At 49.9% G+C, this 124,534-nt stretch overlaps 6 protein-coding genes across 12 annotated transcripts; 4 read left to right on the top strand and 2 right to left on the bottom strand.

The window, feature by feature from the left end:
• The first annotated feature begins 2,431 nt into the window (after positions 1-2,431).
• On the top strand, positions 2,432-22,898 carry XKRX (XK related X-linked). Of its 2 annotated transcripts, none has more exons than XM_074964416.1 (4): positions 2,432-2,737; positions 12,000-12,697; positions 15,935-16,194; positions 21,178-22,898. In XM_074964416.1, the coding sequence occupies exons 2-4, from the start codon at positions 12,363-12,365 to the stop codon at positions 21,921-21,923; spliced, it is 1,341 nt and encodes a 446-aa protein (XP_074820517.1). In that variant the 5' UTR covers positions 2,432-2,737; positions 12,000-12,362; the 3' UTR covers positions 21,924-22,898. The 2 variants fall into 2 exon arrangements, with proteins under 2 accessions (XP_074820517.1, XP_074820518.1); XM_074964417.1 differs by lacking the exon at positions 2,432-2,737 and adding an exon at positions 11,375-11,475.
• A 14,123-nt stretch (positions 22,899-37,021) lies between these two features.
• On the top strand, positions 37,022-44,779 carry NOX1 (NADPH oxidase 1). Its single transcript, XM_074963106.1, has 12 exons — positions 37,022-37,067; positions 37,542-37,652; positions 38,741-38,825; positions 39,542-39,690; positions 39,815-39,996; positions 40,376-40,514; positions 41,535-41,627; positions 41,873-42,108; positions 42,235-42,397; positions 42,643-42,789; positions 43,043-43,167; positions 44,183-44,779. Exons 2-12 carry the CDS (start codon positions 37,593-37,595, stop codon positions 44,307-44,309), a joined length of 1,506 nt encoding a protein of 501 aa, XP_074819207.1. The 5' UTR covers positions 37,022-37,067; positions 37,542-37,592; the 3' UTR covers positions 44,310-44,779.
• Positions 44,780-46,399: 1,620 nt separating this feature from the next.
• Positions 46,400-64,399, bottom strand: CSTF2 (cleavage stimulation factor subunit 2). Of its 3 annotated transcripts, XM_074964424.1 has the most exons (16): positions 64,140-64,398; positions 60,769-60,847; positions 60,319-60,488; positions 58,485-58,621; positions 57,622-57,741; positions 57,322-57,483; positions 56,899-57,022; positions 56,517-56,579; positions 55,030-55,089; positions 54,167-54,308; positions 53,628-53,782; positions 53,155-53,262; positions 52,940-53,094; positions 48,731-48,886; positions 48,164-48,289; positions 46,400-46,632 (listed from the first exon to the last, which is right to left on the bottom strand). In XM_074964424.1, exons 1-15 carry the CDS (start codon positions 64,195-64,197, stop codon positions 48,167-48,169), a joined length of 1,812 nt encoding a protein of 603 aa, XP_074820525.1. In that variant the 5' UTR covers positions 64,198-64,398; the 3' UTR covers positions 46,400-46,632; positions 48,164-48,166. The 3 variants fall into 3 exon arrangements, with proteins under 3 accessions (XP_074820525.1, XP_074820524.1, XP_074820526.1); XM_074964423.1 differs by having other exon boundaries at positions 52,940-53,262; positions 64,140-64,399; XM_074964425.1 differs by lacking the exon at positions 55,030-55,089 and having other exon boundaries at positions 52,940-53,262.
• Positions 64,270-73,308, top strand: TYW2 (tRNA wybutosine-synthesizing protein 2). Its single transcript, XM_074964426.1, has 8 exons — positions 64,270-64,442; positions 65,624-65,708; positions 66,470-66,638; positions 67,809-68,007; positions 68,089-68,239; positions 68,368-68,477; positions 68,962-69,119; positions 70,792-73,308. The coding sequence occupies exons 1-8, from the start codon at positions 64,400-64,402 to the stop codon at positions 71,272-71,274; spliced, it is 1,398 nt and encodes a 465-aa protein (XP_074820527.1). The 5' UTR covers positions 64,270-64,399; the 3' UTR covers positions 71,275-73,308.
• An 8,802-nt stretch (positions 73,309-82,110) lies between these two features.
• On the top strand, positions 82,111-105,301 carry SYTL4 (synaptotagmin like 4). Of its 4 annotated transcripts, none has more exons than XM_074964419.1 (17): positions 82,115-82,446; positions 87,763-87,919; positions 88,205-88,420; positions 89,182-89,291; positions 89,567-89,681; positions 91,534-91,647; positions 92,470-92,599; positions 92,715-92,805; positions 93,103-93,206; positions 93,935-94,021; positions 94,734-94,912; positions 95,201-95,303; positions 96,853-97,014; positions 98,169-98,274; positions 99,438-99,537; positions 103,529-103,737; positions 104,087-105,299. In XM_074964419.1, the coding sequence occupies exons 2-17, from the start codon at positions 87,810-87,812 to the stop codon at positions 104,227-104,229; spliced, it is 2,079 nt and encodes a 692-aa protein (XP_074820520.1). In that variant the 5' UTR covers positions 82,115-82,446; positions 87,763-87,809; the 3' UTR covers positions 104,230-105,299. The 4 variants fall into 4 exon arrangements, with proteins under 4 accessions (XP_074820523.1, XP_074820520.1, XP_074820521.1 ...); XM_074964420.1 differs by having other exon boundaries at positions 87,771-87,919; XM_074964422.1 differs by lacking the exon at positions 91,534-91,647 and having other exon boundaries at positions 82,111-82,446; positions 104,087-105,301.
• SRPX2 (sushi repeat containing protein X-linked 2) lies at positions 104,852-121,359 on the bottom strand. The gene is made up of 11 exons (XM_074964427.1): positions 121,214-121,359; positions 119,162-119,350; positions 115,856-115,939; positions 115,425-115,616; positions 112,132-112,308; positions 111,423-111,549; positions 111,157-111,278; positions 110,499-110,678; positions 108,303-108,436; positions 108,105-108,226; positions 104,852-107,252 (listed from the first exon to the last, which is right to left on the bottom strand). Exons 2-11 carry the CDS (start codon positions 119,229-119,231, stop codon positions 107,072-107,074), a joined length of 1,389 nt encoding a protein of 462 aa, XP_074820528.1. The 5' UTR covers positions 119,232-119,350; positions 121,214-121,359; the 3' UTR covers positions 104,852-107,071.
• Positions 121,360-124,534: the final 3,175 nt, after the last annotated feature.

Below are 124,534 nucleotides of genomic sequence, written 5' to 3' on the forward strand. Positions count from 1 at the left end.
CCAGCAACCAAACAGAGCAGAGCAATTATGGCAAAGGAGATGTTTAAAAAACACCCAAAACACTCATTGAACTAAGTAACACTCTCCCTTCCTGTATTGTCTACGGAGCAGTCAAGATTTCAGCCAGGGAAGCACCAGATAACCCTGCTTGCAAACTCCCAGGCTAAGTGTTAAGCGCTTCTGGGTCAGGCAGCCTTTTTCAGTGTTAACAATTTTACCTAACCTGGACTTACAAATATTGGTACAGACTGTCGTATGCCAAGAGATAGTGCTCTTTACAGTGTAACAGCAGAGGCGTGCAAAGGAAAGAAGGCAGACCACATTATCTAAAAATCCAACAAAACTTTTATCGTGAATGGAGACCTCCCGCAGCAGCAGCCGCCTCCCATAGAGCTGGTGATAGGTGGTGTGACCCACTAAAAGAACATTTTATTTTAATTCCCTTAGCCTCTCTCTCTCAAACCACAGCCACCTGTAACCCAGCTAGTGGGGAAGGTGAAGCCAATCACAATAGAAACTAACCACAGACACAAGCCATTTGCCTGAGTTGTCAGAGGAGCTCCCATTGACCACAGAGACTGTCCAGTTTGGCCAATGTACATGGCAGAGGGGCATTGCTGGCACATGATGGCATATATCACATATATCACCTGCACATCTACCAATGTGATATATGCCATCATGTGCCAGCAATGCCCCCCTGCCATGTACATTGGCCAAACTGGCCAGTCTCTACGCAAAAGAATAAATATCTATGATTCTAAAAATGGACACAAATCAGACATCAAGAATTGTAACATTCAAAAACCAGTAGGAAAACACTTCAATCTTCCTGGACACTCAAAAACAGACTTAAAAGTGGCAATTCTTCAACAAAAAAACTTCAAAAACACACTTCAACGAGAAACTGCAGAACTGGAATTAATTTGCAAACTGGACACCATCAAGTTAGGCCTGAATAAAGACTGGGAGTGGATGGGTCACTACAAAAAGTAATTTTCCCTCTGCTGATACTCACACCTTCTTGTCAACTGTTGAGAATTGGCCACTTCCACCTTAATTGAACTGGCCTTGTTAGCACTGACCCCCCACTTGGTAAAGCAACTTCCATCTTTTCATGTGCTGTGATATATATACTGCTTACTGTATTTTTCATTCCATGCATCTGATGAAGTGGGTTTTAGCCCACGAAAGCTTATGCCCAAATAAATTTGTTAGTCTCTAAGGTGCCACAAGGACGTCTCAAAAATAATGAGACAGCCTTCTAAAAATCTCATGATTTTTAAAGCCAAATAAAGCACACTGTTTTGTACCCATCTCTTGATTTTTTTTTTTACCTTCAGGGAAGCTGCTGCTGCCTATCCCCAGTTTGCGTGGGATCATCTCGGGATCAAAATGCAACCTTAAATACATTCACGTGCTCATAGAAACACATACACAGGTCTCCCTGACTGCTGCTTGGAGGGAACACCACTTACACACTCATATGCCATGGGCACGGGGACCTGCCATATTATCCCTCTCTAGCTCCTTTTCAAGGAGACAAGACAGGCAGCTGCCCCACCCATTCTCCCTGCAGGCCCCCACATGTCCCCCACATTCATGTTCTCCCCCAGTCTCCTGCCCATCACAGTCTCCTCCTGCTGCCCTCTGTCTGCTACTTGCATCCCCCCTACCCACTTGTCCCCTCATAATTTACTGTCCTGTTTCTCAGCACTCTTGCCCCACCTGCTGTACCCACAGCCCCATTCCCAGCACTTCTATGTCCTCCTGTCCCCTGCCAGACCCATACACGGTGACAAAAGGGCCACCATTTTCCCTCAGAACGGCCTGTGACTTCTGTCGAGTAATGGAGGATGGTGGCCATATTTAATAAGGACAAGCCTTCCCAAGATTGAAGGCAGATACCAGCAATTCACGGGAACCCTTAACCCCTCCACCTGCATTTTTCCGAGACTCACAATAAAAATCAGAGAGTTGGCAAAACTGCATCAATGACCCTAAAATTCCAGGGCCAAATCCTAACCCATTGAAGTCAATGGGCATTTTGCTACTGGCCTGAATTCGGCTCATTGCTTCAGTCTATGTCAGGGTACACAGTCAAACGTCCTGGCCTTGGGATAAACACCTCAGCCCAGCTTTGGTTTCAACAGGGCGTAGCTATTCGTGACCAGATTCTGCTCTCAGCTACCCCAGCGTAAGCCAGGAGTAACTGGAGGGAAGCCAGTGAAGTTATTCCCGATTTACTTTGAAGTGGGCGAGAGCTGAATCTCTCCCTCAGCCTCCAGAGAGAGGCCTCTGGGCTTCAACTCTCTTCTATTGTAGGAGCACTTCCAGGTTTCCCTGGTTACCGTTGCCAGGTGAGACTGGGAGGTAGAATTTAGTCCCCAGGTTGATAACAGAAGACATTCTCCATTAGGGCTGCTAACAAGCTACACAGTGACCAAGAATCTAGTGTGGCTGCCCGTGGGCGTCTCCCCCTTGTCATCGCCAACTGTGTGATAGATTCAGAGGCAGGCGAAGGAGCATGCTGGCATCGGAAACTTCAGGAGCTGTTTAAACTCCCAGCCCACAAGTCCCTTAAGACTCAGCACATATTTTAAAAATCTTGGTGTACATCGCTGCATTCCCTGAGGTTCTGTGAACAAGGACGGCTGTGACATCCTTAGAACTGAAAAGGAGCCGTGAGGATGGGGAGGCACTGGCAATTCACTCTTACAGGGATTGCCTAAGAACTGTGAGTATGAGCGAGGATGGGCTAGATTTGCTGTTATCTGGGATCCATGAAAACTGGCTAGGACTAGCCCAACTTGGTGGGAATTTGCTAGAACAAGATGGGATTGACTAGAGTTGGGAAGGAGGGTTAATGAGGATTAGCAGTTAAAATCAGTGAGGCTTGGGATTACTTGGCACCAATTTGTGATGAGTACAGTCAGCACTGCTTAAGGATTTCTTAAGATTCAGGTAGGTCAGTGAAGACAACATAAAGGAAAGGGTGACTGTGTCCCAATTTGCTTAGTGGAAAATGGAGATCTGTTCTCAAGGGATCCATCTGATGCTTTCATAGGATCTGTAGAGAGTAGTGGGATCTACTCACTATGAGCTCTGCTTGCTGTGCGGTGGGCATCATTGCCTCCTATGGTTCCAATACTGGCAAGGTAGATGGTAGCTGTAACATTCAGAGGGAGAGAGTGTTATTTTCTTGAAGTACCTCTTGTAATAAATAAATGCCAACAAATCAAAGCAAAATTGTGTGGCAAACATGTGGTTAAATACCACACTGTCCCTTTAAATTCCAGCACAGCTCTGGCTGCTAATGATAAGTCGGATAATGGGGGCTTTAGACTCTGAGAACTAATTACACACAAAGCTCCACATGGTCTGACTGGAATCACAAGATAACTGCTGCCTTTTCTGAGGAAAATTAGATGCTGATGAATCAAGGGCCTTCAACAGCCTGATGCTAGTTGACATGGAAAAGCCTGATTGAGGGCTGCTGTAATAGGAATGTTGTCACTAACCCCCGTTAGCTAGCAGTACATGCACTTTGTGCGTGGCACTAACTAAAGTTCAGCTTGCTGTTGGATATCAGCACCCTGTCGTGGTGTGTTCCCCAGCTTGGCACTGGTACGCTGTCAAACAGGGCTAACAGAGCTCTCTTTTCCAGTCAATAGCTTTTTTGAGACATTTTGGGAGGGCAGAGTTAAATTTTCCTTTTGAGCTCACACACTACAGTTCTCTTAACCCCATGGAATGAAGGAAACCAGGGACCTGAAATCAAGTGTAGAGAGATAAGCAGCTTCCCAGAGTATATTCATATTCAGCATCTGAAAAACACTGCACAAACACCTGTTCATTCCTTATGCAACAAAGACATTTAAGCACATAGTGATGAGATGGGTAAGAAAACAGACAGGCCTGAAAGAGGAAAGGCAAACAGTCCCCAGAATGGGGAAACAGACAGCAGGAAGAGCCTGATTGTTTCTCTTTTATTCCATTGGGATTTCCTGGGGGGCAGGTTAGGGTGATGCACCCATCTGGACTAGGGCTTCACACCCTGAGGATGCAGGAATGATTGTTATGTGATTGACATACATAGATACTTGTTTGGGCTAGTTTCAGTTGCAATAGGAGAATTAATTCCAACCTTTGCTCCAGGGAGAGGAGAGAATGTCCATAAAGAGCAGCCTTCTGTAAAGCTTGCAATCCCTCCCATTGCGTAACTGGACTAGTTTGCATAGCAGTTTGCTGCTAGGGGACAGGGGCTTTCAGTTTTCCCATGCCATTCCCATTCCAGGAGTTTTGTAGTGTATTTCACAAGAAAGCTGACCTTGGATGCAGCACTTGCTTTTCTGGGAGACCTTTGCTTTTTACCCAGTTTTTGTGCTGGGTTTCACTGGGGCACTTGGCCTCAATTAAGACAGCAAGCCCATGACAGAGACAGGCCTAGATGCTTTCCTCTAGCTTGTCTGTTACCGTTTCTTTCCCATTTCCCACACAGGGAGAAGTTAGCATGTAATTTCTGGTTTCAGAGTAACAGCCGTGTTAGTCTGTATTCGCAAAAAGAAAAGGAGTACTTGTGGCACCTTAGAGACTAAGACACCATTCCACAGTGCCTCTCCATTTGGGCATGGGGCATATCCCTCTCTTAACCTTTGATCACAGAGATTCTGAACAGCAGTGCTGGACCTGAAGGGTTCCTGGGCACGAGAGGGTTAACTTCCACTCTGGCCTGGGCTCCATTCGTAGAGGCCTCCTCATGCTGCTTGCAGCAGTAACAATGGTAAGCACGATGATGTGGCCCTGCCCCTGCCTGGTTCAGCCAGGTCACTTACAGACATGCTCTGGCTGGCTCAGTGCATTAACAGGGCCACATAAGGTTAAACCTCCAGGGACCAGGTGAATCTCTTAATTAAAGAGACAAACTCTTACTACCTGATTTATTGTTACAGTGTCACCTGCTGTGTGTACGGGAATTGCCACAACTCAGACAGAATTTGAAAGAATTACACTAAATAAAGCCACCAAAATAATAGACATTTCTTGATTTCTTTTAAAAGGCAATTCAGCAAACACGCAGCAGTAACATTTCTAATGCTTGAGATTTACCACCACAGAAGCAAGGAAATCCCCATCAACACTACCAACTCTCAGATGACCACATACTATCACCTAAGTGTGTACCAAGTTATCTGCTCAGTATCTAATATTTTGTGCCACACTCAGCACAAAAGGCTGCTTTTTATAAGTCCAGGCCCAAGGCTGCTGCAGTTAGATCCATCAAATCTCTGATCCCAGGACTCCATGCAGGTGCAGGGTTCTGCCCAACACAGATCCAATGACAGGATTGAGGCCTAATGTTGTACAAGACAAAAAAGAGCAATACAAAAGTCTCCAGGAAGTCAGAGAGAAAAATCATATCAAAACATTTTTCTAAAGCCACCCCCCCCCGAAGTGTTTGCACTGCAAATATTACAGCATTATTTAGCACAGGGAAACCTTACGCTGAAAACAAACGGAAGCAAAAGTAAAACTGACACATCTATGCTGAAATGCAAAAGCAACAAAAATCCAGTCTGGGTTTTAAAAAGTAATTGTTCAGTTTTAGTTATCTACACTATGTTGCTTTGCAAAATGGGTAAGGAGTTTCTGACTTGCAAATGATTTTGAACCTACATTATCCCTTTAGCCACCAGTTTAGCGGGTCTATTCTCTGGAATTGTTCTGAACCCAGAGTTTAAATGTTGGTTTCCTTTGTTTGTTGAATGTTTAATTTGTTAATATTTGGTGATTCCCATTTAATCCAGCTCCCTTCTTCTGAGCTGCATTTTGCTTCTTTTAAGGGAGTGGAAAGAGGGTTTTAAAACATCCCTCCATCAGGCCACAGCTACATATTTAGTCATTCCTCAATGCAAATTATGTTTGCAGAGAGATTCCTGATCCAAAACAGGGGATTGGGAACCATAACTGCCTGTCTCTCCACTGAGACCCAGCTGCTTCTACCCCCATGCATGACTATATTTGGGAAGCAATTTGTTTCTTGGCATGACCCAGTGATTTCCTCCAGTAGTAATGCCTTCTTCAGGGTCCTAATGCAACAGTGTTTCCAGGCAGACACCAAAGAAAAGGAGAGAGGCTTGTTTTCAAGCAGCATGTGCTCAGCTCTCTGGTCTTTTAGCTCTTTAAGAGCAGTTTCTGTTCTCCATTTACAGAAGCTAAACTGCTAGGCAGGGAATATTTTGAACAGGAGAAGCTCATGAAGCATGGAGCTTCTTCTTCCTCCCCCATCCCCATAAAATCATTTCACCAAACTTTATACAGAGAGAAAGTAAAGTTCATACAGTGAATTCTGTATTTGGATTTTATATTTAGGATGAGCAGTATTGCCATCCCAAAATGTTCTGAGATCATGAGTCAGGGCCCAAAGAGCATGAGGAAAAAGCAGAACACATATATGTTGGGTAACCACAAGGGCTAGAAACTCCCCCCTCTCCCTCCCAAAAAATAAAAGCCAAGATTCTCCCATGATCACAGGACTCAGAGAGCTGGGGCTTTAAGAAAAGTGCCAAATATTGTGAGATTTGTGAAAATCAAAAAGAGTTGGCAACACTGGTTGAGAAGAAGGATGGCCTTGTAGTTCAGGCCCAAGACTGGGACTCACCAGGTCTAGGATCAGTTTCCTGCTCTGCAGCAGACTCCAGTGTTTGATCTCGGACAAGCCACTTCATCTGTCTGTAAAATGGAACTAATGCTGTCTGTCTTGTCTATTGAGACGGTAACCTCTTCAAGGCAAGGCCTGTCTTTCACTATGGGCCCGTAGTGCCTAGCATAATAGGGCTCTAAGTGCTACTGTGATACAAACAAGTTATAATTAGTGTCTTTGGAAAAGACTATGGGAAGCTTTCCTAGAGACCATCCACAAATAATTCTCTCCTAGCTGCTTTAGAGCAATTCTAAATTATTCCTGGTTTTTAGTCCTAACTTTCTTTATCATCATTTTGTAATTTCTATTAGGAAACTTTGGTCACCTCTTCTCCAGGGAAATAAGAGACTCCCTCATCTGCTCCATTACCTCAGGCCATCTGGCACTAAGCTCATCTTCTTAGAGGCAGCGACCACTTTTGAGGCATGGCAACTAACATGGCACACAGCTTTCCAGATGGGAACTAACTCTTGCTTCACACAGAATGATTTATTTCTATTCCCTCCCTCTACTTGCACAGTCACTCCTTGCTTACCTCTGTCCTATTTTGTACTGCTGCTCTGCAATAAACTGAGAGTTCAAGGCCTTCTCCATAGTAACCTCAGGCCCAGTTCAGCAGATACATGCATGCCCATCCCATTGATTTTAATGGGAGTGCTAAGTGGATTTGAGAGCAGAATTCATCTTGAGATTTTATCCTGGGTTACAATGCTGTTTTATGATCTGTCTGTTAAAGCACAAGATAGAGTCAGATGCAGATTCTGATCCTGGCTCTGCCAGTGACTTGCTGTGTGAACTAGGGCAATTCCCTTAATTGCTCTCTGTGCCTCACCTATAAAATGGGGATGATAATACCAACCTCACATTGGGAGTTATGCAGCTTAACTGTTAATTCCTGTGAAATACTTTGAGATCCTCGTACAGAAGGCAGCATTAGAGTGCTTATGTGCTTAAGTAATTATATTTAATTCATTTATCAGTAAATATGGAAAGATACAATTAAGAATCTATGACTATGTTGAATTAGGAGAGCTCAAGCATTGCTCAGTTGAAGGCAGGCTGCACTGGCAGCTTGCCAGAATCCAGAGGGTTGCATTTAATTTACATAAATAGAGCAGACTACAAGTTGCTTTTATGGTTAATGAAAAGGTGTGGTCATGATTGGCCCCAGCATGCAATGTTTCTTTAGTGCTCAGATAAAGGTGGTGCATTGCATGCTGGGACCAGTCATGTCCACAGGCTGCACCTGTGTGTTGAAGAGGATGCCAGCTGTGCTTTACACATTTACTGCTTTGTGCTGGGGGATGAATGAGTTATGTCACAATGTGGCATGAATGCTATTGTACTGTGATGCTGCACCAGCCCCTGAAAATATTTCAGCTCTGTTTGGAGAATAGACCTATCACTACTAACTGTCCCACAAAAATGAAGGCAGGTGGTAGCTATCCTGTTTCCTACAGAGCCCTGTGGAAAGCAGAGTCACCCAGTAAGGTCTAGAGGCAGATACGCAGATGCTACAGCAGTTTCCCATATTATTACTCTTATAGACCATTGCAGCTGCAAGCTAGGACACTAACGGTCCCATCCAGCCTTCCCTTTCCTCTTCTCTCAGATAGAACATAGTTCCTTCTGGGGCTTCTGACATCCTCATGCTTATAGCACCTCATATTAGCAGCCTGGTACAGTACTGTCTAGGGGCAGAGGAGAAAACATTTGACCACTTTCTGAAAGCATAATTACTTAGAATCATAGACTTTAAAGTCAGAGGGGACCATTACGATCGTCTAGTCTGGTCAGAAATGCAGGCCACAGAATCTCAACCACCCACTCCTGTAACAAACCCCTAACCTATGTCTGAGCTAGTGAAGTCTTCAAATCATGGTTTAAAGATTTCAAGGTGCAGAAAATCCTCCGGCAAGTAACCTGTACCCCACATTGCAGAGGAAGGGTGAAAACCCCCCAGGGCCTCTGCCAATCTGCCCTGGAGGAAAATTCCTTCCCGACCCCAGATATGGTGATCAGCTAAATCCTGAGCATGTGGGCAAGACTCACCAGCCAGACACCCAGGAAAGAATTCTCTGTAGTAACTCAGATCCCACCTCATCTAACATCCCATCAGAGGCCACTGGGCATATTTACCACTAATAGTCAATATTTACTGCTAATTGTTTACTACGCAGCCCTACTGAACACCAATTGAGAAAGGAGCACAATAATGAAGTACTCTGGTTTCTGTGTGTTTCAGAGGGAAAGCCTCTGATGGGAGAGAAAGGCCCCAAACATCTAACCAAATTCTATTCCCAGCTCTGCTACTGATATGCTAAGTGACTCTTGGCAGCCTTCCTATGTCTCAGTTTCCCTTCTGTAGACCAGGGATAAGACCCACACCTCACAAGGGTTGCAAGCGTTCATGTTTGCAAAGCACAGGGAGGCTGTTGGATGAAGGCTGCTACAGAGGAGGTGAGGTAGTATTAGCAGTGGACACAGCACGGTTTGGATCAGTGCCTTTCAAGCCAGCCTAGTTGCAAAGGGACTGTCTAGCAAGCAGCTTTTAAAGCTATCTATAGCTTCTGGGTCTCCCTAAAATAGGAAAAATTGGCCAATCACAAGCATTCCATGGCTGCGTCACATCTAATAGGTGCTGTCAGTATATGATCATAGACAGCTATTGAATTCTGGCAATGAGAGTCCATACAGGCTCTGAGGACCTGTTGACAGTTATTGACTAGCCCATGGCAGTATCAGTGCTCATGCATTCAGAAAGAGGTTAGATATTTGGGAACATAAGGAATGATCCCTGCCTGAGGTCAGGGACAGGGTTGCTGGTAGAAACGAGGAGCCCGGTGGCACCTTAAAGACTAACATATTTATTTGGGCATAAGCTTTCATGGGTAAAAACCCACTTCTTCAGATGCTTCAGGAGTGCTGGTTATTGATGTTATTGGGGAATTGTTCAGGGATGCCGACTGGTCGCCAAGTCCTTCCCACATCCACAGTTGTGAAGTGTCCATAGCTCCAAGCCCTGACTGCAAGAATATGCGGCCTGTGACCTGCAGGATGGACGGAAAGGTCTATTCTGTTTCCTTGGTTCAAATCTTCATCCCCCTATGTTAGACGAGGAGTCATCCCACTTGTCTCCAGCTCACAGGCATATGAAGACCCTGGAGATACAAGGGAAAATACCCTGATCAATAGGCTAGGGGAGGGGGTTCAGGTAGGGCTCATGGGAATAGCTAGGAAAGGGTGCAGGACAAAAGAGTTTTAAAATCTCATCAATTTCCCATGTTTCCCATTAGATTATAGAATAAAAGAAAATACCTGCTTTGTTTACTACAGGGATTCACATGCCATTGCAGAGGTCAGGTGCTCCAGCCCACCTCAACTTACCCAAATGCTGGCTGCAGCCATGACTTCTCAGTAACATCTATTCCCACACAGCCTCCCCTTACATAGAGAAAAGCTGTGCCCAGACACACTTAACACTTAACCCTTCCCCTCACCAAGAATCTAACTCTGGAAATAGGTCTGATCTCATTGTGCATTGGAAGGATCCCCATTTTTCTGCCTCACAATTTATGCTTCTTAGGCAGCAAGCAACCTCCCCACCCCCAGGCTGGTCCTAGGTGGGTGGGAACAAAGATCTGAGAGTGATCTGCTGAGCTCCCCTCACATGTTAGCTTCTGTGGGCAGATCACTGTTATCTTCCTTCCTCCTTTGCAAAGCAAAGGAAGGGGTGCAGAGAATGGCAGAGAGTAGGAGGAATCTAACTTCAAGGGCCTAGGTAGGGTCTTCCGGGGAGCATTGGGGCAGTTAGCTAAGGAAAGCAGCATGCACTTGGAGAGAGTCACTCAGTCAGCAGCGATAATCACAGCCAGATTTTGAAAGGAGCTTTTTGCACCCAACATGCTAAACTTTATTGAAAATCTAGTCCATAATGTGTAGGACAATAGTGCCAAACACCTGGCCCAGGGACCATATCCAGGTTACTTGATGCATTTATATGGCCTGCACAGTTTATGGTGGTTCTGCAGAATCTCAGTTTTCATTTTAAAAAGTTTCGAGCCCTCACAATTGCAAAGAAAACCTTCCAAACACAAAGGGAGCGTAACCAATGCAGCGTGAACTTCCTGGGTCTGCAGACAGCCTGACACAATGACCGAAAGGTGGGAACTCCCCCATCCTTCAGCCATTTCACTAGGGGTTGACACTAAAGCCTTCAGAGGCTTACATTTTGCAGATCGGCATTAACTATTTCATTGCTGATCATTTTAGTAGGGGGATTTGAAGCCCATGGAGGTGCAATGCGGAGCTGGTGCAGCAAAGCGAATGCAGAGGGGAGAAAGCAGAGGGAAAAGGCAGGAGGGAGGGAGAGAAACAGAAAACGGGGAGGAAGGAAGAGCAGGACGAGCACTGGTCCCAGGGCGAGTGTAGGTCCTCTCTGCCTGGTGGGGGAGGGGGATATGCAACAAGGCACTGAAAGAATAGCGCTGAGGCTGATGATGGGGGATACTTTGTGCCTCTGCCCCCCCCGTTAACGCCACTGGGAGACCCTCTGGGGAGGGGACTCGTTGCGGGGCTCCACAGTCCGAACGGCAGCCGGCTCCAGGCGCTGAGCCACGCGCCGCACCCGGACGGGCGCTAGGACCCGGGGGGCCGGCGCCCGGAAGCGCTCACACCTGCTCGGCCACATCAGCTGGGGCGAGGGAGGGGGAATGGGAACTGGCCCGGCGGACGCTGCCCTGGCCGTGGAGCGCGCCCAGCCCGCGAGAGGGGTAGGGCGGGCAGCCTCGCCCCCGCCCCCGCCCCCGCCCCCGCCCCGCGCCCACGCGGAGCCCTCGGCGGGCGGCTCCTGCCGTGCGCGCCCGCGCTCAGCCCGTCTCTCCCGCTCCGCAGAGCCCCGCGCAGCCCGTCTCCGGTGAGGACGCCGCCGCCCGCCGGGGCGCCCGGAGCCCCTGACTGCGGGCAGGTCGGGCGGCGCGCTATGGACCCGGAGAGCCCGCCCGGCGCTGTTGCGAGCGGGGTGCAGCCTGCCAGCCGGGCCCGCTGTGTGCCGAGCCCCCCAGCGCCGGGACAGGGGCACCTGCACGGCGCCGTCTAGCACGGGCACCTCTCCCTGCCCTGGATCCGCAACTTCCCCGCCTGGACCGGCCTTCCCCAACTTTTCGGCGCCGGCGGGAGCCCGTGTGCCGGTCCCTGCGCCGCAGCTCCCCTCCTCGGGCTGCGGCTCCTGCGCGCGTTTGGAAGAGACACCAGTTCAGTTGCCTGAATTTGATACTTTTTTTTTTTTTTTTAACAGACTCAAGACCGCTCTCTCCAGGCCATCCTCATTGGCCTCGGCTCACCATTCGCTCGGAGCCACTGCTGTCGTCCTTATCTAGGGTACAGTGGCCGTGTGACCGGTAGAAGCCGCCTAGCTCTGGGTTGAAAGGGAGGAAGTTGTACAGCCGATGCTCTTTTGTAGACTGATTCAACACACACCACACCTTGCCCCTCGTACCAGGCTGCATCCCAGAGAGCGCGCGCCTACTGAGAAAGGATGGTTCTTAAAGGCTCCTGGGCTGAACAGGGTTAACTCGTCACTGCATTAAACACTTCTGGGGCTCGAGGAAGGGGAGAATAGCTCCGAGCTGATAAGACTGGAGGGGCTGGGGTTCCAAGGATGGACAGCATGTGCGAGGGTCCCATCGGGGAATGTTCAGACCAGCCCCCAATTGAAGAAGAAACCGGGGAACCCCCTGTATCCCCCAAGACAAAGCCACCATTCAGTATCATCTTCTCCACACTTCTCTTCTGTGGCGAGTGCGTGGCTGCTGGATTCCTGTGTTCCTCCTACAGTCACTCTGATGATCACTTCTGGCTTGCGATGACCATTCTCTTCATGCTATATCCATCCATCATGGTCCAGCTGACCCTCATTTTTGTCCACAGGGATTTGACCAGTGACAAGCCACTGGTGTTACTGATGCACATTCTACAGTTGGGGCCTGTCATCAGGTGAGCAGCATGAATACCTCCCCACCCCCAGTGTAATACATACCCCTCCCCCCAGCCCCAATGAACTAGGGATGAGATGATCTGTTCCCTGAGTCAGCCAGCTGCACACTGAGTCGGTCCCAGGGACACTGTGTTGACCAGGGAAGCTTCTTGTACAGAGTTCTCGTAGGGGATGATGCAGGAGCACTGGCTGTGGTAGAGCTCTCCACCATTACAGTTCAGCCCTGCTAAGGGTGACTGTTTGTGCTTTGCCAGTGGAAAGCAGTATGAGGGCTAATATTACTGTTACTAGAGAGGCTCTCTTGGGAGTGGTGTAGTAGCAGCTCTGGCTTTGGGTAAGTTCTTAGCTGTCCCAGTCCCTGTGGGGAGAGGTGTAGGAGCTGTTGGGTAGTTCCTAGATACTTCCCTGTGGTACATGCTAGCTATAGGTGCTAGGAGCTCAGAGATACTGCATTTGGTTCTCTTTTGCATTATACAGGAGATTGCAACCTGTTTCCTCCTGCCTACAGCAAGGCAAGAGTAGTTATGAAAGGTCAGATAAACAAACCAGTTTTAGGCTTGGATTCAGCTGCCTTACAAAAAAATAGATTCTGTAACTTAGCAAAACCTCATGAGGCTGAGACAGTTCATTATCTCAAAATAGTTCCTGTTTTTCTCTCTCCCATCTTTACCTAAGGACAGGCTCAGAAGAATAAAGCCCTGGAGATTTCCTCTTCTCCTCCTAACCCCAATGGAAATAAACCACAGGAGCTTCCTACCCAGCCATCTCCCCCAAAGACAGTGGCCACTGGAACCTATCCAAGCAGCTTCCTGCCCCGCCCCATCCAGACTAAATGCTTACTGCCTCTCCGTAAGGGGAGGTCTGCAGTGAACTGTTCTCAGCACCCAGGCTGTCTAACAAAGGCTCCTTTTTCATGATTGCTTTTTGCACTTCTTGTCCCCTCTGAGTTAGTTGGCCAAGAGAGACAGGGAATTGGCTTATGAAGTCTGTGTAATTGCAGCTGTAGGGCACGGAGGGGTGTGTGTGTGAATTCTCTTGCTGGGGCTGTTTCAGAGCTGAGATGTGAATAAGGTGTGGCTGGGCATCCTGTGTCTGACTGAGGGAAGGCAGCTGTCACCTTGGGTTTGATGATGTGGGAAGGAAGAGATGGGGAGACATGGGACAAGGAATGGAAGAGCATTGGTGCAAATGGGTGAGTTTTGGAACAGAAAAATCCTAGGAGTGGGGAGACACCCAGGCTGCTGTAGCCGCAGGCCCAAGGGAGAGAGGAGGAGCTGGGTGCAGTAAACAGGAAGGGAAGAAGCCTAGGTCTCATTCCTAGAGAATGACAGTGATGCCTCCTTCCAGGCAGGAATGCACCCCTCCCCAAGTAAGCTCTGTCTGCTCCAGCAAGACAGCCTATTTTCACAAACCTAGGTTGTGGGAAAGCCACGCTAGCTGCATCAGAGCTCGCTAAAACAAATAATAAGGCTTTTAAAACCAGTTTCTGTTTTCAGCTGGGCTGAGGAACAGGCTAGGTGTGTCCCTTCCAGCCTGCCCCCCTGTGAGGGTGTCAGTGGCCCTGGGATGCACGTGGTGTTCAGGTGTCTCCATGGAGAATTCTTGGGAAGAAGATGAGCAGGACAATATGGTGTATCTAGCTGACATCTAAACAACTAACTCCGAGCCCTCCACTTCATGTGGAACCACAAACCCCCAGAGATTCAGAGCTGCTATATCCTCTGACAGGAAGCAAAGAATGAAGGAGTATCAGGGTGTCCATCAGCATGTGGTGCTTCAGCTCTAATGGGATAATGCTGTCCTTGACTGAATATCCAGGTTTTGGGGGACTTATATCAGGCCATTTGATCAGGATGAGAGAGTTATTTTAGGGCTAAATTTCCACTGCCAGTTCTAACAGTAGCATAAATTGTATCAGTGAGTAGAAGCCATCTGCAGGGCCTCTCTGATCCCACATCTTGCACCAAATGGCTAACTCATCTTGCTGTGCAGACTCTATTTGTGTGAAAGCACACAGCTGGATCTCTTTACAATGGGATGATGCTGCAAATGGCCCCCATCCATTTCAGCAGCAAGAGGCCAAATGTAGAGTGTCTGTAATGCCTTCTGTTATGATGTCTGCAGGCACGTGGCTGTACTGAGAGAAGCCTTGGAATGTTCTAGAGAGACTTGTCTGCAAACCCTTTCAGGTGCAGCCCCGGAGTCCAAACCACTGAATCTCACCTGGTTTCACTGAGTCATACACTGGCTCTGGGCTCACTGGAAACTGGTCCTTTAGGATGAATGTGGTTTCAGTTCAGAGTTTACAACACAACATGTAACCAGGCGAGACTCGGGTCCCATAAGAGAAGTGGTGCAGAGCTTTAACTCCAATTGGTCTGAAAAATGGTGACTTCTCTTGTACCATTGATTGTCCTAATAAAGTTTTCCACTATCGGTCCCAGAGCGCATGGGTTTCCAAGCTGAAACTAAACACATTTAGGTGTTACCTCTCTTCAGCAAACCATTTCTCTTTCTCTCATACTTACCCTGCCCCAATGATTTTGATGGATTTGGAGGGTTCAATGGACTTGGAGGGGCTGGAGTTCAAAATACTGAACTGACCCGTCCAAGTGCTGAGAGTAACCTAATGGGGATTTCCAAAGAAAACCAAGTGCTGGAATATTTCAGAGATGGATGGCGTAAGAAGGATCTCCAGTGTTGGTAAAACCAACCATAAACTACCACATACAGCATAAGTAGAAGGAGTCCCCACTCCCCCAACCCTTCACTTACTCTAAGGGGACCAGTGAGGACCTGGCTAAGGCAAAGACTTCAGGGTATCTGCTCTCTGGGCTGAAGTAAATCAAACAAAATGCATGGACAATGCTGCCCTTTGGGGAAAAGGCCATGCTGCCAGAGCTATCATGCCAACAGGTTAGGAAGGGAATCTCTCTCTCTCTCTCTCACACACATTCACTCTCCTGCTCTTTTCAAGCATTTCAGCAGAGCAAAGTGTGTTTTGGGGTGCATGTTTTCCACAATGCAAATATAGTGCCCTGCCCCTGGTTTGGGAACAGGGGCGCTGTTTGCCTTGTCAAGCTCTCCTTCACTAGTCGCCTCCTTGCTAAACTGCTTGAGTGGAATCAACAACCTCCTGCTGGGGAGGATGCCGACAAGGAGAGACTTGCAGAGGAATGTGACGGGGTCCCTGGTGAGGGGGTTGGCTGAACTGATGGGCTGCTTTGTCTGTGCAGGTGCGTGGAGGCCCTGGTGGTTTACTGTTGCTCGGGTCGGCAGGAGGAGCCATACGTTACCATCACACGCAAGAAGAAGCTCAGGAAGGGCTCTGAGGTGGAGCTGGAGCAGGAGGTCGGCCACTCGATCCGCAAGCTGGTCACACACCGCAATGCCTTCAAGCGCATAGCAGTGATCCAGGCCTTCCTGGGCTCCACTCCGCAGCTCACTCTGCAGCTGTACATCAGCATCATTGAGATGTATGTCCCCACTGCCAGAGGTAAAGGAGGAATGGGGCAGCATGAATAGTGACCCATGAGGCTCAAGGTGCAGGCCCAGAAATTTGAGTGCTTATCCAAGTCTGTCAGGCCTGCAAATGCACAGTTGAAGTCTCCTAAGAACAGGCTAGTCCTCTAGTTCAACCACCTCTGGAATGGAAGGTGACAGATGTTTAATAGCACATAGCAATGCTTCACCGTGCTTTGGGAGAGCAGGTGAAGAGCAATGCAGTATCCAAATGACACTAGAGGGGAATGTTTAGGTAGCAAACTCAGACTTGTGGGTAAAATCTTTGTGGAGCCTGTTTCGTACCAGAGAAAAGCTCCATGGCAAGTAGGTCAGCACACCACTGAATAGGATGTGTTAGGCACTGGCTCGTACAGCTAAGATCTGAGTCTTCTAAACTTGATGTATCGCCCAAAAAGGGTGGAAAAGAAATATCTCTAGTTCAGTCCCTGGCTTATTTTTCCATGCAGGACTCTCTCTCTCATAGAGTAAACCCCTGTAGGTGAGGGAAGGATGGCCTAGTGGATAGGGCACTGGAGTGGGGCTCAGGACACCTGGGTTCAATTCCTGTCTCAGCCACTGACTGCCTGTGTGACCTTACAGAGTCACAATCTACCCTGTGCCTCAGTTCCCCAACAGTCAATGGGGGATAATGCTTCCCTACCCCATAGGGGTGTTGGGAGGCTAAAATCCATGAACCAATGTGAGGTGCTCTGGTACCGTGGTGCTGAAGGCCATAAACGTAGATCCCCCATCTCCACTAGGGGCATAGTGAGGTAGGGCTCTAACATCTCCCTTCATGTGATACTATTGCCTCTGTCTCCTTTGGAAGCTGCTTCCATTCCAGAGCTCATCTTACTGTTACGTATATTTTAAAAGAATTTTTCGTAGTCACGTTTAAATCATCCCATATGGTCTGGTCTTGCTGGTGCAGCCACGTCTTAGATAAGTTCATATGACGTCCATGGAAAAAGTCACTAAAGCTCTTAGGATCCAGGCAAGGAAACAGACTCCAAACCAAAATAAACCTTAATTTAAGCTAATAGTATAAATGATGATGAGGAAATTGGGTTTTATCCAATCAGTTGCTATTCCTAATGTACAATGAGTGCTGTGTTTAGTGACTCTCTGCTTATAAAATCCTGAGAGCTACTGTCTCAGTCTCATTTAATAGAATTAGAGGGTGAGCGCCTCATTCGTGATTTAAGCCATTCATGCTACATAAAAGGGCAGGAGCAGTGTAAAGAGGCCCTAAATGCCCTGCTTCCAGCATGGAAGGATTCCCCTGGAAGGGGCACTGTGGAAGATAAGGTTACCTCCTAGGACCCTCTTGCAAGTTGGGGTGTAGTGGTTGTGCTGGGGCAGGAGGGGTGTGCCGAGGTGAGGCCACAGCTTGCATCACTGAGGAGATTTGGGGGACGCTATGGTGACTAAGAGAGGCTGTCTACTCCAAGGACAGGGAGGGCACAAAAGTGGCTTAAAACCACCATAGTCCCCCTTCCCCTGGGCTGCAAGTTCATGCTGCTCCTCTGAGAGGCACAGCACAGAATCTCAGGCAGAGTGAGTCCCACAGGTCCATATCCTTGGCTGGTGTAATTCATGGTAGCCCCATTGATTTAGCAGCGTTGTTGATTTCACTATCCAGGGATGGGGGCCATACATTTCAACTGGATTGCTCCCATGAGTAAAGTTAAGCATGGACCTGGCCCAGGACTGGTAAAGTAAATGGGATTTGGGTAGGGAAGATGATCTCATGGGTAAGGTGCAGGCCAGGAAGGGAGGAGACTTAGGTCCTCGTGTGGCTCTGACACACATTTTCTTTGTGACCTTGAGTAAGCTCTAACCTGTGACTCAGTTTTCCCCATCTGTAAAATGAAGATAACAGCATGTACCTACCTCCTGCAGGTGTGGCGAGGCTAGATTAACTAATGTTTGTGAAGCACTGTGAGATCTGCAGATAGAAGAAGCTCTAGAAGCACAAAGTAGTAGTATTGTATCTAATTTAGTACAATTTAAGCCTCCTATTGTTAAAATCAAAGGGAGGTTTTCCATTGACTGGGAGCAGGATTGGGCATAGAATCAGTAAATGTGTAAACCAAGCTTTCCAATTCCTCATGTATGTAATGTAACCTCCTGATGCAGTGGCTCTCAACCTTTCCAGGTTACTGTACCCCTTTCAGGAATCTGATTTGTCTTGCATATCCCAAGTTTCACCTCACTTAAAAACTACTTGCTTACAAAATCAGACATACGAATACAAAAGTGTCACAGCACACTATTGCTGAAAAATTACTCACTTTCTCATTTTTACCATAGCATTATAAAATAAATAAATTGGAATATCAATATTGTACTTACATTTCCGTGTATATATATATATATATAGAGAGAGAGCATTATAAACAAGTCATTGTCTGTATGAAATTTTAGTTTGTACTGAGTTTGCTAGTGCTTTTTATGTAGCCTATTATAAAACTAGGCAACTATCTGGATGAGTTGATGTACTCCCTGGAAGACCTTTGCATTACCCCCCAGGGGTACATATACCTCTGATTGAGAACCACTGTCCTTATATAACTAGGATATAAAAACTGGTGTTTATCACTAGTTTACATAAAAGTTTACTAGTTCAGAAAGTGGAGATTTCCATTCCTATGTGTGTCACATATGCCTTAAGCTGCTAAACACTTGGCCCTGGTCTACACTGGGGGGGGGGGGGGTAAGGGGGCACGGTCGACCTAAAATACGCAACTTCAGCTACGCAAATAGCATACCTTAGGTCGACTGAAGTTGGCGTATCTTAGGTCGACTTACCTGGCCGTGACTCCGCTTCCCCTCTTGTGAGCTAGAGTTCCAGAGTCAACAGGGAGCGTGTTTGGGGATCGATTTATTGCGTCTAGATGATAGAGCGATCACTACCTGCCGATCTGGTGGGTAGTGAAGACCTACACACCCAAAGGGGCGTGAATTATTAGGAGAATGGCACATACCCAAAGGGGCGTGAATTAATAGGAGAATGACACCCAGTTTCCACTGACCTTCATGTTCAAGTGCAATTTAAGGTTTCGTGCAATGAGCAGTATTCCAGGTCACAAATAATGCACTAGTCTCTAGGAAAGAAGAGATTATTCACAAAGCACAGAAAGAAACTCTCCTTTTCATTCCGTGAGGCCCTTCCAGGGTCTACCTGCACACTCTGTACCCTCTGTAACTGTAAAACACTCTGGGTTGCACACTGTGGTCCATGCATTACTGGGGACTTGCTGGTGGTTCATGGAGAGTTGACTAGCCTGCCTTCCTTGCAGGACAGCTAAAAGCACCTTTTCCCCCTAGTATTACTTTTGTACATAAGCCAGTGCCATGGTTGCCCAGGGATGCTGTGTGATCATGAATGTGAGGGAAAGGGTCCCCTAGAAAGTCTCCATTAAGGTGTGATCCACACTACAAAAATGTTTGAGAAGCTCTGAAATAAAACCTCTGGCCATTTCAGCAACAGATGCAGGAAAGTAACCCTAGCTCAGGGATTTGCAGAGGGAGCTTGTCTGTACATCTTGAATCTACATGCCACAGTAGTAAATACATCATTTACTCTCTACACGTGAGATCAGAAGCAATTTCCCTTTATGGCTGCAGCACAGTTTCCCAGTCCAGGCTGAACTAGAGTGACCAGCTACGTTTCCTGTATATAAAGGCTGACTTTGTAACACAGAGGACAAAAGCTCACTCCTCCCACATGTACTACAGTACACTGCTATCATAGTATCTGATCCTTTGCCTGGCTACTGCTGAAACATGAGACAAAGTATGTCCTGCATTGACTTGCTGGCTCATAGGACATTAGTCACTAAATATGGGTGGACAGAGACTTGCTTAAACATAACTCTCCTAGCAGAATCTGTGTCAGAGATTGCCCCGTGGCAAGTCTGCAGCCACTTTCTTGCCTAGTTTATAGCTGTGTTAGGTGCAGATGCAAACTGTCACAGCCATAATTGTGTCTCATGACTGATTCCAATGCAGTTACAAGCCTCAGTTTCAATAGGGCCTGGGTGGGTTACAGTTGTAGAGACAGAAGCAGGGAATGGGGCCAAGCAGGATTCATGGCTGTCCTGCTTCCTGCCCTCGTTGCTACTGCACTAACTACCTAGGTGCTTATACCACACCAGTCCCCATTGTATTTGAGCACCTGGGCCACCAGATCTTTCCCAGTTACAGCTGCACAACCCCAGCCAAGAGCAGAATTTTGCCCTAACTCAGAGGTCATAAGCCAAATTCAGGCCTAGCTGACACAGGGGCAGCCATGATTCTGGGCCTGCTGGCATCTGGGCTCAATTGAATCTCCTTTCTGGAGTGACATGGGGTTTGTTAGCTGTCTGAATTAGTGAGGTGGGGTGAGGGGTAGATGGTACATTAACCTATTGCTGGGCACCCGCTCACCCAGCAGGAAAGAAGGAATGCAAATGTTCCCACTTACTCTGGGCAGAAGAGGGTCCTGGGTGGCTACACTTATAGATACAGGAACAAGAAAGCGGCTTGCTGGGGCTGATTTAGGGCACGCAGGACATACTGTCTTCACCAGGCTGTTCTTGGCTCGGACAGTCCTTTCCCATTTGGGATCTAGCTAACCAGACTGTTTCTGTCCCTCACCTGCAGCTGCTGAAGGCTCCTGATGCCATCTGCCACAAGCTATTCCTTGCCCATTCCCAGCTCCTTTTCATACCACTGTGAGCCATTCTGCCCCAGAGCCAGTTCCAAACTCCTGCTCCCACCCTCCATGAGTCATCCCTCCCAAATGCCTGCTTGAATTGGGCATGAGTTGTCCCTTCACAGTACCCTGTCCACGCCGAGACCTTTATGCCTGACCCAGAGTCTGCTTGGAGAGTGGGGCAGAGGGGAACGCATGGACTAGAGCAGCATGTGTGCATTGCCCTGTGTAACCTCTAACCACCCATGGTCACCACCTTTCTTCCCTCCTGTGCAGCAGTACTGATGGGCATCTGCCTGATATCAGTCACCTATGGGGCGCTGATCTGCAACATCCTGGCCATCCAGATAAAATACGATGACTACAAGGTCCAGCTGCGGCCGCTGGCATTCATCTGTATCGTCCTGTGGCGCAGCCTGGAGATCTCCACTCGTGTGGCCGTCTTGGTGCTCTTCTGCAGCGTCTTCAAGCACTGGATCATCCCCATTATACTCGCCAACCTGCTGATCCTCTTCTTCTTGCCATGGGTGCAATTTTGGCGTAGCGGTGCCCAGCTGCCTGACAATGTTGAGAAGAACTTTAGCCGGGTGGGCACCGTGGTGGTGCTGTGCTCCTTCACCCTCCTGTACGCTGGCATCAACATATTCTGCTGGTCAGCCGTGCAACTGAACCTGACTGACCGGGACCTGATAGACAAGGCACAGAACTGGGGCCGGTTGACCACATACTATGCTGTGCGACTGGCGGAGAATGCTGTCCTGCTTGTCCTCTGGTACCTCTTCAAGACAGATGTGTTTGACTACATCTGCGCCCCACTGCTGGTGCTGCAGCTGCTGGTGGGCTACTGCCTGGCGATCTTCTTCATGCTCCTCTTCTTCCAGTACCTGCACCCATGCCGCCAGCTCTTCCAGCACAATGTCTCTGACTTCCTGCAGTGCGTCTGCTGCCAGCGGTGTGCACCAGTCAGGCCCACACAACTCGATGCACCCTGCGAGTCTGGCGTGAGGCACAGTATCGTCTGACACACGCAGCAGAGAGAGGGGGCAGGTCCAAAACATCCAAAACGACGCAGTTGCTGATGTCAATGACCGATCGAAAGCACTTGCCTGGCTCTTGCCAGGTGTCTAGCTGTGACACATGCCTGTTTACAGATCGAATTGGGGGGGCAGCCAGGCAGCAAAGCTGTGATTTATGAAGAGGAGAGCAGCCAGGCTGGGCCCAAGGCGCCTCATCACCAGTCGCTAGTACAAAGCAGGTCTAAGCTGAACAGGTACCAAGACCAGAATTCTCCTGTGCCGCCCACACTGCAGATCTCGGCACTCTGATGTCATGGGGGAGTCTGGTGCCTGTGGACCCACTGTAGGCTGTGGATGGGAGAGGAGAATCCCACCTCTCCATGCTCTGCTCCTGCTGAACATTGAAGTGTCCAGCAGGAGCGGCAAGTTCAGTCTTCATTATGACACCCACACTGCATGAGTAAAGTGTGCACTCGTCCCCACCCCCACCTCCTACTTTGTCAGGAGATCCCTTGTTTGGGGTCAGAGGGGAGTCCAGTCCCTGAGTCTCTGCTCTTCCAGAGCTCCATTCCCCACCAATACACTGCATCAATTGCACACCACAACCTGGACCGCAGGGGCCACCCTTCTCTGCCATGAAAGGAGATTTCTGTCTGCAAGTAAGTCCAGGCATCCCTGGACACCCCTGCTGCCCTGTGCCTTTGCTTGGCACTGCACTTCTCAGCTGTACCTCAGCAGATGGGACATTGTTCATGATTGTGCCCTGTCCTCCCCATTCCCGGGGTTCTCTCTCTGGTTATTACTGTACATTTGTTGAACTCACAATGGATGAATCTTGAAGTTGACATGGTGGGAAATGTTCTGTGTTTTAAAGGAATTGATGCCATTTTGGGTCTGGCTTTTGTCTCTTCTGGTTTTTCGTGGGCAGCATCATGCAGTTGGGTTTGAAGAGGCTGAGAGCTCCAGCGACTCATGCTCACTGGGTGGAGATCGGGGAATTTTCCTCCTCCCTGCTCTTGGGCCCTAACTGTTCAATAGTGCCCCAGTTAGGTGTGCGTTTATTCCTTTCTCTGTGGCTTGTGGTAGTGTATGCTAGTTGAGTCCAAACTGAACACTGGATCCTGCCCCTTCATCCTCTGGGAAAGCCTGGAAGGCCCCTGAATTCTGGGGAACTCTAGTCTGGCTTCAAACTTCCCTCAGTCTCACCCACATCCAATTGCAACACCAGTTTCCCTCCTCTAGCTGTTTGTGAAACAAATCTCTGGAGGGAAGAGCTCCCTCTCCAGGGAGACGTGGGGAATGCAGTCTTATGTTTGCAGTGGAGATAACTGCAAATGCTAACATTACTGTCCCTGGCGCAGCAGGGCAGTCTAGATGAAGTACCACATCTCATACCTCAGAGCACAGCATCCAGTATCTGGGTGCACGGAGGGTCTTGTCTAAATATACATGGCAGTATAGCCCTGAGCCTAGACAGCAGCTGTCCTGGAGGCCAGAGCAAGCCTGAGAGAACACCTCTATGTCACTAGAGCAGCAGTTCCCAAACTTCATTGCACTGTGACCCCCTTCCGACAACAAAAATTACTATACGACCCCAGGAGGGGGGACCAAAGGCTGAGCATCCCCGAGCCCCACTCCCCCAGGCGGAGCCAAAGCCCAAGCCCCACTGTCCTAGGTTGGGGGATCAAAGCTGAAACCAAGGTCTTCAGCCCTGGATGGGGGGTGAGGGGGGGGCCTGTAATTAAAGCCCCACCACCCAGGGCTGAAGCCCTCAGGCTTCAGCTTCTGCACCTGGACGGTAGGGCTCAGACTTCGGCTTTGGCCCTGGGTGGTGAGGCTTGGGCTTCAGCCCCGGGTCCCAGCAGGTCTAACACCAGCCCTGGCAGCCCCATTAAAATGGGGTTGTGATCCACTTTGGGGTCCTGACCCAATTTGAGAACCACTGCACTAGAGCTCTGAAAAGGAAGGATAGGAGTACACCCCACTCCTGCCTAGCATTATGAATATCGGCCCTCAAGTTGGCCCTCACAGCTGGTGGGCAGGAAATGTCGAAAGCAGGGCTAGGCAAACAAAACCAGCCTTGCAACCCAAACCTGCTAAGCCTCTCCACAGAGGCACAGCCAGGAGAGAACAAGGGATAGCAGGCTCCAACTCTTATCTGTGAACATTTTCTGCACCAGCTGTGGCAGGGGTAGAAGCTTTCCTGGTGGGGCTCATGTGCAGGCAGGACATTACTCCCACCAGATGGAAATACAGGTAGTACCTGGAGATCTAAGCCAGAGAAGGAGGTTTCTCCCTGAAAGTGCCCTAACTCAGGGAACCCTGAAGGGAAGTGTTGCTACAGAAGCGGGTGGAGGAATTGCTAACCTGCATAACCAGTTTTTGAGCATGGGGAGACCAAGCAAACAAAGGCTGGCACCCTATACAGGCAGCCAAGTGCTGCACAGACTATCTGCCGTAGTCATTTGTATTTCACAGAAGTTGAGTCTCAGCTTTGGGGGCAACATAGTTTGGTCCAGCAAAATCAGTTGAGCATGGAGAAGACTGATTAGCAAGCATGGTGGGAGTTCTCCCAGAGGCTAGAGCAGTTAATTAAATACAGGGGATTTTCCACAGCCAACCCTGAGCTGCTGTGCTTGGAACCTCAGACCCGGGAAATGCAGATGGGTGTGACAGTGGGGAAGGAAGGCCCTTGGGGAAACAGAACCCTGCAGGCTAGTCCCTTCCCTGCTGAATCAGTCCTCATGGCATCACAGACATTCACCAAGCACAGACCTTAGGCCACCCTTTCATTCCCAGATGACAGCGGGTGGGTTGGAGAGTTTGGGTTCTTGTAGAAGGCAGGTTACTCATCCATCCGTTTCTGATACGCCCATCACCATGGTCCCTACCTACTCTAAGGTGCGGTATAAATCCTAAACATCTGGGCACCAAATACAAAATGACAAGTTTGTCCCCAGAGACAGAGGGCAGCGCATGTGCATAAGCCTCCTGCGCTGCAGCATCCTAAGGGTTAACTTCCACTACTCAGGTGCATTCTAAGGTCCTCTCCCACATGGGAGGTGCATGCTACCCCACTTACTGCCAAAGGCCCAGTCCACAGTGGAGGTTTGCCCCAGGTATTGGTGTCTAGCCACTAGCATGGCTGAACTAGTGAATAGCCCTAGTGCTGACTGGCTATGAAAATGCATCAGTGCAGCCTTCCCTGTGCTTACAGGGGTGCTGCCTGTCTACACTGGGGGGTTGTGCCAGTGCAGCTATATCATCAGGTGGTCCCTGATGGTTTAATCCCCAGTGTAGAGGAGACCTGTGCTTCCTAGAGCCACTAAACACAAGTGTTGGGGATCAGATTTCAGAGTAGCAGCCGTGTTAGTCTGTATTCACAAAAAGAACAGGAGTACTTGTGGCACCTTAGAGACTAACAAATTTATCTGAGCATAAGCTTTCGTGAGCTACAGCTCACTTCATTGGATGCATTCAGTGGAAAATACAGTGGGGAGATTTATATACATAGAGAACATGAAACAATGGGTGTTACCATACACACTGTAACCAGAGTGATCACTTCTGGTGAGCTATTACCAGCAGGAGAGTGTGGGGGGGGGGAAACTTTTTGTAGTGATAATCAAGGTGGGCCGTTTCCAGCAGTTGACAAGAACGTCTGAGGAACAGTGGGGCGGGGGGGGAAATAAACATGGGGAAATAGAAAAGGAGTACTTGTGGCACCTTAGAGACTAACAAATTTATTTGAGCATAAGCTTTCATGAGCTATAGCTCACTTCATCGGATGCATTTAGTGGAAAATAGGAGAAATAGTTTACTTTGTGTAATGACCCATCCACTCCCAGTCTCTATTCAAGCCTAAATTAATTGTATCCAGTTTGCAAATTAATGCCAATTCAGCAGTCTCTCATTGGAGTCTGTTTTTGAAGTTTTTTTCTTGAAGAATTGCAACTTTTAGGTCTGTAATCGAGTGACCAAAGAGATTGAAGTGTTCTCCGACTGGTTTTTGAATGTTATAATTCTTGACATCTGATTTGTGTCCATTTATTCTTTTATGTAGAGACTGTCCAGTTTGACCAATGTGCATGGCAGAGGGGCATTGCTGGCACATGATGGCATAGATCACATTGGTAGATGTGCAGGTGAACGAGCCTCTGATAGTGTGGCTGATGTGAGTAGGCCCTATGATGGTGTCCCCTGAATAGATATTTGGACACAGTTGGCAATGGGCTTTGTTGCAAGGATAGGTTCCTGGGTTAGTGGTTCTGTTGTGTGGTTGCTGGTGAGTCCACCTCAGCCCCATGATTATCAGCTGCCTTCCACACAGGCAGGCCAGACCAGCACAGGGGATAGTTCCATGGGGGATGTAAGGCAGGGGTGGGAATAGGAGGGCACTGCCCTTGAGAGGGGGGAGAGAAAAGAAACAGGGCCCATCATACTCTCCTCTCTGTCACATTCTCCCCTTACAGAATAGGAGCAAGGGCATGCTACAGTAAAGGGAGCGTTGGGGAAAAACAATATTCGCCCCTTTACAGTGTTTTCTAGCTGCCAGCTCCAGCCCCAGCTATGCACTTGCTGGCACCTGTGTCACAGGTAAGGCAGTGCTCTGAGCTGATTTGGGATTGCTGAGTGAGTGTGTGTGTGCGCGCACGCATGCTGGAGTGAAAGGGACACTGGCCAAGTACCATGCAGCATTGCAGGGAGCTCCCTTTTTACAGGGAAGCTTTTGTTGTCCCACTCAACATCCAGTAACATCCACCTGGATCTTGTTATTAGTTTTTTTATGTTAGCACCAAGGGGCCCCAACATGGATCAGGGCTCCATTTGTGCTAGGAACTGTACATATACAAATAAATTGGTTAGTCTCTAAGGTGCCACAAGTACTCCTTTTCTTTTTGCGAATACAGACTAACACGGCTGTTACTCTGAAACCTGTACATATACAGTAGAACCTCAGAGTTACGAACACCAGAGTTACGAACTGGCCAGTCAACCACACCTCATTTGGAACCGGAAGTACGCAGTCAGACAGCAGCAGAGACCAAAAAAAGAAAAGAAAAGAAAAGAAAAGCAAATACAGGACAGAACTGTGTTAAATTTAAACTACTAAAAATAAAGGGAAAGTTTAAAAAAATTGACAAGGTAAGGAAACTTTCTGTGCTAGTTTCATTTAAATTAAGATGGTTAAAACAGCATTTTTCTTCTGGATAGTAAAGTTTCAAAACTGTATTAAGTCAATGTTCAATTGTGAACTTTTGAAAGAACAACCATAACATTTTGTTCGGAGTTATGAACAACCTCCATTCCTGAGGTATTCATAACTCTGAGGTTCTACTGTACATAGTAAAAGACAGTCCCTGTATCAAAGAATTTACAATCTAAATAGACAGTGGGGACCCAGAGAGGAAAAATTACTTGTACAAAGTCACCCAGCTAATCAGTGACAGAGGCAGGCATAGAACCCAGGTGTCCTGATTCCAAATTTGGTACCCTACACATACTAATTCCCTTTCTTGATCTTCCAGTGTCCTGATCACTGTCAGCCTGATTTCTGAGAAATGCTGAGCACCCTTAGCTCCAGCAGAAGTCAATGAGAACTGCAGGTGCTCAGCAGGTGTGCAAATCAGACCTAGATGACACTGCTTCCTGATTCTTATCCTAGGTAGTAGGATTGCAGGTAGACTCCAAGCCCCGCTCCCTCAGTAGCAAAGCTGAAACCGTTTAAATTAAACTGTTACAACTTACCTAGTTGAACTGTACAGTCATACCCTGCCTTTTGCATTTTTCTCATAAAACACCTGTGGCAGGGATTGTGCGGGGAGGCAGATGCGGAACAGGATTTGCCTAGCAAACCAGACTACTGAATCTGCTGCCTGCCTCCAGCGCTATCCGTTGCTTTGGAGGACGGTGAAAAGCCCCATGCAGCACCTGGCCAATTCTGGGAAATCCTTTCTGCACGGAGCAGGGAGCGCATTCTCCCACTTCCCTCAGAAATGGACTCGTGAGAACACGCTCCACTCCCAAAGATCAGTTAGCCTTGGAGAGTACTCCCCCTTTTCCTGCCACACAGAGATGAATTCACTCAGCAGGGGAACATTTTTTTGTGATGTAAACACTTGTCAGTTAAGAACTAATCAAAGGCCAAACACATTCTGGATGGATCACCAAACAGCCACCGGATTGTAACACACTTCTGTCACTCCTGAGCTGTCCCAGAGAGAAAGGCAGCATATCCCATTTAACAGTCACTTGAGCCATCTAGTCTCCCTGATACTTCTTCTCCTGTCTTTCTAACAGCTGACTGGGACAACACCATCTATCCCTGCAGAGTTCTGAAACCACTCTGGAGATGGATCTCAAGCACTTCATCTTTGGAGAAGTTCAAGCTGGCTGCAAACTCCCCTGTTCAGGACCATCTCTATGACTGGCCAAACCAGAACTCTGACTCCATACACCTCTGAGCTGGATCCAAATCTGGATTTGAGTTTCCTAGTTCACACCCATTTCTGATACATGCACACAGACACCGGCCCTACACATCCCATCTCCAGTATTGCCAGCCCCAGGAATTCAAATATCATGAGTCAGGCCCTCGCACATCATGAGATTTTTTTCAAAATAATAATATGGGGGAGGGCTGGGTGGCAGGTTCGTAGAAATTTTGGTGGTGCCCAGAACTTGCCCCCCCAAACTCCGCCCCCCCACCTGCCTAAGGCTCTGGGAGGGAGTTTGGGTGGGGGGAGGAGGTCTGGGGTGCACGTCCTGGGCTGGGGATTAGGGTGCAGGAGGGGTGCAGGCTCTAGGAGAGAGTTTGGGTGGGGGAGGGGGTCTGGGGTGCAGGCTCTGGGAGGGGTTTGGGTGCAGGCTCTGGGCTGGGGTGGGAGTGTGGGAGGGGGTGAGGGGTGCAGGCTCTGGGAGGGAGTTTGGGGATAGAAGGGGTGAGGGCTGTGGGGCTGGGGATGAGGGGTTTGGGAGGGGCTCAGGGCTGGGACAGAGGATTAGGGTGAGGGGGGATGAGGGGCCTGGGGCGTTGGAGAGGCTCAGGGCTAGGGCGGAAGGGCAGGGTAAGGGCAGCCTGCCCTGCCATTAGGGAATAGGGGGCACTAGGACCCTGCGGCAGCAGTTGATGCGGGGAGCCGGCAGAGCAGAGTCAGCGTGAGCTGCAGGCTCCGGGGCCAGGGGAGGTGAGCGGGAGCAGTAAGTGGGGGTCGGGGAAGGCGCGGGCGGGGCGGCAGGCGGAGCCGGGGGAAGAGACCCGGCCCCAAACATTGGTGGAGCCGGCCCCCCGGCCCTGAATATTGCTGGAGTCCGGCACCACGAGTGCATATAACTGCCCCACCCTCAGTCTTTTTATTTGGTTTTTGGTTTCTGAGCCATCACGCAGGTCACATGTTCCAGCTGCTCTCTGCAACCATGTGGGCTAGAATCTCTCAAGACCACTTGACTCCAGGAGCTGGGGCTTGCAGAAAAACACCAAGTATTGTGAAACTCGCCCTGGTTTGGGTGTGCCCTAGCCTGGGTGCATTGAATAAATGAATAAAGGCTCATGAATATTATTCCGGATAGACAAGGCTGGTGTTTTGCCGTAGGTGTTTCTCAGTAGAGCAGTCAGGCCCTTTCTAAGAGAATCTGTTAGAGTTTAAAAAAAATAACGCTTAGCATTTCCTTAATGGAAGTCCAGCAGGGAAAACCCCTGCAGTTCCAGTGTCATGGGCCAGATCTCCTGCCAAGCATATAAAACAGGTGAAACAAGTTAAAAGAGAGACACACCGAATCACAAACAGATCCTGAGGGATACAGAGACAGAAAACGCGAATCTATCTGGACACACAGGCAGCCAGAGAAGAGTGACAACAGCACAGAACCTTGTAGAACACCAATGGGAAACTGGGTCGTGAACCACTGGTTTCCAGCTGTGGTGATCGTAAGTGACTCTTTATTCATATCCAGTTAGAGATTCTTTTTAGATCATGAGGGACTCATTTAAAAAAAAGATATCTAGCACTAGTTGGTCATGGAGAAATGGCAAATACTGTTCATTTTGTACAACTACCAGTAGCTTTACTGAATAAACCTGAATGAAATAGACTTATGAACTTAAAAAGATTTAGGCCCCAACTCAGCACATTCTTACCTGTAAGCACAGGGATTTTAGCACACATTAAGAACATGCTAAAATGCTGCCTTGAATCGGGTCCTTACAAAACTCCACAACTGGGGCTTGCTTGGAAGGAGGATAAATAGGCTGGCTACTTAGACAAGGTATTAAAACAGGAAAGAGAAAGGAAAAAATAATCTATAGCATGATTCAGTTGGCTTGGAATGAGTCACACCAGGAATACATTTGGCCTGAGGTCTTTTGAAAATCTGTATTTTTTTTTTTTTAAATAATCACTCAAATCTTTGTTTTATGTTCAAACTAACTGATTAAAATCTAAAGTATTTATTACTAAGCAAATAATTTATTCCTTGAATTTCCCCTCTTTTTCCATTAAAGAAAACTTAATGATCAGATTGTGAAATTGCCAGATATTTTTATCCAAATTGATTAGTGACTTTCTTCATGAAATGTTACCCCCAATGTGAATAGCTCCCAAACAGAGCTTAGCAAAAGTTGGAATTTCCGTTGCATAGGAAATTCCAATATTTTGACACTTGCTATCATCCCTCATTGGGACAAAGAGTCAAAATACTGAATTTTTTCACAGAATGAAAATGCTGGCAAATTTCGATTTGAAACATTTCATTTTGATATTTTCAGTAGAAACAATGGAAGTGTTTCATTGTGGTGTGTTGAAACAAATCAAAATTTTTTGTGTTGAGCCAGTTTGATATTAAACTTCATTGGCCTGTGGTGCTGCAGTGCCTCAATGAGAATTCGTAAAAAGAAAAAAGAAAAGGAGTACTTGTGGCACCTTAGAGACTAACCAGTTTATTTGAGCATGAGCTTTCGTGAGCTACAGCTCACTTCATCGGATGCATACTGTGGAAATTGCAGAAGACAGTACTCCTTTTCTTTTTAGTTTTACTTTGTGTAACAAAATGTTTCAACTCTGTTCAACAAACCTAAATGTTTCAATCTGGGTCAAACTGTCTCAAAACTCAATATTTCATTTTGATTTTCCTGACAGAAAACTGAAACATTTCAACAAAAATTAAACATGTCCCATGGAAATTTTTGATTTTGTGGAAAGTACTTTTTCCATTGAAAAATCATTTTGCAAGAAAACCCCCAATCAGCTCTACTCACAATCAGGGTGTTGCAAATGTTTGATATTCGAAATGTAAAATTCAGTCTCTGTTCGTCAGTCACTTAAGTCACCTTAAGTGTTGTTTCTGTCTCCTGACTGGACAACTGATGCAACTAGCCAACACATCACACATTTAGAATGCTGAATTTTGTAATTGAATACACAATCTGAAATGTTGCTTTTGGGAAATATTCAGGCTTCAAATTTGTTTTTTGGGAATATTCGCACTGGTAAAACCTGGCTGCTCAAATGTTCATGGAAAGCAAAAGCAACAAAAGATGGGGCCAAACACAGTTACATCAAAATCTGGTTTTCAAGTTGAATGAATATTCACAGATTTCCCCCCCCCCCACCATTCTGTCAGTTCAACTTTTATTATATTTAAGGATTTCTTCAGAGAAAACTACAAAACCCTGCTGCCATGTCAAACATTTTCTCTATTTCCCTTTCCTCATTCTTTATAGCTAAAGGAATGACAACAGCATAATTTTGTTAAGAATTTATCTGCTCCCCTGCTTAGTCCCAACCTAAGGTCATGATCTCTTATATATTACATCATAGTTGCTTGCTGTGGAATCCAGTTCATCGCCTTTGTGAGAAAGAAACAGTGGAAGTGATAGAAAGACAGCATTGTACCTAAGGCACTGATCTATAGAGCCCTGCAAATCCACGGATATCTGCTTTATATCCACAGATACCCGCATCTGGATCATTTTTGCGGATCGGATGCCGATACAAATTTTGTATCGCTCAGGGCTCTACTGATTTACTAGGGTCACACACCCCGTGGACCCCTTCTTCCTTCACAGGGCCCATATTATACCAGTGCAAAGCTTGTTATAGTATCAAGGCCTAAATAGTTAATCCATTTTAGACAGTGAGATCTTCAGGACAAGGACTATCTGCTTGTGTTATACAGATTGGCAACACTTAAATAATAAAGGCTCCGATTCAGGCAGGTGTTGAAACACGTGCCTAACTTTAAGCATGCGAGTAGTCCCCTTGATGTTAATTAGACGACTCATATGTTTAAACATAAAAGCGTAAGAAGGACCATACTTGGTCAGAGCAATGGGCCATCTAGTCCAGTATTCTGAGAGTGGCCAGATGCTTCAGAGTGAGTGAATGGAACAGAGCAACGTACTGAGTGATCCATCACCTGTCATCCAGTACCAGCTTCTAGCAATTGGAGGTTTAGGGACACCCAGAGCATGGGGTTGTGTCCCTGATCTTACTGGCTAATAGCCATTGATGGACCTATTCTCCATTAACTTGTCTAATTCTTTTCTGAACCCAGTTTTACTTTTGGCTTTCACAACATCCCCAGGCAATGAGTTCTATAGGTTGTGTGATGAAGAACTTCCTTATCATGAAAAGAAAAGGAGGACTTGTGGCACCTCAGAGACTAACCAATTTATTTGAGCATAAGCTTTTGTGAGCTACAGCTCACTTCATTGAATGATGCATTCAGAATTGTATTTTCCACTGAACGCATCCGATGAAGTGAGCTGTAGCTCACGAAAGCTTGTGCTCAAATAAACTGGTTAGTCTCTAAGGTGCCACAAGTACTCCTTTTCTTTTTGCGAATACAGACTAACACGGCTGCTACTCTGAAACCTTCCTTATCATGGGTGGTGGGTATCCTAGGAAAGGGGAGGCTTTGCCTCCCCAGACAGCCTACCGTGGCCCCACCCCCAGGCCAGTGTGCCTCCTGCAGGGACTCGGGGACGCTGGTGCTGGGCCATGCTGCCTGCTCGGCGCTCCGAGGTTGGCCGCCCGAGCACTGGAACTGGGGGCCGCCCGGAGCCCCGGGGCTGGGGGTGCAGCGACCGTGCTGCCTGAGCATTGGGGCTGGAGGTGTGGCGACCGCGCTGCCCGGCCACCCGACCCTGGGGCTGGGGGTGCGGCGACCATGCCACCCAGCCGCCTGAGCAACTGGACTGGGGGCTGCAGTGACCATGCTGCCCAGATACCCAGGGCTGGGGACACGGTGTCCGTGCTGCCCGGCCTCCTGAAGCACCAGGGCTGGAGGCAGTATGGACGCACCGCCCAGGGGCTGTGGGACCTGAGGCTGCAGCGCACCGAGGCTGGGGCTGTGGTGGGGGTGTTTTGGGCTCCTGCAGGGGAGGGGGAGGTTAAAGGGGGAGAAGGGGGGGCAGAAGGGGAGGGTGCGGGGTTAGCCACCCCTGGCGGCCATGTGCCCTTATTTGTGTTTTAAACCTGCTGCCTATTAATTTCACGAGGTGACGCCTGGTTCCTGTGTTATGTGAAGCAATAAACAACTTCCTTATTCACTTTTTCCACATCGTTCATGATTTCATAGACCTCGATCATATTCCCCTCTGTTGTCTCTTTTCCAAGCTGAACAGTACCAGCCTTTTTAATTTATCCTCATATGAAAACTGTTCCATACCCTTAATCATTAAAAGGGAACCTTTTCCAATTCTAACATATCTTTTTTGAGAAAGGGTGACCAGAACTACACACAATATTCAAGGTATGGGAGGACCATGGATTTATATAGTAGCACTATGATATGTTCTGTCTTATTATCCATCCCTTTGCTAATGATTCCGAACATTGTGTTAGCTTTTTTGACAGCTGATGCACATTGAGCAGATGTTTTCAGAGAACTATCCATGATGACTCCAAGTTCTCTTTCTTGAGAAGTAACAGCTAATTTCAACCCCATCATTTTGTGTGTATAATTGGGATTATGTTTTCAAATGTGCATTACTTTGTATTTATCAGCACTGAATTTCTCCTGCCATTTTTTTGCCCAGTCACCCAGTTTTGTGAGATCCCCCTTTCTAACTCTTTTTAGTCTGCTTTTGACTTAGCTATCTTGAGTTATTTTGTGTCATCTGCAACCTTTGCCACCTCATTGTTCATCCCCTTTTCCAGATCATTTATGGATATGTTGAACAGCATTAGTTCTCATACAGATCTTTGGGGGAATCCCGCTATTTATCTCTTTCTGCTGTGAAAACTGACCATTTATTCCTACCCTTTGTTTCCTATCTTTCAACCAGGACTCCTTTCTTTGCTTAAGAGCCTTTGGTGAGGGACCTTGTCAAAAGTTTTCTGAAAGTCCAAGTAAACTATATTCACTGGATTTCCCCTGTCCAAATATTTGTTGACCCTCTCAAAGAATTCTAATAAATTGGTGAGGCATGATTTCCCTTTGCAAAAGGGAGTTGACTCTTCCCCAATACACCATGTTCATCTATACGTCTGATAATTCTGTTCTTTACTATAGTTTCAACCAATTTGGCCAGTACTCAAATTAAGCTTACCAGCCTGTAATTGCCAGGATCACCCGAGGAGCCTTTTTAAAAAAAAATCAGCACCACGTTAGCTATCCACCAGTCAGCTGGTACAGTGGCTGATTTAAGCCATTGGTTACATGCCACAGTTAAGTTAGGCACGAGTTTAAGTACCTCTTTGAGCTCTGTCTGAAGTGCCCAAGTTACCTCCTAATAAAGTCCATGGGACTTTTGCTCGATAAGGACTGCTGAATTTGGTTCAAATAACATAATTAAATAAAAACACTGTAATGATAAAAAAATCATTCTAAAACAATAAATGCATGTTCTTTCTGTATTTTCCATTAGGATTCTGGCTGGCTAGTGTCATGGTAGCATCTATTCAATAGTAAATACTTTGCGTGCTTTGCTAAGAATGTCCTAGATTATTTAAATGCCTCCTTCTGCTTCCCTTTGAGTTACAGCTTCGCACACACTGACTTAGTGGGAACACTTTAAATTCCATGGACAGTTTTGTTTGCAGTGGTGTTGCAGCCATGTTGGTCCCAGGATTACTGTGTGACTACACCTACTAAATTACTAAGTAAGCTAACCTATGGTGTAAGATGAAAGAAATCATCTACAGTGTCTAGTGAAACGGGGTCAGATCCTGCTCTCAGTTACAGGGGTGTAAAGTCAGTCACTGAACAGAAGTTAGTAGTTACTCTGCATTTACACCTTGTCACTGAAAGTAGAATTTGGCCCAAATGCTCAAAGGGAGTTAGGCATCTAAATATCTTGGAAGATCTGCAATGCCTGCTGCTTTGGCATCAGTGGACTCTGCATGGGCTGGGCACAGGGGTTTGCCTGCATGGAGCCAGCGGCAGGATCAGAATCTAACTCAGTGGCCAACAGCTACCATAGAAACACAGAGATCTGATGTGGGATTCGTCTTTGAGGAATTTTGGCTCTCTTGACGTTTGATAAGTGCTGCTACTGCTGGAGAAAGATGCTGGCCTGACTGCCCTGGAGATGGAAGCCCTGTACTTATCCACAGACCACGGACAGTTTAGATACTGGCAGGGCTGGCTTCCTCCCAACAGCTGCTACCCTGGCCTGGAGAGGTGAGGGATGAGAGGGGAATTCTGTCTGCATAGCCCATTCAGCCCGTGCTTAGTGTGTGTGTGCGTGCTGAGGGAGGGCAAAGGCTGCGTTTGCAAGGAGTCACAGACCCAACATATTAAATAAATATATAAACACTGACCTGGGTTGCTGAGGGGTGCATTTTAAACATGGTCTTACCAAAGCTGCTGCTCCCACAATATGGTAGTCCTGCCACTTTTTTCAGATCACTTTATGCATTGCCCTTGGCCTCTCTGCTGAGACAGAGTGCCAGCTATGCCAGGGGATTGTAATATGGGCACTTCTCCATTGGGAGCTAGACTGAGAACCAGCAACTCCTCTAACCTAGGCCAGGACACAGCCCTCAGATACCCATTGTCCTGTCACTGACCATGTTGCTGACTTGATCCGACGGGCTGAATGGAAACTGTCCATGAACAGCATCACACTCCTGGGGGGGGAAGAGGAGATGCTAACCCCTCTCACTGAGTGACTGAGCAGCACTACTGTAGTCCTAGCTCGGGCTCTGAACAGCCCCCCAAAGCCAGATGACAGGTGAGACCCGTGGGAGCAGTGATACAAACAGAACCAGCTGATGGACTTTCTGTTAGTCTGGTCCTTCCCTCATCACCTACAGGCCAAATAACCTCAGATAATGGGGAGTAGCAGGGACATTCTCCTTTCATTTCCACCACAGTTCCCCTGGACTCTTGCTGAGAACTCGTCTGCCGTGCTAAGGTTTGCCAATACAAGGAGCATTTGGGAATGGAAGTTCCTTCAGTGTGGCAAGCTCTGCGTCCTCCTGGGCATCCAGCTCCCCATGACTTCAATAGGAGCCGTCTGTGGGTGCTCTCACTTCAGAAAATGAGGCCTTAACCCTCTAGGGCTGCAGGGCCAACTCCTCCCAGGAACACCAGCACAGTACTGAGCTCTCACAACTTCTACTGGTCTCAAGGGGTGTCCTGGCACCTCAGAACATCAGGCACAAAGTGTCTCAAAATGGGCACCAAAATCAGTGGGCCTCTCTGAAAGTGCTGTTGCAAGTAATCACTCTGCTTTCTAATTAGATGCAGTGATTACAGCCCGTGGGCCACATCCTGAGCTGGTATAAATTGGACTCACTCCCCTGAAGTCAGTAGAGCTACAGCAACTGAGGATCTGGCCCTCCTGAATTTTATGGTACACTAGCATTTCCCTTTAAGGTTCACTGTTTCCACAGTATGCATCCAATGAAGTGAGCTGTAGCTCACGAAAGCTCATGCTCAAATAAATTGGTTAGTCTCTAAGGTGCCACAAGTACTCCTTTTCTTTTTGTGAAATAAAGGAGACACAATTCTTTTGTTGTTGCCTCCTCCCCTCAGACACACTAACACCCTGCTTGATTGTGGGGTCTTTCAATTGCCATTTAACTGTCTTTTCTCCCCCCTCTCTAGGCAGCCTGGTTGGGCCTGAATGTTTTCCTGTTTGTATATTATTTCCTGCTGTTTGACAGGGATAAGAAGTTCTACTACACCAGAGTACTACTTGGGGTAAGGACAGTCTCCCCCTCTCTCTCTCCCCTGCCCCCCTTTTTGCCAAATACTGACCTTATCAGCTGGGAGTGTTTCCCATCTCAGAAACAGGAAGCCTTTCCCATCACAGCCCCCTTCAGGCTGGAGATGGATCAGCTGTGTAAACTCCCCCTGCCCCCCATTTCCTGCTGGTTCTGCTCCACACCAGGGAGGCTGTTTGTGGCTGTGACCCCTTTGGGCTTTCATCACAGTAGTAGCCTAGTGCTGGCTGGGGCAGAACACTAGCCAGTAGTGATTGACATACAGTAGCACCCACTGCTGTTCAGTGAGGGGAGGCTGGAAAAATCCCCCGCTCCCTGGGGTGTGTGAAGGGCCTCAGGCTCCTGCATTAAAGCCAAATGCAGTGTGGTGTATACAGTGATAGCTGGTTACTGGTGGGCACCCACAAAGTGAGACTGACCCAGTCTTTGCACATCCCCATCTCCTCCCCAGTCTGCGCTGGCATGGGCCCGGGCCTCTGCAAAATGCCTGAACTTTAACAGCATGCTGATCCTGTTACCAGTGTGTCGCAACCTGCTCTCCTTCCTGAGGGGCACTTGCTCGGTGAGTCCATGTGTTTCCATGCACCTGCCCCACCATCACTCCTCATCCCACCACACAAACGCTCACCCAGGACTGGGACTGATTCTGGCTTCACCGGGCACTCCTGGCCAGTCACACCCAGCAGGGTCACGCACTAGTGACAGAATGAGCCAGACATCAAAACATCAGGAGATTAGTCCCAAAATCATTTACAAATACTACTGTGTTTGTGATGTGGCCTTTGCATGCCCCCTGGCTCAGGCTATGTGTGTGTGTGTGTGAAATCAGTGCTTCCAACACTTCCACATGAACAGTGTGAGAAGGTTTTACTGTTGCTGCTTGATGGGGTAGGGTTGGGTGAGGTCTCCCGCCAATCTCCCCAATGCTCATAGTTCCCATTAATTACTTCTGTGTCCCCCCACAGCCCCTCCCTCAGCCAAGCAATTAATTATCCACCCACCCACCCCCTGCAGCTGCTCCTCCTGCAGCTTCTGGGGTTCTGCAGCCTCCTCTCCAGGACCTGCGGGGCAGCAGCACGGTCCCCTCCTCCCCTTTGCTAGGCCAGAGGGGCAGCTTCAGGGGCTCTTCACCCCTTCTGCATCTTGCAGGGATGGAGGAAGAGGGGCAGGGAACAGACTGACCCAGGGCTTGGCGGAGAGAAGGGACACCTCCCCCCTTGCCTACTCTGAGAATGGTGTCATCTCCTCCCTCACCCAAAAGGTGTTCTGGATCCTGAGGACGTGGAGAGGGCTCCATGTGCCTCCTACAGCAGCTCTGATCGGCTGCTTTTCCTCAGGAGGCAGCGTAGGGGGAAAGCCGCTAATCACAGGGGTGGGGTTGCTCGCACCAATGCCCAAGTGGCTCCAGCTGAGGTCAAGGTCCCCTCATTGGCTACAGCTAGATGCAATGCACAACATGGCCCCTGGCCCTGTGTGTCCATGCACCTGCTTGCCCGCCCCTAGAGCCTCCCCCTGCCCAACATGGGGAGGGGCTTGCTCTGCCCCCAGTCCTCCCCACCCCCACACAGAGAGGGACTGGCCCTGCCCCTCTTGCCCCCACAGTCTGGAAGCAGCTCTCCATTTGCTGACCATTTCCTCTCCTCCCTGCAGTGCTGCAGGCGCACAATGAGGAAGCAGCTGGATCACAACCTCACCTTCCACAAGCTTGTGGCCTACACAATTGCCCTGTTCACAGGTAACTCAGGCACCCACCTCACTGCACATGAACCGTCACCCAGTACAGGAAAATGCTGCACTAACCAGCAGTCGCTGGTTCAGGTTCCCCCTGGCCTGCGGATTAGGGTTGCTAAACCTCCAGGATTGTCCTGGAGTGTCCAGGAATTAAACATTATGTCATCTGATGAATCCTCCAGGAATACATCCTACCAAAATTGGCACCCTACTGGGGGCAGAGTGAGCAGATGCCCAGGCCTTCCTCAGTGGGATGTTGATCAGGGTCTGAGCACGGTCTCCATGTGGCAAGCATGTATTCTATATCCAAGAGGGCAATGGGCGGGGTGCTGCCCCTTTCAGTGCAGGCTGTGCTGCCTTGGCTTGCAGCAGATCTCCGAGGGTACGTCTACACAGCAATTAAATACCTGCGCCTGGCCCAGGTCAGCTGATTTGGGCTCCCAGGGCTAGGGCTGCAGGGTTGTAAAATTGCTGTGTAGGCATTTGGGCTCAGGCTGGATCCCAGGCTATGAGACCCCACAATGCGGGAGGGTCCCAGAGCCTGGGCTCTAGCCCAAGCCCGAATGTCTACCCTGCAATTTTAGCCCTGCAGCCCAAGTCAGCTAAGCTAGGCCAGCCATGGCTGTGCTGCAGGTCTTTTATTCCAGTGTAGACATGCCCTGGGTGATGGACTCCCAGGGTGTAGGTTCCAATATCTCTCACTGTGTCTGTGATGTTCAGCTGTTCATATCATCGCCCACCTGTGTAACTTTGAGTGGTACAATGACAGCCAGCAAGCTGCGGATGGGAGCCTCTCCTCCATTCTCTCCGACCTGCACCAAGATGAGGAGAGTAACAAGTGGCTAAACCCCATCCACTCCAACAGCACGGTGAGTGCCCAGGGCCTGCCTTGTGAGGATGTGAGCCCCAGGGTGGCTGCCACAGGGCGCCATGGCTTCATTCTGTGCTGACTTTATGTGACCATCCCCATCTCCTCACTGTGTTCTCTTGCAGACTCCAGCGTACGTGACATTCACTACCATCCCGGGCCTGACAGGCGTGATCATCACTGTAGCGCTGATCCTCATGGTCACCTCCTCCATGGAGTTCATCCGCAGGAGCTATTTCGAGGTCTTCTGGTACACGCACCATCTCTTCATCATCTACTTCGCTGGCCTTGTCATCCATGGCATCGCGTAAGGCACCACACAGCAGCCACACGTCACTCCCAAATGGCATCTCACTGGCAAGCCCTGTCCACCTCCCCATCTGTCCTGCACTCCCCACTTCCTACCCTGGCATGAGACTCTCACACCACATCCCTAGCGCCGCGGAGCATCTGTCACCCTCCCCGCTTCCCAGCCAAGTACCTGTCTCGCCCTCCCTTTACCCAACCCCCTCCTCTGACTGTTCCACCCTCCCCCGTTTGCCAGCAGAACCTCCTGCTATCACATGCTCCCCATCTCTAAGCCTGCGTCTCCCCTTCCTCCTTTGCTGAGCAGTTATGAAGGTGAAGCAGAGAGGTAGGCAGGCTTGGATCAGGAGAGCTGTGGTGACATTTCTCTCCTCTCCCAGTGGTCTTGTTCGTGGGCAGACAGCAGAGAGCTTGAATAAGCACAACCCCGAGCACTGTGCGCAGGACCCTACACACTGGGGAAGAAAAAACAAACACTCCCACTGTGAAGAGCCCGAGTTTGGGAGCATCCCAGCTGAGGTGAGTCCTTCCAGTGCAGACATTAGCTGGCAGGAGACCACACTGAGCTGGCTGACAGACCTCACCCTTGTCTCATCAGGAGGGTGCAGCACAGCCACTGACACAATCTCATTTTCCATGGTGTGATGGGAGAGGAGTTCTCTGACTCTCCGAATTCCTTCCCCTTCCTGTCACTCAGGCCTCCCAATAGAACAAGCTCCCTCCCACCTCCCTAAAGCCTCTCCATGCCAAGTATATCTCACAGGGGGCCCTTCACAGCCTGCCTCAGCCCTGTTCAACTTTCCAGGTGCTTCTTGCCAAGAGAGCCCCGTCCCCCGCAATGTACACTCCTGGCCAACCCACCTCTTCCCTGCTGGTTCCCAGCCTGACAGGGTGGGTGAGAAATGGCAGCAGGCAACAGTACAGGGCAAGGCTCCTGTCAGGCAAGAGCAGCTCCAACCTGCTGCTCTGGGGGTAGCCTTCAGTGTCATCCAGCTGGGAAGTAGCCAGTTGTCGAAAGAGTTAAGAAGAGGGGATGACATGAACAATATACACAGCCCTCTGCAGAGGGGCTTGGAAACCCAGCTTTTCTCCTGCTCTCTGAATTGACATTAGACTGAGATACCCTCCCCTCACTCACTGTAACCCACACTGCACTAGTGAGCATCACCCAGGGGAGCTCTGTGCCAAACTGGCATGGATTGCAGGGACAAATCCTGAGCAATGGCTCTCACCCTCTGCTCAGACCCCCCGGTGATGGGAGCAATGTGACCACCTGAATTAGAGTGGGTGGGACAGTACTCTATAGGTATAAGGTACTAATGCCAATCCTGGTGCGCCCATGTCACCCTGCACCAGCATGGAGCCATGTCTCCTGTGTCATAAAGACATTTCCCAAAACATTAGGCGAGAACGTTTGAGCTGGGAATTACCCTGTAGGGACATCAGTGTCCTATACTGCCAGACCTCCCCTCAGTGCCCATCAGCTCCTCCAGAGATGGAAAGGCTCTCACAATGTATTACTCACTTCTGTCTCCACAGTCCTGGCAGTGGGTGCTGGGCCCAATCCTTCTCTATGTCTTTGAGCGGGTATTACGCTTTTGGCGTTCTCAGCAGAGGGTCATTGTTACAAAGGTAAGGGGTGTCTCGGCACAGCCAGTGCAGCCTCTCCCAGCAGGAGTCACTGTAGGCAATGGGATAGAAGCACTGCCCGTGGGAGCTCCTAGCCACTCCAATCCCATTCTTTCCCAGCAGGAGTCACTGTAGGCTCCCTGTGTGGGGTGCTCTGAGCTACTCCAGGCTCAGCCCAAGTAGTGGTGATGCTGTAGTGGCAGCTGGGTGGGACATACTCATGCTTTGTGGATGTGCCTTTCCCACAGGCTGTCGTGCACCCATCAAAAGTATTGGAACTACAGATGCACAAGAAGGGCTTCAGCATGGAAGTGGGCCAGTATATTTTCATCAATTGTCCCTCTGTCTCATGCCTGGAGTGGCATCCTTTCACCCTGACCTCTGCACCAGAAGAAGACTTTTTCTCCGTCCACATCCGGGCAGCAGGGGACTGGACAGAGAATCTAATTGATACCTTTCAGCAGCAGAAACCAAAGACACCCAGGTAGGCCAGGGCGGCATTAGAGTCAGGAAGCCAAAGGAACTCAACCCCTGGGAAGAGTTTTGTGATACAAAGTGATGCAGGGAGGTGGCTTCGACCTCTTACCTGGGTCCTGCCTTATTTTACCAGGATAGAGGTGGATGGCCCCTTTGGCACAGCCAGTGAAGACGTGTTCCAGTATGAGGTTGCCATGCTGGTGGGAGCAGGGATCGGGGTCACGCCCTTTGCCTCTGTACTGAAATCAATCTGGTACAAGTTCCAGCATGCAGACCAGCGTCTCAAAACCAAAAAGGTAACCAGTGAAATGGGGGAAAGGCTGGCCCTACAGCTGCCTGTCTGACCTTCATTCCCAGGAACCTCTTGTGTGTCCTTAAAGTGCAACTTCCCACCATCCCCAGCACTGTCCTAGAGTGCGAAGCTACAGCCTTCCTGCTGAATCTGTCCTTATTGTAATGGGGACTCCTCTGCTTCACTGCAGTGCACAGCTCTCCCATTGTCAGTAACATCTCTCTTTCTCTTTGTGCTGTTGGATCCCAGATCTACTTCTACTGGCTTTGCCGGGATACAGGTGCGTTTGCCTGGTTCAATGACCTGCTCGCCTCCCTGGAGCGAGAGATGGAAGAATCTGGCAAAGCAGGTTTCCTGAACTACAGACTCTTCCTCACAGGCTGGGACAACAGCATTGTGAGTCACGCACACTATACGGTCCTGATGGCAGGAGATGTGTCATAGTCTAGGAGGGGAGAACACCATGTTAAAAGCTAGACAAGATGAACACAGGCACCAGAGTGGGGATTCTACCATTTAACCCCTCAGGGAGCTTGGCAACAGTTGAGGCCAAGGCCTCATGAATGAGGGCTCCTGCAGCCCGTCTGTTGGGTTCCAGGCAGTGGCAGGACGTCGGCCTGTTCTCACTCCTCATCTCCTGTAACTCTAGGCTGGCCAAGCAGCTTTCAACTTTGATAAAGACACGGATGTGGTGACAGGTCTCAAACAGAAAACCTCCTTTGGGAGACCCATGTGGAGCAATGAGTTCTCTGTAGTGGCAACTGCCCACCCCAGGTGAGTGTCTAGTGTCCTGGAGACCAGGTTGCCAGAGCTGAAATGCCTCTTCAAACTGCCTGCCCTCTTCCTCCTCCGACTGCATGCCCAGCAAGTCTAGTGCTGCTTCTGTAAGCGCAGGTGCCAAGTAAGGACACTGAGAATGAGCTGTATATGATACAGCACCAGAACGATTGGATTCATAGGTTAGGGACTATTGTAATCATCTGATCCCGTGTATAACACAAGCCAGAGAACTTGCCAAAATAATTCCTAGAGCAGATATTTTAGAAAAACAGCCAATCTTGATTTAAAAATTGCCAGTGATGGAGAATTCACCATAACTCTTGGTCAATTGTTCCAGTGGTTAATTACTGAAGAGCTCTCAGATTACTGGATTCTAATGGCCTGGGTTTTTCAGAGGTGCAGAGCACCTACAGCTCCTACTAACTTCAGGTGGAGTCATGGCTGCTCAGCATCTCTGAAAACTGGGCCCAAGGCCAGAAATTCAAGGACCTTCTATGGCAGTGGTTTTCAAACCTTTTCACATTTGTGGACTTCTAACAAATTTCAAATGGAGGTGCAGACCCCTTTGGAATGACGTTAGACCACAGGGTGAAAACCACTGTGCTATAGGATGATGGCAACGCGTCTCCTTCAGGGAAGCACTGGGAAGAACTGAAGGTTTCCTGCACTGATCATAAATACCCTGCACAGCAAAATCCTTCTCCATGGCTCTTCCACACACAGCTGTTCAGAAGGAACGCTGTAAAGAGGACTGGAGTCTCCTGAGGTAGGGGTGATGGGCGTAAGGGATGTTAGGAGTTAAGTGGTCTCTGGAGCTATGGGCTAATACATGCAATGTAATTCATCTGATACACTGCCCCATCAGCAGGGACCAATGAATGACTGGGATGGGGGTGTGTTCTGAAGATGGAGGCAAGTGAAGGCCCACAGATGGTGAAGGGCCCTGGACAGAGCCTGGGGAGGGCAGATTATTTCTCCCCAGCACTAACATCTCCTTTGTTCTGTGCAGGTCTGTGGTGGGAGTGTTCCTCTGTGGGCCTCAAGCTTTGGCAAAAAGCCTGCAGAAGTGCTGCCATCAGTACTCCAGCCTGGACCCTAGGAAGGTCAAATTCTACTTCAACAAGGAGAACTTCTAAGCAGCAGGAACATGGTGACTACATGGTGTGACACCACAACCTCCCAGAGAGCAATTATCTGATCCTCTACAGCTCCTTTTAAAACTGAATCAACCTGGCCCTGCTGAGGATGCGCTGACTGACACTACTGGGAACTACAGACATTCAAACCACATGTCTCCTACCTACTAAACACGAGGAAGTAGTGAGCTTCCAAAACAACACTGCATTCCTCTGAAGGAAGTGTTCTTTTGAGTTTTCCACCTTGTATCTCCTTTGAAGGGGAGGGGACTGGGTCTCCGTCACTAGAAGTCAACAGTGATCTCACAGGCAGATGGGAGTTGAAATGGACTTTCTGGTGCAATTAGCATGAACTTAAAGTTTGATTGTGGCACCTGCACAAGGGACTGACAAAGGCTGAGATTGATGATTAAACTTGATTTTGGACATAGATAGAGGAATTCCAGGATGATGGGCTTGGGGGAAATCTGCTGGGAAGAAGGACAGAGGTCGTTTGTAGCTGATCCATCACCAAGGGGAAATGTTCTCCAATAAATGTTTCTGTAAATGAATATTAAAATAAACAAAACTTGCTTCTCTTCTAAACAGCTTGTGATAAAACCCAACCCAGGTGAACCATTCTGTTGAATTTAAGATGCAACTGCACAGCATTTACCTAGTGCCTGACTGTGTCTGTTGAACCTGTGCTCTGTCTGCACTAACTGTAAAAAACAAAGGGTAGTAAAGTCAAATTGCCACCTTCTCTCCCATCACAGCAGTTCTGTTGGGTGACACTGTGAGCAGAACCCTTTAATATTCTGTCATCCAGTAGCCACAGCAGAAAGGTTTAACAACCCTATTCAGAGTGACTCACAGAGAGAAAACCTGTTTGAATATATCCAGAAAAGAAGAAAAACATATTACCAGGAATGGAAGATATCTTAAATGATACAGAAGCCACAGCTGATCTGCCAGCTGAGAGCAAGGGAGCTTAGCAATCCACTATTACATTTTTCATGTCAGGATTGGTAGTGACTGAAAGATGAGCTACCCATTTCAGCCCTATAAGAGATCTTTCACAGAAGGATGTACACAAGTGTAAGGGCTGTTGTGGGAACAGCTGCACTACAGCTTCCTATGCTGCACGCAGTTGTGGACAGAGCACTCCAGTGCTGTAATTCAGTTGTCTTACACCAGCACACAAGTCACTGAAAGAAAGGCTCAAGACAAACTTCAATCACACAAGTGCAGCTGATACATTTTTATCACAGGTGCTTTGGCAAGGGTGCCTCATAAATCTTGCCAAAGTGCCTGTGGCTCAAGTGTTCCCACCTGCCTGCTATCACAAAAGATCTTACCGCTTAAATGGGGGGTTGCTATGAACTGTTTGAAATGCTTTTTCTCTCACTGATGGAGCGAGCTCACGCAGTTGTTAATGAAAGAAAAATGACACAGATGTGGGCATTCTCAATGGGGCCAGTTGGTGCCTGGCAAGGTCTCCAGATCAACTGGGACATTCTTGGTAACAGGACATCTTCACCTCCTGCCCCTTTCACTCCTCAAAGGCCACATGTATGAAACTCAGTAGAGCAAACATAATACAGACCAGCTCTTTGTCCCACCACAGGGGTCAGGCTGGCCTAACTAACCCTGGTCACACTCCCCAAATTACCATTTCAGTGCACCAGCCTTCTCCAGACATGCCAGTTTACTGAGTATCTCCTGCCAGAAACTGCAAGTAATAACAGCAGCATCTCATCTGTTCAGCAAATAGCAACAAGCTGCCTAGAGGGGCCATCTCTTTCTCCCTTCATCCCCTTTAGGAAGAGACATGTTGAGCACAGATCAGCCTGTTAGAAACCTCCTGTGTGGTTAAGGGAACAAGGCTGGGAAACATGGAGCTCAGTGTCTGCAGGAACCAAGTGACTAATGATCAATCCTGGAGCCGGAACATGCTGCAGCAGATGAAGGAATTCCCTGACTACACTGGAGAGAGGCCATCATGCCTGGCCAGGTGAAGGGCTCACACAAGCGACCCAGAGGCCTTTGCCATCTCTAGGGCTTCTGAGTCAGGCACAGAGAGAGGTGCCCGTTGGAGGCGGTTTCAGGTAGAGCCGTGGCCTGTACTCAAATCCTCCTCCAAGTTTATTTCAAATACTGTAAAACACACACAAAACACAGAATGAAAAGTACGGGGGTTATGCTGAGTGGGAAGAAGGGGGCACCCTTCCCCTGATGGCTGCACCAGGTCAGATGGTGATGAGGTGAAGCTGCTGCCTTAGGTGCCTCCTCCATCCCACAGGTCTGGATCTTCAGGGTTGCTGCCAGGGTCACCAAGTGTCTTCTAAACCATGCAAAAATAAAGAGGGATGCTTGAGGGGAGTGCACAAGAGGGCACCAGGCCATTCTGGATTCCCAGGAGAAATAATGGAGTGTGTCCGTAAAGGCCTTGGCCCAGCCCATGGGAATTTCCCACACCACAAAGGGCAGCTCCTCAAGGACCAACCCTCCTGCATTTCCACAGCCTTGTGAAAGGAGATGCCCCTCCTTTAAAGAAATTTAGCGCAGTGGCTGCAGACGCAGGGTTTTGCTGCGCACCACTGGCCACTGTTGCTGCTCTCTCCGGGACAGCTGAATACAGGCCAACAATGCACACACGTATCCCACTGCCTGGTCTAGCCCTCAGCCTCCCATATGATATGCAACACAGAAGCGTGCCTCCCACCCAACAGCTGCAGGAGCACTCTGAGCCTCCCCTCCCGCCACAAGCAGGGAGTGAAGCCCATATACTTCCCTGGGCAGGATTAACTGGGGCCCGTCCCCTAGAGCTGTAACGGCTAAGCTGAGCCTGGCCTGTCTGGGGAGGCCCAAAGAACCTCGTGGAGAGTGAAAGAGCACAGGGCTACCTGAGAGTCAGCATATCCAGTATGTTGGCAGTAGCTTCCAGCTTCACCTGCTACCAGCTTTCATTGGGTGATACTAGGGGGGTGTAACTAGCACCCTGCTTTACAGAGGGGAAACTAAGGCACAGAGCGTGATGTGACTGGCCCCAGGTCATACAGTGAGTCAGAGGCAAAGCGAGGCCATGCCCCATCTCTCGCTTACAGGAGTATGCGTGTTTATTGTGGAAGCTGTAAGGTCAGGGCTGGATTAGCTACAGTGCCACAAGGCTGGCCACACGGAAACAGACCAGCCCTAGCCCGGTACCTGCCTGACACAGAAATCACTGGAGATGCATCAGAGAGAGGAGTGACCCTCCCTACAACACACCTAACTAGGCAACCCTATAATGCAGTGGCTCTTAACCTTTCCAGACTACTGTACCCCTGGCAGGAGTCTGATTTGTCGTGCATACCCGAAGTTTCACCTCACTTTAAAACTACTTGCTTACAAAATTAGACATTAAAATACAAGTGTCACAGCACACTAGTACTGGAAAATTGCATACTTTCTCATTTTTACCATATAATTATAGATCAATTGGAGTATAAATTTTGTACTTACATTTCCGTGTATAGAACAGTGTAAACAAGTCACTGAATGAAATTTTAGTTTGTACTGACTTTGCTAGTGCTTTTTATGTAACCTGTTGTAAAACTAGGCAAATACCTAGATGAGTTGATGTACTCCCGGAAGACCTCTGGGTACCCCTGGTTGAGAACCACTGCTACAACACATGGGAGAACATGTGGCACCTAACCAGGGCAGGCCATCGGGCATCAAATTAAATGGCATGGTTAGGGGGTCTTCTCCATTTCACACTGCTCTCCATACTTCCCCCCACCCCCTTAGTTCATACAAGCTGTCCCATTGCCTTTCTGGCTTCAGCCTCGCCCCTCCCTGGCTGTAATAATGCGGCCTCCACCCCATCTCACCTGTTATGGAGCCCCAGTGGATTTCTGGATCTGCTCCTTTAGGATAAGGATGCTTTGCCTTTGCTCTGGAGGCAGCATGGCGATCTGGTCTGCAGTTAGCTGGAGAACCTGCATGATCAGGGCAGCCTGTGGAGAGAGGGGAGGATCTGCAACACCATGTGCAAGAGCAATTTCCCAGGAGGAAGGGCGCAGCAAAGGGTTACAGAAAAGCCAGTAAAGAGGAAGTTGTCCAGAGACCAGGCTGCTGGAGGGAGGGAAGGAGGAGACAGGACGAAGGCAAAGAGCAGGAGCAGTATAAACTCTCATCAACTGAAAGGACCTGGCTCACTGGCCACACCCATAGGAAAAGTTTCAAACCACCGCCTTGCTGCTGCTTATGAACATTCTCCTGGAAAGCTGCAGGAGCATTAACTCCCCAGGCTGATTTGGCCCCAGCACAGAAACTACAAGACGCTGGAGACTCTTGCTATGCCAGAGAGAAGGAGCGCTGAGTTCATTCCCACAGCAATAGGGTATCCAGCCTCCATCCCCTCCCTCCAAACCCTGAGTTGCCCTTTGTTCACTCACCTTCTCATGATCTTGGGGAGTGACCTGGTTCTGCCCAGGGCTAAAGCCACCTGGCTGGCCAGCTCCTTGTACCACCGCCCCTGGCATGCCTCCTGCTTGTATGCCTGCCCCTGGCAGGCCACCTCCTTGTATGCCTGCCCCTGGCATGTTGGGAACCTGTGGACAAAAAGAGATGGGATGAGCTGGGCCCCTCTGCTCTTGTAGAACTGTGAATAGTCTGAACAGTCATGGAAAGCACAATGCACCCACTAGAATGTAAAGCACGTAACAAGTCCCTGGCACCATGAAAGACTGATACCTATGCCCAGATGGGGGCTGAGAGTGGGGTGCCATGAGGAACAAGGAAATAGGCCCCCCAAATTCAAGAGACCTTAGTCCATGTAACCCCGGCAATAACAGCAGAAGGCCGGAGGAAGACCAGCCTTGTGGCTAACACCCTGGATTGAACTAAGGGTGGTTCGGTTCAGTTCCGAGCTCTGTCACCACACCCTTGTGATCTTAGGCAAGTCATTTAGGGCCAGACTTGAACATAAGAATGGCCATACTGGGTCAGACCAAAGGTCCATCTAGCCCAGTAGCCTGTCTTCCGACAATGGCCAATGCCAGGTGCCCCAGACGGAATGAACAGAACAGGTAATCATCAAGTGATCCATCCCCTGTTGCTCATTCCTAGCTTCTGACAAACAGAGGCTTGGGACACTATCCCTGCCCATCCTGGCTAATAGCCATTGATGGACCTATCCTCCATTAACTTATCTAGTTCTTTTTTGAACTGTTATAAGTCCTGGCCTTCACAACATCCTCTGGCAAGGAGTTCCACTAGTTGACTGTTCCTTGTGTGAAAAAATATTTCCTTTAGTTTGTTTTAAACCTGCTGCCTATTAATTTCATTTGGTGACCCCTAGTTCTTGTGTTATGTGGAGTAAATAACACTTTGCTAGACCTCTATCATATCTACCCTTAGTCATTTCTTTTCCTAGCTGAAAAGTCCCAGTCTTATTAATCTCTCCTCATATGGCAGCCATTCCATGCCCCTAATAATTTTTGTTGCCCTTTTCTGAACATTTTCCAATTCCAATATATCTTTTCTGAGATGGGGTGACCACATCTGCACGCAGTATTCAAGATGTGGGCGTATCATGCATTTATATAGAGGCAATATGATATTTTCTATCTTATTATCTATCCCTTTCTTAATGATGCCCAACATTCTGTTTGCTTTTTTGACTGCTGCTGCACATTGAGTGAATGTTTTCAGAGATCTATCCACAATGACTCCAAGATCTCTTTCTTGAGTGGTAAGAGCTAATTTAGACCCCAGCATTTATCAACACTGAATTTCATTTGCCATTTTGTTGCCCAGTCATCCAGTTTTGAGAGATCCTTTTGTAGCTCTTCACAGTCTGCCTGGTCCTTAACTATCTTTAGTAATTTTGTATCATCTGCAAATTTTGCCACCTCACTGTTTACCCCTTTTTCCAGATCATTTATGAATAAGTTGAATAGGACTGGTCTCAGTACAGACCTCTGGGGGACACCACTATTTACCCCTCTCCATTCTGAAAACTGACCATTTATTCCCACCCTTTGTTTCTGATCTTTTAACCAGTTACCAATCCGTAAGAGGACCTTCCCTCTTATCCCATGACAGCTTACTTTGCTTAAAAGCCTTTGGTGAGGGACCTTGTCAAGGCTTTCTGAAAAACTAAGTACACTATATCCACTGGATCCCCTTGTCCACATGCGTGTTGGTCCCCTCAAAGAATTCTAGTAGATTGGTGAGGCATGATTTCCCTTTACAAAAACCATGTTGACTCTTCCCCAATAAATTATGTTCATCTATGTGTCTGACAATTTTGTTCTTTACTATAGTTTCAACCAGTTTGCCCGGTACTGAAGTCAGGCTTACCGGCCTGTAATTGCTGGGGTCACCTCTGGAGCCCTTTTTTAAAAATTGGCATCACATTAGCTATCCTACAGTCAATTGGTACAGAAGCTGATTTAAATGATAGGTTAACAAATTATAGTTAGTAGTTCTGCAATTTCACATTTGAGTTCCTTCAGAACTCTTGGGTGACTACCATCTGGTTCTGGTGATGTATTACTGTTTAGTTTATCAGTTTGTTCCAAAACCTCCCCAAAAGACACCTCAATCTGGGACAGTTCCTCAGATTTGTCACCTAAAAAGAATGGCTCAGGTTTGGGAATCTCCCTCACATCCTCAGCTGTGAAGACCTAAGCAAAAAATTAATTTTGTTTCTCCACAATGGCCTTATCATCCTTGAGTGCTCCGTTAGCATCTCAATCGTCCAGTGGCCCCACTGGTTGTTTAGCAGGCTTCCTGCTTCTAATGTACTTAAACAATGTTTTGCTATTACTTTTTGAGTCTTTGGCTAGCTGTTCTTCAAATTCTTTTTTGGCCTTCCTAATAATATTTTTACACTTCATTTGCCAGAGTTTGTGCTCCTTTCTATTTTCCTCACCAGGATTTAACTTCCACTTTTTAAAGGATGCCTTTTTGCCTCTCATTGCCTCTTTTACTTTGTTGTTTAGCCAGGGTGGCGGTTTTTTTGGTCCTCTATGTTACTTTGAGGTACACATTTAAATTGAGCCTCTATTATGGTGTCTTTAAAAAGTTTCCAAGCAGCTTGCAGAGATTTCACTTTTGGCACTGTACCTTTTAATTTCTGTTTAACTAACTTCCTCATTTTTGAATATTCCCGCTTTCTGAAATTAAATGCTACAGTCAGTGTTGGGCTGCTGTGGTGTTTTCCCCACCACAGGGATTCTTTATTTTTATTTTTAAATTTAATTATATTATGGTCACTATTACCAAATGGTCCAGCTATATTCACCTCTTGGACCAAATCCTATGCTCCACTTAGAACTAAATCGAGAATTGCCTCTCTTCTTGTGGGTTCCAGGACTAGCTGCTCCTAGAAGCAGTGACTTAAACTGTCAAGAAACCTTATCTCTGCATCCCGTCCTGAGGTGACATGTACCCAGTCAATATGGGGATAGCTGAAATCCCCCATTGTTATTACTGAGTTTTTTATTTTTATAGCCTCTCTAATCTCCCTGAGAATTTCACAGTCATACCATCATCCTGGTCAGGTGGTTGGTAGTATATCCCTACTGCTATATTCTCATTATTAGAGCATGGAATTACTATCCACTGAGATTCTATGGTAAAGTTTGGTTCATTTAAGATTTTTACTTCATTTGATTCTACGCTTTCTTTCACCTATAGTGCCACTCCCCCACCAGCATGACCTATTCTGTCCTTCCGATATATTTTGTACCCTGGTATTACTATGTCCCATTGATTATCGTCATTCCAAGTTTCTGTGATGCCTATTGTATCAATATCCTCATTTAATATGAGGCACTCTAGTTCCTCCATATTATTATTATGACTTCTAGCATCTGAAAAAAGCACTTTAAAAACTTGTCTCTTTTTAACTTGTACACTTAGGCACCTAACTCCCACTGAAATCAATAGGACCTAAACACCTCTAAAATCTGGCCCTTAGTCTCCCTGTGCCTCAATTCTCTTTGTGGAATGGGACTGCATTCCCCTACCTCACAGCAGGGATTTGAGGAGAAATCTGTCAACAACTGGGAGGCGCTTGCTATTGCCTGAGGAGTGCAGGCGAGCTGGTCTGCTCCCCAGAGGCACTGCTCCCTGCAGAAATGTCTTGGCTCTCTCAAGCTAGCAGAGCTGGAAACATGGCAGGGGCAGAGCAAGAAGAGAAAAATGGAAAACATGCCTCCTTACCCAGTGCACCGTGGTTAGGCCTGGCAGAGGGGAGGGTAAGTCATAGGAAGAGGCTGGGGGGGCAGAGGTGGCCTGGAGGTCCCTACGCTTTTTCCAGACCTCACTTATATGTATTGGGAGTCCCACACAAGAGAGGTCAGGAGACTGATGCAGGCTGGCACATGTCATCGCTAGGACAAGAGCCAGCAGCCCCAGGTCCCTGCAGCCCACATGGTAATACCATGGTGCTAGCTAGCAGGGGATGCCCTGACCTAGGATCCCTTGGGAGGGGGAATGCTATCAATTTCCTGAGGTTTGCTGGTAGTCCTGGTCAGCTGGTTAGCATTACAAGTGGGATGCAGGCTGTTAAAGAATTGACATCACCTAGAACCCTGCCACTAAGTGCTTGTTATCTATCAGATTAAGACTAGAGAAGAAGACGCTGTGTGTACCTGTCTAGGTCCCTGAGGGCCACTTGCTCCCAAGTTAAGTGGCCCAGGTCCTTGAATTCCACCAGGCATTGGGCCCCTTGGGTTGGGGCCAGGGCCCCTGGGCTCCATTCCTCTGGCATCCATGCCTCTGGGTTCCATCCCTCTGGGCTCCATGCCTCTCGGTTCCATGCCCCTGGGCTCCATGCCTCTCGGCTCCATGCCCCTGGGCTCCATGCCCCTGGGCTCCATGCCCCTGGGCTCCATGCCCCTGGGCTCCATTCCTCTCGGCTCCATGCCCCTGGGCTCCATGCCCCTGGGCTCCATGCCCCTGGGATCTCTTCCACCTGCAGAGAAAAAACATGCCATAAGCAAACCACTGGAAGGGAATTCTGTGTCGGAGAACATTGGGGACACACACCCACTTTTGAAAGTTAAGCCTCCTTTGGTTTAATGACTGGCAGAAAACCAAGACAGGTCAGGGATGGTGTGTGAACGGCACCTGCTTTTGGTAAATGACAAATCTGAACTTCTCCTCCCCTTGCCCTGTGTAACTATACCTCTCCCTCCTGCCAGTGTCTCCCTCCAATCCTGTGTAACTTTCCCTGCATCTCACTTCACTGCTGAACTGTCCCACCTTCACGTTTTCCTCACATCCCTGGGTAACCGGCCCCTCTCTTGGTCATTTCACGTTTCATTTATGGCCTCTCACCTCGAGCATCCATCAAAGGCCCTCTAGGTTCTCCCATCAGTGGCCTGGGTTCTCCCATTGGTCCTCCCCTCATTTCATGTGGGGGTGGACCACGATTGTCATGGCCGGGCATATGGTGCATGGGTGGACCTTGGTGGGGTGGCCCAAGGTAACCTCTGTAGAGAGAGGGGAAAAACAGAGCAGAAGGAGAAAGGTGAGAGTGTGAATCAGACACAAGCTTGGCACCGAGCAGGTACAGTATTTTGACCACAGCACAAAGCCGGGTGCACAGAAAGTGGTGGAGTTTGGTACATAGGGATGGATGCTAATGTTTCCACCTCGCCCAGTCAGTCTGAGTGGCCACAAATACCATCCTCCCTTCCCGTTGCACAGCTGTGTGTACCTGGATCACCAGCACACATCACTCTGAGAAGCCAGCATGGGACTCAGCAGTTCACCCGGCAGGTAGTGCCACTTAACGATCACTCTGACCACAAGAGGCAGGGAGTCAGAGCCTCAAAGGCTCAGATTGGACCAGAGGATGAATTGCTACCACTCACCTGGGCTCCACTTCTCCAGTGACTGAGAGCAGGGTCCCTCCACGTGGGTCATTTGGAGCATCTCCCAGAAGGCCCCGGGGAGGTGGGCCGCTAGCAGGTAATGGTCCACGCTGCATAGGGGCCCTCGGGTCTGGCATGGGCACTGCCAGGGAGGCAAGCAAGGGAAATTACTGAGGTCAAGCACTGGCAAGAACAATCACACCAAAGTCCTCCTGTGAGACAGCACCACTCCTGTTGCCCCTGGCAGTGAGATGCAACTGAACCCCATCCTCAGTGCTCCCTGTAGCTCACAGACACACTGGCTTTGGACAGAGTCCACACTGCTGTCCATGATATGGCTGGAAGTGATGCACCACAAACAGGAAGGAAGTCTTCCCACAGACAACACTGCAGCTCACAGAAGCGGGTGCCCTCAGTGCTAAGTTCAGCCCTTCCTGTCCCCCACAGCGACTGCTGTGGCTTGTTGACAAAAGTCGAGAACCGAGATCACAATAACTACCAACAAGTCTGGTCACATCCAGCGTGAGTCACAAGGTCAGCTGTGAGCCTAAACAGCCCAGATCAAACCCAGTCACCCCACTTCCATAAGGTCCAAAAGCTGAGCATGAGCCTCCTCTCTCCCGTCTGTTTCCTCATGTGCTGGGTTAATCTCCTACCCTCTGTGCAGAACTCTAGGCTAGTCTCTCCTCCTACATCAGGGGGCAGCTCTGCCTTTGACAAGTGCTCACTTCCACACTGGGCAGACTACACAGAGCAGTCCCACGGCCCCAAGTGAAGGGAACCCTAGTGCTGAAGTCCAGGCTTTTTCCATGCATTCCACACTGAGCCCCGTGACAAAGGGAGCTGGCAGCTGTCATGGATACCTTGAACTCGCTCGATAGATGCAGGCCTGGCAGGTCCCACGGGCGAGAGCTGCAGGTTTCCTGGGTGAGCAGCAGGAAAAGAGGGAAAAGAGCAGACACATAAATAGCGTGCGCCCGCGCACACACGCACGCACAGACTCACAGACAGGCCTGCCTATACCACAGACCCACCGGTGCTGCACCAACTCCTTTCCCTCGATGGAGTGAGCTCATTCCTCATAAGGCAGGCTCCCACAGAATCAGACTGCATATTTTAAAGAGATGCTACCAATCTTTCAGGCCTGGCTTTATCAGATCTTCCCAATAATGACACTGGACGGAGACCATCCAATGCCAGTCCTGTGATGAGGATGGCCTCTTCTGCATGGCTTGAAAAATCCACTCCCCTAGGCACTATTTTGCCTGGTCACTGTGTGTGGGTGGGGGGCGGCACGCAGGGGACGGGGACCTACACCATCAAGTTCTGTTGCATTTACACTTTAATTTAAAATATATTAAATTTGTAGGCCTTACAGTTTCAGAATAACCTTCTGTAAGTGGGTGGCAGCATGAGGGGGTCAGATTGTGCCTGAGTGCACAGAGACAGCTCCATTGCCTCTGCTCAGAGCTTCCCCAAGCAGACACAGAAATTAACAAAAATCTGGTTTAGTTTCATCACTGCTATTCAAAGCCGGCAGAGAGCAGGGAAGCTGCTAAGAATTGTATCTATTTCACATGGTTGCTTCTTGGCAAAGCTCTGAGCAGCAGGGAGGCACTAGGGCTGTTCATGGGGGAGGAGGATCCAAAGGTGAAATCACAAGCCTCTCTCAGATTCAGCTGCTTTTAAGGTATGTAAAAATATGAGATCCCAAAAGGAATTTACCATGTTCTGCTAGAAGATTGAGGGAGGATATTCACTCCCCTCACATCCCACAATACGAAAGAACAGGGATCCCTTTGTTGTGATAAACTGGGGCCACTGGACAATAAGATGCCCCAACTTTAACTGTCTAACTGCATTAAATATCATTCCAAGACACTGGTGTACAGCCTTCCATATATGGAGGGAGGACTACGCAAAACATCTCCATAGAAACACTCTCTGCTTTGATCACCACTCTACACACATCACTATTCTGTGCAAAAGAAAAGCTATTGCTCCCTCTCCTGGACAAACAAAAGAAAGCACAGGAGACTCAACAGTAACCAATAGCAGGCAACAGGCTGGCTCGCCCACACCTGGACATGCTAAGTACCAGAAAGAGAGTTACTGGAGAAGGCCTCACTCTCCCTGCTCACTATACACACACTCAGACAGAAGGACAGGTGCACAGACTCTCAGACAGGCTGAGAAAACTTTTACACATTCAGTTAGCTTGGGGGGGGATTCCCTGATCTGTCAACAACTCCCCTGGCACGTGGCCTTGAACGTCTCAACGTCCTGGCCTGGAAGTAGGGATCCCTATGACACGTTGCATCAAACATAGATTAACTGACATCTGGTTTACCTTGTCCACGTTCCAAGGGCACTGGTCCACCTCCCGGCATCCCGACCTGAGGCTGCATTCCACCTGGGAGGGAAGAGCAGAGAACTCACAACCCCTCTTTCTGATTATCTGTCCCCAAAGCCCTCACTATTCTGCTCCTATAAAGATGCCCCACCTTGCCACTGACAGACAGATTTCCACCTGGCCTAACAGGCTGTAGAGACAGAGTGACCCCGTCCAGTTGGCTAACCCAAGAGTTACTCCCTAGGCTTCAAATCTTCCACATGTGCAACTGCCCCTCTTAAAAACCTGCAAGACCCCCGCACTCATGGGGTATGTTGTCCCTGCAGAAGCTTTGGGCAACTTTTACAGTTTGCAGTTCAGACATGCTCACACAGCTCACCTCCAGGAGCCAAGGGGCCGGGGCCTGGGCCGGCTACGGAGGCTGGCATCTGTCCTGGGGCTGGCACTCCACCCTGCATAGGAGGCTGCATCAGAGGAGGAGCTCCATTTACATGCATGCCACCCTGTAGAGGGAAGAAATCGCAGTGAGAACCCTCCTCACCAACAGACACAAGCATTGTCCCCCGCACCAGGATTGCAGGCGGAGAATCCCTTCTCACCAACAGACACAAGCATTGTCCCCTGCACCAGAGTTGCAGGTGGAGAACCCCTCCTCACCAACATGTACACACAATGCTCCCCCACACACCAGGATTTCACACTGAGAACCCTTCTCAACAACACACACCTACATCCTCCACACGGAGACGTCACACCCTTAATGTCCATCTCAATAATGTGGGCTGAACAAACAAATTCTTACTATGGGCTGTGGCTGGGACGATGGGGGATTCTGCTGGTTCATCTGTGCATTAGGACCGGGTCCAGGCCCGGGCCCGGGTCCAGGCCCAGGCCCAGGCCCAGGAACTGGCTGTGGGTTGCCTGGAATCAGAGGTGGAACACTGGTCTGACGATGCAGAATTTTCTAAGGGCAGAAGCGGGAGGAGAGAGAAGTTGTACATGCACCAACTAGAAACGGCCATTCCTGGAATCCACCCACAGCCCCAACTCTCCAGACAAGTGCCCCCGTCGATCCCAGACTGAGGAGCGGGATCATACATACCAGAGCAATCTCTGGATCGACGATCCTCATCACCACTTGGGCCTGCAGCAGGGCATATGCCAGCTGAGGGTTCTGGAGCAGCATGTTCCGTGCCTCCTGAGGACTGTTCTGCACACACAACTAAAGAGCAACACACAGATCAGAGCTCTCAATGGGCCTTGCTGCTGCTGCGCAGTATTAAGACCTTCACTGATAACTGTTGCTGCAATCCCATGGGGGCAGCGATGTTCCTGGAAATGCAGGAATGGCAACATCTCAAAGGGCAGGAGCGTTTTGCTTCGTTTGCCTGGTACGTTACACAGTGCTGGCATGGTTAATAAAACAATCAATAATGCACCTGAGAAACCCATACTGTGGACTGTCTGAAACACAGGGCAGCTAATAATGAAATCACACAGCTCAGGCTGCTCATAAAAATGTGTCTGATCCGCATCCTATTGTCCATGATCATCTCCTCTTCTCCAGGGTCCACAGTATTAGCCAAACCACAGGAGTGCTAACAGGGCAGTAGGACACAAATAACCCACCTCCCCGCCCCAGAGCAGCCATGGTTCCCCCAAAGTCCCTGCCTGCTTTTCACTGTCCACAACAGCGAGTCCTGCTATTAGACCAGCTCACGTCCTCGTCCAACTTGCTTATATTCCTCATGGCAACACCCAAGATACTGATTAAGCCTCTGGACCATTCTACCCTGCAGCAGCAATGGCACATACGCGGCATTAACAGGAGAGACAATGTCACAGAGTTGTGAGTGAGGAACTGCTGCTGCCCGGTTTCTCGTGTGATGGGGGTGCGGTTATTCTGCACTGTAAAACCACGGTTGCAAGTTTGTGACTTGGTCCAGCCACTTCGCTCCCACTCACCTTCATCTGCTTCATCAGCTCAAACATCTGCTCAGGTGGCAGGCTGGCAACTGCCCTGCTGATAGACTCGGGGGCGTCTTCAGGATTTATAGGGTCTCCATATGGTGACTCTATGATAGGGGCACCTGTGCCCAGGCCTGGCAGGGATAGAGACGGGAAGACAAAGAGGAAAGGTTAAACACACAAGTGTCCTGGGAACCCTAAGCTGCTGGTCTCGGTCTCGTTTCACATCACAGGAGTCGCCAGCACAATTGCTGGTGCTTTCTCACACTGACCCCTTCAGCTGAAAGGCTAGTAAGTCAAGGATGATGTAGTCACAGCTGCATCTTCACAAGCAGGAGGGAGGGAAATGTACTTTTGAAACACAGATTCAGGAACACCATTCTGCAGTTGGAGAGTATATGGGTCAGACTAAAAGTCTGGGCTCCAAACATGCCCAGAATTCCTACTAAGTCAATTAGGAGTTGAGGGCTGTGCCATGGTTCATTAGAAAGACTGTTTCACACAGATCTGTAATACAGTCTCCTACATGAGCTAGGACCATACATGTCACAATAATGTGGCCATTCTTCATACACCTCTTTGTCAAATGTGGAGCTTCACTAGTCACAAAAAGCAGGTAAGGGTAGGGGTTTGTCTGGTCAAGGAAATTACAATCCCCCTGAAAACTTCTACTTGCTATCTTACCTGCAGCATATCAGCTATCCGTGAGCTTTTCTCTGTCAACCTCACCCTGATTCGGGTGGGAGTACAGTAACTCCTCACTTAAAGTCGTCCCAGTTAACGTTGTTTCGTTGCTGATCAATTAGGGAACATGGTCATTTAAAGTAACGCAATGCTCCCTTATAACATTGTTTGGCAGCTGCCTGCTTTGTCCACTGCTTGCAGAAAGAGGAGCCCTTTGCAGCTAGCTGGTGGGGGCTTGGAACCAGGGTAGACTGGCAGCCCCCCATCAGCTCCCTGCTCCCCTTAGTTCCCTGTGCGGCAGCGGCCCAGCAGGCTATCAATTGCCCGCAATTCAGCTGTCCCTCCCCCCACTGCCATGTGCTGCTCCTGCCCTCTGCCTTGGAGCTGCTCCCAGGAGCCTCCTGCTTGCTGTGTGTGTGTGTGTGGAGGGGGAACGCTAATATCAGGGTGTCCCCCTCCCCCCCGTTCCTGCCATCCGCTTACCCTATCTCCATAGAGCAGGGGGTGGGACATGACAGGGCTCAGGATGGAGGGAACTTGCAGGCAGAAGCTGGGTCCTGATCTGGGTCAGTGTACTTAAAGGGGCAGTGCGTGTCTCTCTCTCTCTCTCTCACACGCACACAGTGTGTGCCTCTGTCTGCCATGCTGTCTCCCCTCCCGCTATTCATGCTGCCTTGTAGAGTATAAGGCTACATTAACAACGTGTTAACCCTTGAGGGCTCAGCTGAGTTCTAGTACATCATTTAGCAGTAAGGCATTCCCTGGGAAATATCTCACCCTCTGACTCCACCACCTCAACCAAGCTTCACAATCATCATTGCTGTGTACAGTATTAAATTGTTTAAAACTTATATTGTGTATACATATATATAATATAGTCTTTTGTCTGGTGAAAAAAATTTCCCTGGAACCTAACCCCCTCCCTCACCCACCCCATTTACATTAATTCTTATGGGGAAATTGGATTTGCTTAACATTGTTTCGCTCAAAGTCGCGTTTTTCAGGAACATAACTACAACGTTAAGCAAGGAGTTACTGTACTAGATTTTGTGCCTTGGCTAGTAGATTTTTGTTACAGATTTGTAAGGCTTGTGTAGGCCAAACATTATAGTAGCATTAATCCCCTCAACCCAAAGTTCAGACTCACTCTTCAGCTCCTCCTTATTCTTCTCACTGGCTGCGTTGTCCACACGCAATGCCCTCCCGCTGAACTCACGCCCATTCAGGTTCCGCATGGCGCTGAGCGCTGTCTCCTGGTCTTGGTATTCACAAAAGCCATATCCCTTTGGTTTGCCTGTCTCCCTGTCATACACCAACCTGGATAGCAGAGCAGAAAGAATCACAGGCATTAGATGCAGTACGGCACACAGGGAGAGTATTACACAATACCACAGCATTTCCAGACTGGTAACACCATCTCCACACCCTCCGTTCAGTCCCTAACAGGAAGACGGACCACCTCATTCAAAGCTTGTGTCTGCCAAGTATGCCTGAGACCCATCTGCTCGTGGCTGGAGTGCTGATGAGTGCAAAATCGACTACAGCTGAGATCACCTGTCTTTTTATGGGAGATGTCAAAAAGAGAAACAGTTCTCACCTGAAACTGACGACAGGTCCGACCTCTGAGAAAATGTCCTTTAGCTGCTCCTCTGTGGCTTCGTATGGAATATTCCCCACTATGGGGGAGAGGAGCAATGTATTAGTACAGACATCGAGTATCAGGAAAAAAACACAGGCACGAACATTTTTCCATGAAAAGACAGGAAAGAACAAAAATGAACCCAGGGCACGCACGCACGCACGCACACACACACACAGGTTTCTGGGAATCCGCTGCAGGGCTGCAGACTTTTGTGTATATACCATTCCTCCTGATACTCATGTTGGTGCAGTGTCCCATTGCTCGTACGGAATCCACGCTGGGGCACATTTTAGGACTCTGGTAATGTGCCTCAACCCACGTACAGGTCAGGAATTGCAGGAAAGTGGGCAGTTATAATAAAGTCAATGTTTGTTAAAATAATGGTTCCCTATTTTGGGCTGGATACCACTACTTATGTTTCAGGATTTTGTGGACTATTCCACCAGGCTCTTCCCCACCCCAAGCTTAATAATAAGCCTCTGGTCTCCAGAATGCCAAAGCTGCCTGCCTCCCTTTCAGTTGCGCTGCCCTAACCCACCATGGAGCGTAAAGTGCTCATGAGAGTTGGATTAGGAGCAGTCCAAGAGCTCCATGACTGTTTAGACTGTGCATAATCCAATGGGAGATAGCAGGCATTAGCTAGTACAGCTGATGTCCAAACAGGAAGAGCTGCCTGAAAAGGTTAGAAATCACCATGTGAAAAGATCTGACCTTATTTGTCAGATGAGTGGGTCACACACTGGGTCAGCGAATCACAGAATAGTGGAGCAATACTGGCTCAAGTTCCTGCTTTCTCCCCACTTTTACTACCATGCTGGTATCAATCAGTGCAGGACACAGGTATGTACAATACAGGAACTACAGCAAGCCTGGGACACCTTCCCTTTACTAGAGGGATGGCGGGTCTCATTTCATGTTTTTTCTGCCACTCTTTTCCTATCTGTTTTAGTGAAAATATTGGTGGAATATTTGGTTTAATCAGGTTTGGTGGTTCCTTAACTCCATTTCCATTTGCCTGAGGAGTATGAAGGGCCCATGCTGAGGAAGGTGAAGGGGACAGTGCCATGATTTCCCACAGCACACCAAGGTGCCTCTGCATCCAGGGCCCAATCCAAAATCTACTGATGTCTATTGACTTTGGCCCGGGCCCTTAATCAGTGCAGAATAGTCATAAATGGTGTGTATTCTTTTTAACTCCACTCATCACATCAATGTCCAAAGAATGTAAACACAGAAAGGCTCTGAGGAGGATGACATGGCAGAGGCTCAGAGACAGCCTGCACCCCCCGTGAGTAGAAAAATTGGATTTCTCATAGAGGAGTAGATCACTGGTCCATCAGTTCCACTATCACTGGCCCGTACTTGATGCTTCGGAGGAATGCAACTCCTGAACCCTGTTATACACCAGACTGATTGCACACTTCTGCACATCACTTGGAGGAAGGGAAGGGGGAATCCTACAGGTAGTTATTCTGTGACCTGAAGTATGTGATGTGATTACTTCATCTCAGCCTGTATAACAACCAATATCTCCTACAATTATCCAGCCCCTTTTAAAACCCCTCTACAATGTGACTCCATGACACTCCGGAGCAGCAAATCCTAGAGGCTGACTCTGCGCACCAGAAAGACATTTTCTTTAGTTTGTTCCAAGAGTACCTGCTATGACTTTGAGTGACCCATTCTTTTATATTGGGAAAGACAAAGGAGGTACTGTAATTTTCACTAACCCCTTCTAGTCATGTCTAATTTTTCCTTGTCCCGATTAAATAATCATAGCTTTTAAAAGCTTTCCATATGCATAAGCCGCTTATACAATACCAATTTATCAACATCCTTGCCTCGCTTTGGTCCATACAAACTGGATACACTACACCAAATAAAAACACACCACAGTTTGATATAATACCCACAGACAGTCTGTACCAACCCCACAATAGAGGGATGCTTATGACACATCACCATGCAGGTGACATGCATAAGTACAGAACTGTCTGGAATATGGAAATTCCATCCCACAAAAAACTTAAGAGTTTCCAAGTTTTTTTCATTCCAATTCAAAACAAAAAGTCAAAATCTTGAAGTTTTTCACAAGAACTGAAATTCCCCAAAAATGGTTTTGGAAACAATGAAACATTCCCACTGCCAAGCTCCCCCCTTGCAGATGGGCGGGCTTCCCAGCTCCCTAGGATCGCTGGCTGCCTGGTGTGCCTAACTGGCAGGCTGCTAGGTTGCCTGGCTTTTAGGGGATCCCAAATTCCCTGCCAGGCAGACAACTTGGAAACTGAATAAGAAGGCTATCATTTTTCATCGTAAAATTTTTACCAGCTGTACACAAGAGGCAGTACAGCAGAAAAAAGCATCATAGACACTTTAGCGTCTTTATGCACTTGCAACACTTTAGTCACCACTTGCTCAGGGTAAGTAAAGCATCTCTAGCTTTCTAAGTCAGCTTTACAGAAAGGAACAGGTGAGTTTTAGTGTCTGAGCTGGTAGACTTTCATGTCTGTTTTGCAAGGCTCCACTCTGTGCTTAACTTCCCTTTTACTGCCTGCCCTAGGTTTTCATGTGATGCCCAAGGCAATGGTCTCTTATATGCTACTCCCACCTACTGCAACAGTCCCCAGGGAAGGCTTTGGGGCAGGAGATCACATTGCTATGGGCATTATCTCTCTCCAGCCTGTATTTGGTGAGTCACGGATAGCACAAACATAGGTTTGAGAAGTGTTTTATTGAGAACTCATTCTGCTCAGAAATAGGTATTGTTTATTTCTGGGGGTCCATTTCTGACACCAGCATTGTGACATCACCATGATCACTTCAGCAAGCTGCTGTGATGTCACAGAGAAAGAGAGTGTGGGCCTCTGTGAGTGAAGTGTCCCTGGTTGTGGGGAAGGGGCAGAGAAGGGGATCTCTGCACCCAGCAGAGTAGGAGGGCTATTCTGTAGGCCTCTGTCGAGGGAAAGCCCGGTGTGAGTGTGAGTGTGTGTGGGGGGGGTCTCTGTTCCAGAGCAGTGGGTCTTAGCGGGGGTGGGAGGGCACCAGGGAAGGGGGGAACCTGGCAGAGGGAGGCTCCAGGGGGATTCCGTGCTCTGGGGAGTGGAGGCGGGAGAGCCGGGATGGGGGCGGATCTCGGGCGGGAGGTCCGGGAAGCCGATATAAGAGCGCGGGTGAGGGGAGGGGTCCCAGGAGCCGGGCAGGGGAGGGGGGAGCCGGTATGGCGGTCCCGGGCGCTGCCCCCCCCCCCCGTGACATATCTGGGTAAGGGAGTATTGGGGTCTCTATCCCGGGGGCGGGGGGGGTTTCTCTCCCCGGCTCCTCCTCACCGAACACAGAGCGCAGCGAGCGATCCACCGCGGGGTCCCGCACCGCCAGCCCCGCCATCCTTCACCCACCGCCGCTGCAGCGCTACAGTCCCCCCCCGCTTCCGGCACCCTCGTGCTCCGGCTGGAAACAAGCACAGCCACTTCCGTTCCGCTCGAGCCCCGCCAAGGCTCCAGGGTGTTTCCGGACAGCGGGCAGAGTCTAGCGGCGTTGGCAAGAGCGAGCTCTGCCGCCGTAACCAGGCGACCGGTCCACAGAAAAGATGGCGGCGGCAGGCACCGAACAACAACAACGACTCCGTTCCGGTGGGAAACACTAACCCCGCGCCTGTAGTTCCGCGCACGTCTGTGCCTCGGAGTCTCCCTCGCGAGGCGGGGAGCCGCGTCCAGCCAAGGGCCGGGGCAGCCAAGCAGTGAGGGGGCGGGGGCCGCGTGGCAGTGGGGTAAGGGGGCAGGAGGAAGGGGGCGCGTGGCCGTGGGGTACGAGGGTGCGCGGCAGGGGGCACCTGGCCGTGGGGCTCAGGGGCGGGAGGCAGGGGCTCGTGGCGGTGGGGAGGGTAGGAGGTTGTGCTGGGGCGGATGCGTAGGATGTTGTGCGGTGGTTGGAGCAGAGGGTGATGAATTCACTGTGATTTGTAAATAAATGGTGTGGCTGCTCCTGCTTAATCCTGCTGGCACTGCCACTCTCCGTGCCCTCGAGGGAGGCAGGAAATGCGCCTCTAGGGTTGCCACTTCTCCTGGGATTCTGCAGATTGTCCCACTTGTAACAGGGTGGCCAGTCGCTGGCCCGCGAAGCACTTCCAGGGCCATGAAGCATCCTCACGTTGCCCTTCAAGCACACTCACAGAGGTGGCAGCCTCACCGGCCACACATCCATCAAAGCCCAGTCCGGTTACCACATGGGCTGTGAAATCCAGATCAAGAGGTGCTGTAGTGCTAACAGGCAGCATTTCTCTCTGCCACCTCCCATTTTCCAAAGGGAGACTTCTGGGCATTTCTGGCGTAGGTCATGTTAATAAAGCTGCACCCACAGCACTGATTGGGTTGCTGGTGTGTGGTGCTCTCCTGCGACGCAGCTTTGAGATGCACACCTAGAGCATGCAGTGCTATGCAGGGCTTTGATAATGGGGATGTGGAGACTTCTGCCTCCATAAAGGTAAAAATCCAGCCCATGTCAATAGTAATCAAAAGTCACCATGATCTGATGGCTGTTTGGTGGCCTGTGTGAAATGAGTTCGTTGCTCTTGATCTATCTCCTAGTATATAAGTGTCCACATCACACTTGGTCCTGTTGTTGGCATCCTTAGCAGAGAGATCAGGGCTATAGGTTGCAGCAGTTTGCATCTTCAGTGACTCTTTTGGGGAGAAGTTTTTGGGTGCTGAGAGACATTCAGGCTGCAGCTCTCTGGAATTGCCAACCATGGGTTGAGTAGCTTTGCCTACTGCCAAGCCAGACAACTGGGTGGTGATGTTTTCTTCTCTTCTAGGTTCTGGCAAGATGGATGCCAAGAATTTGAATTCTGGTCCCATCTCTGTACTTATTACTGAGTCACAGTTTGCCCAGCGGTTCAGGTGCAGTATGGACATGCAGATGGAGGGAGAAAGATGAAAGACATTGTTGTACCTGTACTGAGCTGAACACGTGGTCATTAACATGGCAAAATTGAGTAAAAAAAAACTATCCTGTGGATCTGGGCTCACTTGAGTGGGAGCAGAACTCATAGTTCCAGACTAGTGCATCATTACTAGTAATAATCTGCTTATATCAACACACAGCCCCAGCTTCAGAGCATTAGGGGCTGCAGTGGAATTCTCACTCTCACAAATGATGGACCATTTGGTTGATCTCAGCCCAATCCTTAATGGGCATTGATCCACTTCCCAAAACTAGCACATACTGTAAATTGGAATGATTGCCGGTACCCATTCATAGTCAGGCCAGGGTGATGAGAGGTCAGAAATGAGATACAGAGCTTGCACAGCTGGCACTTGCCTGTACTATGGTTGCTCAAGTCAGCAATGACATCTCAAAGCCTTTACAAAGGTGGGTGGATATCATCCCCATTTTACAGAGGGGACACTGAGGCACCGAGGGATGCAGTGACTTGCCGGAGGTCACTCAGTGAGTCGTTCACAGAGCTGGGAATAGATTCAGCTCTCCTGACACTAGACCATGCAGTTTGTTACTCCAGGAGATGGTGATTTAATCAGGCCAGGATTGAACAATGTGTATAGAGCACTGCTCTGCTCAGGCTTACATGAGAGGGTTGCAGAAAAGCTAGAGGGTATAATGTAAGATGAATAAATACCTGAATACATCCTTGGACTTGCAGGGGGTATTTGGAGAGAGAGAGGATTCTGGATGTCTGCCATTGTGTGCAAAAGCTCCTGGATGGCACAGTGGCATTGCCTGTGCTGGGAGAGAAACTCACTGAGCAGCACCTGCAGGAGCTGCGGGAGAGCCTGCCCCCTGAGACGACATGCACACTGACGTGCATCCAGGTCAGTAAAGCACTGGCTTCCACAGTAGAATCAGGGGTAGGATTTACCGTACCAGGCTCTTGTGCCCCATATCCTGTCTCTGCGAATGGCTGCGTCCTCAGGGGTCATTGGCATGCCAACCCCTCCCATAATGCACCGTAGCCATTTGTACAATACATCACTTGAAGACAGTGAAATTCTTTCCTGACCCCTTCTGCCATCAGCTTAAGGGGAATTTGACTGAAATTCCCTGGGCCTATCTTAGCCTTGCCTGGTGCTGGCAGGGAGCTCTGGAGGACGTGGAGGCTAGGTAGAAGAGAAAGCAAGTTTCACTTTATAGTTTGATTCAGTTCCTATGTGTTTTATTTAGAGCCCAGTCCTGCCAGCTGCAGAGCGTGCTCCATTCCTGTGGAAATCAGTGAGAGATGAGGCTGTTCAGCAGCTTGCAGGAAGCACCTGGAACCTCAGGATCAGGTCCCTTTCTCCTGTGAGGTTGGGAGCATGTGCTGGGATTGTCTGAGTTCAGCAATCCTGAGTTCTACTCCTCCCTAGCAGGGTTTGATTGAATTCCTAAGTCTCAATTGAGGGTCTCCTTGGCAGGGACCTCATGTGTCACTGATGGAGCAAAGACTTTCACTCTAGTGCTGTGGGAGATGGGATTGCAGGGAGCAGTAATATTCCATTTTAGCTGCTTTCCCGTGTCTGTTTGCACAGGGCTTACTAGGTGCTTCCTCCACAGCCAGCTGGGAAAACACCCAGCACCAAAAGGAATAAATTCCTGCGGCATTAAACAAGTAGACAAATCTCTCTGCTTTAAAAGGAGGAGATTGTGCCCTCCTTGCAGGGTCCCCAGGCCCATCACAGTCTCCAGGAGCTGCTAGTGCGATGGGTAACTCATTGCCTTTATTTAGAGAACAGTAGATGCTCCAGCCTGAGGGACTTTATCTGGAGATGGTGGATGTGGCCCATGGGTCCTGAAGCCCCTTCAGTCTGTTGTGGGTTAGTACAGCCAGTATGGTGGAAGAATCACACCCGGCAAGCTGGACTTTCCAGTCCCTGGGGGAGGTAAAGGGAAATGATCCAGCACAGCAGCTGTGGTAGGGAGATTCCTCCCACACATATCCTGTCACAGCGCAGGGGGGGAGAGAGCCTATCTCAGCATCAGTTTTTTCCTTTGTGTTTCTTTCCCAGAACCCCCTTCCCTCGAAGGCAGCACGAGTCCAGTCGCCCGCCCGGAAGCTGTGCAGGGAGCTGCAGCGTTTAGTGTCAGACTCTGGGGGCAGGTGGTCAGATGAGCTGGAGGACGATCTCCCTCGTTCCTGGCAGCGGCATGGAGACCTCGTCCTGCTGAGCAAGGACAGCTTCAGGGCTGCATTGTGGAAGGAACTGGGTAAGAGGGACCTGTGGCTCTGTCTTCCAAGATGCACTGAACCAGCCTCCTCTAATCCACCTGCTTGGGGCTCTCTTCCAGGACCGGAGCTCTGGGAAACAGTTGCTTCTGCTCTGGGTGCCCGACGCATAGCCAAACAAGGGCGAATATCACCAGATGGGGTACGATCCCCCACAGTGACCCTGTTGCTGGGGCAGGATGGCTGGGTGGAGCATGTGGACAATGGAATCAGGTAGAAGGGGGGGATGGGGTAGGGGCGGTAGAAGCAGGAAGGGGCTGTCGAGCCAAGATGCCCCTAAGAAGGGGTCACTGGCCAGCCCCATGTTGGTGGCTCTCACTGGCCCTATGGTGTTTTCCCAGATACACGTTCGATGTGACCAGGTGCATGTTCTCTCCTGGAAACATCACAGAGAAGTTGCGGGCGGCGTCGCTGCCATGTGCCGGGGAAGTGCTAGTGGATCTCTATGCAGGTAACTGTCTCTGGAGCCATGGGAAAGGGCTGGCTTCCTCCTCTGAGTTTTGGGAATCATGCTCCTCTCTGTCATTCTGAGGAGTTTGCTGGGGCTCTGACCGCAGAGCCTGTGGGCCGTGGATTACTGCTCCCCATCCTCCTGTCTGGAACCACCCCCGGCCCCAGATAACATAGACTGCCCTGTTGATCACAAGAATTCAGTTCATCCCAATGTTCATTATTTGCTCAGCACTATCCATCCAGTGGCATCCTCCACCCCATGCTTGCTGTAGTATCTGTCCAGTAGCCAATGCTGTGTGCTTAACAGCAACTTCAGCCCCTGGAACCTTCTCCCTCTCCCCCTACGCTCTGCCAACAGCCTCAATCCAGTCGTTCTCTGCTGCTGCGAATTAGGCCTTAACCCTGAGCCTGAGCATTTTGTTCCCACACTGTGGATGCCTCGGGACTGTGCTGCCAGCGATGCCTGTCTCCTGTGCCCTCAGGGATTGGCTATTTCACAGTGCCGTATCTGGTTCACGCCGGTGCTGCCTTTGTCCATGCCTGTGAGTGGAATCCCCATGCTGTGGAGGCCCTGAGAAAGAACCTTGAGCTGAATGGCGTGCAGGATCGGTGTCAAATCCACAAAGGGGATAACAGGCAGGTGAGCAGAGAACAACTCTTCTGCAGCTGAGGGGGCACAATGGAGTCTTAGGGAGGGGAATTCCAAGGGTACAGCCCATGCTGCTGAGACCCCCTAAAGGGGGTGATGTGCCTCTGAACTCTAAGCCGGCTCTAGATGTCAGAGGAATTCCTTTCCCAGGAAACTGCTCTTCTCCCCCCATCCTCTCCTCTTTCTGATGTGGCAGAGTTTCTTCCCCATGGTACAAGAGATGGGAGCAAAGGTCCAAAGAGTCTGTGTGGGAGAGGTGGGCTCTGTTATGTTTGCACACTGTAGGAGACAGGGACCTGGTGCACTGAGGTCTGGTCAGACTGACTCGATAGTTCTAGAGCTCAGAGACGAGAAGAACCTAATAGGTCTCATCTCCTGGAGGGCTTGGAGTGTGTGTTCCTGGGCGGTGTCCAGTGCCCCAAACAATGGGGCTGCACATCCTTCCCTTAGGAAACTGTAGATCTGTCTTCCTGTCAGGACTCCTGTCTGGTTAGCCAGCAGGCCCAGCTCATCCTATTGCTGTCAGAGACATCCCCATGTGCGTCCTAAATAACTCTCACATGTCAGACACTTGCCTCTGGTTATCAGACCCCGCTACATCCTTACTAGTTGTTCTGGCCACGTCAGGCCCGACACTCAACTTCATTATTATTTATGTTACCTTAGTGCCTAGCAGCCCTAGCCAGGGACTGGGGCCCCCACGTGCTACTGCTGCACAAACACAGATGGTCCCTGAAACAAAGAGCCTTCAATCCATCTTGATGCCTTTCTCTGTCTGTCCGTAACACAATAACTTTTGAATGCTACAGCCGAGCAGTTCAAATTTCAGGGAATATTCTCAGCCTCAATGTAATTGTCTGTAGATCAAAGAGCCATTTGATGGCAGCCAGTATCCTCAGCTCACCTCTGTGCAGCCTTTCAATACAGTTTAAAATGTGTCAGAATGACACAATAAAATGAGAATGGTGGGGAGAAGGAGGGCATGTGGGGGCACTTAGCCCCCCGCATGGGAGACCTGGGAATGGGGGAGAAGGACGGCATGGGGGGTACCAAGTCCCTGGCATGGGGAGAATGGGAGACCCGGGAATAGGGGAGAAGGAGGTCCTGGGGGGCACACCGAGCCCCTGGCATGGGGAGAATGGGAGACCCAGGAATGGGGGAAAAGAAGGACCTGGGGGGCACACCGAGCCCCCGGACTTGGGGGAGGAGGTGGGGGTGGGTTGCAGGGAGTCCCTGAAATAGAGGGGAATGGGAAGGTGGCACACAGGGAGCTTGTAGAAGAAAATGGAGGGATGGAAGGAGCATGTGCAATGAGCTCAGCCTACAGAAGCAATGATGCTAGTTAATTCTCAGGTAGGACAGGGGCTGGAGGTGGCTCTGAGGAGGTACAAGGGCAGTGGTGGAGCTTCATGGTTCTGGTGAAAACTTTATATATTACTCTCAACTCACAGTAAGAGCATGAGAGCAGTGCCCACTTTTACCCAACCCCTTCCTATGGTAGATGGCAAGAGACAGAGCTGTGGCAACCTTTATATACTGAAGAGAAACTTTCCATGGTCTGCAGTGCCTTGCTTGGTGTATTTTCCCCTCCCTGACATGGGGCCCTCTGTGGTGTATGTCCTTTCACCATGCCATCCTCCTCACCTCCCCGTGTCATTTCCAGCTAGAGCTGCAGGACGTGGCCAACAGGGTGAATCTGGGGCTGCTCCCCAGCTCAGAGGAGGGCTGGCCTATCGCCTGCCAGCTTTTGCGGAAGGGCACAGGGGGCATTCTCCACATCCACCAGAACGTGGAGTCCTTCCCAGCAAAGGCTCATTTGCACAGTGGCCACTTGGAGGAGCAGCAGCTGCAGCAATGTCCAGAGCAAGCTGTATCCAACAGGCAGGAGGACAGAATGGGCCAAAGGAACCGCAGGAGCCGAAAGGATGCTGACATCATGGATTCTGGGAGGAAGACCCAGGCAGCTGTGACCAGGGCCGAGTGGCAGAGGTGGGCAGAGACCACGGGAGCGCGAATCAGGGTTCTGCTTCAGCAGCTGCATGGGAAGCCTTGGAGGACAAACATTCTGCACATTGAGCCAGTGAAATCCTACGCACCCCATGTGTATCACATAGTCCTGGATCTGGAGTGCCGCCCCCTCTCTTAGTTCACAGGGGGAGAGTGGAGTGCACCCTTGAGATCCCCAGGAATGTCGCCCTCTCTGATAGCAAACACTCAGGGGAAACTCCGGGCCCAAGCCTGAGAAGTGCACAAATCCTACATAGAGTTGAGTGCTCCCAGCTGGCACCCTGTGAACTGGTTCAGTCTGACATTGGTCTTTGTCTTTGTCTCCTGGAACCCCTCATCTCTCCAGACTGGTGTGTAACAGCTTGACCTGACCATCATGGTGCTCCCTGCAGCTGGTGCATTCCCTACTCTTTGTGATCTTCACTCTATTTCCTTTTCCTGCAACCAGGTAAAACATTTGTTGTAAGTTTTATCTGCATGGGTCATGTCTTGCTGTTTTTCCCAGCGGGATGGCAGAGTTCTCCAGCACTCCGCTCCAAACTCTGTTCTCACCACTGATGCCAGCCAGAGACCTGGGCATATAAACTTAGCAGAATGTCTGAGTTCAGATTCACCAGTTGAGCCAGAGAGCATCTCAGTCCTGCACAGAGACTGCCACTGGTGCTAGGCTGTGGGCAAATTGTGGCTCTGTGACCACTAGGGCCTAGGCTGAGCCCTTGTGATCTAATCAGAAAACGCTGAGTGCTTTGCTCGTGGTATTCATTTTTTGTGGACATGTGAAGAGCTCCAGGACATAGTGCAGTCCCTGTGAGCTGACCTTGCTCCCTCCACTGCTGTCCTGGTCTATTCCTAATTACCGCACTACAATCCTGATCTTGCAGTGAGCCCCTGTACAGGCAGATCCCCACTGATGTAAGTGGGGCTCAGTGTGGAGCCAGTTGTGGGATTGGGCCCTATGTACTTTATCACAACAGATATGAACTTTCCCGTTTCTTAGCATCTAAGCGGGCTTGTTCATGCTTTTGTTCCAAGCCTGGATCTGAAGTTGCTATGATGTTTGCCCACAAGTTTCAGGAAGCCCAAGCAAGCAGTTCCTGTGCTACTTCTTGGGATTTTTGGCCTGTCTCTGTTTAAAATAGTGAGAAATGAATGAATGTAGTGCTACTGAAAGGTGCCAAACGGGGATCCCTGGAGACCAGAGCCTCTCCCCACAGAACAGATGCAGAGTCAGTGCAAGATTTCCCCACCCAGCAATTCTGCCTCACTCCTGCCCTGGATGGAACATAGGAACTGCCAAACTGGGTCACGCCAGTGGTGTATTGTAGTCTCCCATCTCTAACGGTGGCCAGTGCAAGCTGCTTCGGAGGAGGGTGCAAGAAACCCTGCAGAAAGCAGTTATGAAATATCCTGCCCACAATAATAATTGCTTCCTAATCCCTGTATGTTAGAGGCTGGTTTGTGCCCTGAAGCAGGAGGTCTTAAATCCCTTCCAAACCTCTGCATTATTTGTAACCCTCACCATTCTAACTTGTGATGCCAATCCTTGCTGAGGTCAGTGAGATCTTGTGGCGGTGAGTTCCACAGGTGAATTGTGTAATGTGTGGAAAAAGTATTTCCTTTTTATCAATTTTTAATTCACCACCTTTTGCTTTCATTTTGTGTCCCCTTGTTCTTCTACAGTGAGAGAGGGTGAAGAAAAGCTCCTGACCTGCCTTCTCAATACCATTCATTGCCACCTCCTCTCCAGTGATTAATGCTAAGAGGGTAGCTGCCCATTTAATCCTTGGCCTTGATATAGAAACTGCCAAATAGGAAGCTATTTGGGATGTTGGGCTTTTCAAAGGGGCCACCTGTTCACTAGGAACTGAACTGGAACCACCACATTGATTTCACATAACCTACTGCTCAGCAGCCATGCAGTGGCAATGACTTCCAGTTACTGCTGACCGAGGCTGCAGTCAGGCCTGTGACTGAGAGGTGAAAGGCTCCGGATTAGGGTTGTTGATTAATTGCAGTTAACTCACACAATTAACGAAAAAAATTAATCGCGATTAAAAAAATTAATCACGATTAATCGCAGGTTTAGTCGCACTTAAACAATAGAATACCAATTGAAATTTATTAAATATTTTGGATGTTTTTCTACATTTTCATATATATTGTATTCTGTGTTGTAATTGGAATCAAAGTGTTTATTTTTTATTACAAATATTTGCACTGTAAAAATGATAAACAAAAGAAATAGTATTTTTCAATTCACCTTATACAAGTTCTGTAGTACAATCTCTTTGTCGTGAAAGTGCAATTTACAAATGTAGATTTTTTTTTGTTACATAACTGCGCTCAAAAACAAAAGAATGTAAAACTTCAGAGCCTACAAGTCCACTCAGTCCTACTTCTTGTTCAGCCAATCTCTCAGACAAACAAGTTTGTTTACATTTACAGGAGATAATGCTGCCCTCTTCTTATTTACAGTGTCACCAGAAAGTGAGAACAGGCGTTTGCATGGCACTTTTGTAGCTGATATTGCAAGGTATTTATGTGCCAGATATGCTAAACATTTGTTTGCCCCTTCGTGCTTCAGCCATCATTCCAGAAGACGTGTCCATGCTGATGATGCTTGTTAAAAAAAAAATGCGTTAATTAAATTTGTGCTGAAGTCCTTGGGGGAGAATTGTATGTCCCCTGCCATATATTTCATGTTATAGCAGTCTCAGATGATGACCCAGCACATGTTCATTTTAAGAACACTTTCACTGCAGATTTTACAAAAACAAAGAAGGTACCAATGTGAGATTTCTAAACATAGCTACAGCACTCAACCCAAGGTTTAAGAATCTGAAGTACCTTCCAAAATCTGAGAGGAATGGGGGTATGGAGCATGCTTTCAGAAGTCTTAAAAGAGCAACACTCCGATGCAGAAACTACAGAACCCAAACCACCAAAAAAGAAAACCAACCTTCTGCTGGTGGCATCTGATTCAGATAATGAAAATGGACATGTATTGGGTCTGCTCTGCCTTGGATCGTTATTGAGCAGAACCCATCATCAGCATGGAAGCATGTCTCCGGGAATGGTGGTTGAAGCATGAAGGGACATATGAATCTTATTTACATGCCAGATGTGCTAATCTTCTGACACCGGCTACAACAGTGCCATGGGAACTCCTGTTCTCACTTTCAGGTGACATTGTAAACAAGAAGGGGGCAGCATTATCTCCTGCAAATGTAACCAAACTTGCGTGTCTGAGCGAGTGGTTGAATAAGAAGTATGACTGAGTGGCTTTTTCCTTTCCCGATTCATCTGAGTTACCTGCCCAAATCAAAGATGGTCGCTGTGTGCGCTGAGTCCTGGCACCGGGGGAGAGTGGCAGCAAGAATCAGCTACCTTAGCTGCTCCAGGTCAGCTCTGTGTTTTCCTCCAAATGTCATTTGCTGTTCTTTTGTGGAGTTCTTATGCTTGAAGGGGCTGCTCCCTCTACACCTCGGGATCTTGTTGGCCAGGCACATAGTTTTGGGAAGGCAAGCTGATGGGGGAGCCCAATGGTGTCACACAAGCCGGTGTGTCACCATAGGAGGTAGACAGTCAGGAGTGGGAAAAAAATTACGGCCATGCCCTTGAGATGAGCGAGACAGCTGCTGCCCTTCTTTGTTAGGTAGTTTTTAGTTGGTACCCACAGAAAATGCATGGAATTGAGAGATCACATGTTACTCCTCATTCTCATCTGCTCCTCTTCCCTTGCCCACTACTTATTTGTGACTGGCCGTATACCAAGATCACAGGTACTCTGTGTAGAGGTTGACCCTTGCGCAGGAAACAGAGCAGTTGGTTGGTGTATTTGGCTTTGAATTCTGATTGCAGACCCGAAGCTCTACTGCACACCTTCATGTCCCTGGTCACGAGAACCATGCCCTCCAAATGGCAGAGCCTTTCATTTCAAGTAGATGCAGGCAAACAAAGGAAATGATGAAACAGGTCCCTGATACGCAACTTATTCAATAACACAAGTTTCTCCCACAGTGAACAATCAATGAACAACCCCAGCTGGATGGGGAAGTGGTTGAAATGTATACAACTGCAGGAACTATTTGGAGCTTAGAGTATTACATTCACATGGGCCAAATAATCCAGCCCAACAGGTCACACCCGGCAGCTAGATGCCTTCTTGCCTGTCTGTGAGTTGCTGCCTGGGAGATAGCCTAATAGCTGCTGCAGTCTCCTCCTCTGTGTGTACCCATGCTGCGCCGTGATCTGGGTTGCCCAGGTGTTACATACACACCCAACCACTGCCAGCCTCCAAAGCTTTTCACTGTCCTCTTTGAAATGTGGCAATCTCTCTCTCTAAAAATAACTGGAGTAGTTATTCATGCTTTGTGAGTGAGGGGCTGATAGCACTGACTACAACCAATTCCGTTATGTAGGACAGATGGGTGTGATGCCTGCTGCACAGTGCACCTGAATTCTGGCCTCAGAGCATCCCTATAACCACAGTCTTGGGCCCCAAATAGTTCTGCTAACAAAGCTTGATCCTGAGATGCAGCAGTGCATGTATCAGTAAACTGCTGCCAGTGCAAATTCAATTCTGGCCTACAGCACTTTGGGCTATTTCTGTCTTGGGAATGCACCTTGTCCTTCTGTTATTCCTGTCTTAGGTCCTCACAGATCTCCCCAGTCCTGCTGTACTGTCCCTGTAACTCCAGCTCATGTTCCATTCACACTACCCTTACTTGACGTTCTTGTCAACTGCTGGAAATGGCCCACCTTGATTATCACTACAAAAGGTTTCCCCCCTCCCTCCCCCCGCTTTCCTGCTGGTAATAGCTCACCTTAGTTGATCCCTCTCCTTACAGTGTGTATGGTAACACCCATTGTTTCATGTTCTCTATGTATATAAATCTCCCCACTGTATTTTCCACTGAATGCATCCAATGAAGTGAGCTGTAGCTCACAAAAGCTTATGCTCAGATAAATTTGTTAGTCTCTAAGGTGCCACAAGTACTCCTTTTCTTTTTGCGAATACAGACTAACATGGCTGCTACTCTGAAAACTACCCTTACTGTGCATCTGTGCTGGGGTGACCCTACAGCCCTGAGATCTGGTTGAGGAAGAAAGAGAGTGTGTGGAAAGAAGTCTCTTGTTGTGCTTTTAATTCTGGCTTGTTCCAGATACAGCATTGCCTTTATGTGCTTCCCTCTGCCTCTGATCTCTATTCCCTGAAGGACAATAGCAGAGAGGCTGAGAACTCCCAAGAGGGTGGTTTTATGTGCACACCTAGGGCTCTCCTTTATAACACAGAGATAGAGCAGAGTGTAAATGATGGTGACTCATGTGTATTCTATGAGCCACCTCCCCACAGCACAGGATGTCACTGAATCTAGAGCAGTGCCTTTAGAGTAGCAATTGGATTCATTTTAGGGAGCTCTGGGGAGCAGCAGAGGGGGCCAGTCAGGGTGAGGGAAGGAATTTACCCAGGTGATGCTGGCGTGGTTTTTGAGGGTTCAGTCAAGAAGTTCTGCATGTTCCTGTTGTTTCCCTCTGCAGAGGGAGAGCTTTGCAAACTAATCAGACCCCACCCAGATTAATTTCTACTGTAGCAGTTTCTGTGTGTGTGCTCTCTGGGCGGAGCTGGCTTCCCCATCTCTCATGCTGCAGGAGCCTTCATGCAAATAAACCACAAGCTCTACTATAGCAAAACACACTTGGGTGACCAGGGCAAAGCACAGAGTGACCTAAGCCAAACCTTTGGGTCTAACTGCCCCCACACTTTGCGGGGAAGGAGACTGGACCTGAACAGGATCTGTAACTGAGTTTCACACCCGGTCCCTGTTTCTGTAATGGGCTGAACCAACATCCTGGACTCAAACAACCCCAACTATTGAGGATTCCAAAAGCCAGAAATGTATTGTGCTGCTCAGGCCCTTTTCCAGTGCAAAACAACCTCCAAATCTAGCATGCAGGGCCCTTCTAGAAACCAATCCTGGGAATCCAAGATAAAGCACTTATGGGGCATATTTGAGTAGTTCAGAGAAAGGGGAAGGGGCCCAGTCAGCGCTGCATGTTCAGGAAATGCTGGTGACCGATGCAGATGTGTTCAGACCGGAGGGGATGGAGTCTCCTTGCCCTTTTCATTCCCACGCTTTAAGGGCAGCCTCTGAAGAGCCTTCCCATGAGCTTCTGAGCACTGGGAAGCAACACAAACAATTGGGATTTTATTCTCCTCCTAAATAAAAAAAAGGAGTGGTTGGTTCTTCTAGGACTGTCTGCTGTGGTGCTATAGCCTGAATTACTTTAGCCAGTAGCGTGGCCTGTAATCACAGCAAGCAAGATTAGTAACCACCACCTGTCAAAACTATATCAAGGAGTTGTATTATATCCTTAACATATGTCACCTGTTATAATCAAAGCCTCAGCTTGTTTTATATCCTGTGCTCAAAATGAGTCTGTGTGGCTAAGGCATCGTGACACGCCTGCAAAAGGACATGCCACTCAGAAGAGTTTGAAAGAGAAGAACAGATCCCATGTGTCCTTGGGTTGAAAAGCAACCTGCAAATGCAGATGATCGAAGAGGTGTTTAACTTGGCTACAGTATAAGAGGCAAAAGACATTCTTAAATGCTTTGATGAGGCATTCAGTGGGCTGAGGTAAGGACATAATACAACTCCTGGATATAGATCTTGGCATGCTGCCAAAAATATACTTACCCCAGAATGACCAATGGGCATGGATAAAGTAAAATCTGAAATTGACTGGAGGGTAAAATTGGATCTTATTGAGCAAATACAGATGCCAGCTGACTGGGTTAACAGTGTGGTCACTGGAATCATAACAAACAAGGATTTGTATAGTTCCCTGCCCTTTGTACTGGGCCGAAGTATAAGGAAGTCTTAATGTGAGCAGTGGCTTAATATCATGTTTTGTGTTTCTTCCCTACATCCTAGGGACTGATTCCATTAAGGTTTGTCTTCTGTTTCTTTTCCCCTTGTGTTGCTTGGTGTTTTGATCTTTATTTACTGGCTGTGATCATTTTGTTGTTAAATTTTACTAGTAAAAAAAGCAGCAGCAGAATTCATTAGCAATGTGGGGCAGTGGCTGAGAGCCAGTTTCATCTCTGCACATCTCACTTGCACGCACCATGTAAAAATCACAGAATCTGCCAGCCAAGAGCTAACCTGCAAACTGATTGATTGCTAATTCATTTGCACATGCAACTATTATCTGGCTCGCACAGGGTTGCTCCTCTGAGCTGAACCAAATCCAGGAGTTCTGTCCCTTCCCTCCCATAGATTTTAGGGTCAGAAGGGATCAGTATGATCATCTAGTCTGACCTCCTGTACAGAGAATTTCACCCAGTAATTCTTCCATCTGGCTAAATAACTTGTGGTGCAAGTAGAACAGAGAATCTACCACATCCTTTGGGTAAACTGTTCCAGTGGCTAATTATCCTCTGTGTTAAAAATATCTGCCTTGTTTCTAGACTGAATATTTCTAAAGTCAATATTCAGCGATTAGATCTTGTTATGCCTTTGTCTGCTACATTAAAGAGCCATCTAGTATTGTCTGTCTTCTTCCTTTGTGAGTAATTCTAAGACCATGAGCAAGTAACCTCTCAACCTTCTCTTTGATAAACCAAATAAAATGAGCTTCTTAAGTGTCTCATTGAAAGAATGGTTTTCCAGACCATGAATTGTTCTTGTAGCTCTTTCTAGACCTTTTCAAATGTTTCAACATCCTTTTCAAAGGGTGGTGATCAGACTGGAATACAGTATCATCTCCCTACTCCTACCTGATAATCCCCCAGCTAAGGATTGCATTAGTCCTCTTACCCATAACATCACTTGAGGAGCTTTGGTTCTCTGCCATGATCCCTAAGTCCTTTAGTGTTCCCCTTTCACACCGACTGCACATTTACAAGCACTAGCCAAGGGGCTGCAGAGCAGAATTCAGGTGTGTGAGATTGCAGGGGGCACTGGTTTGTGCATGCAGACGCTTGTGTATGTAGGTGTCAACACAGGACTCTCTGGGCTGCTGCATGTCAGAAGTAAGATGTGCCAGCAGAGCTGTGTGTAGGCCCAGGCCTGCAACTGCAGTGATGCTGTGAGAGCAGGATTCAAGTGCATTGTCAGAGGCATGCAGCTTGCATGGTCACCCACCTATACTGTGTACTGTAACTGGCTGTAGTAACTGCTAGCAGCCACTGACTGCATGAGCACTGAAAAGTTGCCTATGATTTTTCAAAGAGAGAGAGAGTGAAACGTTTCAAAGAAGACAGTGCAAAGCTTGAGGGCTGGGCGGTGATGTTGCGACTTGCGTGTTATGTGGAGGTGGCACAGAGAGAAACGAGGCCAGTGTGGGATTGATTAGTGCAGCCATTGTGCTGACTCTCAGGCAGCAGTCCCCAGATAAAGGAGCAGGCAGCTACCTACAGGGTGTGACCTGTTAGGCTGCAGTGGTTTGGCCCATGTAGATTTAATGCTCCGAATACTAGAAATGTCTCCTCGGTTAAACTTCTGCTTGTTTCAGCCACTTACTGTGTCTTGTTTAGGTTGCACCCTGGCTGTGCACTAACCTGAACTTCCTTTATGGACTAAACTGCATGTCCTTTCCTAAAAGGAAAAGTCCTAAATTTTCAAGATAGGACATTAGTAAATGTATTGGGTCAGCATACTACCTTTTCACCTCCCAGGGTTAGAATTCACTATGCAGATCACCCATGCATTGAGTTTGATGTTCTCAGACTAGGATGGTGGAAGCATTTGCTCACTTCACAACATGGAAAAATGTATCACTGCTAGCAGTATTGGCTTGTGTTTGTTACATTGGATTACCCAACTGTGGCTCGAGGTGGGAGCACGCCGCAGGTCAGGATTAAGATGGTTTGAGAGAGCTGTGGGCGGGCCCCAGTACTGGATTAACAGTGTGACTGGAGATCAGCAGCGAGGTGCATTGGCAATGCTGTGTGTGTGTGTGTGTGTGTGTGTGTCAGAACTGACACCTGGCTGGCCTGATTTATGTCTGACTCCAGACAAGTCCTGCCTGTCAAGCTCCTTCAACATCACAAAGCCCTATAGCTCATCAGAGCCAACCTCATGCAAGGCTGTTCAGGCAGCTGCATCACAGCAGGGTGGGTGTTCAGGGGAACAGATGTGAGAGGGAAGTTCTGCTGTGTCACCTTAGCAAACATTTACTGAGCAGCCATGTTAGGGCCTGCTCCCGAGAAGTGCTGGGTACCTCCAAACCTCAGCAGATGCAGGTGCTCAGCATCTCTCAGGATTGGGTCCTCAGCACAGTCATTTTCATTACTGCTAGGATGAGGGAACATCCCGACAGGGACTCAACATTCAAGTCTTTCTCAGTGTGACTGAGTTAGTTTCAGGTTGCATAGTGTGTTAATGTGGCAGCTCTTCACCTCTGGAGACCGGGGTCCAGCTCTGGCTCAGGTCAGACCATGAAGAAAAATTAGTTGCATGGTTCCTTGCATGTGCTTAGAAACATTTGTGCTCAGAAACATTGCAGAAATCACCACACACAACCCTGGGCAGTGCCAGACTGGGGCCCGTGTCGTCTAGTGCCTATCACCAACACTGGCCTCACCAGCTTCTTCAGGGCAAGGTGCAAGAAGCCCCAGAGTGGACAATTCTAGAATAGCCTTCCCAGAGGGGAAGTTTCTCACCAACAAACTGAGTTAATTGTTGGTTTATGTCTTCAGTTATATCCCTTAACTTATTTAATCCTTTCATCTAATTGGATACTCTCCATTTCCACATCCATATCTAGTCCTTTTTTAGCCCTGCTAAGCTCTTTACTATCTTGTAGCAGTGAGTTCCACAGATTATTATGCATCATGTAAAAATGTATTTCCTTTCATCAGTTTTAAATTTGCTGCTTTTCAATTTCATTGACTGCCCCCTTGTTCTTGCATGGGGGGGGGGGTATAGGGCACCTGAATGGTCACCTCTTCATGTAAAGCCATGCCAAGTTGATGTCTGATGCCAAGCGATGTCACCCCTGAAACTCTCAGGGGATGCCGCATCGTCATGGCCGGATGCACTGGCTGAGTTGGAGGTGGGACTGGAACAGCAGGTGTTGGCTCAGGAGGATGGGGGGGCTGGAACAGGGCAGGCGCTGGCCCAGGATGGGGGGCCATTACTAGGGCGGGGGGGGGGGCTGGAACAGGGCAGGTATTGGCTCAGGAGGGGGGTTACTAGGGCGGGGGGGGCTGGAACAGGGCAGGCGCTGGCCCAGGATGGGGGGCCATTACTAGGGCGGGGGGGGGAGGGGGCTGGAACAAGGCAGGCGCTGGCTCAGGATGGGGGGCCATTACCAGGGCGGGGGGGGGGCTGGAACAGGGCAGGTATTGGCTCAGGAGGGGGGTTACCAGGGCGGGGGGGCTGGAACAGGGCAGGCTTTGGCTCAGGAGGGGGGTTACTAGGGCTGGGAGGATGGAACAGGGCAGGCGGTGGCTCAGGATAGGGAGGCCCCGGGGGGGGGTGTCCTGTCCCCCTCCCCGATGCTAGGGGCCCCGTGCGCTCCCCGGCTCCTCCCCGGCTGGGCACGGTCCCTTTCAGGGCGGGAGCAGGTGCGAGGGGGCGCGGCCCCTTTAAGGAGCCGGCCCCGCCCACTCGCGGCGAAAGTTTCAGCTTGGTGCAGCCGCGGGGTCGGGAGACGCTGCAGGTAGCGCTCCGGGCTCCGCCCAGCCCCTTCCCTGCGGCTGCTGGGAGTGGGCGGTGCCGGGAGCAGCTGCGGATCGGGGCGGGGTCCGCAGGCAGGTCCTTGCGGGCGGGCCTGGGGCCGGGGCTACGGGACGGTGAAGCTCGAGGAACCGCGCTGCCGGGCAGGGGGCGGCCTGGACACTCCTGTCTCCGGCCCCAGCACCCGGTCCTGGCGCTGCCCGGCCCTGGGGGGCAGCGGGGACACGTGGGTGCCGGCAGGTCCCTGTGCCGGAGCGGCGGTATCCCCTAGCCCGGGGCGCGGACGGCGTGACCGGGGAATTGCTGGGGCGCTGGTGTCCAGGGGCTGCTGCTTTGGCCGTGGCCTGACTCTCTCCTTGCCTTGCCAGGGGCTTTCCAGGGCTGAGCGATCGCTGACCTTGCGGCGGAGCCCGGACGTCGCCGAGTTGTGTGTTGTTTGGGGTGCTGGTCCCAGGCCAGCTCGCTGGGACGGGCTGCTGGTTGTGATCCCGACTTCCTGGCATTCCTGGAGAGGTTTGTCTTTCGGATAGCAGAGCCTGGCGTATTACAGACGTGTTTCCTATCCAGCGGCACAGCTGGGACAGCCCAGGCAGAGTGTAGATGCCAGTTCTGGAGCGAGTGGGGTAAGCAAGCTCTGGGGTTGCTGTGCGGTGGTGGGTAGATTGGGGGTGTGCCGCATAGTGGTACATGGTTGGTGTTTGTCATGTGGCGGGCATGAGGGGTTTGGTGTCTGGGTCAGGCTGACTCTGTGGCAGTTCACTGCTTAAGCTGGGCAGGAATCTGCTCCCACTCCTGAGCCTTCAGTCTCCAGCTCTCAGGTCAGTGAGGAGGGGAGAGGAAGGATTGCAGCTTGTGTTGGGTGGGGAGGGAGAGTTTGTTTCCAGATCTGCTCAAGAGCCTTCTAGTGCCTTGCACAGCAGTCCCAGGCTTCCTGCTACAGGAAAGGACCATGACTCCGATAACTCGGTTCCCTGCTTCATCTGGGTGGTGGGAGGATGCAGTCATTTGCTTCGGTGAGGCGCACATACTGTTCCTGTCATGAAGGAAGGGGACTTATAAGTACCTAGGTAGAGGCTGTATTTCTCTTATACGCTTGGACGTTGCTTGGTGTTCATGTGGAATAATAGCTATGGGACTGTTGTGTTGAAACCCTCTCCGCTTGTTAGATCCTGCTAACCTTCATCTGTGAGTCACATTCCTAATTAAAGCCTTTATCCATTTGCAAATACTTTCTCTCCCATTTACAGAGGTGCTCCTGTGTGCGTGGAACACTGGAGACAGGCCAGTTTCAGACTATGTAAGAAAATGCAATGCAGATTTGTTAACATGTACAGATGTGAGAGAGAGAGTGGTTGGTGTAACTTGTGTGGCCAGAAGGTCTAAATTAGAGAAGGCGGTGGTAGCTTCAGTTCACACCCTGCAGTTGCTTTCTGTGCTAACTCCTTTCTTCTGATCTTTGGCATGGCAGCTTTAATTTGGGGGCCCAATCCAGAGATAGTGGAGATGGGGGGCGAAGGTGGAGGGATGGAACCGCTTCCATGTGAGGAGAGAGTAAGAAGACTGGGACAACTAAGCAGGGATGTGAGAGATCTATAAAATTATGACTGGGGTGGAGAAAATAAATAAGGAAGTGTTATTTATCCCTTCACATCACCCATGGACCAGGTGTCACCCAATGATATTAATAGGCAGCAGGTTTAAAACAAAAGGAAGTACTGTGGAAGTCAACCTGTGGAACTCGTTGCCAGGGGATGTTGTGAAGGCCAAAAGTATAACTGGGTTCAAAAATGAAAGGTCCATCAATGGCTATTAGCCAAGATGGTCAGGGGCACAACCCAATGCTCTGGGTGGCCCTAAACCTCTGATTGCTAGAAGCTGGGACTGGATGATGGGATGGATCACTTGATAAATTGCCTTATTTTGTTCATTCCCTCTGAAGCATCTGGCATTGGCTGCTGTTGGAAGACAGGATGGTGGGCTACATGGCCATACTGGGTCAGAGCAATGGTCTATTCTTATGTTCTTAGGGATATGGGTTACATGTTGGGAAATGAGACTTTAGAGTCCAGCTAGTGTAACGCAGAGTGGGTTAGCAGAAGGTGTAATCTAAAGAGGTATGCACTCCCTCTGTGTTAACTAGAGTTGGTCCAGAGCTTATGCACTTCTTAGATACAGGTAGGTGATAGCTAGGTGAGGAAGGGTTCTTGCAGGGTGCCTGTTGGCAGCCTTTCCTATGCAGTTACACATACAAGAAAGCCTGACAGTCCCAGACCTTGAGGAAGTCAGGCACTGCCAAATACTTGGTTAGCTTCCTCCTGGGTTGGAAGGAAGCCAGCATGTAGCCCTAGGGCTGTTTCTCTACAAGAGAATAAAAAGCAGTGGCCCTCCCAGTCTGGACTGGGATCGCAGGGCTCTTGGCTCTTTGGAGGTGGAAGTGAGTGGGTACTTACGGGTCTGAGTCTTGCTCTGGCACTGTCCTGGAGGGTGCAGTGTTCCTAGGGAAGGATTGGCTCCCTTGTCCTCAGCCCCTCCCCACTTCACTAAAGGAGCAAAGCCTTGCGGGGGAGTTGGAAGTGTAGTGATCAGAGAAAACATGGCGAGGTGAGGCTCCCTTGGGAGGCCAGTTCACTCTGTCAGAAACAAGAGCTTACACAACCTGTTCAGCTTCATTCTTTCTCTTCATGGTCACTTGGGTGCAAGAGGACATTGCACAGGGAGAAGCAAAGTGGAGCTGATCTCTTTGCATGTAGTTCCTGGGCTAATATTTCTTGCATCTGCAAACAGCCTCCACTGTCCTGGGTCCTTCCCCTAGACTGAGTGTGGACACTCCATCTTCAAGTGGTAACCCTTCCCTGCTCTAACCCCTGGGTTGTGGAGACCGGCACAATGAGTGCACTGGAGTGGCTGCTTTCAGGTGGCACCTACAGGAACGAAAGCCCCTTCCAGAGTGGCTGCACTAAAGAGAGAGTTTGTCGAACTTCTCAGAAGAAATGTCTCAACATTTATCTGTCTGGATGCATGACTGAGAACTTAAAAGTTAGTCTGAGAAAAGACCTGTCCAGTCCCTCTAAGTATTGAGTCCAAAATGGATACTCCTGAATGCAGAACTAAAAGGGAAGATGCTTGTCCCTCTGCAGACCAGCCTTACGATGCCTAAGCATTCATTTGGCTGGCAATTTAGAAAAGCCAATTCTAAACAAACAGAATCTTAGCAACTTCCATTCTTCTCTCAGCCCGATTAGTGCTCCAACTACCTTAGAAGCTGCTCACTGTTGATTTTCTTCTTCAGGCCTAGAACTCTAGATACAAATGGGATCTGTTTAGATGGGTGAGGAAAAGTGCTACAGTGAAGTTAAAAGGGGAGAGAATAAATGAGGGCATCACCAAAGCCTACTGATGGTGGAATAGTTGAGGATATTGTCTCTTCCAGATGTTCACCTAGTCCTAGTGAGCCCTTCTTCCCCAGAACATTATGCTACAGAAAATGTGGAAGTGGCCAATACAGATATGATTCTAGAGAGGTCTCAAATCTGCATCCTGCTTCTTAGCTAAAATCCCTGCAGCTGATAAAGACTCAGTGGAATGTGTCAGGAGCATGGAGCTCCAGGAATGGGGAGAGCTAGGAATGGAAAGCTATTTCTATGGCTAAGAGTCTGAGGAAGATATTCTGGGTAGGGCTTGATAATGGTGACTGAGTAGGAAGTGAATTGGCATAGATAAGCATGTTAACTGGGTGCTGGCAGAGAGACTCTGTCATTACTTTGCTTGCTCCTGGATGGTCTTTCTAAGTGCCAGTTACTGTGGTATCCAGACATGACTTGTAACCAGCTTACAGCAAGTCATGAAGTAAGAAATGCATCTCGCTCCTTGACATGGGGCTGAGGAACTGTTTCAGACAGGATCTGAATAAAGTACTGGAAGTGATTTCAATCAGCCTACTAATATTCCCCATTGCTTTTGTTCTTATTGCTACTCTTTTTTCCATTTCTTTGGAATCCAGATTCTACCTTCTTGCATGTTTGTAGAACAAGGCCATTTAAAGGAACATGGGCAGTTTAAAATTCATATGTTACCTTTCTTAGCAACCTAAATAAAGGACATCTTGGGTTATTAAAAATCTAATGTTAACGGTTTTTCATGTCATTCTGCTTGAACAATGATCTGCTGATCAGTTTCATTTTCCAGTTCTTACATGGATTAGCACAGTACTGTAAAACAGAGGGTGATGCTTTTTAAACATTCCAGGTGGTATTTCTAGTCATCTCAGAATCTTGTGAAAATACTTTTTTTATGAAGAAACAAAGCATTGGGGCCAAATCCCTTGGCCTTTTGTCTTTAACACTTCACCCATCACAATGGGAATGGTGTGCCTTTTTTAAAAACACAAAATCTTGCTTAAATAGACTGATAATGGGACTAAGGAACCAGCAAAGATGAGGTGCTTAGTAGAGGTGGCCCTTTAACTAAAGGTCGAACAAAACCTGGAACCTAAGTACCCTAAAGAGGCGGTTTACAAGATGAGGTTATTTATGCGGAGTTGATCTTTGGTGCAGGTTTTTTCTCTATATAAACAAGTTTTAGAAGTTTGTCACACTGGGTACAGTAAATTCCAATAGTGCAAGTTATTTTTGCTTAGTGTCTTAGGTTTGAAAATAGCACAGGGGTTAATATATTGCTCTGTCTTGATCTGTGCTCTCTTGAGCTCATTCATAGGCAAATCCTAAGGCCCGGGTTGGCTTTCTTTTGTATTTAAAAAAAAAAAAAAAAAAACCCCGAACACATTTGAGCTAGAACTCAATGAGACTCTCGACCTCCTTCTGGGAGTCCTGGCCTCCTGCTCCTAGGGAATCCCTGATTCCCACTGTTCTGGGAAGTAACAGCACATCTGTAGCCATAACAATGGAGTGTGATGTCATCTAGGAGACAGGATGGTCATTCGGGGCAGCATCGCGGGAGTGTGAACTTCCTGCTGGCGGTAGGGAAAAATGCATCCCTGGAGAAAGCCGCAGTCCAGACTAGGAAATGAACCTGCAAGGCTCTGGGTGAACAAGGCAGGGGCAGTGCTGCTCTTGATAGCAGCGTATGCTTGCTGTTCTGTGCTTCAGAGCCCCAAGGAGCCTGTTCCTGAGATGGGGGAGGGACACTTGGCGCTCTTTTTGTGGTGTGCCTGACCCCGATAGGCTGAGCTGGGACAGGAAGTGACTTAGATATGGGCCAAGCTCTATAGAAATACTACAAGCAGCTGCTCATGGCAGCTTACTGATGGGCCTAATCTTTTTGCTCTCCGCTCTCTTCTGGGCTCTGAGGGGAGCCTCGTAGGCCAGATCTTATACCCTGTGCTTCCAAGGTTCTTGCAGTAGCCGTGCTTCCTTGGGGTTGGGGAGGTCTGCAGCTCAGAAGGCCATTGCTGTGCTTGGACACTTGGGCCTGTGTCAGCAGGGGAGGCACAGCGCTGTAACTCGGAACTCCAATCTATCCTGTTTTGTTCTCTTCACCACCACCTCTTTCCTGGCTGGGTCTGTCTGCAAGTGCTGGATGCAGGCAGGAAACTCCAAGCGTGTTGGTGGAATGACTCAGCCACTGGATGCTCCCATGGAGGCTCATTAAGGCCACATGCAGGCCAGGGAGCCAAGAGCTTCCAAACATTGAACTCTCTCTAAACAGGGTGTGTAATGAGGGCAGCAGAAGCAGCATGCTCTTAAGCCGGGCGCAGGGATGAAGCTGATCATGCTTTAGTGACTAATGCAGGGACTCCCCACAGCCTTGCTGTGAGGTGGGACCAACAAAGTACAGTGAGGCACAGAGTAGATACAGGGGCAATTGATGGCCACCTGGAGGATCAATGAGTTATTGCTTCATGCAAATGCACAGGGGCTTAGAAGAACCCAGGAGCATTGCAGTTGACTGTACTAACTTGCTAACTTGCTTCCGGCTCTGAGGAATCCAGCTGCTTTCAGGAAAAAGCAGGCAATTGCTGGGATAAACCATGTCGGAGGCTGTGGACCTGTCTTTCCTGTCGGAGGCGGAGAGGGATATGATCCTGCAAGTCCTGCAGCGAGATGAAGAGCTCCGCAAGGCTGAGGAGAGAAGGGTCAGGTGAGAGCCTTGGTGGGGGAGAGATTTGTTTCCTTCAAAGTCTTCCACTGCAATCTGCTTCCTTGATGGCTGGTAGGGTTTTGCCTGTAAATGGCAGGGTGGGGATGGACATGGGTCTTGTAGTTAGCTGTCTTGCTGGAATTGTGCTCTGTTCCTCCCGGATGGGGAGGTAAGTGGTGGTGGCTGCCCAGGCATCGCTGCCCTGTCCTGACTTGCTCTAAGAGGCAGCATCGACTCAGGGCTTGGTGTGGGTTTTCACTGCTCTTGGGTTTTGCATCTGAACAGGCGACTGAAGAATGAGCTGCTGGAGATCCGGCGCAAAGGGGCCAAGCGGGGCAGCCAGCGCTACAGCGAGAGGACGTGTGCCCGGTGCCAGCAGAGCTTGGGCCGGGTGAGCCCCAAGGCCAACACCTGCCGTGGCTGCAACCACCTGGTGTGTCGGGACTGCCGCTCCTACAGCATCAATAGCACCTGGCGCTGCAAAGTCTGCACCAAGGAAGCGTGAGTGTTTCCCTGGGGAGAGTTCAGGCTGAGTGTCTCTCTCTGCACAGACCATGGCTGCCTTCCTCATCCTCCCTGTCACCAGGCTTGCAATCTGGATGCCATCCAGCTCTGCTCTTCTCTGCTCCCACACACAGTAAGGCCGGAGGAAGCTGTGAGATCTTTGCAAGAGCATCTCTAAAACCCATCCGTCCTTCTCCATTGCTGCTGGTGGTTGTCCTGGTTATCTCCTGCTGCAGCTGTTCCACTCTCCACTTACCTTGGAGTCCAGCCTTTCTTCTTCCCTCCCAGTCTGTTCCAAGCACTTCTGCTATGAGTCTTCACCTCCAACGCCCCTCGTCCCATTCTCTCTGTGCACCAAGCTGGCAGTATGCAAGCTTTCGGTGGTGAAAAAACAGACCCCTCTCTCCTCTCCTGCCTTACATGTGTCCCTTGTCCCTCTCCCACTTGTAGCTTCGCAGCGTCTCTCCTACTGCTGCTCACACCAGGAGAGCTTCCTGCTGCCTGTGCACCAGGCATCCTGTGTCTGTTCCTTGCTGACAGTGTATGCAGGCCTTCTTGAGACTGCATGCCCAGGGCTAGCCTGTCAGCTCTTTGGGGCTGGGATCTTGTCTTTCGATGCATCTGCGTCCTAAAATTGCCATGCTCATCTACATTGCTCCAACAGTGTTTCCTCCTGCAGGGTGGTAGAGTAAAGGAAGCAGAGAGCACTGACCTTACACAGGGTGAGAATGGCCTCTCACTGCCTCTTTCCCCTGCAGAGAGTTGAAGAAGACAACCGGTGACTGGTTCTATGACCAAAGAGTCAATCGCTTTGCAAACAAGCTGGGGATCGACATAGTGAGAATGTCCCTTCGGCGCAAACCTCAAGGTAGGACCAGCCAAGCTCTGGGTGGGAGGGGCCCTATCCCAGAAAACCACCTCTGGGACGCAGCCTCCATGCGGAGAGGCCATGGACACAGGGCCCAATTCACCCCTAACGGGGCCTCCAGCTCAGATGGAGGCACTTGTTTTCTTGCTCATGGAGATGCCAGAGTTAGCACTTGGATTGGGAAATAAGATGCCCGAGGTCTCTGCAGGCTGCCCCTGTTGGGCTGCTCTCCTGCCATCTTGGTTGCCTTAGCATTATTTTTTATTTTCTTCCAGCCAACAAAAGGGAAACAGTGGGGCAAACCCTTCTCCAGCAGGCACAGCCGAACGATCCAAAAGACTTGCCCATGGCAAAGCAGAAGAGTCTCCAGGAGCGACAGAAGGAGCCCAGGTGAGTCTTAAGTCCATTCTGCAGGTGTCCTCTGCTGGAGCCTCCGCAGAGAGAGGGAACTAGATCCCACCTTCCCTGCATTCACCTCAGATCTCTCAGGGAAGCAATGACCTGAAATCCATGTGCATTGGGCAGAGCAATGGGCTTTGAGAAGATATGCTCTCTTATGGGAAGAGGGCTGGTAGTTGCGGAGAGCATAGACCAGTGTTTCTCAAATGCGGCCATGACAGCCTCCAAACCATGGGTGGAGATTGGGGTGGGGGCAAAGCAGTGACCCCTCCCTGCAGTGTCCAGCTGTTGCTCCTGAATAGGTGGCACCAGGGGCAGTTAGATGTGCTGCCTTGGTGTATGTGCTGGTGCCACCAGCAGGGATCAGCGCCCTGCACCGCGTAACTTCCTCGGGGGCTCTGGGCAGCACATCTGGAGATGCATGAGGTCAGTGCGCATGGTGCTGGAGTTGGCTGCGGCGTTTGGTCCCTGGGGCACTCCCTTAGGCAGCTCCTCCGTTCCTGCCAGGCTGGGGCATGGGGAGTCTGGAACTCTGCAGGCAGCTGGTGAGTTCCCGACCCACCTTCCCCCCGGGGTGGGCTCTCGCTGAAGGGCTGTGGAAGGCAGGGACAGAGAAACAGGTTTGTCAGAGTGGTCACCAGCAAGAATTGGTGGCTGCACTCTGAGATCCTCAAAAAAAAATTGTTGTGTGGCACAGACTGAGTCTTGCTGTCGGATGCTATAGCAGATGACTGTGGATCTCTAGGCCTTGGTAAATAGATTGGGGAAGATCCCTTCCTCACTTAAAACTTGATGACTTGAGTTGCCCTCCCTGCCCTGGGGCAGAGGACCAGGACTGTCTGTAGCTTCCAGTTTTTCTCACACAGACTTGGTCAGATACTATGCCTGATGGGCATATTAGAAAATCACTTCAAGATGTGATGTAAGAATGGCCAAGAGCCATGAACTGCAGAAGGGCTAAACCGGTGCTGTCACTGCTGCCCTGTTCCTTCAGCCAGAAGGCCCCCAGCACAATATCCTCCCCTTGTTGGTGTGATGCTTTGGTGCTTGTTGGTGGCACTTGATCAGCTGGCTGTGCTTGTGTCCCATGGGCTTTGTGTGATATTCTGCCTCTTGTATCATTTCATATGGTCAACAATGTCCTCCTGCGGTGGGAATGATACCATCCCTTGGCCACGGGGTGCTGAGCTGGAATCTCTTGTCCCAAAAGAGGAACCATGGGAGGTGGGTGTTAACCCAGCCCATTATGCTTTCTGGCACCAAAGTGGCTCATCTGGGTGATGGCATGAAAATGTAAATTACGGTGGCTGTCTGGTAATGCCACGTTGGCTTATGGAGACCATATACAGCTAAAATAGATCAGGCCTTTTTAAAGCTCCCTCAGCTTGTTGATGCTCCTTTCCAGGCCCCTTCCTGATGCTGTTAGATAAGGAGGATTTGCTGTTGTGTAACCCAACCCTCCAGTGGAGTTTTCCAGAGAGTTTCAGTAGGTTTCCCAGCCAATCCAGCTCTCCCATGATCAATGTGGAGGTGTTCTGATGCAGGTCTAATCTGATCAAACTCTTCTTTTATTGACCTACAAATCCACCATGTGGCTCTGCTTATCTTAAACCCATCTCCTGCCCTTGTAAATAAAACAGCTGCGTTCAGGGGCTGGTATCTTCCTCTAGGCCCTGTGCAGCAAAAATCAAAGTGCTGCCCGTTGCCCCAAAGGCCCATATTGCCATACAGCAGAGTGGCTGACACCCTGGTTCTCCTGGTCTCTCAGGAGGGGTTGGGCCTCCTGCACTGCAGTCTGGAACTGCCCTTCCTACCATAGGGACAGATCTATTTCTTTTCCCAGAATGCCTCCTGAAGCCTTGGACCCCCGAGATGGGAAGAGTGATACCGAGTCCATGGAGAACATGAGTCTGGATGGGTACAGACCCAACACCACTGGCACAGGTGTCAGCTCCAGGTTAGGGACTGATTCCTCTGCCCCAAAACAGTCAACAGGAGCGGTCAGATACTTGGCTCTTCCCGCTTCCTGTGTTGCTGTCTTCTCCCTGCCTCTCCCTCTCCCCCTGCCTTAAGTAAACGGTTCAAAAGGCAGGTGGGAGGGTCCTTTAAAGATTTGGAGTAGGAGGAAAAGGGCACGCTTTAGGGATGCTTCTGAAGGTGAGCTGGGACCCCGTCTCCACTTCCCAGGAATGCTTAACTGAGACACCGATGGGGAGAGGGCGCCCTAACCTGCTCCAGATGCTGCTCCCCTCCCCTTCCAACAGCTACAGCTGTCTCCCAAGCCCTGGCCCCTTTTGAGCCCATGGCTGCTCCGATCCATGTGCTGAACAGCTTGGTGCCCAGCTGCCTGTACAGTCCTGATACACCACAGGAGGCCTGGAGCCATGAGAAGAACTGGGAGCAGTGCTGATGCTGCCTAAACAGTAGGTAACTCCGAGCTGGCTGTGATGCAGAGGACGGGCAGAGTAGCAACTGCATAAGAATGCAGTATTTGGCGGAAAAGGATTTTTTACTGTCTTTAAATCTTACACTGGGTAGGCAGGATTCCCCCATGTCTTCCCCTGCTCATTCCTTTAGCACATGGTGCTGGTAGACTGTGACACTCTAATCTCACTCAGAAGGCTGTTTCGGTGCTTGTTGAGAGAGTCAAGATATTGGCTGTCAGGTAAGCTAACTCAGGGAGACTGCCTAGCAACCACCTGCCCGGCCCCCCCAATCAAAGAGCTCTCATACTGGAGGGATACAGAGCAAGTCTGACTTTTTCCTCTACTGTCTGCAGGACAAATTCCCTGGATAAAACTGTCACTTTTCAAGAGGGGAAGCGAAGGCATGGTCCCGTGGGCTCCAATGTATCCACCCTCCCCATCCCCACCCACTCCGAAGACACTACTCCCTCCAGCTCAGAAAGTGTATGTGTCCGCTACCACCGCTGCAGTGATCGGGTTCTCCTGCCGTGTGGGCTCTGGGGTTGAGGGTTACACAGTCTAGTTCCCCCTCTCTGAACAGTCTGTTTTCCCTTCAAAGGAGGCTCGTGTGGGGAGCCACGGTGCAGTGTCCGCAGATGAGAATGAAACCATATTCAAGAAGAATCCCCGGAGAACCCTGAGGCCTGCAGGTGAGTCGCCCTCTGGGGACCCTGGCAGCTGTGCTCTGGGAAACAAAGCGCAGGGCTGAGTCTGGATATCTTGGTTCTGTTCCTGCCTCTGCTGCTGACCTGTTGGGCAACCTTGGGCAAGTCACTTCACCCCACCTCAGTTCCTCCACCCTCAAAAGGGGAATAGCGATGCTTACCCACTTCCGTAATACACCTTGACCAGTGGATGAGTGAGGGCTAGATACACCCGTAACAGCTTGCTAGCACTGCAGTAACGGCTGGGATTGGAGGCATCTCACCTTCCTGTCTCCGACACAGACTACACAAAGTCAGTGATTGATCTGCGCCCGGAGGAGCTAGGAAGTGAAAGCGGCTCCATGGGAGACAGAAGCAAGTCGGTTCCAGGTCTCAACACTGAAGTGGTGAGAGCCTATCGAGCTGCATTGAATCAACTTGTTTGCTTAACATAGGGAGGCTTCTCCTTCACCCTGCCTTTTTCTGAGGCCCATGGGATCGAAGGGGAGTTGCTCCCCACCCAGCCTCCTTCCATTTCAGTTCAGCTGCAGGCTACCATGCTGTTAGCTAAACTCCCAAGGAAGCGCAGACCCCATTGCACATCTGCAGGTCTCCAGCGATAGCCTCTCATCTTGTCTGAATGAGCTCTTTGTGGCTCTGGGGGAGGAACTTAGTCAGGTCACTGCTCTCCTCTGTGCTGGCCTGCCTGCTCAGGGCGTCTTCCCCCAGTCCAAGGCGAGTACACCTGAAGGGAGCGGGTGCTGGGCAAGGAGCCTTTGGGTATGTCTACACAGAAAATCACCCCCCACAGCAGCAAATCTCAGAGCCTTGGTTAACTGACTTGGGCTTGCACTGTGGGGCTACAGATGGCCATGTAGATGTTGGGGGTTGGTCCAGACCCTCCGTGCTCAGACCCTCCCCACTTGCTGGGTTTCACCAGACCGAGCCCAAATGTCTACATGGCTATCTTTAGCCCTGCAGCGGGAGCCTGAGTCAATTGACCCAGGCTCTGCGACTCACTGCTGTGTAGGTGTACCAGTAGTGGCTGGGGCTGCTTCCATGGCAGGGTTGCTGCCAGAGCATCTAGCTGCCTTGGTGTTCTGGCCTGTATGGATGGCCATATCCCTCGTTGCAGGATGAGGAGGAGGAAGACATTGACAACCTGGTGGAGATCCATCGCCGGAGGACAGCCAGAAGCAGCATGTACAGCGGCACCTCTTCGGTGAGTCCATAGAATATCAGGGTTGGAAGAGACCTCAGGAGGTCATCTCGTCCAACCCCCTGCTCAAAGCAGGACCAACACCAACTAATTCATCCCAGCCAGGGCTTTGTCAAGCCGGGCCTTAAAAACCTCTAAGGATGGAGATTCCACCACCTCCCTAGGTAACCCATCCCAGTGCTTCACTACCCTCCTAGTGAAATAGTGTTTCCTAATATCCAACCTAGACCTCCCGCACTGCAACTTGAGACTATTGCTCCTTGTTCTGTCATCTGCCACCTCTGAGAACAGCCGAGCTCCACCCTCTTTGGAACCCCCCTTCAGGTAGTTGAAGGCTGCTATCAAATCCCCCCTCTGGCTCTGCTGCTACTCACACCACCACCACCCCCGCCCTTGGGCCTGCAGGAAGAAATGCTTGAGTGAGGATTGGGGTTAGGAAGCAGGAAGGCGCACAGGGTTAGCAGAGCTAGGTACTGTGCCAAGCTCTGTCTTGGACTTGCAGCTTGAGCTTCTCTCTCTGATAGATCTCATAAGGGGGTGTGAGGCTTTTGGGTCCTTGGGTGAAAGGTGCTGAGTACTTACCACGGCAAACTGGTTCGGGGAAGGGGACTCCAGTCCAGTGGTCAGGAGGGAAGACATGGGGGGAGGAAGTGGAGATATGCTAGTTCTCTGTGCACAGTTGGGGCGTAAATCTTACCAGGACCGTGTGTTTCAGAGCACACTGGGGAGCATGGTCAGCATTTACAGCGAGGCTGGTGACTTCGGCAACGTCTTTGTCACGGGAGAGATCGCCTTCTCTCTGAGCTATGAGCACAAGACTCAGACCCTGTTCATCCATGTGAAGGAGTGTCGCCAGCTGGCCTATGCCGACGAGGCCAAGAAGCGCTCCAACCCGTGAGTGCTGAGCAAGTTGTCTCTGGCATGGATATGGGCATGGGGCTGGGCGAATGGGGGGCTGCCTGCCACGGGTGCTGACCTTACTGGGGGGGAGGGGGGGGGGCTGGACTTGTCCTGCGCAAGGTGCTGGCATGATTAGGAAAGCTCCTGTGCTAGGAGTCTGAGATGGGCAGCTACCATCCAGGAACGGAGGTGTGGTGGGGGACGGGGCAGAGAGCAGGAGTCTGTGCTAGGTCTGGGGAGACGCTTGTGAAATGGGTGACACTGCCTGCTTGCCTCCTCCAGATATGTGAAGACCTACCTCCTGCCTGATAAATCCCGGCAAGGCAAACGCAAGACAACCATCAAACGCAACAGTGTCAACCCGCTGTACAATGAGCTGCTCAAGGTGAGCCATGAGGCAGGGGTTATTGGCCATCTCCAACCCACCCCAGAGAGAGCTCCATCACAAGCTCAGTTGGGGAGGCAGATGCTTGGCCCAAGTCATAAGACCCAGGGCAGGGAGGCGTCACCACCAGATGCCCCCTTCCTTCATCCTTTTGCTTCACTGGTGGAGTGAAAACAGCCCCTTCCTCTTTGCACCTTGGCTGGGGCTGCCGGGAGGGGGAGGGACGCTGATCTCCCCTGTAGACCAGAGTCAGAACTCTGAAAATCCTGCAGGCAGGTGCAGTGCCTCCCGGAGGCTCCAAGCACTGGGACAGGGGCCAGGAGAACTGACAGCGTCTCTATGCAGGGCTGTCTTGCTGATGTCACTGCATTTTTTTTGTAGCCCTGTTGCCATGGTGACTGGGCCAGGCATAGCTAAAGCCCTGAACTGTGTCTCGGGATGCCATGACCTCCCTGCAGACACATCGCTCTCCTGCTCTGCTTGCTTCGCCTAGCATCCTGCCGCCATCACCGGAGGGTGGGCGTTGCCCTGTTCAGAGTGCAACGTTGCTTTCTGTGGCCCCTCCTGGCCGCAGCGATGTCACCAGAAGGCAGTACAGTCACTCGAGCAGGGAGCCAGCTAAATCCAAGCCGTATGGATCCAGCAGGGGGAATGCTGCCGGATGCATGCTTCGCTTACTGGCTTCCGCTGCGGAGTTCATGCTGCGGCCATATGAGTAAATGCCGGGGGCAGCCCCCCTCCCCTGCTGTAAAAGCAGGGAGCACAAAGGACGGAGGGTGGCAATTAAAGCTTTGGAATCCAGAATGCTCCAGTGGTTTCTGGACCCTCCTGTTTCAGTAACCTTCATCCCCAAATCTGTGAGCAATTCCACTGTGCCTGCCTGAGGCCAGGCCTGTGCTCAGAGACAGACTGAGCAGAGCTCTTTGCTCCCCAGCTTCCAGAGCTCTACCCTGAAGGTGCTTCCCACTCCCCCAGGAGGCCAGGGCTGCCCAGTGCAGAGAGTCCCTAGAATGGGTGTGTGCAGGCCCAGCTCCTCCGTGGGTCTTAGATTGGTCACACAGCAATTGTACACACCTGAAGCTGCCTGGGCAAAGCAGGTAGTGAGATGTCCAGCCCACTTGCATGTGTGCACGTACCTTAGTCCTACATGTTGGAGACTTACTGAAAACTTGAGCCTCGGTATAAAAATCCTCTAAGCTCCTGTGGCTGCTTCCCAGAATCTGCCCTCCCTTTTCTGTGGGCAGCTTTTGGAGTCCCTGCTGTGGACCCAGAGTACATGCCTCCTCTGTGTGGCTAGACTCCTGGAGTGCAGCTGGGCAGCCATTGCCTGGTACCTTCCTCACAGCGGGTGAAACCCTGAAGAGAAAAGGGGTATGTGACAATAGTAAAACACACCAGTTAGGCTCTCAGGAGAAGGTGGGAAGACTTCAGTCTTCTTAGGAGTGCCGAGGGGCATCGCCTCCTCACAGTGAAAGCTTCAGATATGGTCCTAGCTGCTCTGAGAAGCCACCACTGACTCACCTGGCTCTGTGGTCCTGTCTCTTCACAGTACGAGATCAGCAAGTCCCTCCTGCTCACAAGAACCTTGCAGTTCTCAGTCTGGCACCACGATCGCTTTGGACGAAACACCTTCTTGGGGGAGGTGGAGATCCCGATGGATTCCTGGAACTTTGAGAGCCAGCTGGAAGAGCGTGTCCCCCTGCATGGCAAGGTATGGTCCCTGTAGCTCTTGCATCTGACTTACCCTAGGAATCTACCACAGCTCCTCCCAGTAAGGAAAGTGGCTCTGGAGCAGATGTGAAGTTCCCCCGACCAGTGCCTTTTATTCTGGGAGATGTTCTCTTTCCTCTAACATAATGACACAGATCCTTCACTGGGGGTGGTGTCCAGCTTGCATAGATATACATGTGCTAGTTCCGCTCGAGAGAGCGCTCGAAAAAAAGCAGTGTAGCTGGAGTGACACAGACAGCCATATGAGCTAGCCATCCGACTACATACTCAGGGGGTCTTAGCACCCTGGGCCATCAGTCTGTATATAGACGTGAATGTTAGCAGGTAGTCTGCTTCCTATGAGGGTGATGGACACCCTGGTTATTTTATAAAGTGAGACACTTGCCACATAAACCTTCAGAGATCTGGACTTATTGAACAAGTCAATCAGTATGTCCATAGTCATATAAAATCCTTCTGACTGAGTCTGGCTTTTTGGGTCTGCATAGTACACCTGTCTTATGTGACAACAGGGGAGTCCATGAACATTCATAAAGTGGTGTGGATTCCTGCCACTGCAGGGTGCCAACACTCTGGCGTCCTCTCTCCTGCTGGGAAGCTCTGAGACTGACGTTTTCTCCCATGGACCTCTGAGGACCCGATCCAAATCCTGTTGCAGGCCAGTGAGTGCCATTAGGAAGGCACTGTGCAACAGCTGCCGTCATGGCAAACTCATGATTGCACAAGCAGTAGAGGTGGCTGAGCTTCCAGCTGTCTGGGATTCTGCACGAGTCCGATTCTCCTTGATCTTTGGGAGAGCCCCACCCTGAGAATGTTTGTTTGAGTGGCAACACCTTCAGTAAGACCTTGTCTACACACAAGCTTGCACTGGTTATCAATATAAGGAACCTATCTATAGTTAAACAAAAGAAGTGTCTCTGTGGGGTTTGCACTGGCTAGATGTCTGTCTTTATGATCAATCTGGTAAAAAATCATATTGAGTCCACACACATCTGCGCTGGTTTAACTAAACTGTTTTTTAAAAGAACAAACTCTTTGAACTGTGGCACATTCATGTATAGACAAGACTGCAGTGGTAATAATTTAAAATTTACTAGGTAAGTGTGGCCTTAAAAATCTGATACCCAATTTCAGGCTGATGCTGACTCTGCAGGCTCCCAGCAGTACAGAGGAGAGTTGGTGGTTTCCATGAAGTACATCCCATCTTCCAAACACCCAGGGGCGGGTAATGGGAAAAAGGGTGAGTGTCTGAGCTGCTGCAGAACCTCAGCTCATAAGGTAATATGTGAAAACCGACCCAGATGCTAACCCACACTGGCGCCCAGTATGTAATCCCAGTCTCCAAACATCCAGAGCACATCCGGGAACAGGAACTGCTTGTCATGTTTTCGGGAGGAAGCTAATCCATTAATGGACCAAGCAGCTGTAATATTTTAACCTTCAGCTCTGAAATGTGGCTCTGATCCATGGTTATTTCAACAGTGCTACTAGCTGCTCTTTTCTTCTATGCAGATTCAGCTTGAGTGGGAATGGGCTTCTATTGCAGTAAAGCTTTGAGGCAAGCTAGAGCAGTGTTCCTGGAACTCTTCCAAGCAGAGAGCTGCATTGGGAATCTGCATCCAGTTTGCTTCTGGAGCAGATCAGCTGCCCTTGTCTTATGTTGTGGGACAGTTCTCTCAAGATCCAGGACCCAGCATGGATCGGGCCAGGCAGTTCAGAACACAGCATGATAGGGCAAATAGAACACAGCATGCTGGGACCTGTACCTCTAAAGATGAGGATGTCTGTGGGCCAGCCTCTCTGAGATTTGGTGAGCCAACAGTTCTTTTTATTTGTATTACCTTGGTGCCTACAAGCCCCAGTTGTGGACCAGGCCTGCATTGTGCTAGGTGCTGTACAAACACACAACACAAACCCTCCCTGCCCCAAGAAGTTGACAATGTAAGTATAAGACAAGGGACAATAGATGGATACAGATAGCTGGAGTACAAGGAGTCCACATAATAGCCAGTGGTCCTTGCACACTAGTAGCCTAAACAGTGTCAGGTTTTCTGTAGGCATCACAGCAAAGGAAAGTTTTAAGATAGGTTTTGAAGTAGGACAATGAAGTAGCTTTGCAGATGTTTAGAGAGCACCTCCCAAGCAGGAGGGGCAGCATGGGAGAATGCACTTAAGGGCTTGTCTGCAGATTTAACAAGTGGGCGATGGAAGCTGGCAGCATGGGCCAGCTGCAGGTGAGGATTGATGGCTCGATAGCGAATGAAAGCTTGACGGTGAAGCCTTGCAAGCGAAGACAAGTGGCTTATGTTTGATGCCAGTGGAGGGATGCAAAGAGGGGTCGCATCCCATGATTGGAGAAAAGCTGTGGCTGAAAACGTGTATGATTCAGACTTTCTCTTCCAGGCAAACGGGAGGAAGGAGGCGAACTCCAGGTCTGGATCAAAGAGGCCAAGAACCTCATAGCTGCCAAATCTGGAGGGACCTCTGACAGCTTTGTCAAGGGGTGAGTGTGTCGGAACATGCCAGTTTCAGGGGAGATGGATGGCACCTACAGAACAGCCCTCCCCACTACAATGGCCCTGGATAATGCTTTGCAGTGGAGTGACCCAGGGGCCTGGGAATGAATGGGCCTCTCTGTCCCCAACCCTCTCCCAGCTGCCTGTTGTTGTTGAGATGGGCGTTGGGGGTGGTGTGTTTATGCTGATGAGCTTGTGCTCCTGTTGTGGTGAAAGATCTTAAATGCTGATGGGAGGGGTCTGGAGCAGCTCAGCCCTACATGCTTCAGAAGTGCTGAGCATCCACAACTCAGCTGAAATCTGGTTTGTCGCCAAGAGAAGCACAGCATGGTCCACAAGCTTCCTCCCAGTGCCTGGACACAGAGGGGTCCTCTAGAAGAGGCAGCGGCGAGTTCCAGCTCATGGGCTTGGATGGAAGTCACAAGCCAATATAACCACACAGACTTCTCAAGGGGGAGGGAGGAGCTATTAATGGGGATTCTCCATATGTAGTAAAGAGGAGAGGATGGAAGTTGATCAAGTGCAGGCAGGAACTGAAGAGAAACAGTCCCATTCAATTACATCACGTGCAGGCAGACAACTAAAAACTGACAAATTCTATAAGTGCTAGAAGTCTCAGTGCTAAGATGGGTGAACTGGCACGAACCTGGTATTTAAATGAAGCTATCGATATAATATCACAATCTTGGTGGAATGACGACAATCACTGGGACTCTAATACCAGGGTACAAAATATATAGAAATGACAGAATGTTGTGCTGGTGGGGGAGTGGCACAATGCGCAAAAGAAAGCGTAGAGTCAAATACAGCAGAATCCTGTTGATCTGATCTGATTGGGACTGAGGCCAGATCGGATGATCGAAAATTTGGAAAATGCAGAGAATAGGAAAGTGCAAGGCTGCAGCACCATCTAGCAGCCACAGAAGAGATTGCCTGCTTTTGGATCTGTGTGTTGGTGGTTCATTTTAAGACAGAGGCAGATAATGGAGGGTTGAATAAATGGGGTTCTGCTGCATAGTAAAATTCTTAAGTGAGTCAAACTGTGTATCATAGAATGTCTAGGGATAGAAATTCCATGCTTGAATAAGAATATAATAGTAGGAATATACTACCGACCCCTTGACCAGAATGTGAAATGCTTAGGGAGATTAGAGACTAAAAATAAATAGCTTAATAATAATGGGGGATTTCAGCTATCCCCCTATTGATTGGGAACATGTCACCTGAGGAGGGGATACAGTGATAAAGTGTCTAGCCACCATTAATGACTGCTTCTTGGAGCAGCTAGTTCTGGAACTCACAAGGGGAGAGGCAATTCTTGATTTAGTCCTCAGTGGAGCACAGGATCTGGTCCAAGAGGTGAATATAGTGGAACAATATAAATTTAACATCCGTGTGTGTGGTGGGGGGAAATACCATAAAGCCCATCACATTAGCATTTAATTTAAGAAAGGGGAACTATACAGAAATGAGGAAGCTAGTTAAACAGCAATTAAAAGCAACAGTCAAAAGAGTGAAATACCTGCATGGAAACTTTTCAAAACACCAAAATAGAGGCTCTAATTAAATGTATACTGCAAACTAAAAAGAATAGTAAAAGTACCAAAAAAAGAAGCTGACAGAGGCAAAGGCATCCTTTAAAAATTGGAAGTCCAATCCTACTGAGGAAAATAAGTGTAAAAGTATAATTAGTCAGGCCACTAAAGAATTTGAAGAGTCTCAAAAAATAAGTTCATGAGAAGCAGGAAGCCTGCCACACAATCAGTGGGGCCACTGGATACCCAAGGAAGACAAGGTCATTGCGGGGAAGCAAAATGAATTCGTTCCATTGATCTTCACTGTAGAGGACATGAGGGATATTCCCACACCTGACCATTCTTTTTAGGTGACAAATCTGAGGAACTGTCCCACATCAAGGGGTTAATAGAAGAGGTTTTGGAACAAATTGATATGTTAAACAGCAATAAGTCACCACGATCAGATGGTATTCACCCAAGAGTTCTGAAGGAACTCAAATATGAAATTGCAGAACTACTAAAAGTGTGGTATGTAACCAATCACTTAAATCAGTTCTGCACTAGATGACTGGAGGATAGCTTATGTGACACCAGTTTTTAAAAAAGGCTCCAGAGTTGATTAGGGGTGCTGGAACAATTTTTATAGGGGGGGGGGGGGGCTGATGGAAACCAGGTAGAGGGTGCAGCAGCACCCCTAGCTCCAGCACCACTGGAAGTCATCCTAGCAATTACAGACCGGTAAGCCGCACTTCAGTATCAGGCAAATCAGTTGAAACCATAGTAAAGAACAGACTTATTAGATACATAGATGAACATGATTTGTTGGGAAAGAGTCAACACTGTAAAATCTATTAGCAATAGATTTGTGCCACTCTATTAGCATTCTTTGAGGGGGGGTCAACAAGCATCTGTACAAGGGTGATCGAGTGGACCCAGTGTACTTGGACTTTCAGAAAGCCTTTGACAAGGTCCCTCACCAAAGGCTCTTAAGCAAAGTAAGCTATCATGGGATAAGAGGGAAGGTCCTCTCATGGACTAGTAACTGGTTAAAATACAGGAAACAAAGAGTAGGAATAAATGGTCAGTTTTCAGAATGGAGAGAGGTAAATAGCTGGGTCCTCCAGGGATCTGTCCTTGGGCCAGTGCTGGAAAAAGGGGTAAACAGTGAGATGGCAAAGTTTGCAAACCATACAAAATTATTCAAGTTAGTTTAGTCCAAAGCAGACTGTGAAGAGTTACAAAGAGATCTCGTAAACCTGGGTGAATGGGTAAGAAAATGGTAGGTGAAATTCACTGTTGATAAAGACAAAGTAATGTATGTCAGAAAACATCCCAACGATACATACAAAATGATGGTCTTGAAATTAGCTGGTACCACTCAAAGCGAGGTTGGAGTCATTCTGGATAGTTCTCTGAAAACATCAGCTCAATGTGCAGTGGCAGCTTTTTTTTTTTTTTTTTTTTTTTGACTGCCACTATTTGGAACAATAGGAAAGGGATAGGTAAGACCAAATATAATGCTCCTACCTGAAATACTGCATGCAGTTCTGGTCAGCCCATCTCTGAAAAGGTACAGAGATGGGCAACAAAAATGATTGGGGTATGGAACAGCTTCCATGTGAGGGAAGAGTAAAAAGACGGACTGTTCAGTTTGGAAAAGAGGTGACTAAGGGGTGGGATATGATCAAGGTCTATGAAATCATGAATGATGTGGAGAAAGTGAATAAGGAAGTGTTGTTTACCCTTTTTCATAACACGAGAACCCAGGGTCACCCAATGAAATTAATAGATAGCAGGTTTAAAACATGAGGAAGCACTTCTTCACCCAACGAAGTTAACCCGTGGAACTTGTTGCCAGGAGATGTGAAGGCCAAAAGTATAACTGGATTCAAACAGAATTAGATAAATTCATAGAAGAGAGGTCCATCAATGGCTCGTAGCCAAGATGGTTATGTCTCTGACTGCTAGATGCTGGGACTGGACCCCAGTGGATGGATCACTTGATGATTGCCCTGTTCTGTTCATTCCCTCTGGGGGACCTGACATTGGCTGCTATTGGAAGACAGGATATGGTACTACATGGACCATTGGTCTGATCCATTATGGCTGTTCTTATGTTCACACTCCAGAACTGACTCCCGTGTGTTGGAGCTGCACTGAAATCACACAGCCTCTTCCCTAGGGTCACTGAATGACTACTGGATGCAAATTACTTGGACAAATCCAAAGCTGACCCTTTGGCACTGGGTGTATTTACTGTAGTCTGGCACCCCAACCCCAATTGGGACCAGTTGTTTGGGTCCTCTACAGCTCTAGAGAAGAGCTGATCCCTGCCTTGGTGGGCCCACTGTCTGAGATCCCCAGCCTATTCCCAGTCTCTTGAGCCATCACAGTCTCTCCTCTGCTCAGGTCGGAGGGGGGCACTGTGAGGGGGAGTTGCTAACGAGGGCCTCTCCCACAGCTACCTGCTGCCGCTCCGAAACAAGGCCACCAAGAGGAAGACTCCTGTGATGAAGAAGACCCTGAATCCTCACTACAATCACACCTTTGTCTACAATGGCATCAGCCCAGAGGACCTGCAGCACATCTGTCTGGAGCTGACTGTCTGGGACCGTGAGCCATTGTCCAGCAATGACTTCCTGGGAGGAGTCAGGCTGGGAGTTGGGAATGGTGAGGTGCTCCCTGGTCTCAGTTGTTGGGTGGGGCTGCCCCTGCTCTCCTGGGGGGTGTAGCAGAGGGTAATGGGTGGGCTGGGTCACCCAAGTTCTCTCCCCGCCCCATCCCAGCTTTGCCCTGGAGTACCCTATTCCCCATCCAGTGAAGCTGGATGCCTAATAGGAAGGATGAAATCCCTTGGGCACCATGCTCCCCGTCACATCCAGCAGTCCCCATCATTACCTACCGCTGCTCCATTTCCCAGCACCCTTCTGTGTGGCTGGAAGCTGCTCTTGTGTGCCCAGGGCTTGGGAACAGGGCTGTGCACTGCAGAAACTCACCTCTGTTGCCCCGCTTCCCTCAGGTATGAGTAAGGACCAGGTGGTTGACTGGATGGACTCCACAGGAGAGGAGGTGAGCCTGTGGCAGAAGATGCGCCAGTTCCCGGGCTCCTGGGCAGAAGGAACACTACAGCTCCGCTCCACCATGGCCAAGCCAAGAGCATAGCCATAGCCAGGGTGCTGGGCCTGAAACCAGCTTTAGCAAGGCAGCACCAGGCGGAGGCAACCGAACCGAAACCACGGCACCAGCAAGGGCCGCATGTAGGATTAATGGAGTGGGAGCAGGCTCTGGCTTTCGCCTGTGTAGTAATAAAGCTAATTGTGTCTTCAGCAGGCTCAGCCTAACAGCCTGTTCTTGGCAGCAGCTTATTTTATGTAAAGGGTTTTTGTCTCTTAACTTGGCTGGAATTGAATTCCGTAGGGTCTCCCCCCTTGTAGGGGCTAAGTGCTTTTAAAACTTGTTTTTCTTAGTGTTTTCACCTCTCCCTCTCCCATGTAATTTGTTTGATTGCCCTACCTACAGCTTCCACTGTTGTCTCCCCTTCCCTCTGTCCTCCTGGGGTGGTGCAGATAGAATCAGACACTACAAACTAGAGCTGCATGGGCATAAGCAATCAATATTTGGTATGTAGAATGTGAGAATACCCAGTGCTGTTGAGACATGGGCTGGTGGGGGAAGGAAGAAACAAGCCCATGCCTGTTAGAGTACTGTGCCCTGATTAGGGTAGGGTGTTTGTCAGGGGCAGAGGGGAAAGCAGCTAGGAGAGCTCTGTGCCGATCTCAGCTGGGGGAAGTGGCTTTGAAACAAACATCCACATGCTGTCTCCTCTTACGAGCAGGCTAGCTGGGTATCAGTCATGCCAGAGCTGCAGGACTTCTCTAGTGGGGCGGTGGTCTGTTTTCCCCTTATGCTGGGGGTTGTTCAGAATTTGTGGTGGAGATAGCAGTACTTACTGTTGCTGCTTCCCCTCCCACCCGCCAAGCCCTCCCAACTTCCCAGCACTCCTGCTCCAGCTCTCTTACACAGATTTATTCATTTAAAATACAAAATGTTGGGGGGTCAAAACAGTGGCCAACAAGAGGGCAACAGCCCTTCTTGGAGGAAAGGAAAAGCAAATTCTACGGCATGAGTTAAAATCCACATCAAACAACTGTCTGGGAGGGCAGTCTTTGTACTGGCAGATGCACTGTGATTCCTGCTTGGTTACTGTGTCAAGGCTCACCACAAAGGACTATCTGTTTTAATAAAGGTTTTCTTGCTGTTGCTGGTGGTGTCAGGACTGTAGTCATTCACAGGGGCTGTTGGGAGGGGGGGGACGGACTTATCCCTGTCTCTGGGAGGGAGTTCCTGGAGCTTGGCCTGAAGGGCAGGGAGCTGCATATAGAGACAAGGGAAAAGCTGCTGCCCCTAACTGTGATGAGAATAGAATCTCGTCTGCCCCGGCCGGCTGCCTTCCACTGCAGGTGGTTGTCTGCTCCGCTTGTGGTCGGGCTATGTCTTAGCACTGCTTTGTGGCAGCATGGCCTGAAGCTGTGTCCCCGAGGGGCTGCTCCAGGGAAGAGGTAGACTTTGAAACTTGCAGTTAGATGTTTGCTGAGCTAAGGCGCCCATCTCCGCCACTGGCTGAGTGGCACAGTAGGGGCAGGCTCCGTCAACCCTTCACTGCTACCTGCACTCTGCCCTGTGTGCTGTCCTTGTTTTACCTCACTACCCATCCCCGTGTTCCTTGGAGAAGGGGAATGATGGATAGGGGCAAGAGACACTATGGTTACAAACCTGTCCCCTATACTAGTGGCCTTTCTCCAGTAGGTAAGGGTTAGTGGAGTCCTGTACTGAGGCAGGAGAATAAGCTGTGGCCCTAAGACTGTTGGCCAGGCCCTAGTGTGCAGGGAAGCTGGGGGCTCCGGGCTGCTGGGGTGGTTTTGCTCTTAATGAACCAAGCGCTTCTCCACCTGTTTTTAAAATAGGAAAGAAGCTTCCTGGGTAGCCAGATCCTGTTGTCTGAGGAAAGTTACAAGGAGTGGCCTTCACCAGCTTCAGGCCCTATCTGAGACAGGCTGCCTAGAACCCTGTGTAGTTGCACTGGGCCTGCTCCCCGGGTGGCTTGCTTTGTACTCCGCGACTCTTACCTCATGCCTGCTTGGGTCTAAACAAAGCCCAGCCTTTGTAGTTGAGTGTGTCGTTCAAACATCTTCTGTTCCTGCTCTGGCATTCAGAGAAGCAATCTTCCCCCGGAGAATTGTGTCAGGCGCTTGGTGGTGGTGGGCCGCAGCCGGCCTAACCCTCTTCCAGCTTTTGGGAACAAGCCTAATGCAGCAGGGATTCATAGACTGCTCTGGGCAGCTCCTGTCATCCTTTGCCAGAGCATCACAGCTCCACCTCCGGTGGCTACGCAAACGTGCTTGATGTGTTTGGCACGATCTGTATGGTGTGTGGGGGAAGAGTGCTATTGCTAGAGGCATGAGTCCTCTGCCAGGGGGCTAGTGCAGAACGGGCAGGGCTTGCTGGGCTAGCACTGCATGGCAAACCTGGCCTGGGGGAGTGCGGGGCATACTGCATGGTTGAGAACCCTACTGCTGTTAGAAGATGCTTGTTTCTTACAAGAGAGGGGAATGAAATAACAAGGCGGGTGACCTAAGCTCAGATACTGCTGGGCTTGTGCTCCATCCTTCCTGACCTGCAGCCACCCCCTGCTGGTCTGTTAGTGACTGTTTGGGCCTGGGCAGAGGCTGAGGGTGGGGAAAAAGATAATGCCCCCAAACTCCTCTTTTCTCCTAACCTTGCTGCTGGCCTGGTGCAGTGAAAGGCTGGTGTGACATCGGCTTGGCCCAGCTGGCTCCACCGGAAAGTCTGTGACCTTTGACAGTGTTTCCTCTCTCGCAGCTGGCCCAAGACGATGCGGAAAGGGAATTCTCTGTCCTCTGAGGCTGTGGAGTTCTGAATGTAAAGGGGTGGGAGCATTGGCTCCTGGGCTGCAGGGATCTGCCCTCACCCGTGCAGCAGTCGCTCATTCGCACATGTCCCTGCTTTGTGCTCGCTGGGTGACCTCCTGGCTGCTCAGCAAGTAGGTATCAATGAAGGTGAAGAGTTCCTCAGGGGTGACGGGTTCGATGTAGCGCTCACGGTCCACGCCCTGCTTGTCAATCAGCACCATGTTAAAAGTCGAGCGGGTGACATGCAGGAATTGCCTGTGGAAGCAATGAGTGGGTAGTTGAGAGCCTGCTATGCTTGCAGAGACTGGCAGCAGCTGGGCCCACCTTGCTGAATTCCCCTTTACAGACCCTGTCACACGCACTCCTGCACTGGCTGCCTCCTTGGGCTTGTGCACACCGTTCCCAAGTTGAGTGAGCAGCTCTGGGATGGGGGATTCTCTCATGCTACTAGCATTGCGCCTCTGCTCTCTAATATGGAAGCTGCCTCGTCATTTACATGCATACATCCCAGCTCCCAGCTGGTGCAGAAGTCACGGCCCCAGCCTGCCCCTTCCCCACTGCCAGCACTCCAACCCCTGAGAGCTGGGTTACTGACTGCTGGATTTTGTGGGACCCTCTGGCTTATCCACAGGCCTGTACAGGATAATTTAGGCATCCCAGTAGATTTTGGCTTGATTTGTGCATGGCAGCAACATGGACACCACCCTGCTGCTCTGTGGGGATGGCTCCGTGTCCTCTGCAGGCAGGTGGCAGGGCTGGCATTCACTTTGCACAGGCAGTAGGGTTTGTCATTTGCCCCGTGACAGGATTCAAGCCGCCAGCACTCAGGAGAATAGGTGCCTTTCCTGCGAGCAGGTGTCTCCAATGACTCCGCAGCTGACCTGCAGCTGGGACACTTAGCCCCAAAAGCACAAGCCTCCCCACTGCATGAGCTAGAGCAGCAGCTACAGGATCTCTAAGGAGCAGGCTCCTACACTTGCTAGGAGCTGCCCCAAGAGGGAGACAGCCCCCCACCCACCCCTAGCAGTGTATTGCACCCACGGGTTGATCTGGGGGTCAATGATCCCGCTTGCTGTGAACTATTGTGGCTGTCCACTGCCCCGATACCTGAGCTCCTCGATGATGTCAGCCGAGAGCTGGTGTTCACGGATGCGGCCCACCTCATGGGGGGGCTGCCCCACCAGCTCGAGGATGGTGACATGCCGCAGGTCCAGCCCACAGGTGGCTTGCTGCAGACAGGAGAAGAGCCAGTCAGATGCTGTTGGCTGGGATCGGGGCTGGAGGAGGCACGGGGGAGGGGCTCACCTGCAGCATGGTGATCTGCATCTTGTAGTAGCGAGTGGAGGGGTCGGGAGCAGAGACGATCAGGAGCCGGCGTTTCTCATAGAACTGATCCAGGAGGCCAGCGGCCGAGTTCACGTCCACGTTGATCTGCATGGCTGAGGTGGGAAGGTGAGCTCGTGAGCACAAACAGGGAGGTGGCTGGTGGGGGCTTCTGACCCCTACTCTGTCTGCAGGATCCTAGTGTGGCCTACCCCAGAAGTCAGCTGCCTCTCCCCTTCTCCCAGCAAGCTGATATGTCTCGCCTGGATTGGCGCTCTCTGTTTTCCATCAGCAGGAACCATTTCACCAGCTTCTCCAGCAGAGGGCAGCAAATATGCCAGGGGAGCCGCACCCCAGTGTCACATAAACCAGGGAGTCTGCGCCTCACCCAGCTGAAAGTGGCCAGAAGCCCATGGCTTGTATCTCATCAGCCTGAGAGAGACAATGCCCCAGGCCACACAGATCAAGGAGGGACCCAGTGCCTCAGCAGACCAGACCTCCATCTCAGCATTGAACGTGGTTGGGGACTTCACAGTGGCAGCCTAGCCAGCTATGTTGCATTACTGCTCTAGGAGTGGTCAGCAGGAGATGGGGACTAACCAGGGGATATAACCTAAGGATGGTGTTTGTAACTGTTTTAATGAATGGCTGAAAACAGGACAGCTTTGAGTCTCTTCCCCATTCCCCGGGCTTATGCTGGGGAACTCCAATGGCTTCTGTGACGCTACACCTGATTTGCCCTGGGACGAGAGGAGCGGTAAATCTTGGGCTTTATAAACAATGGTATGCGCAAGATGAAGGGGGTGCTGCAGGGGAGCCTTTGCCTAGCCCAGTCTAAGGAGGGCAGCAGATTCAGGGTTTAGTTCCTGTACCATGCCCATGGCCATGGGTCTCCTGGCTTTTAAATTGTACTTATGAAGAGGAGAGGGGGATTTTCTCTATGCAGCGCAGGTGTTGGGATTCCAGTGCAACCTGACATGGGCCTACACCACAAGGCTCAGATCTGGATCCAATCTGCCCTGGAAGCGGGTGGTGTTCAGAGCCAGGGGTTGGTTTGGCACACGGCGCTGAGAGGGGTCAGCTGCGAAGTCTTGATCTGGATTCCAACTTCCCCAAAGGGCAAGGGGGTCGGGGTGGGGGTTAGGTTCAGGCCCATGTGTGTATCTGAGACAAGGGCAGTAAGAATAGCATCATCCCCAGCTCTGCCACCAGGCAGGCTCCCTGACAACCAGTACCAAAGTGATCTCAGGGACAGGGCTGGGTGATATCAACAAAGAGAGAAAGAAAATGAGAGTGAACTCAAGGTGAGGGGCTGCTGGGAAAATCCAGCTCTGATGGAGGAGGTGTGAGGGATGCTAGAGACAGCTCCACTGTACTCCTTCCTTTCTCTTATCTAATTCATCTGAACATCCAACCAGCCCCTAAAGGCAGCCCATGGTACACTGAGGGGAGGTGATGCACAGAGAGCGTAATGGCCTAGGGGGCGTCCCCTCCATGTTCCTGACTAGCGCGTTAGAACCACCAGAGAAGAGGGCCTTTCGGAAGATCCCATCCCAGGTTTGTCAGCAAGCGTGGGGTGGGCTGGGACAGGGCTCGGGGAGTTTGCTTGGACTGAGGCAAGCTGCTCAACCTGCCACTGCCCATATGGGGAAGACACGTGTGACAGCTGCCATCCTGGCCGAACACCTCCAGAGCTAAAAGCACAGGCAGCAACAGCTTGAGCTCAAGCTCTGAGGTAATCACAGACTCATCCCCTCTGTGAATCAGGCCCAGAGTGGGGCTCAGAGTCACATGCTCAGCAGTAGGTGAGACCAGCTGGGCCAGAGACCCAAGAGGACCATTGTGGGATGCCATCCCTGTCTGCCAATGGCTCCCAAGTCTCGGCACTGCCATTTCTTGTTTCCGCCATAAGTGATTTTCCATCATAGAAGGGAGGAGGCTCCACATCTGGATGGAGGGGGATGTCTCTCGCTGGGAGGCTGGCTGGGGGATGCTCAGGCAGTGCAGATGCTGCCAGGAAAGCCCTATGCTCACCGAAGAATATCAGGGCCTTGATTTGATGAGCTCCTGGGAACTGGAGACACAACAGACCCAGTTCAGCACAAGGAGTTGTTTCCAGGCTATAGCCTCAGCCTGCATGCATGCAACCTCGCCAGCGACTCTCCCCGTAACACTTACGCACACAAATGGGCTGGGATCCCGACCAGTGGCGGCTGGACTGGCAGACGCGCGAGGGGATCCCTTGGCGTTCATAGCCCCCGTCACATAAGTACTCGCATGTGGCACCGTAGTTATTGCCCTCAGAGGTGCAGCTGAGGTAGCCGTGCTGCGGCGGCTTCAGAACAGGGCAGCGTCTCACTGCGAAAGGGAGAGCAGACGTCAAGGACAAGGGACGCCTAGATCTAGCACTGGCTGTAGTGCTGGAGGAGTGTGGAGTGGGCTAGCCAAGGTGCCTGGAGGCCCTAAGGGGAGTCGGGCCAGGAATGGCCTGAGCACCCATAGCTCCAAGGTTCAAGAGAGCCAGGGATGCAGGACTGGGGAGGTGGCACCCTGTGTCCTGGTATGGCCAGAGGTCATGAGATGGTTAGGGAGAGTGAGAGAAAGTGCCAGGTGTCCTGGAGTGGCTTGGGTTTAGCAGGGTTCTGGTGGTGGCAGAAGCACAGGACCTGTAGGTGACAGTGATCACATGGGGGACAATGTGCAGGAACCAAAACTTGTTCCCACACATCCTTGGTGTGAGCGGAGCTCCTGAGCCCACACAGGGGAAGAATCAGCTCCTCCAGCCAAGGTGTGAGGGAGCTGGGGTCCCAGGTGCAGCAGGCAACCTGTCCCTTACCTTGGACTCGGACGATGAATTTGCAGCTGGCTCGGTTGTAGGACTGGTCGTAGGCGATATAACGGATAATGTGCTCCCCCTCTGAAAACTCAGACCCAGGTTCTGGGCCCCGCAGTGTCACTCTGGACCCAAAAGACAGAGTTGCTTCAGTGTGAAGTGCATTTCTCCCAGCTGGGCCTTTGTTTTAATCCCTACGAAGTGACTTCAGGGCAACGAAGCCATCGGACCCTGTTTGGGATGGGGGTCCTGCAGCTCTCAGCACTCACCGTTTGATGATGCCATCAGCAGAGTCCTTCACATGGGGTGGGTCCCAGTACACAGTGGCCGTCAGCTTCTCTGGCTCCGCCATCCTCTCTCGTGTCTCCGGGCATCGGATCTTGGGGGGCTCAATATCTGCCCAAGCAAAGCAGAGAGAAACTCCAGGGGAACCACGTGGGGTAGGGCCACAGTACAGGGAGGGTGAGGTTCAGCAATAAACCCTGGGAGGAGGCAGTAAAACCCACGGGGGCAAGGAACTAGGAGAAAGCACAGAGACATGCAATAGTTCCCTCCCTAGGGAAGCTAGCCAGGGTGAGCCATGCAGACAGCAATGTCCCCTGGAGCAGAGACCCAGAATAACCCACTGAGATGCCATGCCCAGTGTGGGGGAACTAGGACAAAGCATAGGGATATGAGTCGTTCCTTCCATGAGCCAAGCAATCACCTTAAACCAAGGGGAATACAATGCCCCTCTGTGGGGGGATGTAAGCAGGGTAAACCATGGGAAGTAATCTTGGTACAGCAGTCCCCAGTGGAAGGTATTCAGGATTAGCTGGGGTTTGTAATCCCCGGGGGTGAGGGGACCAGGGATAAACCATGAGGGCAGTAATATCCTCACAGAGCAGGCACTGAGGAGAAACTGGGCAATCCTAGTCTCTAGGGCATGTGTGCAGGATGAGCCAGGCCGGCAGTAAGGACAGCAGGGTGAGAATTTACCTACACAGATTGGCTCGCTGCCGCTCCACCGCCCATCCTCCATGCACATCCGGCTGCGGTCCCCCTCCAGGTGGTACCCGGGGAGGCAGGAGTAATCACAGTGAGAGTCCAGCAGCACCCCAGCTGAACACTGGTAGGAGCCGCTCATCACTGCCGGCAGCACATGGCACCGGACCTCTGTAACAGAACGAGCAGATCCGCTCAGCAGACACAGGAGTGTGGAAATCCCTCTGGCAGGGTAGCACATGCTTCAGGACTGCAGCACCAGGACTGGGGAGGGTTTGGAATGACACAGAACCAGCGAGGGTGGCATTGAGCTCAGCTGCTCTGGGCCCTGGGGTGGCTTGGCTTATAGGCCTCCTGAGTTTTTCTTCCATTCCAGCCCTCATGCAACTTTGTTAACGTGGGGCAATAAACCCCAGGAGAAAGCTGCAGGAGGGGGAGCGGGACATGGAAATGAAGGGCCTTCCATCCAGGCACTCAGACATTAGTGATGGTTGTAGGACTTAGGTAGGGTGATCTTGAAAGAGCCTGTAATGGCACGTCTATCCCCACACTGGCAAAGAAAGAGTTAACTGGAGCCAGAGAGCAATTAGTGCTCCAGCTGCATCTGGCCCAGCTGAGAGGAGCTGGGTAATAAAGAAAGAAAGGAGCTTAAGGCAGGAGACCAGGGAAAGAACAGGTGGTGGGGCCCTTTCTGCAGAGGGGAGCCTAGCTGAGGGTTAGGAGAGACAGTGGGAAGCCACAGGAGAGCAGCAAGCTCCTGGAGTGATCCTGGACAAAACGGGGGAGGGATAGCTCAGTGGTTTGAGCATTGTGCTAAACCCCGGGTTGTAAGTTCAATCCTTGAGGGGGCCATTTAGGGATCTGGGGCAAAAATTGGGGATTGGCCCTGCTTTGAGCAGGGGGTTGGACTAGATGACCTCCTGAGGTCCCTTCCCACCCTGATATTCCATGATTCTGTGACCCAGGAACCCCTCCATCCCAGCTAGCAAGGGGGGGTACAGGAATCTCCTGATTCTGGTATGTACCTTCTGCCAGGTCAGGTCTTAAATGATAGCCAGGGCCATGATGGTCATTAAGTTTGTTGTGAAATATCTTATATAGGCTGAAAATACATTCTCAAAGTCTGTATCAAGGCAGAGTTGGCAAACAGCCTTTCTGTTAGATATGTGAATTAAACACTGTCAGCCACCACAGTGGAAGCGCTATTTACATACAAAGTCAAGGGGGGGGGCAGGAGGGGGATGTGAAATCAATAGGGAGGTAGTACATGGGAGAACAAGCCACTGGGATTATCCTGGTTCTAGCACAGACAATGAACTTTGGGGATATAAGGAGAAGGCAAGGAAGACACTCCTTGATCCTGTACCTAGGATGTAATGGGCAGCATGATGACATTTGTGAAAACTGGATCCAAACCCAAGTTGGCTGAAAGGCTGCAAAGAACATTCAGGGTGAGATAACACACTAATCTTCTGTCTAAAGAAGTTTAAGTTAAATTTAGTCTCTAGAAATCGAGTTAAGATTTTGTTTGATATGTAATCCTTTTGTTTCCACTATTCTCACTCACTATCTCTTGGCTCTTGAATCTGTGATGGTAAACTTATCATTGTTTGCACTGTCAATATATCTTAGTGCTGGGGTATTGCTCAAGTAGCTGATCCTGAGCTGAATCATTCAAGCTTGTGTGTGCACTGTTCCCTTGGGGCAGCAGACCTGGTATTTCTGTGAGCGTTCGGTGGAGGAAGAGCTGGACACCACAAGGGAATGCTTCAAAGGGGCTCAAGGACTGGGGTACACCTATTGTTAGCCTGCCAGGCAAAGTAAGGGCTGGTATAGCCTGGAGGAGAGTGCTTGGATGGCTGACAGGCTGGTGGTAACAGGGAGCTGGCACCTAGTTAAGCCCAAGCACGTTTCCCTCCCAATGCAGGCAGGGGGAGTAAAAAGGTGATTCCCAGTCCTGGGCACCCTGAGAACCATCACAGACCCAAGGAGGTAGGACCTGGGGTCAGGTTTCTGGTGGAAAGAGACCTGGACACAGAGAGCCTAGGGAGAGGCAGGTGGGAGCTGGGGGTCCAGGGAGAAAGAACTCTCCAGAGCCCAGGAAGGTGTGAGGACAGGGCCCAGACCCAAGCCAAGGTAGGAAGTTCCAGGGAGGCAACAAGGATGCTGAGGAAGCAAAGCTTAGCTGCCAGCTTCAGGATCCCTGTGATGGAACCCAGAGTAGAGGAAGGGTCTAGGTTCCCCTACCAGCCACCAAGGAAGGTGAGGTGAAAGCCCCTGAGGTAAGGGGTGGAAAGACTGAGCCCAGAGTCAGGGCGGAAGGCCTGCTGTAAGGTCACGGGACTATTGTCACTGACTCTGTTACCCAGAACAGGACCTGGGGGAGGCTAAGCCACAAGAAGAAGCCGAGCACCGCAGGAGTGCCAAAGGAGAGACTGCTAGGCCGTACTCAGCCAGGAGTGGGTACACTGGCCAGTAAGTCACTGTTCTACAGAGCCCAAAGCGCTTTACAAGCTGCGCACTGCAGTGGTTCTCAGCGTATGGTCCAGGGTGTTGCTTGGAGCCTTTCGGGGTGCCTGGTAGAGGGGCTGCTGCCCCAGCAGGTGCCATCTGTCAGTCTCCAATGTGGTATCGCCACCCCAAGCATTCAGAAATGAGTCTGGCTTAGAAATCATGAGAGCTTTTAAAAGAATAATAGCTACTGGTTCCTGAGCCCTAAGAGTGTGCCTGGGTCATGTTCTGCCGCTTTTCTCCCCAACCAGGAGGGCTGGGACCCTATGTTTTTAATGAAAGCTGAGAGTGTCTCCTAATCACACGAGTCCCGGAGCTGCGGCTTTAAGACAAACATCGAATATCAGGAGACTTGTGATAAAATCATGAGAGTCAGCGACATTGTCACTGCAGTTTCCTGTTGAGGACAGCTCAGGTCAGGACTCCTTTAGGGCTTCCAGGCTTTGGTTTTGACCAATGCAATTTTAAAAAGCCCTACTTCACCCTCCCCCCTGCGCAGATGCTTCATGTCTCGCTTCAGCAGGCTCTTCCTTTGATGTAAAATGAAATGCGATTGCAACTGATGCAACACCAGAGCCCCGGGGTGGGCAGCAAATAAGCAAGAGAGTAGAGCAGGCAGCGAGCAGAGATCAGGTCCTAATGGACATGAAGTGCTGCACCCAGCACAGACACCAAACAGTCCCTCCCCGTTGCCTCTGTCGTGTAGCCCAGCACTAGTCACCATGCTCACACACACTGGAACGTTCATGCACGCCCCCTTCCCATGCAGGACTTACGTCTGCAGTAGGCGGTGCCAGACCAGCGCCGGCTCGGCAAGCACTGCACTGACCTCCGCCCTATTAGCCGGAAGCCTCGATCGCATGAGAGTTCGCAGCGTGTCCCCAGGCTGCTGCGGTAATTCCCTCCCCTGGGGGAGTAGCAGGTCGCCTCTCCATGGTGGACGTTTAATGGATAGCACCACTGGGGAACTAAGGAGAGACAGAGAAAGGAGGGGAGATGTTGGTGCTAAATATTCAGACGGGCTAGTCTAGCTGGGCAAACTGTGCCTCACTTTCAGGGTCTTGAGGCAGCATGAGGCCCAGATGAGGGGCAGCCCAGCATCAGTCCCGGTGGTCAGGGGCACCCTTCTATGGGCATCTGGGGAGCCATGGGGAAAGCTTGGGATGACTTCCCCTGGCCTGGTGGAAAGTCAGTGTGCAACTGTTACCTCGATAGTCCAGGGCAGGAGCTTGGGGAGCCTCTTCCACATACACTTCATTGTTGTACCTCTCAGTAGCATGGTAGCCAGAACCTAGTGGGAGGAGAAAATGGTGAGGTGGGGTCTCAACCTGAGTGTTGTGCTTCTGCATCCCACCCCTGACTCTCCCTCAGAGTAGCATATTAGGTGCTGGGGGTCTGCAGAGAAATGGTGATAGGGGCTGCATTGATGTTGGGATCTAGGGAATTATCCCTCTCTGGAACTCCTGGAAAGAGACTTGCTCCCTGGGCAACATCTGCTTCCTACAGCAATGCCTGCCAGTGTGGGGCCTCCCTCAGGAGAAACATCTATGGACCCTGGCTTCCCGCTCAGCATTCACAGCTCTTGTTAAGTTACTGTCTCCATCCCCCTGGCAACTTGAAATGCCCATCTCCTCTCAGGTTCCTTGGTACCCGAGAATGGTGTGCTGAGGCAGACACTAGACTGAGAGGAGGAGCAGGAAGGCCTGCATTGCCACAGCCCGGGGAGGTAAAATACTGCCATTCAGAGCTGGTAGCACTTCACACCCACTCTGCACTGGTGTGAACAACTGCCTGAGGTGCAGGGCTAGGACAATCAGGTCTGAGGGGTGCGCAGCCATGGGTGCTATCAGATGACAGTGGTCACGTATTACATCCACTGTGCATGGGTAAACGGCTGCATCAGCAGCAGGCCTAGAGTCCTGCATGGATTGGCTGCTGGAGCAGTTTGGGGGTTGTGCTCCTTTCTCGCTGACACTTGATTCTCTCGATCTGTCCCAGTCCCTATCCCAGCTCCTCCACAGACAGGGCCCCAGCTAAACGCTGAGGAGGGAGCACATCTATGCAGAAAGCTCTGCCCTCAGCTGGCAGTGACGTGGTTTGTGCGGCTGGCACTGTTCAGCAGACTAAACAGCCTGGTGTGCCAGGCTCATTAATGACAGGAAGTGGGTGTCGGAGCAGAGCACAGCTGAACAGGGGACAACTCAGTCCTTTCATGAGCAAAATTCCAGGAAGTCCCTCCCCTCGCTTCCCTCTCACATCCCCTGCCACGGAGTTATAAGGCGAGTGGTGGGAAGAACAGGATTGGGCCCCCACTCCTGTGCGACTCAGCAAAGGGAGCCCCCACCATGCCAGACTGGGGCGCATGCAGACATCCAGAGCTGAATGAACACAGAGACCGAACTTCCCTCTTAGCCATGGCCAGCAGTGGATGCATTTGAGCCCCAGTGAATGAAATGGGCTGACTAGTGGCATTCTTGAGCTGTGAGCTCACCTTTCAGCTGGATTTCCTCTCATTCCTGACTCTCTCTTTCCCTCTCCACTCCAGTGACTGCATGTGAGCGTGCTCGATTTTGCTCCTATTTTAGTGCCTGTGCCCCATGCATCGTTTCTGTATTAGCCTCAAAACCAAATGTCTGTGCTAAGCAGGATCCCACATGTTTCTCTACAAGTTCGGCATGCAGGATCCTGTGAGGAAGGAGCGGGGAAAGGAAACTCCAGCTCAGAGTGACCAGGGAGAGTGCATTGCCTTGGCCTCCACGAGAGGAGCTCTACAGGCTCTAGGGGAGCAGGGTAAGTCTTACTGAGATCCGCTCATACCCTCCACTGACCCACACTCAATCCAGAGACTTGCCTTCTCTTTTGCTCTCCCTCCCCTGCTGCAGTGCTGATGGGTGGGGGATGAAAGGAAAGGGGTTGTCACCTCAGCGCACTCCATCCACCAGCCCCTCTGAAGAGCCTCCATGTTGGGGGAAACTTTATGAACCATAATAATACAACTCCCCCTACCCCTTCCTGATCCCCAATTAAACTGCCCTGTTTCTCCGACCCACTCATTTCTACAGAGCCCTTCACCCACTTCATACATGCAGTGCCACTGAAATGCACCCATCTCTGGGCACCCAACCAGCATGCAGGGAGCCTCCGTAGGGGAAGACAGTGGCTAGAACATTGAGACAAACCACCTACTATGCTGCAAAGTGCTGTGAGATCTTTGACATCCACCCTATGCAGCCAGTACCTCAGTTTTTAAGTCTCACACACAGCAAAGCGTGTGGAACTCAATATATCTACCTCATAGGAAGGATGGGCTAACTTAGCCCTGCTGGGATATGAATGTGTGGTTTCAGGGAGTCTTGTTATTATAAACCTGATGCTGAGGCCACAGACCCATCCCCTCCAGGAGAGAGTGATGCATCCCCAGTCTGTATTTATTCAGTGATATCATGGCTCAGTATGAATCAGGCAGAGAGCAGAGGCTGAGACAACAAAACAGGGAGGATCTATCGGTGCAAGGATGAGCCGGGGTGGGAACTGAGACCAGTCTAATGCATTTGGGGGGGTCAAAGTTCTCCAGGGGGCTGCAGAGGCCTTTACAGTGTTGGGGCTGGGGGGAGGTCTGGGCCTCTTGAGAGCCCCTCCCATGCTAACCTGGCAATGGTTTGTAGCTGGGATGCTGGGAGAGAGAGTTTGGTTTCTATAGCAAACAAGGTGAGGGGTTGTAAGTGGGCAGGTTAGCCAAGGATGGGAAGAAGCTTGGGTTTTGGTCTGTGCAGCTGTTCCAGACAAACAATCGCCTGCCAAAGGCTCCCGAAGGAGCTGAGGGCATGTGGAAAAGTTCAGTTCCTGCCACCGTGGCTGGAATGGCGGAAGTTTGTTATTTACTCCTCTCTGGATGTGTTCCTAACCCCAGTGCTGGTTCTGTCTCTTCCCTTCCCCACCTCCTGCAGAGAGATGCCAGGGCCCTCTCTGAGCAATCATGTCAACCTCCCAGGGTAGGTTTGTCTTTTGTTATCCAGCTCCTCCCTCGTCTCCTAACCCAAACCTGCTCCCTGGCACTCAGCAAACCGCTGCCCTCAGGGCAGGTCCACGTTAAGTGATGCTTTAGTTGACTCTCCCTGCCACCCTCACAAGGAGAGAGAGCGCACCTTGCTGAGGTTCCTCTGGCCTGCATCAGTAGGCCTTTAACCTGTTCTAAACTGGGTCACCTTTCCCAGGGTGCCTAGAGGAAAAGGGGTCCTGGGATTTGGCTGCCAGGCTGAACTCAATCCTTTATTCCAGCAAACTCAGAGCTTCCCACCATGCTCCCTTCCCCCTTCACCAAACTCCCTTAGTGTTCCCAGCTATGAACTGCACCTGCTTCCCTGTGCTCTACTCATTTACTCATAGACACCACAAAGAAGAAAAGCAGCTTCTCCTGTGCCCTGAGAGAGGCCTGCTCACCCCTGTTGATTCCTCACTTCCTTGTAGCACCAGCTGCTGTTGACTAACTCTCCTGTGCTGGGTAGACACTGACCTTCATACCATGTTGATGACACCAGCCTGGTGAGGAAAAGCAGCAGGAGTGGTGCTTCTCCTTGTGCCATTCTAGCGTGTAGGGTGGGCCTGGGCCACGGGAGCTAGCACCTTGCCTGGTAGTGCACTCTGATGTTAGCAGGCAGGCTGCAGCCCGGAGAGCCCAGCAGGCAGCACTGTAGACTGGTACCTAGAATAAAGGGAAGTGGGTTTAAAACAGAACAACCCCTGGCCATTGGTGTGTTATTGACCCACACATTCTTGTATTCTCCCCTAGCTTTGCTCTCCAGTCCATGCTGGTCAGATCCAGATTTTTCCCTAGTATTGTCCATCCTAAGCATGCAAAAATCCTGAGTCAGATCCCTTGCAAACATGAGTCGCTTAAAAATCATGAGATTTTTGAAAAACAAATTCTGGGCCCTTTTTATGTGCCTTCTGGGGTTTGAGCCTCCAGGGAGTCATGTTTTCAAGCTTTTTCTCTGCAACCAAGAGGGCTAGAAACTTCCTTTTAAAAAAATGAAAGGGAAAGTTCTCATTGGATCCCCCAAGCTTTCAGAAATGCCCCCAGAACCATGAGACTCGTGATAAAATCATGAGCATTGGCAACACTGTTTTCCACTGAGTCAAGGGCTGTTTAATGTGGAGGAAATTCATGCTGAAATTAGAAAGGAGTAAAACTTGTTGCTAACTCCAAAGTGAGTAGTTTGAGACCAGGCCCCAGGGTTCTGATAAGTGACTCTAATCTGGGCCCATTTCTAGCTGAAATTCACCAAAATCGAGAGCACATGCAGATGTTATTTATTGGAATCAAAGGACCCAATTCACCATTGCCCTACAGCTTGTGTGATCATTTGCACCATTGCAGTGAGTGGAAAGGCAACTGGATCAGAGTGTGAGTGTTTAACATCCATCCGCTTGGTGCTAGTGTGAAGGACTGCACCAGGCAAAGGGGGATCAGGCCCCATATGAACAGACAGAAAAATGTGGGGTATGGGAGGGGGGAGGATAAACCTTCAAGAGAAGAGGCCAGCTAAACATACTGATTAGTAACACATCTGTCCAGAGCACGAAAGAAGGGATTTTCTGGAGAAGGGCCTTGCTCCAGGCAGCATGGGGAGAGTTTCTTTGTGACTGACTCTCCAGGTTTGTTTGCTGTCTGAGTTAGAGGTACCACAAGTCCTCCTTTTCTTTTTAGTAGGATTCAGTCAGTGCAAAGCCTGAAGGCAGATCCAGTGGGTGAGGGCAGGTGTTAGGGCCAAGACAGAGGAGCAAACGTTATTTACAGACAGCTTGACTGGAACAGGCGTGGGGGGAAAAAAATGTGTTCACTATTTACTGTGGCTTCAGGTCAGTGCTATTGCAACAGAATAAGTGCAAGGGAAATGCATGAGGGAGGGAAAACTGGGGTATAGGACAGAGGGAGGGGAAGGAGGGCAGACAATAAAAGAGAATGAGATGGGGGAGAGACACACAGACAGACTGACTGGGTTACCAGGAGATCTTTACTCAGAAACTGGGGGTTGGCTGGGTGAGGAACCTCTAACAAACACAGAGAAGTAGCCAGGCAGACTGAGCAGCAGATTGACAAGCAGCTTTTGAGTAGAAAAACAAAACAAGATAGAAATTCCCGCTCCCTGTTGGTGATGCTGATCTGTATACTCCCCACCCCCACATTTCTATTGTTCCAAGTCCTCCCTCTAGCTCATATCACTCTAGGGTTTTCCACCATGCTCATCACCATAATACCTGAGCCCCTCTGGAGCCTTCTCTATATAGAGGAGCCTGTCCTGTCACTGGCAACAGTTCAGTGTCCCCTAAGTCTTTACCTGCTATATTAGTGAGAGTCTTACAGCCAACTGCTGGGATCCTTCCCCTGCCTCTGCTGGAGGAAGGTGCCTGGAGGGAGGCTTGTCACACAGCATGCAGGAACATCTGTCTATCCTCAGCTCCAGGGGAAGCCTGATAGGCGGTGTAGCTTAGTTGAAAAGCTTTCTGTGTCCACGTCCTTTCCCTTGTGGATAGAAGTCAAATGGCTGGTTAAAGCAGATCTTACCTGCCTCACTGCTGCTCCCTCTCCTTGCCTTCTCTCTCCTCTCAGCCTGTTCAGGAAACTTGTGCTTTAACTTTCCCAAAGTGTGTGGTTTGTTCCTGCATCCTCAGAGACTCAGCTAACACTGCCCAGATGTTCTGCTGTCTGCATCTGCCAGACGTTTCCTTAAAGCTGTACTGTCCCCCAGAGAGGAGGGGGAGAAAAGAGAGAAGGCTAGGGAGGAGGCCACGAACCATGGCTGAAGGGCTGTCACGCTATGCAGAGATCTAAGCAGCTAATCTACCCACTGAAGACCAAATGTGGGCAGGATGGTGCCTCTCTCCTTGGCCTGCAGCCCATAGAGCAATAGCTACTGTAGCTAAGCCTGAGTCTAGGATGTGGAATACTAAAGGTTGCAGATTTCATGACTCAGCATGAGCAGGCTCTGCAATCCAGGGTACAGCAGAGCAACACTTCATAGGCTCCACAGAGGGAAAGCCACATGGGAGCCACTTTACTTCTGGCTGCACCCTTCTCAAATCCATGCCCAAAGCTAAGGATCAGGGTGGAAGGAGCACAGGCTTCCAAAGCATGCAGTGTCTGATATTGGGTTGGGCGATCTAACCCATTTCATGTAACCATTTGGGCTGCGGCTTACCTTTTGTACACTAGGGGCCAAATTCTTTGCAGGTGTAAATTGATGCCAGTTTACACCAGCAGAAAAGCTGGCCCCAAGACTTTTTTCATTGGAGCCATTTAAAGATTTAGCAGCTTCGAAACACTTCCCACATGCCCTTCCAAGGTAGGTTACTTTGATCATCTTTATCCCCATTTATACAGATGGAAAAACCTCAGAGAGTTGCCCAAAGCCATGGAGGACATGAGCATCAGTGGAATTCAGAAGCTCCCAGCTGTCCTGTGCTCAGATCACTAGACTGTGCTGAATACATCTGATCAATCTGGTTCTTATAAATCCAGGGCATAGGGCAGACGCTCTGACAGGACACTACAAATGTCTACTAGTCACAACCATTAATATGATGGCCCCTGAACTACTCTCAGAGGGGCATGACACTGCTGCAAATTAAGAGAGAGAAGAGGAGACTAGAGGGCTGCTGGCAGATATCTAGAAATGAATCTAGTCACCTGCAGCATAAGTAGTTTCTATACTATTATTTCATAGCCATGATCAGTAAGATGTTCTTCTCCTCTGCAAATCCTAACCAATGGAACTCCTCCACGTAGAAGTCTGCTGACTAGCTCAGAGTGCCTCCAGCTGGTTCTGGGGGTAACAGTTTCTAGCTGTGAGTAGTCTGCAATCTTCACAGAGTAGGCTGATTGAATTTGGAGGGTGACAGAGTCAAAGTGGAAGTGCCACGGACTCTGGCTGCATTTCAAACAATGTCCCAGTCAGATGATATGGTGCTGCAAGTGGTATGTAATCAGGCCCTGTGCTCATCCTATGTGGTGAAAGGCTGCAGGAAATGTATGGGTACTTTACTGAAAGTACTCATTAATGTCCCTCTCAGAGAAAGCAAGCTGCCAGCACCATTCAAACAAGCTACAGTTTAGATGTGCTCTAGAAAACAACTGTGAGCACACTAGTATACTAAACGGCCGTCATCCAGTCTCTGACCTCCCTTGCTGGGAAAATTCACTGAGAAGGTTGCCCTAGGCCAACTGAAACAATATTTGAAATCCCCAGGATCCTTAGAGCCTATCCAATTCAGTTTCGGAGTGGGCCACAGCCCAGAAATGGTGCTCAGATTCCACCATGATGAGTGTGGTATAAACAAACACATAGACAAAGTAGGGGAAATTGCTGTGGTTGATGATCTCCTCAGGGCAGTGGTCAAAAGCCAGGTCTTTTATGACATGGTGTGATTTTTTTCAGTGCTCTTGGATCATCGGGTATTGCTAACATGGCTGAATGATCTGGCAGGGTGGAAAGAGTCCATGCAGAGTGGTTCCACTCAATGCTTTCCAAAGGATCCCAGAGGGGAAGTGATGGGTGACTGCTTCTCCTCTCTGAAGGCTCCCAACTATGGGGACCCACAGGTTACAAACCTGTCACCTCTCCTTTCCAACATCTACATAAAGCTAGTGATTGGGACTGTGGGAAAGTGCTGGTGTCAGTGTCATCCTATGCTGGTGATAATTCTCACTTCTAGGTCTCCTTTTCATGATGATCATTGATAGACTTATCCAATGCCTGACAGAAACTAGGATGTACAGAAAAGCCAGCTGGCTGCAGTTTAAACCAGACAAGATACAGCTGATGCTGATCAGCAAGGGCAAGTATTTAGAGGACCTACCAAAGCCTATAGGTACTCCAACACCTGGGATGGTCTGTGGTCCAACGCTATTGCTAGAGCCTTCATTGCTCTTAGCTTCTCCATGATTGCACTGGTCACCAGAACAGCAGTCTCACTGAGAGCCAGCAAAGACACTGTGCCCCCTCCTCTCAAATGCAGATCTCACCTCAATCATCCATGCCACTGTGACCTCTCAGCTGAACTATAACAACAGGCTTAAACACGAAAGTCCCCTGGAAACTTCAGCTCGTCCAGAGGGGCTCTCCCCCTCATCTGAAGGAGGTAGGCTGATGTGCACGCATTTTAGCTGTGCTCTGTGTGCGCTGGACTCGCTGCCATTTGCTTACCATATGAAACAGAGAGAGCTCTAAATAGACTAGTTCAAGTTAACGGTGGCCTCTTCATCTCCAGCTCCCCACGAGACACTGGAATTCCCTGTCCCACTGGTGATGCTTAGGGAAGCTGCCTCACCGTGTTCTCACTAGCAGGGCATAGTACTGTGACCCAGGAACCTGTAGGTGCCAACCGCTTCGTCTGCAGCCTCTCTGCCTCCTCCTCTCGTCTCTGTGCCCCAACTGGAAACTGTTATAATTAAGTGATGGTTTCAGAGTAACAGCCGTGTTAGTCTGTATTCGCAAAAAGAAAAGGAGTACTTGTGGCACCTTAGAGACTAACCAATTTATTTGAGCATGAGCTTTCGTGAGAGCTGTAGCTCACAAAAGCTTATGCTCAAATAAATTGGTTAGTCTCTAAGGTGCCACAAGTACTCCTTTTCTTTTTATAATTAAGTGATGGTCTGCTCTACAACAGCTAGTCAAGTTGAGTTATTTTCTGGACCCGGGGGGTGGAAGGGGAGTTCACCACAGGCTAAAGTTGAAATAAACCAAGCTGAACTCACACCACGGCTGACTTTTTAGCCCATAAAGAAAAGGAGGACTTGTGGCACCTTAGAGACTAACAAATTTATTTGAGCATAAGCTTTCGTGAGCTACAGCTCACTTCATCGGATGCATTCATTCCTTTTCTTTTT

This window comes from Natator depressus, chromosome 9 (genome assembly GCF_965152275.1).
Source record: "Natator depressus isolate rNatDep1 chromosome 9, rNatDep2.hap1, whole genome shotgun sequence".
Taxonomy (NCBI): domain Eukaryota; kingdom Metazoa; phylum Chordata; order Testudines; family Cheloniidae; genus Natator; species Natator depressus.

Bases quoted from the DNA above. Each gene is read 5' to 3' on its own strand.
- XKRX (XM_074964416.1), top strand. From the start codon at position 12,363: ATGGACAGCATGTGCGAGGGTCCCATCGGGGAATGTTCAGACCAGCCC. The intron at 12,698-15,934 runs GTGAGCAGCATG...TTGTCTGTGCAG, and splicing joins CAGTTGGGGCCTGTCATCAG to GTGCGTGGAGGCCCTGGTGG. The intron at 16,195-21,177 runs GTAAAGGAGGAA...CCTCCTGTGCAG, and splicing joins GTATGTCCCCACTGCCAGAG to CAGTACTGATGGGCATCTGC.
- NOX1 (XM_074963106.1), top strand. From the start codon at position 37,593: ATGCTGATCCTGTTACCAGTGTGTCGCAACCTGCTCTCCTTCCTGAGG. The intron at 39,691-39,814 runs GTGAGTGCCCAG...GTTCTCTTGCAG, and splicing joins CCATCCACTCCAACAGCACG to ACTCCAGCGTACGTGACATT. The intron at 41,628-41,872 runs GTAAGGGGTGTC...CCTTTCCCACAG, and splicing joins AGAGGGTCATTGTTACAAAG to GCTGTCGTGCACCCATCAAA.
- CSTF2 (XM_074964423.1), bottom strand. From the start codon at position 64,197: ATGGCGGGGCTGGCGGTGCGGGACCCCGCGGTGGATCGCTCGCTGCGC. The intron at 57,484-57,621 runs GTATGTATGATC...TTCTGCCCTTAG, and splicing joins TCGATCCAGAGATTGCTCTG to AAAATTCTGCATCGTCAGAC. The intron at 56,580-56,898 runs GTGAGCTGTGTG...CTTCCCTCCCAG, and splicing joins CGGCCCCTTGGCTCCTGGAG to GTGGAATGCAGCCTCAGGTC.
- TYW2 (XM_074964426.1), top strand. From the start codon at position 64,400: ATGGCGGCGGCAGGCACCGAACAACAACAACGACTCCGTTCCG. The intron at 64,443-65,623 runs GTGGGAAACACT...CTTCTCTTCTAG, and splicing joins ACAACAACGACTCCGTTCCG to GTTCTGGCAAGATGGATGCC. The intron at 65,709-66,469 runs GTGCAGTATGGA...TTGGACTTGCAG, and splicing joins CAGTTTGCCCAGCGGTTCAG to GGGGTATTTGGAGAGAGAGA.
- SYTL4 (XM_074964419.1), top strand. From the start codon at position 87,810: ATGTCGGAGGCTGTGGACCTGTCTTTCCTGTCGGAGGCGGAGAGGGAT. The intron at 93,207-93,934 runs GTGAGAGCCTAT...CCCTCGTTGCAG, and splicing joins CAGGTCTCAACACTGAAGTG to GATGAGGAGGAGGAAGACAT. The intron at 94,022-94,733 runs GTGAGTCCATAG...CGTGTGTTTCAG, and splicing joins TGTACAGCGGCACCTCTTCG to AGCACACTGGGGAGCATGGT.
- SRPX2 (XM_074964427.1), bottom strand. From the start codon at position 119,231: ATGGCACAAGGAGAAGCACCACTCCTGCTGCTTTTCCTCACCAGGCTG. The intron at 115,617-115,855 runs GTAACAGTTGCA...GTCTCTCCTTAG, and splicing joins TCCTGCCCTGGACTATCGAG to TTCCCCAGTGGTGCTATCCA. The intron at 110,679-111,156 runs GTAAGGGACAGG...TCCCTTTCGCAG, and splicing joins ATTCATCGTCCGAGTCCAAG to TGAGACGCTGCCCTGTTCTG.